We start from the raw sequence: 142,265 nt of genomic DNA, 5'->3' as shown, positions 1-142,265 counted from the left end.
GGTCATTCTCAACTCTATTGCAAGTCTGAGGCCATTGTAGCTACATGAGACCTTGTCTTAAACCAGCAAACAAAGTTGGACCGAGAGAGGAAGGAATCATCTGGGCTTACATTTTGAGGGGCGACAGTCTCCCTTTGTAGGTCAGCATGGCCCCTTGCAGCTGAGATGGGCAGAGCATGATGCAGCCAGTGGTGTTGGGCCCGTGGTCAGGAAGCAGAGGGCAGAGGCAGCTGGGGTTAGTATATAGCCCCCAAGACAGGGGACCACTCTTTGGGAACCACTTCTTCCAGTGAGACCTCGCCTTCTAGAGGTTCTACAACCTGCCAACTGAGGACCGTGTGCTCAAACTCAGGAGGCTCTGGGGGTTATTCCACATCCAAACCTAATAGCCCCAGCTTCTGTGTTTGGTCTGTCTCCCAGCCTCCTGTACCATTTGAGTTTTTCAACCACCAAGAGCTCCCAGATAAACAATGCTTAGACCTAAATTTCAACTTCAGATAGCAAAAATTCTGGGTAGGAAAAAGTCCCATACATTGCTGAGTATTTAATATTTCCCTCTAATATTAAATCCAGAAGTTCTAGATTTATTTTATGTCTACAAATGTTTTCGCTGCATGCATATCTGTGCACCTCATATATGCCTGGTGCTGGCTGAGGCCAGAAGACAGCATTAAACTCCCCAGAGCTGGAGTTCCATGAGGTGGCGAGGCACCATGGAAGTGCCGGGAGTCAGACCCAGGCCCTCTGCAAGAACAGCAAGTGATATCACACACTGAGCGGTCTCCCCACTTTCTAAATTTGGTGGTTCTGACTTCAGGTCTCCAGCTTTTACTGCCTGGCCTCTGCGACCCCAACTTCAGCTCCTGTTACTATCCTCCCCAGATCCCCTGCTCTGGTCCCATCAGAGTGCTGGCTAGCTTCCCGCACATGGTGTTTACATCCTTCCTGTCTGGGAAGCCCTGGTTTTGCTCCTCTCCGGTTATTCAACATTACAATATTGTCCCTTGAAGACAAATTGAAGTTCCAGGCCTGTTCCAGGAACAGTTCTCTTCTTTGACCCCTGCACACTGTCTGCCCCCACACTCTGCTGGCAACATGCCTTTGACCTCTGACTCCTGCACACTCTCTGACCCCACACTCTGAGCCTTGACCCCTGTACACTCTCTGCCCCCACATTCTGACCTCTGACCCCCTACACACTCTCTGCCCCCACACTCTGCTGGCAACATGCCTTTGACCTCTGACCCCTGCACACTCTCTGACCCCACACTCTGAGCCTTGACCCCTGTACACTCTCTGCCCCCACATTCTGACCTCTGACCCCCTACACACTCTCTGCCCCCACACTCTGTTGGCAACATGCTTTGACCTCTGACCCCTGCATACTCTCTGCCCCCACATTCTGAGCCTTGACCCCTGCACACTCAGCCCCAACACTCTGACCCCTGACCCCTGCACACTCTCTGCCCCCACACTCGCTGGCAACACTCACTTAACCTCTAGCACTTTGTGTTTTGAAAAATAATTCAAACATTTTTATATCCAAATTTATTTTAAACTATTTTATGCATATGGGTATTTTTGCTTGCATATATATATATACCACTTGTGTGCCTGGTACCCCCAAGGCCAGCAGAGGACATCAGGTATCAGATCCCCTGGAACTGGAATTACAGCTGCTTGTGAGCCACAGTGTGGGTGCTGGGATTGAACCTTGGTCTTATGGAAGAGCGTCCAGTGTACTTAGCTACTGACTGACCTTTCAATCCCAAACCTGTCATTTTGAAGTGCAGTGCTGTCATTTTTCTACAGGGCTCCTCCAGCTGGCTTATAACCATGAACTCATACTCACTGCCTTTGTACATGGGAGGCAGCTCGTAAGAGGCCCTTCATGCCAGGGTGGTACCTTAGCTCACTTGTCTTCCCAAAGGTGATTCATTCAGATAGCTAACCATGGCTGAGGAGATGATTCCCCCTTGAGAGCACTCAGTTCCTCTGGACACTTCCATCCCCAGAACCCATGCCAGGAGGTTCATGGTGGAACTCCAGACCTAGCATATCCAACACTTTCTTCTGGCCCCACACATGCCCAAACACACAGAGAGACAAACATACATACATAAAAATCAGACACAAAATAACTATTTGACAATGAAAAATAAAACAGCTAATTAACTGAGCTCAAGTTACTATGCCAATGTCTGCGTATTTCTAGAAGCAGAATGGTCCTGGGTCCTCGCACTGTCAGCTTTCGTGTCTGGTGTGCAGTCTCTGCTCCCTAGGTGTCGGGTCTTCACCTGCTAGAGGGGAAGAATAACTTGCTTGGGCCTGTTTTATAAGGACACCCATCCCATTCCGGGAGACCATGTTCAACTTCATTCAATCCAATTAAGTTCTAAAGATCTCGCTTCCTAATTCCACCATGGGTGGAGGGATTTCAACACATAGATCAGAGAGAGGGGAGGGTAGACACAGCTCTTCAGTCCGTGACAGTAAAGTTTCCTAACGTTCATGACTCTGTGGGTTGGGTGGATGGTTCTGGCCTGGACTGGTTTGGTTGGGTAGGACCAGATATTGTAGGAGGGCTTCATTCACATCTGGGGTCTCACAGAACTGGAGCCTCTTGTTCTCAAGGAGGCTGGCTTGTCCCCACAATGGCAGAAGGGTTCCCAGCAGAAGTTCTGCCTCTGTCACATTTGTTACCTTTCCTTGAACTCGTAACAATCCTCCTGCATCAGCCTCCCAAGAGCTGAGGTTACAGATGTGAGCCACCACCCTGCTGATGTGCCTGCTGAGACTTGTTTAATCTAAACTGTGGAAGCTCTTCTTAAAAAATTATTTTAGATTATTTTATGGCTGTTTCGCCTGATGTATGTGTTTGTACCAGGAGTGCCTGGTGCCTGGTGAAGTTACAAGAAGGGCGGTTGGATCCTTGGAACTGAAGTTCCGGATGTTTGTGAGCAACCTCGTGGGTGCTGGAAACTCTTAACCATGGAGCTGCCTCTCCAGCTTTCAGACATTTTTTTAAAGCCACGCCTTCTTTACTGACAACCTGCTTCAGCCTTTACAGCCTTTATCTCATCCTTAAAATGCTAGGGAGCTGGAGATTAAGAGTGAAATCAACATGAGGAGAGTGCTGGGGGTGGTGGGAGCATCCGAGCCCTCAGAACTTCTGAAAACGGATTCCTAATCAGCTCCAGGAGAAATAGATTAGAACAAGAGACTCTTAAGAGCTAGAGTTGAGCCATACACTCTCTTAACTCCTGAGAATGTCAAGAATTTACCAAGATTATATAAAGGTGGATTCCTGTGGGCAAGAGAGGGAGAGCTAGGGAGAGGAAGCTGAGACAAATCTTATGGATAACACAGAAGCACAGGCAAGGTCAGCTTCCTAATGAGTGGAGCTCAGTGTAAAATTGAATCCCAAGATAAAGATGATTAGAAATTTCAAGATGGTAACTGCAAAGCACAGAGATCAGTGCAACACACACACACACACACACACTCTAACATACACATACACACTCACACACTCATATACACACTCACACACATACACACACATACTCACATTCTCTCACACACATACACACATACACACACATACTCATACTCACATACACATTCACACACACACACTCCTCTCTCCTCTCTCTCTCACAAACTCTCTCTCTCTCTCTCTCTCACACACACACACATACAAACACACACACACTCTCTCTCTCACAAACTCTCTCTCTCTCTTTCTCTCACACACACACTTGCACACTCTCACACACTCCCACACACACAACAACTTCTGACTGAGGCAGTACCTGCCTGTCCAAGATTGAATGGTCTTCCAGAGGAGAATGCCTCTCTGTCCACCAGCTTGCACTGAACTTATTCAGTGTTTAGTGAACACCTCCCCTGAGCAGGCACAGTGGATGGAGAGAGCTAGTATGTTCCTGGGTTCCTGAGTTCATCCAGACCTGCAGTAAGATCTACTCATGTCTCAGGCAGGCCCCAGACCCAGGCAGGAAGAGAGACCATAGCTGTAGCTGAGGTAGATTTTCAGTTCTTTAGTATGGTTCAACTTCAGTCCCAGTTCCAGGTTCCCAGTGTTCTTTGTAGTATTCTGCTTGGACCAAACCTCAACCTAGCATAACTCAGTATCCATTTTTCAAGACAAGACATTTCGCCTCCTGCCACCAGACCCAGACACCACCAACCTGAGTTCCAATGCTTGCTGCTGAAACCTCCAAATGCTGTTAGCTGTTTGACCACCCTGAGGTGGGTTTGGGTGATCCTAATGGTGGCCTTCTTACATTGGCTTCCCTAGGTGGTCTTTGCGTTCATCTCTCCTGTAACAAGTCCTAACCTTCCTTGCTTTTATGTCCTGCCACTTGCTCATTCCTTGACTCTGTGACGATGCATGGATTTGGATTCCCAGCTAATTGACCCTCAGCAAGGATTAAAGATGCGGCTGCTAAGGTTTTGAGAGCCTTCATGTTTGTCAGAATGACGTGAATCTAGCCTCTTTCCTACTGGGAACAAAAGTCTTTGGCCTCCTGCCAAGATCTTAAGGGACAGTTTGTGAAAGAATGGTCATGGGACTAAACATGAAGAGAAAGTAGACATTTGAAAGCACCATCTGCTTTGCTGGTGGCTCCAACCCCAGGGCCATTTTGAATGTTCCCTTCTACCTGGGTGCTGGGGACCCTGCTTGGCAAACAGCCTTCATAACCAAAGACCTCCAGGCAGATTGATGCTTCAGAATGCTGACAGTAAAGTGGCAGATGACCAAGGAGAGTCCTTAATGTATCTTTCTCCTCTCCTAAACCAGCATTTTAGAATTCCTGAAGCCTTAATGGGGAGGAGTTGGAGGGTAGGATGGGAAGTGAGGAGGTTGGGGGAGTAGGTGTTAGCGTGTGGTTCTGCGATGTCATGTTGAAAGACCCAGAGTAGATGTTTCCTCGTAGGGCGACCAAGTCACAGTGGGTAGAACCACTGGCCTCTTGAGGAGTGTCCCTGTGTCTTAGTTTCTTTTCCTGTTGCTATGAGAAGGTAGCCTGGAGAAGCCACTAAAAGGAGGATGGTGTATCCTAGCTCACCGTTCAGGCAGGCTGCACATCAGGGACAGCAAAGCAGCAGGAGCATGAAAGGGCCACTCACAGCTCAGTCACAGTCAGGAACTTAGGGATGAGCCACTGTGCTCAGCTGGCTTTCTCCATTTTATACATCCCAGCATCCTCTGCCCAGCATAGTCCTCCCACATCAATAACCTAAAGATAATCCTCCACAGGCAGGGCTGGAGGTCCATCATCTCTCTGGTGATTCTCTCAAGCTATTAACATGGTCACACACCCAATAGCAAAGAGTCAGCCCAGAGGGTTCATTCCCCTTAGGACCTGAGAGGACCTCAGTGTATAAGCATGGGGTTGCCTCTGAACACATGCAAGGGGAAAATGGAACCTGGCACGTGGGGAGGCCAAGCAGAAGAATGGACAATGAGGACAGAAGCCAGGGCACAATGCCAGGACCTTTGCATCCACAGACCATTATGTCCCTGTATCTCAAAAGTGTACCAGGTTCATCGTATAAAGATCAGGCCTCTGAGAGGGTACAAATGGAGTAAGTCTTTAGGTTTTTGTTTTTATTTTTCTTTAAGAAATTTGAATGCAATTAATATTGATATCTTAATTTTTGATGTCAGTAACTAATTAATGACAAATTAATTAGCTAATGGGAGGAGGGAGGCAGCTTAACTGACTTCAGCAAAAATTTTAAACCCTAGAAAATATATGCCTTTTAATCTTGTGAGACAGAAGTTTCATGGGCAACTTGAGTCCAAAGTAGTAGGCATTTGGAAAGGCAGAACGTGAGTCTGACCTTTCAGGGTGTTAAGTTCTAACTACAGAGCATTTACTGGGTGCCAGGCACTATGCAAAGGTCAGAGAACAATATGAGCACTTCAGGTCAAAGGCGGTTAGACAGCAGACATTAGAGAAAGATCAGGGCCCCCTCCAGCAAATGGTGATCACTCCGTATCTCTGTGCAGGGCAGCAAATGGGTGATATGAGAGCAAGTGAGGACTTAGTAAAGTCTAAATATGCGGCACTGAAGATAGAGTCTATACTGAAGATACAGAGTCCACATTGAAGAAGGAACAGTGTCTGCACTGGAGAAGAAACAGTGTCTGCACTGAAGAGGAAACAGTGTCTGCACTGGAGATACAGCACCTGCAGTGAAGATACAGTGTCTGCACTGAAGATACAGTGTCTGCACTGAAGATACAGTGTCTGCACTGAAGAGGAAACAGTGTCTGCACTGAAGAGGAAACAGTGTCTGCACTGAAGAGGAAACAGTGTCTGCACTGGAGAAGAAACAGTGTCTGCACTGAAGAGGAAACAGTGTCTGCACTGAAGAGGAAACAGTGTCTGCACTGGAGATACAGCACCTGCAGTGAAGATACAGTGTCTGCACTGAAGATACAGTGTCTGCACTGGAGAAGAAACAGTGTCTGCACTGAAGATACAGAGTCCACATTGAAGAAGGAACAGTGTCTGCACTGGAGAAGAAACAGTGTCTGCACTGAAGAAGAAACAGTGTCTGCACTGGAGATACAGAGTCCACATTGAAGAAGAAACAGTGTCTGCACTGAAGAAGAAACAGTGTCTGCACTGGAGATACAGCACCTGCAGTGAAGATACAGTGTCTGCACTGAAGATACAGTGTCTGCACTGGAGAAGAAACAGTGTCTGCACTGAAGATACAGAGTCCACATTGAAGAAGGAACAGTGTCTGCACTGGAGAAGAAACAGTGTCTGCACTGAAGAGGAAACAGTGTCTGCACTGGAGATACAGTGTCTGCACTGGAGAAGCAACAGTGTCTGCACTGGAGAAGAAACAGTGTCTGCACTGAAGATACAGAGTCCACATTGAAGAAGGAACAGTGTCTGCACTGGAGAAGAAACAGTGTCTGCACTGAAGAGGAAACAGTGTCTGCACTGGAGATACAGCACCTGCAGTGAAGATACAGTGTCTGCACTGGAGATACAGTGTCTGCACTGGAGAAGCAACAGTGTCTGCACTGGAGAAGAAACAGTGTCTGCACTGAAGAGGAAACAGTGTCTGCACTGGAGATACAGCACCTGCAGTGAAGATACAGTGTCTGCACTGAAGATACAGTGTCTGCACTGGAGAAGAAACAGTGTCTGCACTGGAGATACAGAGTCCACATTGAAGAAGGAACAGTGTCTGCACTGGAGAAGAAACAGTGTCTGCACTGAAGAGGAAACAGTGTCTGCACTGGAGATACAGCACCTGCAGTGAAGATACAGTGTCTGCACTGAAGATACAGTGTCTGCACTGGAGAAGCAACAGTGTCTGCACTGGAGAAGAAACAGTGTCTGCACTGAAGAAGAAACAGTGTCTGCACTGAAGATACAGAGTCCACATTGAAGAAGGAACAGTGTCTGCACTGGAGATACAGCACCTGCAGTGAAGATACAGTGTCTGCACTGGAGAAGAAACAGTGTCTGCACTGGAGAAGAAACAGTGTCTGCACTGGAGATACAGCACCTGCAGTGAAGATACAGTGTCTGCACTGGAGATACAGCACCTGCATATATCCCTGTTTTCGCCATCTAACCCAAGCAGCTTAATGAAGTGAAGGTTCACCCCACTTACTATTCGAGGGTAAGGGCCACACTGGAGGTCTGGAGGGGAAGTCTCCACAGCAGGACCTTTCTTTTCAGGCCAGGACCCCAGCTTGTAGAACGTGCCTCCCATACTCAGGGTGGGTCTTCCTTCCTCAGTTAAACATCTCTGAAAGTGAAAAACACCCTCAGACACACCCAGAGGTGTGCTCCCATGGCGGTTCTAAATCCAGCCAAGTTGACAATGAAGGTTAGCAACCAGAGTCCTACATTGAAGGAACAGCTACCAAAGGCCAAGGACGGATGCTTTAGGGATCAAATGGGAGAGAGTTCAGGGAAGTCTGGTGACAATACGTGCGGCAGCAGATAAGTCCGAGCCAAGCAGGAAGGACAGAGATTAGCTGCATGCACCCTGTGGGTCATATTCAGTGTGCATCATCCTGTAGGCTGAGACGTAGGCAGAAGTAGTATAAGCAAGAAAGGAGTGGAAGATACTTCCAGAGAGACTGGTCATGGGGAGGAGGGAGTCTCTCTGCTCAGAGAAGACAGAGGAAGGGAGACCAGAGAGGAGGTGGTGGGTTAGTCAGGAGAACAAGGGTTGGGGGGGGTAGCAGGTTGGTTGGGGAAAGATGATGGGTTAGTTAAGAAAGGATGGTGGGCTAATTGGGGAGAAGGGGCAGAGACTTTTAAAAAAGGACATGTTAGCAGCAGCTCATGTCAAAGCTGTGTAGTGACAAGCAAGATTGAAGGTGGGAGTATCATTTGGGGCCATGGGGACTTTTATAAAAACTGTCCCTTGAGGCTATTTATTTTAGCAAACACTTTCCCATTACTCCCTCTGGCCCCAAGAAGCACTTTCTATTTTAGGACTGATAAAATGGCTGACATTTCCTGAGACTGAAATTGCCTTTTGTCTCTGTAAGGATGGAGTCTATATAGTAGGAGTCATGGTTGACTTTTATCTGGTTTTGAGGCAGGGTCTATTCACGTAGCCCCTAGATGGCCTCCCAATCCTCCTGCCTCTGTCTCCCTAGTACTGAGATCACAAACATCTAGCACCACAAACAGCCACACTTCTCTTCTGAGACCCATGTCCACAGGATTCTCTGTGAGCTGTAGCAACGGGGGGAGGTCTGTAATTGTAGCAATCCAGTGAGTTTTCTGGAAATTCTTGAAATCTGGTGGCATGAGCAGTTGCTCAAAGGAGCAAGAATCCAGTTCTGCATGAGGAAATGTTCAACCTGCTGCACAAGTGCCCAGGAATGCCAGATCAGCCCACTTCCCAAAGGGTTTGTGAGAGAACACTGTCCTCACAGGAGAAGCTGGTCTGTGAGGAGAAGGCCACCGAGGGGTGACTTCTGCTCTAATGCCCAGTCCCTGGGGGACTCACTGGGAGTTTTAACGTCTTTTTGACTCTTACACAATCTCTCCAGTTCTTACATAGTACAGCACAGCTTGACCCTGGTGATTACAGGGTGAACCTTCCAGCCAGCAGGGGCTTGAGCTCGGCCCTGTGCATGGGCTGGTTCATCAAGAGGCCAGCTAAGGTCTTGGTCTTGTATGAAAAGGCCAACTGGCTAGGCACACCCTGCCGTCTGCTCTCTCTGCTCAGGTAGTAAAGGGAACCAGGAGAGATGGTGTGATCAGCTCATCACAGCCCACTTTCTTAAACTGCACTGTGTCTCCAGAACAGTGAGGAGGTATTGATCAAGCAACTTGGGAATGAGGCAGTGTAGGAAGGCAGGGAACACTGACAAGTAGGAAAGGAAAGAGGGGTAAGGAGTGAAGATGTTTGAAACCCACTGTGTGTGTGCATGGAAATGTCACAGTACAACCATCAGTATGGGGCATATGAAACACATGCAAATAAGACGCTGAAAGGTGAGGGATGGCTCAATGTTTAAGAGCACTGGATGCTCTTGCAGAGGGCCTGGGTTTGGTTCCCAGCAGCCACATGGTAGTTCACAGCTATCGGTAACTCCATTTCCAGGGGATCCAGTGTCTGGCCTCTGCAGGTACCAGGCACACATGTGATACATACAACATATATGCAGACAAAGAGTCATACATACAAGATAAAATAAAAATAAATGAACGTTTTAAAAAATAACACACACACAACACACACACATGCACACATGCATGCACACACACACACACACACACACACACACACACACACACACGCACATGCACACATGCATGCCAGTATTAAGGAGGCAGAGGCAGGATGATTTCTGTGAGTTTAACCCTCTTAAACATAGTAGACTCCAGGTCAGCCAAGGACAAAGAGTGAGACCCTATCTTCCAAAGACAAAACCAACGAAGAAAAGAAAACTGTGGGGACATGGGAAGGGAAAGGATTCCCTCATCCAGAATCTCGTTGAATCCTTACCAACCAAGAATCCAGAATTTCCACACAAGTATCAAAATTTTCTGTGAAGGTCCCAACTTAGAGACAGACAATGTCCTTCCATATATGGGTAGTTTTCGTGGCAATAACAATGAAGACCCTGGTAAGGCCTCATTGCTTTTCCGGATGTGTTCTAGAAACAGATTAATGACCTCTCTTACAGTGGAGATAGCCTCCTTCCTGTGACCCCTATCTTATCCACTGAAATCCTGCCTGGTGCCCTCAGGATCCACCCTGTGGCCTCATCTAGGTTCCTTAGCAACCCTTTGGAAGGAACAGCTTTGAACATGACCTAGAACAGAATTCCCAGCTACAGTGAAGACTGTGGAGAGTGGGTCTCTCAGAGCTGTCAGGCACACCCTCGCCCCCTCGAATGTCTGTGCTCACACAACTCTAAACAAACACGCAGCTCTGCTTCACGCAGGCCCATCGAGATTCTTTTCTGCACTGAACTGAGGATTCCGTTTTACCTGAGACAAAGAGAACCACTCGGGCCATTGGTGGTGACAATGTGGAGCTGTCTTTCTCTGCCTGCTGCCTCTGGTGGGAGCAAACACCTTGAGGCCTGTGTCCTGTGGGACAGCCCTGGCAGACACAGCCTTCCTGCTAACAACAGAAAAGCCTGTCTGTCTGCTGCTGGCTCAGAACTCTCTGCCGCACAGCTTCATTTTCCTCTGAGCAGCTGTCGGGCCGCAGGGAAAAGCCTATTCCTTCCCTCCTTACGTGCTCTTCCCACATTCTTGCCTTCACTCACCCACGGCCTTCCCCCCCTGGCAGCCACCAGGGCTCTCTTCTCCCTGCCTCAGCAGAAAGGCTTTGTGGTGGTTGTTTATGTTCACAGGTGGACAGATTGCCTTTCACTGCAATGGACTCTGTCACAAGGATTTAACTGGACATTAACTTTCAAGGTTTACTGAGCAACTATAAACAGAGGATAGCAGTCAAGAACAGGTGACACAGAGGCAGATCAAAGCCTCACTCCCAGAGTGTGACATGGGATAAACTTCTTCACCTTACCAGGCTTCAGTTTCTGTTCCGTAAAGGAAAGCCCCTGTGTGTGTGTGTGTGTGTGTGTGTGTGTGTGTGTGTGTGTGTGTCTGTGTCATCTGTCTGTGTGTTGGTGTGTGTATATGTCTGTGTGTGTGTGTGTTGGTGTGTGTCTGTGTGTCTAGGTGTCTGTGTGTCTATGTGTGTGTGTCTGTGTTTCTGCGTGTCTGTGTATGTATGTGTCTGTGTGTGTCTATATGTGTGTGTCTGCTTGTGTGTGTGTCTGTGTGTGTGTCTGTGTGTGTGTGTCTGTGTGTGTGTATGTGTCTGTGTGTGTCTATATGTGTGTGTCTGTCTATGTGTGTGTGTCTGTGTATGTACGTGTCTGTGTGTGTGTGTATCTGTGTATGTATGTGTCTGTGTGTGTGTGTGTCTGTGCGTGTGTCTGTGTATGTGTGTGTGGGAGTCTGTGTGTGTTGCCATGGCGACTGTGGAAGACAATGCATATTCTCATTCAGCATCACCTATGACAAGTATCTGCAAATCCTTTATCTGCCGATCAACATGTATGTAAAAGGCCTTGTTCATTAGAGGCCTTTGTATGCCGGTTGCAAGTACAGAGAAAGGTTTGTTTGGTTTTGTCAAGTTTTTCATTTTTGTTGTTTTGTCTGTTGGGGAATAGAGTCTTGCTACATAACCCAGGCTGTCCTGTTCTCCAACCTCCCAAGTTCTGGGATTGCAGATTTGAGGTATCGTGCCAGGACATTTTCTCATTATGAAAACTTTGAGATGTGCAGTCGAAAGAACTGTGTGAATGACAGTCTTACACGTTGCTTGGAGGTCTGATGGCTTACATTTTATCATATATAAGTATCTTTCCGAACTGTTTCAATGTAAGAGGTAGAGACCAATTAAAACACATGACTACACATCTCTTGAAAAAGAAGACGTTCTCCTACCTATTTCCTTTATTTTGCTTTAGAAAAACTGACAATAGCTACCTAAGCTCACCTGTTCTCAGGCCATGTGTAACATGTTCCTGTAACATTCAGCAATGTCTTCTGAAAGATCTTTTTGTTTTCCAAACAAGAGTCAGTCAAAACCAGACATGGTATCTGAAATATGGTCACTTGGAAACTGAAACAGAAGGATCTCAAGGTTGAAGCCAGCCTCAGCTACCAAGAGCTAACCTTGGCTACCAAGTGAGCGAAGGCTGGTGTCAGTTAACAGCCAGAGGCTGTCTCACACGCACAAAAATTCCAGTCAACTCCCTAACCCTGATTTAGTCAGGATATTATTTCTCCTCTGTTATTATAGGGCATAGCCGTAAGGATGCTTCGAGGCCCACGTGATTACTGATTTAGCTATACGAGCTCCTGGCTGCAGACGCCTCCACCAAGGCCATGCTCTTAGAGCAGGCCCTGAGACACAGGTGCACAGCTGGGCTATGGGACTTGCTGGTTATTGATTAGCCTTACTACCCAGTACTTGACGTCATCTAGCTTTTGTTGTTGTTGTTGTTGTTGTTTTGTGTTCCCTGTTCTTGAACCTAATATGAAGGTGATCAATAAAAGAGTATAGAAGGGGGGGCAGCTATGGCAGCACACACTTGTAATCTCAGGAGCTGGGAGCTACAGACAGGATGATCAAAGTTCAAGGTTATCCTCTGCTATACAGAAAGGTTGACTTTAGCCTGGGTCACATAAGACCCTATGATGTTTATAAAAAGATACAAAGAGGATATGTCCCGGGTTTTGGCACCAATGTTGTGTTTATAAAAAGATAAGGAGAGAGGGATATGTTCTGTGGAGGTCTGAGGAAAGGGGGTGCCTCAGTGGGGCCATGCTGAGGCATCCCTTCCCCCTGAGGGACCAGCCACCCTGCATAGTATAGACTAGAATAGGATAGAATAGAGTTTATTCAGGGCATGGGGAGGGGAGTTAAGAGAGTAGTAGGACAGAGAGAGAGAAATAGAGAAATGGAAGAGGAGAGGAAGAGAGGAGGAGAGGAGAGGCTGGCATGAGCATGTGGAGAGAAGGGGGAGGGGAATGGGGAGAGAAGGAACAAAGGGGCAAGGCAGAGTAAGAGCAAGAGAGTGAGGAGAGGACAAGCAGCCCCCTTTATAGTGTCAGACATACCTGGCTGTTGCCAGGTAACTGTGGGGGTAGAGCTTAGACAGAATGCTAACAACCAGTGCGTATGGATAGATAGATAGATAGATAGATAGATAGATAGATAGATAGATAGATAGATAGATAGAGAGATAGAGAGATAGAGAGATAGAGAGATAGAGAGATAGAGAGATAGAGAGATAGTGAGATAGATATAGATATTAATTTAAACATGGATGGAAAAGGATGGCAGACAGGGAGAAGCCTGACTTCAGGGAGGAGACCCCTCCTTCGATCTGAGGAGGGTGGTTTCACCGAAAGACACTGTATTAGTCACCTTTCCCCTTGCTGTGACCAAACACTGACAAAAATGGTTTCAGGAGAGAAGTGTTGGTTTTGGTTCATGCCTTGAACCCGCAGTCCACCACAGTGAGGAAGGCAGTCGCAATCAGGAGACGGATGGGTGTTTATTTACTCCAGCAGCCAGCATTCCCCACCTCAGGTAAGCTAATCTAGAATCCTCCGCACAGGCGTGCCCAGAGGACTTGGCTCGAAGGTGATTCTGGTGGTTTAAATAAGATATGTTACCCCCACCTGCCCCCCACACTCCCTCACACACACCATAGGCTCTACTCTTTGAATACTTGGTCCCTAGTTGGTAGACCTGTTTGAGAGGTTTAGGAAGTATGGTCTCACTGGGAAGAAGTAGGGTGAACTTTGTAGTTTAAAACCTCACCTATGTGCACTCTGCTGTCTGATTCCTGTTTTTGATGTAAGCTCTCTGCTCCAGATGCCCTGGCTTCCCACCATGATGGACTCTTGCCCTCTGGAACCGAAAGCCAAAATCAACTCCCCCTTGCATAAGTTGCCTTTGGTCATGAGGTTTCATCACAGCAACAGCAGAAGTAACGGAGATTGCTGGGAATGGTGACACACAGCTTTAATCCCAGCGCACCAAAGGCAGAGGCAGGCAGATGTCTGTGAGTCTGACACTGTGCTGTACATAGTAGATTTCCGGGCAGCCAGGGCTACACAGAAAAACTCTATCTAAAAAAAAAAAAAAAAAAAAAAAAAAAAAAAAAAAGAAAAGGAAGTGACTCTGGTCTTGTCAAGCTGACAGTTAACATAAACCCCAGATGCCGTCTTCCTTCCTGGGCTCCCCTAGACATCTCAGAGACAAGACGGACATCTGGCATTATCTAAATAGGAGCCTGCCCTGGATTGTCTTTTCCTCCAGTCACCCTAACAGTTGACTCCCACGTGATTCTACACACAGAGTGAGATTTCTGAGCTCAAAATGAATCAAGGGGAGTTGGCGTGCTGCTGAGAGGGTGGGCCGTCCAAAATGGGTGCGCTCCACGGAGGGGAGCAGACTCTCAGCTGCAGGTCTCAGCCTTGGTCTCTGCCCTCCAGACACAACCAATATTGGTCCAAATTTCAGGTCTGGGTCAAATGGCGAGCCGAACATTTTGAGAAGCTAACTGAATGTTGTGTACACAACTGTTATCTCAGCACTGTAAGCTGATGCAGGAGGATCATGGGTTTGAAGTCAGTCTGGATTAAAAAAAAAAAAGAAAAAGAAAAAGAAAAAAGAAACAGAAAAAGAAAAGGAAAAAAGAAAAAAAGAAAGAAAACTTTTCTCAAAAGAAAAAAAGTTGAAGCACTAAGCCCTGGGTTTTCTACACAGAAGCCTGCCTGATTCTCATTCCTGATTGACCTCAGCACCCTGTCTCCCTGTCACCTCTCCTTGCCCAGCTGTTGGCTTCCAGTCAAAACACACACAACCATTTAATTATTAAACTGGGCAAACCATTGCTAGGGCGTTTCACTATGGAGTTTTTATGCATGTGCACACCACAGATAATTGCTTGGCCTTCTGACTTTCTTGTTCTTCTCTGTATTTTTCTGGGCCCTGTCCCTCTCCCTTTGTGGAGATGACCATAAGTGATCTCATCAGGGAATTGATTGCTAAGGACTTTTTGGTTCTCTTCTTTGAAGGTGTGTGTGGGGAAATGTTTGGCTGCAGTGGACAGCTTATGTTCACAAGTAAGTGAGTGACCTTGGCCATGGAATGGATCTGTGACCAGGAAAAGGACCAGGGTTTGTATTTGGTGATGGTTTTACACCTTGCTGTCAGCAGAGACATTTACAAGCTTGCTGACAGCCCAGGGCTCCAAGAACCATCATGGTGATGTGGCACAAGTAAATGCATCCTATTTTTATTTTAATACTAGGGAGGAGAAGCTGAAAGATCAAACACAGAGGAGAATGGATTTGAGAGACACTATTCAGAGTCACTGTGTGTGTGTGTGTGTGTGTGTGTGTGTGTGTGTGTGTGTGTGTGTGGTTGTTTTCTTCTTTTGTTATGTAGTTCAGACTTGCTTTGAACTCCTATTCTTTCTGCCTCAGACTCTTGGGTACTGGGATTATAGACATGTGCCATCATGCTTGGACTTTTCCTTGCTGTAGCTGGCTTTTTTCCCCTTCCTTTCTTCCTTCCTGTTTTAATGTGTTTATTATTTCTTAGAGTGCTAAGGATAAAGAAACTAATAACACATATCTTCAGCCCTCTTGGAACTCAGGAAATCTAGAAATAAGGAAGAGAGAGAGACAGAGACAGAGACAGAGAGACAGAGACAGAGAGAGACAGAGAGAGAGACAGACAGAGAGAGACAGAGACAGAGACAGAGAGAGACAGAGAGACAGAGAGACAGAGACAGAGACAGATAGAACATTGGTACACTCAGGGTTTCCTGATCTTGTTTGGAAGGGACATGGGAAGCCTCCTGAAAGAGATAATTGGGTGACTGACTGGAAGCAAAGCTGGGCCCAAGGCCTCTCCTCTCAACAGACCAAGACATTCAATGTCATTTAAGAGCAGCAGACAAAGGGGATGAGGTGGAGGGCTTTATGGTTGTAAGCCTTCCATAGATGGAAGATGTATTAGTCAGGGTTCTCTAGAGTAACAGAACTTATAGAATGGACACACACACACACACACACACACACACACACACACAGAGAAATTATTAGAATTACTTATAGGCTGTGGCCCAGCTAGTTCACCAATGACAGTCTATGAATGGAAGGTCTAAGAGTCCAGTAGTTTTCAGTCCACAGGGCTGGATGTCTCGCTGGTCTTTGGTATACACCTGAATCCTGAACAAGCGGTTAATGCCAGTGAAGGAACTGATTTGCTATTTGACTTTTACTTACTTCCAGATGTAGTCGAGTTGACAAACCAGGCAACCATCACCGAACACAACAGATTTTGATGTCACTGGGAATAGTCAAGACCACAGAGGCAGGGCAGGAATAATAGTAATTCCCATTAGTAGGAATCTGAAATATCTGTTTCTTTTCCCATCATGCTTTGAATATTTAGTCCCCACCTGGCAGTTCTTGGGGGACTTCCTGGAAGAAGCTGTCACCCGGGAAAGGGTCTTTGGAAATTTCAGCTTGGTCCCTGGCCCTGTCTTGTTCTTCCTGGCCCACTGCAACGCGGGGAGCTTGAACCACACACTCCCACGGTCACAGACAGAGCTGCACATCTTGTCCATCCCTGCCATGGAGGACAGAAGCCTCTGAGACCATAGTCACATGACTAACACAGATGCACCATTCCATTCTGGGAAAGTACAGGTGACTCACTCCTCAAAGTCTGGGCTTGCTTCAAGGCGCAGGTTGAAACAGCAAGGTTGACAGGAGAAACAAGAGCTGAAATAAGAGGCTGGGGCTGGGGCTCAGAGGCCACGTGCTTGTGTATCCTGCAGGAAGCTCCCAGTTCCATCCCCACCACTGCACAAATGAGGTGTGGGAGCATATGCCTGTAATCCTAGCCATTAGGAGATGGAGGTGCAGGCATCACAGTGCAAGCATCAAACGCCAGTAATTCCAGCATTCTGGAAGCAGAAGCAGGCTTCTAAGAGTTCAAAGTCAACTGGATCTACAAAGCACGCTTCAGGTCATCCAGAATTACACAGAATAAGTTCAAGGTCACTTGTGGCTATATAACAAACCCAAGGCCAGCCTGGGGTACATGAGACCACATCTCAAAAGATGGTGTAGAAAAGTGGAAGTGAAGGCTGATCACCTTTGGAGAATATGCTTGGTTGGTCAGCTTCACTGGACTGAGGGATGCCTAGGAAATTGGTAAGGGTGTGTCTGTGAGATGATTTCTGGAAAAGACTGGCATGTTTGTCAGAGAACTGGGTGTGAATAATTCATTTGAACATAAGTAGAACTATCCAACAGGCTAGAGCCAGGTGGAGTACTAAAGCACAAGACAGGGAAAGCATTCACACGCATACACATACACACACACCCACCTTATGCAGATGTGTTCTTGCTGCTGCCATCTGTAGATACACCACAGATTCCTCAACCCAAGTAATAGCAGTGTATGTATGCTCAGAGTTGAAGAATCACGTCATAAGAAATAGGCAGTGGGTAACTCTCAAGGTTCAAATGAAGATCAGTGCTTGCTAGGGTGGGGTAATGAGGGCCAGAGAGTAGAGGAAGACTCCTGGCTTCCTAAAATTCAAGGCCTACCTTTCGCTGTAAGTTCTATCAGGAGTTCAGGGCCCTCAGGGATTTCCTTGGGCTAGTGGTTAGGCAAGAGACCCAGGAGTTTCTATGCCCAGTCTTGAATCACTGCATTCTGTGATTCTTCAAGGATAAGACTTCCATTTGTTCTGAGACAGGGTCTCACTACATAGCTCTGGCTGGCTTGGAACTCACTCTGAATGGGTGGCTGTCTTCTAATTCATAGAGATCCCCCTGCTTGTGCATCTGGAGTGCTGAGATTAAAGACATGTACCAACATGCCCGGCTAAGAAGAGAGCCTTCAATCTCAAGGAGGTAAGAGGAAGTTGTGCTGGCTAGTTTTGTGTCTACTTGGTGAAAACTAGTCATCCGAATGGAGAGAGCCTCAGTTGAGAAAAATGCCTCCATAAGATCCAACTATGGGGCATTTTCTTAAGTAAAGATTGTCCATTGTGGGCGGCACCATCCCTAGGCTGTGGTCCTGGGCTCTATAAGAAAGCAGGCTGAACAAGCCATAGAGAGCAAGTCAGTAATCAGCATCTCTCCATGGCCTCTGTTTCAACGCCTGCCCTCAGGTTCCTGCCTTGTTTGAGTTCCTGCCCTGACTTCCTGAGGATTGATCTCAGGTCCTTGTGTTTCCACAGCAAATGCTCTACTGGTCGAACTATCTCTCCAGCCACCATTCTATAGATAAGAAAACCAAGTTTGGAAATGTCATGAGTAGCAAAGCCCTTAAAAGCATGTTTAAAGTGTGTCATTCCAACTCTGGAGCCCTTGAATGAAAATGAAACTGCTTCTCCTGACTGAGAATTCTTTTTTTTTTTTTTTTTTTTTTTTTTTTTTTTTTTTTTTTTTGTCACAGGGCAACTTTATTGAGTGATAACATGGTCACACCCAGTAAACGTGTTCCCTCTCATTCACGCACGCACACTCGCACACACTCACACACACACACCCAGCCCTTGCCACAGTCCAGTTCTCAGCCACAGGGGTGGGGAGCCTCCTCGACTCCTAGGATCCAGAAGCAACAGGTGCCGGAGGAAGGCACAGAGGGAGGACAGGCTCAGGAGTGGTGGTAGGAAGTGGGGGTGCAGAGAGCAGGGGGTGGCCAGGGTTGGGAACACTCACCACACAGCTGCACGAAGAGTGAGATTCCCCAGCCCTGGTGGCCTCAGCTTGGCTGCACCCCGTCCAAGGAGCCTTCCAAGTGTGGCAAAACATTCAGGGTTTGGGAGGGGCAGAGTCCTACTCCGTTTAAGTCCTCTCTGCAGGCTGGGGACTGGAGAGCAAGGCGGGACAGGGAGGATGTAGGCTGCTTCAGCTCTGGGGCTCCTCTGGAGCCTCGCCACCCTCTTCCCCAGCATTATCGGCTGTCCACAGCGTCAGGGTGTCTCTCAGCAGCTGCATGATGAGGGTGCTGTCCTTGTAGGAGTCCTCACTGAGGGTGTGCAGATCGGCCATGGCCTCGTCGAAGGTGGTCTTGGCAAGTGAGATGGCCTCCTCGGGGCTGTTGGCTATCTGGTAGTGGAAGACGGAAAAGTTCAGGCCAGGCCCAGGCGTATGGGGTTGGTGGGCGGCATCTCCTTCTTGCTGATGTCCATGGCCTCCTGGTAGGCTGACCGGGCAGAATCGATGATGCGCTTCTTGTCATCACCAGTGGCCACCTCAGCTAGGTAGCGGTAGTAGTCACCCTTCATCTTCAGGTAGAAGACGCGGCTCTCAGCCTCTCCAGCCCCTTTGATGAGGTGGGAGTCCAGCAAGCCTAGCACGGTGTCGCACACACCTCTGAGCTCGGTCTCTACCTTCTCCCGGTACTCTTTCACCTCGGGGCCCTTCCCTTCAGACCCCTCCTCGTTGCTCTTCTGCTCGATGCTGGACAGGACTCTTCAGGCCGCTCTCTGGCCGCCCACCACGTTCTTGTAGGCCACGGAGAGCAGGTTCCGCTCCTCGCAGGAGAGCTCCTCACCCTTTTCCACGGCACTCTTCATGAAAGCTGCCATGTCTTCGTAGCGTTCGGCCTGTTCGGCTAACTTGGCCTTCTGGATCAGACTGGCTCTCTCCATGACTCCGAGGATGGACAGACAGGCGGGCGAACTGGCTGCCTTGAGACCAATGCTGGATTCTGCCCTGACTGAGAATTCTAACTGTGCTACTCTCTGACCTGACCATGGACCCGGCCCATCAGAAATGGTGGCATAGAGGGACCTTAGATACCCATGCACAGTATATATAGCACAATTAAAATGCCTTCATTTGCATAAAATTGCTGTATAGCTGTTCTCTCTGGGCTGGGCATGAGCAGAAGGGATGAGCTCAGGAGACCCTGGTGAGATTGAGCCCATTAGCATCCCTCCTGGAGGGAGAAGGGGAAATAAGGCTCAGTGGACTGAGGGATGTGGAAACCCCTCATCACTATAGCTTGTTAGTCACCATGTATCTGTAAGTAACTCAAATAAACTCAGCAGTTCACCAAATTAGACCTCAAGAGAATCACTTCTTAAGTCTCTTGGTGCCTTTGTGTATCTTATTAGAAATAGTTATACATCTTCCCAGTAAAAGTCAGAGGGCAAATGTGTAATCTAGCATCCTCAAACTATATTAACCAAGAATATAAGATCTGAAGAAAGGAATATGGTTAGGAAATTGACTCTCTGACGTCTATTACTTTGTGTGTCCTAAAATACATATGTTCAGAGAAAGGCATGGTGGTGTCTGCCTGTAATACCAGTATTTGGGAGGTGAGGTCAGGAGTTCAAAGTCTTTCTCAGATGTATAGTAGGGTTAAGACCAGTCTGGGTTCTGTGAGTCCTTTTTCAAACACACACACACACACACACACACACACACACACACACACACACACAGGGGTAGTACTCCAATGATCAGACTGGTACGTGTGTATGGAGGTAGACCAGGGCTTGCTCTGTCGCGCCCCATGGGTGCATGTGAGGACAGTCCCAGGAAGGCATTGCAAAAAGCTAACCACCAATACTCCAATTAGAAAGCCCTCCGGAAGAACTGGGTCTGCTGGCACCTTGTTTTAGCTAGCTTTATATCACCATGTTAAAGCATTCTGGCCAGAAGAAACCTGAAAAGGAAAGGGTTTATTTGGCTCCTATGTCCACATCACAGCCCGTCATTGAGAAGAGTCAGGGCAGGCACTCAAGGCAGCAACCTGGAGGCAGGAACCAAGGTAGCAGTCATGGAAGAATGTTGCTTTCTTATACCACCAAGAACTCTCAGCCCAGGGATGGCAATGCTCACAGCGGGCCTTTCCCCATCAATCATTAATTAAGAAAATGCCCTATAGACAATCCGATGGAGTAATTTTCCAGTTGAGATTCCTCTTCCCAGATGACTCTTAACTAGTTTCAAGTTGACAAAACTAACCAGACTTCCTTTCCAGGCCTATGAGAAAGCAAGTATCTACTGCTCATACCACTGCTCGAGAGCAACACTAGTGTGCCTCAGTTTCCTTGGTATGAGGACCTTCTGCAGAAGGTGGAGTGGCTTCTTACAAAGGGAGGTTCGTCAAACACAAGCAGCACTCTGAAGGCCAGTGCTACCTGTCTGTTGGGTAAGGTGTTGAATCTGAGAACTTTGTTGCCAAGGAGATTCTTATGCATAGATGAGGGCAGGCCTCTGAGTGTGCCTTGGACCAAACCTCAAGGGCAGCCAAAGATGCTGGTTTGGAAGCACGCTTTCAACTGGGAGGGCTCCCCCTGCCTCTCTGCCTCAAGGTAGGCTATGTCTCAAAACCCAGTCTAGTCAAAGAGGGGGCCTACTTAGGAAGAGAAAGGTTAGCCAGAGAAGAAAAAACTGGGAGAAATATATGGTCACTGTGCAATTGGAAAAGTCACTATAAGACCCACGTTTCTTTTGTACAATGAACATACATTTAAAAAATTAACTAGGGGCTGGAGAGATGGCTCAGTAGTTAGGAGCACTGACTGCTCTTCCAGAGGTCCTGATTTCAATTCCCAGCACCCATATGGTGGCTCACAACCATCTGTAAAGGGATCTGATTCCCTCTTCTGATGTTGAAGAGAGCGACGGTGTACTCACATACATAAAATAAATAAATCTTAAAAAAAATTAACTACAAAAACCACAAAAAGTCTAACTATTGAAAGGATTTTTTTTATTTTTTGGTTCTTTTTTTCGGAGCTGGGGACCGAACCCAGGGCCTTGCGCTTCCTAGGTAAGCGCTCTACCACTGAGCTAAATCCCCAGCCCCGAAAGGATGTTTTAATTACCTGCTTTCTCCATTTTTCAGAATCCTTAGTCCAAATTCCTTCTGTTTTGAGACCATTTTGTCAAATGCCCTTCTCAGTGGTGCTGGAGGCTCGACACAGACCCTCCCCATCACAGTCCTTGGTTATTTGAAGTCTACTCTATCAGTACGATTAAAAACAAAAGTTACCACATGTCTATTGTGTGAGGACAATTTGTTGGAGCTGGTTCTCTCCTTCTACCATGTATTTTGATCCCAGAGATTAAACTCAGATTGTCAAACTTGGTGGCAGTTACCTTCACCCACTGAGCCATCTGGTCAACCTTCAGGATTTTGTTTTGTTGTTTTGTTGTTTTGTTGTTGTTTTGCTTTGTGTTTTGGTTTTGTTTGTTTAAAGCCTATCTCTCTAGTCTTACACCAGCCTTATCCAGCTGGGTCTAAAGCAATCCTGCTACAGGGGAACCTGGAGGTGGGAAACAGCTCCCACACTCCCGAATACTCTTACCCTTCTGTTCCCTCCGAAAGAGAGCACTGCAGTAGTGACCCCCTGGATCTGAAGAGTGAGAATCTCCACTAAACTTTTAGCATCACCACCATGCTTGTCAGAATTGTTGTTACAGGTACAGTGACCTGGTTGGGGTTTTATCTTTTCTCCTTGGCTCTATGTAGCTCCCAGTTGAAAATGGCCAAAGCAGGATGTTAGCTACCTCACGTGGTCAACCAAAGGAATCGAGTATCCCATGGTGTGAATGGGGGTCGGTGGGCTGAGTTTTAAATACTTGGAAGTCTGTGTTGGAGGCCAGGCCACCTCCATTGCTGCTTTGTTTCCCTTTAACTCTGCTTCCCTTTTGTGCCTTTGTGTGGCTTTATCAGTGTGTTTCCTCTCTCTGGGGGACTTGACTGTCTAAGTTCTCTCTGAGGGCAAGCTAAGGTACATCCTTTGTTAGAAGCTAACTAGTTTCCTGGTGGCGACGTTTTGTACAGCTGCCCAGAGAGGTCAAGTGGGCACTGCCCACCACTTCCAGGAACCCAGTGACATTCTGTGGGGAGGGACTGAACTCTCACAACAGAAGAACCTGTGTAGTCTGCAGGTTTACAGAGTGAAGGTATCCAGAGGCCTGCTGTGAACTTGACCCTCGTCCCCAGAAGAACTCAGAAGGAAAAAATGCCCTTTGGAGCAAAGGGAGCAACTTCTGGTTCATCCTGACAGCCAGTGTGTTCTCCACGGGGTGTGTGACTCACAAGCCTTGGTCATGATTCTGCCCAGGATTATCAAGTCTTCCGGAATTAGCAACCAGTGCATACACCCACGGAGTAGCTAGACAGTTCCCATTCAGAACGCGCAGCAGGATACATAATCAGAGAGAAGGAAGGCTCAGATTGCTATGGCTGCCCCTGGCTCCCCTGGCTGACCTGCAGAATGAATTCTCTCTGCTTCCTCACAGAGAGTTCTCCTTCTAGAGAGTGGACTCCTTTCTGCTTTGACTGTTAGCACCTGTCCACTCATACAGCCCAGGCCTCCCACATGCCAGGAAAGCGCTCTATCACTGAGCAGCATCCTGGCTAAGGATTAATGAATATCTCCCCTGTGTTTTACACTGTTGGGTCCCGGGGAGGTACCAGTAATCAGGTAGTCTTGTGGAATTCGTCATTCGGTGAGGAACCTTGGGTCAGTGATCTAATCTTTCACAGTGTGATGCCCTGGTCTATGGGATGAGATAATCACACACCCAACTCATTAGGTAATGCACAGGGTACCCATCAGCAGACCTGACACTTAGTGGACGTGTAATTACCGTGTGCTGTTAGGTTCTATTAAGAAATGACTGGTGTGGGTCTGGGATTACCGCTGTCCTGAGGTGCCTGCTGGTGCTGAAGCAGAACCTTCATCCAGGGAACTTTGGGCCTTAGGCACAGCTGCCAGCTGCCGTAGGATGAGTCCCTGCGTTCTCCCATCTCCTTTGCCTAATCTGAAAGAATTAGGAAGAGAAAGGAGGAGAAAGGTCATTCAAAAGTGTGATTGTTTTACAGCCTTCATGTGTTTGCTCTTTCCTGTGGGAGCCCAGACAGGTATGGGTAGAACAAAAGCCTGGGGATGCCAAGCTGTGAGACTTGCTAGACTTGGCCAGTCAAGGAGTTGGTTGCAACCTTTGTGGCCTCCCAGCGAGGCCTGCAGCTTGTCTAGGCCTCAAGTCCCTCCCTAGCCTCCTCCTTGGTGAGGCTTCCCAGTCCCCCTAGGCACTGACCATTTCTGCTTCTCATGAGCAAAGACACCTTACAGCTACCTGTTGGAACCTGCCACCAGCTCCTCATCAGATCCCACCTGCTTCTGTGCTCCCAGGCTTGTGGGGCAGAGTCTGACGCTCCCAGTAAGGTAGACAAGCCACCTTCCAAGGGACAGCGTCTGTACTGCCACCACTGTTGTGTGCTTCCAGGTAAATGCCAAGCTCTTTGTGCCCCAGCTGATCAGTCAGCCCAATTCACAAGGGCAAACCTCCCTTAGGCAAGGAGAAGAGATGATGAACGGTAGAGAGGGGTTACCACTGCTTTCTGTAGCCTTAAAGCAGACAGGGGGCACTGAGCCATCACAAAGGCTCCTTCCAGGTCTGGGATTCTGGGATTTTAGCCATCTTTCATTTTGTTTTTTGTTTGTTTGTTTTTTCACTTTTGCAATACTGGAGGATGTACCTAGGGCATTATGCATTCAAGGTAGAACTTAATCATGAAGTTGGCCCTAAAATTGTTATGTGAGCTGAAAGTAGCTTAAAGCTGGGCTGAAAACCTCAGGGGAAGAGGAGGAGGAGGAGGAAGAGGAGGAGGAAGAGGAGGAGGAAGAGGAGGAGGAAGAGGAGGAGGAGGAGGAAGAAGAGGAGGAGGAAGAGGAGGAGGGAGAAAGAACAAGACAAAAGTGATGTCTGAGGAAGTGAGTGGGAGCTTTAGAAAACCTTTGGAGTTCCCATTTGAGTCTTGTCAGCATCCAGGACCATTTTCCAGCACAGCAAGGCTCTGAGCTTAAGAGTCTAGACTTACCACCACCAGACCTCAGTCAAAGGCCCAGTCTGGCTAATCGCTGAGCCTGAGGTAGCAAAAGGGCAGGTGCTTAGACAGCTGACACCTGGGCCTCCTTCCTTGGTGTCCTGTCACTTCCAGCTGGCTTGATGTCTTTCCCAATGTCTGTGATCATGTCCTGTCCTTTCCTAAGCCCCCTGAGGTTTTATGGTTTACTCTGCTTGTCAGAGTGGGGTGGGGCCATACAGACCTGATGCGTTACCCTCCAGTAGTTAACCATGAGTCCTGAACATGTTTAACCTGCTCCAAAACAAGACCACAGAAAGCTGGTGTGCAGAGTCACCGTGAAAAATGAAACATCTGAGAGACCCTATCTCAGAAAGCACCCCGTGCTCCAAAATTAAAAAAGCAAATAAAGCCAGGTGTAGTGCTTCGTGCCTTTGATCTCCGTGGTTAGGAAGCAGAGCCAGACAGATCTCTATGGGAACAGCTCAGCGTTGTCTCCATAGTGAGTTCTAGGATGACCAGGGCTACATAGAAAGACCCTGTCTCAAAAAACCAAAAAATAAAATAGGAATTAAATAAAATACGTAGAAATGATATGGTACCCATCTCCTGATTAAACTATGCATGCCTGCCTATTAGGAGCTGTGTGGCCTTGAGCAAAACTACTGTGCCTCCGTTTCCTGCACTGTAACGGGCAGAGATGAACGCTGCCTGTTGATTAAATGAGTTAACGCTTGTTAAGATGCTTGTCTGTAGATCACAGGTGGTGTGTGTGAGACCCCAGCTGTTAGACAGTGTGGTTAGACAATGCCCCAGGAGAATGCTAAAGGCAGAAAACCAACCTCAAATCTCTGCCTGTGGCTCCTGGGATTCCAAGCATATGGCCGGTTCCCGGGAGCTTCCTGCTCCGAGCTGTTCTGGCAGACACAACCTCTCTCCACTCAGATGAAGGTGTCTCGGTGTCTGCTGAGCCATCAGGCCTGTGTTTTGTGGCACAGATATTTCAGGAGAGCCAGTGTGTGGGACTTGGGCCGTCCTAGGAGTACCAGCACTATCACTCAGAGTGAGCCTCTGCATTTCACCGGCCCGGCCAATGTCTGAGGCAGTTCTCTGAGTAGCTATCAGGGGATGATGGTCTCCTAACCTGCAGGCAGAGGAAGGAGATAACAAAGCTCCCCGGAGGCTGGCAACTGGTGCTGTGCTCTCCAGGGAGAAGTGATTGGGAAGGCTGCCATGGGGGAGGGGAGCTCAGCTGCTGGCCCAGCTGCTCACTGCACTGGTCCAAACTGGCTGTGCTGGATCTGCAAGGAGAGGTCACTCTCACGAGTCAGCAGAATCAGTCACGGTTGGAGTACTACCCTGTGCCAGGCTCAGAGGGCACAATGGCCTTAAGTCGTCACCCAGACCCTTAAGGAGTCACCAGCATGACAGAGGGATAGTGTGTCCCAGGACAGGTGCCAGTGGCTTGAGAGGTTCTCTCAGTTCAGAGGGGGATTATGGGGGTGACAGTGGGGTATGAGTTGGGAGGTCTGGTAGATTTAGCCTTACCGTTGCTAACCTTCTCTCTCCTATACTCCCAGGGGGTGTCCAGGCCTTTTCTTCCTTATTATCTACAAGGTTCATATTTGAGAAGCACTCGATGAAGTTAGAAAAACAGTCGTTTAATGTTTGAACGTGATTTTTAGTATTCTTTGTTGGCCCACACTCACAGCTATCTCGGGCTACGTGAGTCAGGATTGCACACCGTTGTGTGCACACTACACTCTTCCAAAGGCTCCCCCACTCCATTTATTATTCACTGTCACATTTGGGAGCATCGGTACTCTTGTTTTCAGATGGAGAAGCAGCATCGGAAAGTGACGGGAGCAGGCCACTGGGGACAGGGGAGAAGCCGGGCTCCCTACTTGCCCTTTGCCCCAGAAGGTTACACATTCACCCTCCCAGCTAAACTGCTTAAAGCCAGGAGGGTGGTCCTGGATGCCTCACTGGAAAACATCCCTTCTCTCAGTTTCGGGACACCCTGGGGACTTTCCTGGTGGGGCTTTAATCCATGGGTGTGCCCCTGTGTCTGCTCCTGTCCTAGGCCCGGAAGATGCTAGTGGGCCTCATGCACAGTGCCTGAGGGACACCTGCTCAGCCTGCCCTGCCACACCTAGGACAGGAGTCCTCTTCAGAGGCTCTCAGTGCATTTCCAGATGGCTGGACAAATACCAATTTGTCTAGTTCTGACGGGGATGGTGGGCGGTGTGTGGCAGAGAGGAACCACGTTGTTCCCTGCAACCTGGAAGAACTTGCCCGATGCCTGAATGGTGGACAAGGAGCAGGCCAGGGTTTCCTCCATGCTAGGTCTGAATTAATGCTGGCTGCTCACAAGCCTCGAAAAACATACGTTTGCACAAAATAGATACGTGAGTCTGCAAGTGCTGGAGGGTCAATCTAACCAATCGCCTCTCTAGCTGTAGGAAATCGATTCAATAACTCCAGGTGCTCTAAAATGGATTACTGCCTACGATTGAAGTCAGGGCCGGCGAGACATTCAGTGGGGAGAGGCGTTTGCTGCCAAGTCTGATGACCTGAATTTGAGACCCAGAACCTAGGAGCTGGAAGGACAGAACAGACTCTGTAGTTGTCCCCTGACCACATGTGTGCTGGGCACTGAGACACGCCTCTGTCCAGCACACTCAGAGGCACGTGTATAAGGATTCAAACGTCTCGACCTATTCTCCTTTGCTATAACAGAATCTCACAGCCCCCACAACTTATAAAGAATAGGGATTTACTCAGTTTATGGTACACCCAATAATGTGGTGCCAGCATCTGCTAGGCATTTGGTGAGGGCCTTCCTGATAGGTCGTCCCATGACAAAGGCTGTCTGTCACATGGTGAGACTGAGTTGTCATGCGGTCGGTATTCAAACTCTTCCCCCTCTTAAGAAGCCACTAATTACATCGTGGCCCCCACCTTCATGACTTCATCGAATCCTAACTCTCCAAGGCCCCATCTCCAAATATAATTAACATCAGTTGGGATTATGTTTCCAACACATAAAATTTAGAGGAAACTTTTTTCTTCCCCGAGACAGGGTTTCTCTGTGTAGCTGTCCTGGAACTCACTTTGTAGAGCAGACTGGCCTCCAACTCACAGAGATCTGCCTGTCTCTGCCTCCTGGGCACTGGGGTTAAAGTCATGCACCACCATGGCCAACGAGGAAACATTTTTAAACCATAGCATGTCTACAGAAAAAAATAATATTTATGTTCATTATTAATAGACACTGGTTCTGACAGGAAGAATAAAAGGCTATTTTAGCTATTTTCTGATTTTTTTTCTTTTTTACAGAAAACACATTTTAATGCAATTAACCTGGTAGGCTTTTAAAGATTTATTACTTTAAATTCTGTGTATAAGTGTGTAGAGGTGTGTGGCAGGTCAGGTGAGTGCACGTGCCTGTGGAGGCCAGAGCGGTGAGTCTCCCTGGAGCTGGAGGCACAGCTGGTTGTGAGCGGGTCCCATGTGGATGATGGTGCTTGAACTTAACCAAGAGCAGTACCTCCTGTACCCTGCTATCCCTTGAACATCTAGAGATGTGTTAGGAAGAGGCCTGAAGCCCGAAAAAGAATCACATGATCTAAAATGTTGGAAAACAAAACGCCTTTCTTATTTTCTTTCCCCACTTTGCTGATGTTTTTGGAGGGAAGTAAACACACTGTAGAGCAGTGGTTCTCAACCTTCCTCATGCTGCGACCCTTTCACACAGCGCCTTTTGTTAGGGTGACTGCCAACCATAACATTATCTCATTGCTACTTGGTAACTGTGATTTTGCTACTGTTACGAATTGTAAACATCTGGTATGTAGCATATGTGACCCCTGTGAGAGTAAAAACACACAGCTGAGAACTGCTGCTGTAGTCAAATATTCCTGGTAGCCATTGGTCTATCAGGGAGCTGTAACAGGTGAGAGCCAGAGGCGTTTTAAAAATGGCCGATCCAGGCAGGTGAGGAAACTGGACAGGGACTATAAGGGGCGGGGCCACGAGGGGTGGGGCTGTAAGGGGCGGGGTCAAACGGGTCAGGAGGTCGGTTTCTTGTTTCCAGCCCCCTGCCATTTTGACCTCATGCCAAGCCATTCCATTTGCTTCGCTTGCACTCGGAAAGGATCAGAACCATTCTACACAGAGAGGCCAACTCTAGGGTAGAGCAAGGCAACATTCTGAGGCTCTGCTGAGTGGCAACCATGGGCTGAATAGCTTCTGATCCGACCATGAAAGTAAAAACATGCTGATGATCGATGGGAAGACAATCACTGTCATCACTTCCAGAGTCCTGCTCCCGCAAAGTTCATTCCCCATGAAGGCAGAGTCAGACCTCAGGCTTCTCTCCAGTCCTTCCTCTTCTTCAACTGTTTACATTTGTCTTGGGACCTTTCATCCCTCTTCCCTTTCTGGAGAGCACGGGAGTGAGACTCACCCCGTAAACCTAACCTGAGCTGATGAACTTATATTGTCAATGTTTCTGCAGAATCCTTGGCAATGGCATTCGCTCTCACGTTGGTTAAGACTTTCTGTGACGGCACACACCGTGAAATAGTTGAGACTCCAAATTAAGCAAAGGTTGGAGAAGCCAGAGTCTAGACCCCAAGAACCGTAAGAAGCAGGGAGCAGGGCCTCTGCTGCTGCATTTCCTTGCTTCTCTCTCATGCTTGCTCTTCTTTCTGTTTCACACAGGTGAGATGTCTCCGCTTGTACAGCACCCGCAGGCCGGCATTCTCCGTCTCAGCAGATTGACTCAGGTGATTGTCTCTCGTGGTTGCAAGGGGAAAGAGCTGGTGTGAGTGAGCTGTGACCAGCGCGCTGGCTTATATTTCATCGGTACATGGGAAGATGTAGGTTCTCAAAGGCTTGAGAGGTCAGCTGGACAGGTGGCACGCCACCCTTGTTACTCAGGAGGCTGAGGGAGGATTACAAGTTCAAGTCTGGGCTGCAGAGTGAGTTCTAGTCCAGCCTGGGAAATTTAGGGAAGATCCCGCCTCAAAACAGGCGCACATATATGCACACTCATACACACACACAAAGACACAACACCAGTCGGGCACACCCCTCTTTGTTTTTAAGCAGTATTTTCACATCCAGAGTGAGGGTTGGGGGAACTGCTTGGCTTGGCCCCTAAAGAGTCCCACCTGGGTATTTTAGGATCCAAGTCAAGTTGAAGAAGGCCTCTTCTCTCTTCCCAGCCCTCTCTTCAGAGCTAAACACGGGGAAACCATCCTATAATTTTAACTGTATTTATAAACCCTCCATCCTTTATGTAATGCTTTTTTTCCCTGCTCCACACTTACTCCCAGTGTCACTATTTTCTCAGAGGAAAGAGATGGTAATTATAGGTCAAACACCAGCTCCGGAAGCAGGACAGGCAGCAGAGAGCTGAGTACTCCCTACCCTCTTCCAGGTACACCCTGGACACCCCTGCTTTCTCTACCTCTGTATCCTTGTCTCTGCTGGTTGCATGTTGCCAGTCCGGCCCATGACAAGACAGAAAGGGAACGTGAAGACTAAAGGCAGCGAGTTTCAGACTGATTGCATGGTGCCTGAGCAGGCCTGCCTCTTGGAGACAATTCAAATGGAAAAGAAAAGAAGAAGAAGAGGAAGAAAAAAATAACCACAACATTTCAGGTCATTGGCCTTTTTAAACAGACCGCCGGCAATATTTACTGCTCCTGAAATAGCAGTCACATGGCATAAAATCATGTTGGTAAAGCCTGAAAAACAAAAGAACAATTTACAGGCTGCCGTGCTCACTGAGGGCCCTCTGTGTGCCAGCTCTGCTTTCTGTCCCTCCCTGCCACCTTCTGACCAAACTTCAGGAGATGGGTAAAGGTCAAGGTCAGGCTGCCCCAGAACCCTTCTCACCTTAACTAGGTCGGGAAGGTAACTGACTGATGAGAAACAGGGGCGTGAAGAGATTGTGGGAAATGCCCCTCCCACAGAACGGTGCCCAGGGAGGGAACACTGGCTGTTACAAGGGCACCTGCCAGTGGCATCCTCTTCCTCTCTCCAGCTGGGCCATCTTATCTCCTCTCTCTCCTTTGCCTCTGTGTCTCCACTTATCCTCTCCATCTCCCCCCCCTCCCCCTCTTTCCCCTCTCCACCTCTCTCTCCCTTCTTACAGTCTCCTTCTGGCTACTCTCCTCATCTCTTAGTTCTTCTGGGGCTCTTTCTGGACCTCTATTAATTAGCTGTTTCTTGAGGGTCAATACAGTCACCAAGGGGGGCTTAGTGAAGGAGTATGTCAGTCGGTCTGGGTCAGCGTGTTCTTGCACTGGGACAGACTTTGTTGAGAGCCCATTGGAAGCTCTGAGCTTTTGTTCCTTCCATCTTCCTTCTCAGTTGCCCATCACACAACTAAAAAGCCCAAGTCATTAAAAAATCATCCTATTTGTGAACAGATGCTTCTCAAAGCCCTTCCATATCCACTACTTACCTCATGAACACCTCTGGAATTGTGCAAAGGGGCCGAAGAAGCAGGACAAAGGGGTTCAGTGGTGACATGGCCACACCAGAGGAGGTGACAGACCTAGGAGAGGGTCCCCTGGCGTCTCGACCCCTAGCTTCTCAAACACCAGGCATTTTGCTGACAGACAAGCTCATCACCAGGGGCGTCATGGAGCAGATTTTCCTGGGCGTCTGTTTCCTTCTTCTATATCAACCACCTTAGGGACCTATTTTGTTCTCTTTTTTCACGTGTCAGCATATAAAGCTTGTAGGAAAGAGAGAAGGGTGGGAAGGCAAACACCTGGAATCTTGGCATTTAGGGACCCAGATATAAGTGTGAGGCTAACTTGGTCTACAACCTGGCTGTCGAGTGAGGCCCTGTTTCAAAAGAAATATACACACAAACAAACAGAAAGTTGGAGAAGAAAAACAATATTCCTTCCCACAAAATGGCTGACTGTTGTGACCATAAGGAAAATTATTTTCAGGTCTCTTGTGAATTCTGACTATCTGACTATCTGACTGCTAGTCAACAAAGCCTGAAGCTCAGCCCTGGGCTGGATGGAGTTAGAGATTCTGCCTGTGTTTGTGGGGACACAATCCAGCAGGACTTGTACTGCCAGCAGTCACCTCGGCAGCTCTCAGGTAGAGGGGCCATTCTTACCTGGGGCCTACAGAGAGGTGAAAGGACTGGATGTGATCTACCCAGAGAGCAGCCTCAGTCTGTGATTGACAATGTGGAGAACAACCTCACACTGAGGTCGTCTGCAGCATTGCTGCCCTCTTGGGCGACTTGACCCCTTCCTTGCCCTTTGTGGAGTCCACATATCCCCTACCCCACCCCAAGAAGCTTCTGGGAAAACCTAGCCAAAGAAAGTTTGGTTGTGTGGAATCCGGTCCAACCAAGCCTCCCCTTACAGTAAAGGAATAAGAGATAAGCAATGACGACTAAGTCTGCCATCAGGCAGAAAAATGAAATTAAAGGCTGGTAGCTTGCTAAAGAGCAGGAGGGAGCAAGGAAGAGAGACAGTGTCCCCAGGTTCTGCATAGAATCTGCCCCCAGTGCAGGGAAGGGAGGCCTGCTGGTCTGAAGCACAGACCATGGAGGAATGCTGCTTACTGGCTGGCTTCTCACACTTGCTTCTCTATCTGCAGCCCAGGACCATCTGCCCAGGGGTGGAACCACCCACAGTGGGCCAAGAACCCATCCACACCAATCAGCAGTCAAGAAAACACCTTATAGACATGACCATGGGCCAATTTAAAGCAGTCAATTCCTCACTGAAGTTCCCGGCTTCCAGCTGACTCTGGTTTGTGTCAAGTTGACAAACTACTAAGTGGATTGTGCTCACTGAGGTCTCTGTGAGGCAGAATACAGTCCAGTGCTGATACCCAGGACCCAGTGCTGATGCACAGTACAGAGTCTCAGAGCTGACGACATGGGCTCTGTAGGTCACAAGCATCTTCGATTTCTGAAGGTTATCATGACTGTTTTTTTCTCAGCCCCAATGCTCTCTAACACAGAATAGCCTGACTTCAATAACACCCTCGATACTAAATCCATGAAGATCACAGCCAGGTCCTGTGTTTCCTCACTGTGGAAGAAAGAGTTCACTACAGGGTTCAGCTTCCTCCATCCAGACACCCATCCTCCCTTTCCCCCATTTCCTATACTTGGTTGATTGATTCAGAATAGATCACTTTCTGACTGGGCAGTGCTCCTTTTCCTCTGACAGCCATCATCAGGGACCCATGTAATGTCCCAGCATTCCGAATGTTGAGCTCCACCCTGAGAGGAATCAGAGTAACCATCTCTCCACCGGTCTGCACTTCACAGGGAGTCCGTTTCCAGACATCGACTCTGGGTGTCCCTGGGCACTGGAATAAATAAAAATGTCACTTCCTGGTTCCAGAGTTGGCACTTTACCTGCCCACCTGACTCCTGGTTTTGAGACAGAGATAGCCTGAGGACTAAGGGTTCTCTCTAAATTAACATGTTTCAGTGTCCCCGAGCCACATCTGAAATGTCTGCCTCCTGAGGGAATCTGTGTGTCTCTGTGGTTTCCTGAGGTTTATATAGTCAGATCAGGGGCTGGAGTGTTTGTATGTATGTTTGTGTGTGTTGGCAGCTAAAGTGACAAATGTCTGTTAAAATCAACGTTTATGAAGAAATATCAAAGCAACCAGGAAAACGATAAATAAATACAAGTTTTAAAAAAAAAACCTATCAGCTGGGGGAACATTTCCCATGTGTCCCTCCCCTCCCCATGCCCCACCCCACCCTACACATATGTCTGGAATATTTCATAAGATGACTGCTTTCTAAGCAGTTCCTCACACCAGGACAGCTGAGTGCTTGCTATGTGCAGGCACTGTGCTGTCCTCTGACAGGAGTTCATCTCGCCTAGCCTTGGCCACTCCGTGAGGTGGCATCCCACTTACTGCTTTGACCCCCCCCCCCCCCCCCGCACTGGTGGAGGCAGGCATAGTGTGAGACAGGCACAGTGTGCAGCTTTGAGAGGAGCTCTCGGGTTCTTTCACTCACTCACTCACTCACTGTCTACCTCGGGCCAGGTCATGGAGTTAAAGTATGAAGGAGACACAGGAGACACAGATCTTAAGATTCAAAGTCTTTTGGGGGAAGATAAATATACAAACAAGTAACTGCAAGTCAGACTTACGGGGCAAATTACCAAGAGAACAAAAAGGAGGGATTACCACCACCCAAGGAGACTTGCAGAGGTGACATTTTAAATGTGTCACAAAAGCAAGCGCAAGCAAAGGGAGAAAATATTTGCTAACGTTAAGGTTGGGTGGAGAGGGAGGGAGGAGGGAGGCCCTAAGGCTAAGCAAATAGCAAGTGTGAAAGTTCTGGAACTCTTGGTGCAAGGTATGACTCCAGGCTGGGAGTACGGGAAGGAAAATTCAGACACAAGGGTGCAAAGGGTCAGAAGGCCATCCTGTACAGGCAGAGGGGGTGGAATGTGGGAGGTGTCATGGTGGCAGCTGTCTATAGCCAAGGCTAGCCTCAAATTGGCTGAACTCTGGACCTCCTGCCTTCACCTCCCAATGACCAGGCTGCCTTGGTGTTTTAAAAGAACCAGACAGCAGTCTGTAGGGAGTGCAAGCTTTGGGCAGGCTGGAGCAGCAAAAGTAGCCATGGCCACCTAAGGGACCCATGACCTTGACTGCCCAGGATCATCATCTGAGGGGCCCTAGCCTCAGGCTATTTGGAATTCTTTGATCTAGTTAGTCTAGGATAATATGGTCTAAAAAGCTCTTGACCAAGTGTGGGATCCATCAGTAGTTGAGTGGTTAAGAATACAGGCTTGGGAGGGAGAGATGGCTCAGCTGTTAAGAGCACTGGCAGCTCTTCCAGAGAACGTGAGTTTGGTTTTCATGGCAGCACACAATCGTCTGTAACTCCAGTCTGCAGCCCCTGGGTTTCTGACACCTTGTTCTAGCCTCTGGATCATGTGCAGCACAGACATACAGGAAAAAACACCTATGCACATAAAATAGAACGAAAGGGGGAAAACAGAATCCAGGTTCTTAGGTGTTACTACCAGCAAGCTGGGCTCTGGGTGTCCTAATTCGTATCCTAGTGCCCTCATCTGTAAAAGGCAACCTCATCATTAGCTCTCAATTACATCAGACAAGATACGTAAAGGCTTGAACCCTGTTGCTGGAGAAGCAAGCAGCTCATGGCGGCTCTCCTCTTTGAAACGACTGAGGAGAGAGGTGTTGAAGATCCAAGCTGGGTCAAAGAAAGGCAGGTGGGGGAAGCAAAGAGAGTCCAGATGATAAAGACATACAGTGCATGAAAGGATGGGGCTCAGCGAACATGTTCGGGTGGGAAGAGTTGAAGAGAATTTCCTGACGTCAAGAGGTGGTGAGAAAGCACAAGGCAAGGGTGAGGCAGAGCGTAAGATGGCATCAGTGCAGATGATATAAGATGGGCGGGCAGCTGAGGCCTCCTGGGGACAGCATCACTATGGGGAGGGCGACCTGGGCTGGGGTACTGATGTGCAGCCAGGTACATGTGGTGAAAGTCAAAGCTGCAAGAACGGATAATGTCACTCAAGGAAGGTGTGTGAGCGAGAAGAGACAAGGTCGAGCGTAGAACACAGAAAGTGCTCAAATATGACAGAGGGGAGAAGAAAGAGGAACGTGAGACCAGGAATGAAATAAGGGGCAGAGGGCATAATCCAGCAGGGACGATCGTGAAGAAAACACCAGGAAATCTACCAGAAACAAGTCTGGTACAGGAAAAGGCTTAAGATCATCCAGAAGAATAATAGGGATCTTAAAAGTCAGATCTCTCTGGGTGTTTTGCACACACCTTTCATCCCATTCCAGAGGCAGGAATAAGTGACTCTGGATCTCTGGGAGTTCGAGACTAGCCTGGTCTGCATTGTGATCTCCAGCCCGTGACGACTACATAGAGAGACCCTGTGCACCCCACCCCCATGTGTTCATGTTTGATGATAGTGGTTCTCCAACAGTGAGCCCTGGGCCAGCAGTGGCATCCAGGAACCTCGAAATACACATTCTTGGGATCTACCCTAGACCTAACTCTAGAGGCTGGCTCTGTAGCAATATTATTTATTTATTTATTTATTTATTTATTTATTTATTTATTTTTAATAAATAAATAATTTTTAAATAATTGATTAAATTTTAAATTGTTTTAAACATCTGTGATTCTCGGATTGAACCTGGGGCTCCCTTCAAGCTTGTTAACAAACATTCTTCTACTGATCTGTGTCCTCCATGCCTCCAATCTGTTTTTGTTATTTTGAGACTCGCTGCCGGCTGTCCTGGAACTCAATACATAGGTCAGGGTAGTCTCAGACTTGCTGTGAAACCTCCCTGCTTGTCTCGGAAGTGTTAGGAATATAGGGCAGTAGGCTACCACAACCAGCTTTGAATATGCTTGTCTGTTCTCTTGTTTAATTTTATATATTAGCATTTTGAGTGGTGGCGGGGTGTATACACGGCATGACGTGCATGTACTGATCAGAGGACAACTGTATGGAATCAGTCTTCTCTTTCTACTTTTATACAGGTTCTCTGGGGATTGAACTCAGGTTATCCAGCTTGTGTGGCAAGCAGTTTTACCCACTGAGCCATCTCAGCATAATTTTTAATATTTATTTTTAATGCATACATGTATACCTGAGTATAAGTCTGCATACCACACGCATGCAGAATCCCATGGAAGTCAGAAGAGGGTGTCAGATCCCCTGGAACTGGAGTTATAGATGGTTGTCAGCTGCCATTTGGTAGCTGGTATGTGGAAATTGAATCTAGGTCCTCTGCAAGAGCAGCACGTGCTCTTAACCACTGAGCCACCTCTCTCTACCCACACCCTATCTGTTTTCAGCAGCCCTGCAGTGGTCCTGATATACCACTGTGCAGGCTTGAGATCTGCTGCCCTGTACTATGGAGGACACCAGCTCCTCTTTTCATCTCTTTCCCTAGAACACAGTGTAGCGGGTGATATTCAGCAGGTGTGAGCTGACTTGAGTTACAGAAGGCTTTTCCTGTATGTGCCATACATATTCAGACATGTGACAGGCTTTGTCTGAGAGCTCATGCTTTCACTGAGAAGTAGCAGTTCATACATAGATAGAAGTCAGATCAAATGCAGACACTGCCAAGCAGGGACCTTCTGATAGGTGTCTGTGCACCTGAGTGGCTCAGTCAAGACTCAGGAGACCGCTGTGGGCATGGGAAGGAGGGAGGCAAGGGATATGGCTGGAAGGAGTAGGTGACATGATGCCACAATGGATTAATCAGGCAGTCCAGAAGCTGGGACATTTGGCAATGTGTTCACCCTGGCTTGCTATGCATTGATTTAGCCAGTGGCATGGAAGAAAATGGAGAAACAATCTGTGTTTAAAAGAAGTTAAAGGGGTTGGGGATTTAGCTCAGTGGTAGAGCGCTTGCCTAGGAAGTGCAAGGCCCTGGGTTCAGTCCCCAGCTCCGAAGGAAAAAAAAAAAGAAGTTAAAGATGGCTAGGGTTTAGCTCAATGCTAGAGCACAAGCTTAGCATGGACAGACTATCTGCCTCTGTCTCTCTGTCTCTCTGTCTCTCTCTGTGTATCTGTATGTGTGAGTGTATCTGTCTATGTCTCTTTCTGTATCTCTGTGTGTCTCTGTCTCTCTGTCTCTGTCTCTTTGTCACTCTGTCTCTGTACATCTCTGTCTCTGTGTATCTGTGTATGTTTGTCTCTATGTCTCTGTCTCTCTGTATCTGTGTGTGTGTCTCTCTGTCTCTGTCTCTCTGTGTATGTGTGTGTGTCTGTCTCTATGTCTCTCTCTGTATCTCTGTGTATGTCTCTGTCTCTCTGTCTCTCTGTCTGTCTCTGTACATCTCTGTCTCCCTCTCTCCCTCCCTCCAGGCTCTTTACTGTGTAGCCCTGATTGGCCTGGACCTGCTATAGATCAGCACTCAGGAGGCAGAGGCAGGCAGATCAATATGGGTTCAAGGCCAGCCTTGTTTACATAGCAAGTTCCAGAATCATCCCTAAATGATGCCAGGCCCTACTTTCAGTCTCCAGTACTACAGACAGAGGGTACAGGCCTGTGATCCCAGCTATGTGGGAGCCTGAGGCAGGAGAAGCAAAAATTCAAGAACAGCCTGAAACATAGTGAATTCAAGGTTAGCTTAAGCAATTCAGAAAGGTCCTGGCTCAAAATAAAAACTAGAGTAAAGGAAACAGACAGAAAAAAGGAAGAAGAGGATGAGGGCGAGGGTGAGGTGGGGCAACAAGAAATAAGTATGGTGAAACTTGCTGGCTACTGAAAGCAGCAGATAGTTGGTGATGTAAGGCTAGAAGCTTTCATAACCTAAGGGTTTGGTTCTGCTTGCCTGTGTGTGCCTGTGTGTGGAAGGGCTTAGGAGAGGGTGCTGAGGTGGACAAGAGCCCCTAGGGAAATACTTGCAGAGACCAAACTCTGGTTCCTCCCTCCCTCCCTTCCTCCCTCCCTCCCTCCCCTCTTCCCTTCTTCCCTTCTTTCCTCCCTTCTGAACTATGCCTTCCTTCCCTCCACTCTCTCTCCCTCTCCTCTCCTCCATCCTTCCCCTCCTCTTCCCTCCCTACCCCCTCCTTCATTCCCTCTGTTCCTCCTTTTCTTCCTTCCTCTCTATCCCCTTTGTTAGCATTTCTATAAGCCCAGAAGGCACAGAGTTGAAGCATCTGTCGGGCAGGGGGAGCGGAAAGTGTGCAGCCTTTAGGGAGTGGGTGACATTGCTTGGGGATGTCTGTAGCCGGATGACAGAGGAATGTGGAGACTACAGAATGCCAGGCCAGGACCATGTGTCTTAGGTTGAGATGAGCTTCTGCACATAGGAGAGTGATGTAACCAGGAAGCTCATGTGGTTGTGATGGCCTCAGGTAGGGGCTGTTGTTTCCTCCAGGCTGAGAAGTAACAAGGGCTCAGTTTGCAAAAGACTGAAAGTTGAGGGGCTGCCTCACCTTGGCAGACTCATCCTTTGGTTCTTCTTGAAGCTGGCAGAAAAGGGGCGACAAACTTGAATGCCTGTAAACCTAGCATTTGGGAGGCTGAGGAAGGAGGATCGCTGAGAGTTTGGGTCTAACCTGGGCTTCATAGTGAGACCCAGGTTCAAGCCTGTGCTAAAGATCAAAACCCTCTCTGAGAAAATGAGATGTGTAGAGAGGGATGGACAGACAGAAGATGATGCTGACAGACGGACAGACATGTAGGAGGTGGGAGCATGGCTCCACAGGCCTGCAGTGCTCTGGGCTTCTGAAGTCATGCTTCCCTGTGGCTTTTGCTTCCTGGTGTGCTAAGGGCCATCTGGTGCACCATGGGAGCCAGCCCTGTGTCTGATCCAGCAGTTCAAACCTGGACAGCTAAAGACAAAGGATGAGGAGCCTTGGGCCAGCTCTGTCACCCTCCCAGCCACCTGAGGTACTCTGAATCCCTTCTCAAGATGCCTCCTTGACCACACACCACAGAACTGGGGTAACACTGGTGTTTTTCTCTCATGACTCTAATTATGCGGCTAACAAGCAAGAAAAAAAAAAAAAGTCACATGAAAATTTCAAGACAGATTGCCTGTGGAAGTAACATCAGGTTGTGCAAGAAGACTTTAGGCTGAAAGGTCGTGGTCGATGGTCCAATGGCCTGACCGTCCACAAAACTTATTACTTTGGGGGGTTACAGGTGAGCTAATGACACCCCACCTGCCCCATCCCATAAACATTAAAGGAGAAAGGCAAGGCCTGTGTTCAGTGCATCTCGGCAGGCACCTCTCCACTGTCTCTGATTCATTTCAGAACATGACTGCAAAGAAGTAGAAGGTAGTGTTTTCTCTCTCAACTGCCTTCCTTCCTGTTAAAAACCCTCCCAAACTCCACCCAAACTCCTCTCTTTATCCCGTGCGAGCCCCACCACAAACCCACTTCCTCCGGAGTCCTGGTCTACCCATTAACACTGTTTCTCTCCTGTCCCTTCTGTTCCTTCCCCCACCCACCGCTTCCAGCTCAGGGGTCATGGCCAGGCAGCCAGATGCTGGCCAGGATTCTTACCTCACTCAGCAGCTCTGGACAGAGCTGGCAGACCAGTGCTGGGTCACCTTGGGAGAAGGCAGGAGTGACGAGGGCGGGTGGGCTGAGAGCCCAGCCAGTGCCAGCCTGGTTTTACAGTCACGTCAAATATGGCATATTAGAACCATTGCTAAGCACAGTGAAGAGCTACCCCTGAGGCTGGCTCTCAAGCACAGTACAGAGCCTGTGCTCAGATTTTCTTAGTTAACTACCAGGGAGCACATGAAAGTTGTCACTGTCTCCCTTTAGAGAGGTCAAGCCATCTCCTCAGGATGGGACAGCAGCATAGTGGCAGCTTACAGGATGCAGCCCTCACGCATGTACGCGCCTAACTCAGGTGCCTGGCTCTGACCCTCGTTTCTTTACCTTGACTTGTTCCCACCTGCTGAAGTGGGAAAGACTCTCAAACAAGGAGCATTTAGTGGGGAAGCTGTATGCCAGGAGCCAGGCTGAGTCTGCTCCAGAAGCCTCAGGGACCTATAATTGGTCATCTGCAGGGTAGCCTGCTCTTTTTCAAAGGAGCTGTCGCCAAGTTCCCTGTCTGCCAGGCCTCTGGGCCTGCATCCTAGTTGGTTTAGTGGTAATAGGGCCAAGGTCACAGGCACACTCCTAACTTTAGCAAACACTTCCCAAGCGAAGTCAGTCCACTGGGTGTGTGAGGAAATGATTTAGCTCAACCTTCTAATCTCTCAAATAAATAACCCACCAAATCATATGCTGTGCAGATGGATGGCCGAGAGTTATTGACATATTTAAACTAGTTTCCATTTGCAGTAGGGAAGACCTAGTGTTTTAGTGAATCACAACCCTGGGAAGGCTAAATTCCAAATCTCCCCTCTGTGGGGTTGGGTAGATGTGATGGTGGAGACGGTAGGTGTGAATTACCCCAAAACAAGTCAGGGACACTGAAGGGGGCAACCTCCACCGTGCGCACACATAGCGCTAGGGTGGGCTCAACAGAGAACTCTGGGAGCTTGTAAAACTTCAGCCTCGGCGCAGGAGACAGGGCACAAACTCCTACACACAAAAATAGGCATAGAAACCTGTGCCTGAAACAGCGCCGATGAAGACGAAGGTGCAGAGATGCGGAAAGAGAGGGACCCTGAGCGGTGAAACAAGAAACGCGGTTCTGAAAGAGGGAAAGAAGGAAGCTCAGAGCTGGAGACTTGAGTCTGGGTGAAGACTTTGTGCAGAGCCAGCCTCAGCTTCTATGGCGCCTTTGGATTGCCTGAGGAAGAACCCGAGAAAGGCCTGGAGGAGAGGCCTAGGGGTGAGGCCGGTTGTGTTCCGTGGTCGAAGCTGTTTGAGTGGAGTCATTCTAACCCTCTTCCTCTCGCCTCTTCCTGTTTTATTAATGCATCGACATTCACTGAGCTCCTTCCACAAGAGACTGCTGTGGTAAAGGCACCTGGCGAAGCCTAGCAGGAGGTTGTAGTCTTTTTTTTTTTTTTTTTTTTTCTTTTTCTTTTTTTCTGGAGCTGGGGACCGAACCCAGGGCCTTGCGCTTGCTAGGCAAATGCTCTACCACTGAGCTAAATCCCCAACCCCAGGAGGTTGTAGTCTTACCTGGGCCCAAGCCGGCTAAGGAGCCAGAGAAACCAAGAGTCATGTGACCACGCTGTCCTGTAATAGATTCTGATGGAAATCTCAGCGGTCACAGGAAGTGGCCAAGGTCAAAAGGGTGACAGGGATGGCGGCACCCAAGTTACGAAAAAGCCAATAGAAAATGGAAGGGAGGGGGGAGGACATTGAGAGGGGAGTCTATACAACGGCATTCAGAGGAGGACACGTGGTGGGCTGCCTCTCGCGTAAAGGGTATTGGGCGGTGAACTTGAAGATACTGGTGGGTTCAGATTTGAATTTGAACCCAAAAGTGAGGGCGCAATGGGAGGCCTCTTGGGGATGAACAGGGAGCGGGGAGGTTAGGTATTTTTCTCCAGCAGGGTTTATGTTTTGTTTCTACTTTGGGGGCAGGGTCTCAGTGGCCAAGACTGGCTTGAAACTCTTACCAGTCCTCCTGCCTCAGCCTCTCAAGTGCTAGGAAAACAAGGCCTGGACCAATACGTCTGGCTATGAAGAAAGGTCTTGGTCAGGGAAAGGTCTTGCTCGTTTCTTCAGCAGTTGTTGTAAGCACCGGTGAGCAGAGAGAGCAGCTTTTATAGAGAATGTGACTCTCACACTCGACCTGTATCCTTCTCCCCTCCCACACTGCCCACCCCAACATTTCCCTCTTCCCCTTGAGATGGTCAGTATGCTCTCCAGGAGTGTTGTGAAGGCGGTGCAGTTCCTTCCACTGGGGAGTATCGTGAGCCTGGTGCACTCCATCAAGCTATAACATTCTAGGCTGTCCAAATCCTCATACTCGTATCTGCTGTTCCGAAACTCCACGGAAACATCTGGTACCCAGGACAAGGAGCCAGTGTGTTAATGATCATCTTGCTATTAACCTAGAAGAAGTTGGAGGTAGGCAGGGCGAGTGGCAGGTGACAGATCTGTGGGACCATGAAAGATAGCCTGGTTCCTGGTTGAGCTTGAAACCCTGGAGACCCTGAAGGGAAGGTAGGAGTTTCACCTGATTCCCGAGCACCAGGCCCCTGTCACTAGCCACAGCCCTCCCCTCTTCCCCCCAATAGATTTGTTGCCATCAGTCACATAAGGGCAAACACCCCAAACCCCTCCATATGTAGAGAACATGGCCTGTGGTCACATAGACTCAAGACAACTCTCCATTTTAATGAGGTACCTAAAGGCCTGGAGGGCTTAGTCAATAAGCTTTCCTTCCCAGACACTCCTCCCTGCAAATGATACTTAATCTCAGGCCCACCCTGAGAAGTGGGATATGGTTTTACTCATCTACTTTCCTCCATGACAATAAATGCCTTAAAGCCATGGACTGCCTCTTTTCCTTGGGATTCGCTATGGGGAGCCATAGAGAAGGCCTTTACCTATAGAGCTGCCATCTAATCTCCCATAGAAGGCCTCTCTGTGCTCCCAGTCATGGCCACCACAGAGCCCAAGCTCAAGCCAAACACCAACAAGCCAAGAACTCCCCCTGAGGGACCAGCCGGAGCCCCCCATTTTACCCCTGGACCCAGGCTAGATCCAGTCCTGGGCCCCCACTCTGTTCTCAACTCTTCTGCAGCTCCCAGTTGGGCCTGGGTGTCTGAGAGCCTGAGAACCAGACATCCCTGTCCTCCTTGTAGGCCCCAGGGACCCCAGAGCCAGCTCCAGCTCTCCTGCACCACCTCAGACTGCACTTCCCCTCTCTCTCTCTCTCTCTCTCTCTCTCTCTCTCTCTCTCTCTCTCATACACACACACACACACACACACACACACACACACACACACACACACACCCCAGTGGTGCCCTGCAGCTTCCTTATGGCCCAACATCCAGCCAGCGACAGCAGCATGGGGTAAGCACAGCAGAACCCATAACCTACACAGATCCACTGCAGTAGTTTTGATTTCATAGACATATGCTGATCTGCAGTCTCCCTCCTCAACAGCTATGGATCTCTGCTGTGAAAACGTTAACCTAGTTTGAGCTGTTTGATTTCCCTCTAATATGGTTTAAATGTCCATCTGATTTCTAATGCACAGTAGCTGTTGGGGCACAGAACAGCCTTTAAATAGGTTCAACCCTTTCCAGATAGGAAATGGAACTACGTTCATTAAAAATCAGTGTTGGAGATTACTAACTGTGTGCCTCATTATGTAATCAGATTTTGGCTTAGGGGCGGAGAATAAAGTTAGAAAAAAAAGAGAAAGAGTGTGTCGGAACCTGATTGGATGAGAACACAGACAGTGGCCAAACTATCTGGTCTCTGTCCACGTACGCTGATGTTGGCTGACTCTGGCAGGAAGACATGAACAAATGTTACTCCCCCAGATAGGGCAACAGCAGACCAAAGCATGCTGCCACTCAAGTCTAACTTAGTGAGCCGATAAGTTTAACTGCAGTTGCTTACAGAAGCATGGGGGAGGAGTTTCTTAGAGGAACTTGGACAACTTACAGGCAGCTTCACCATCAAGGAAAAGTTTGTCTTCACCTTAGCCATTGTTAGTCACTTACATGTCCTCAGCGAAGGAAGGGCTCTCATGGGCTGCCTCATGCTCTCCTTCCACTTCCTGTGTCAATGGGTCAGTTCTGTGAGGGTTGCATGCTGGTCATCATAACCACACTGACTTATGGCAGCCATGCTGACACGTGGAGGACAGAGTCCCTAACCACCGGTCTCTGTGATTCCTAAGCCTGTGAGCCTACAGCCTAACTTAACCATGTTAGATACGTCCTACCAGGTCTAGTGACTGATGACCCGTGTCTATCCAAGTGTGACTGCCCTCAGTGTTCCTGCCCAACAGCAGTCTAACTTTAGAAAAGCAGAACTTGGAAGGTGAGAAGTCACCTTAGCATTTTGTACACCAAGCCCAAACTCACACTGCAGACGGTGACAAGAAGTGAATCACATCCCTGAGCTCCCCAGCTCTGGCTCCCTCTCATCTCACTAATTCACCATAAATTTGGAGCCACAAAAGTTCAGAACAAAGCTGAACCCTGTATTGGGCACCAAGCCCGTGAGTCACAGTTGAACAGTGGCTTCTTTCTTTCCACATTAGCGGGGTTTTTCCTCCCCTGTAGCCCAAACAAGAATCAACTTTGTGACAATAATTCATTCAGTGCTGCTTGGAGCAGGCACTGAGTTGGGAGGTGACAAGCTCTGTAGTGTCCCAGGTAGTAAGTAGTGTGTCTTCTGCTGACTGAATGCTGGGGAGAAGAGAGGGCAGCGAGTCCAGAAAGCAGGGGACCTCATTTCATTCACTCACAGAGGTCTGCAAAGGTCTCCCTGTAGAAGAAAGGCCTTCCAAATATTTTAATTGCTTAGGTGTGGGAAAAGACTCCAGAGGCAGGAGGAGGCAAGGGAGCCCTGGGAATGAGCTCTCTGAGAGCCACAGTGACTGGATTGGGACCTGTGTCACTTTCTGAAATTGAGTGTGGCCAAAAATAGTTATAGGGGGCAGTTGGGCAAGGAGGTCCCCCCTGAGCGTGTTGCTGTGCTGAAGGGTGGTCATCCATTTGCTTACTAACCTCTGTCCTTGGTGTCCCTGTCAGCTGCTCTCAGTCCTTCCTGCTTATCTCCAGCTTGTACCTAAAACCTCTCTCCAGTGGCACTTCATGTCCCTTGTAGACTAGGGTCTCCTGGTCAAATTCCTTTTCCCTCTCTCTTTTAGTTTTTCTAAATGTTCCCATCTGCTGTTGGATATATCACTTATCGTTCCCTCATGCCCTATTGGGGAATTTGCAGATTTTAAAACATTAGCCCGAACATAAGCAGGGAGAAAATACACTGGATTCCCTTACCCAACAATACAAGGGAACTAAATGCAAACTATGCATACCAGACAGGAACCTGTCAGGACCACATACTGATCAGTACCGGTGAGGTGGTTTAGTTACAGAGGGTCATCACTCTGCACCAGACAGGAGTCAATCATTCCTAAAACAACTCCTGAGGTAAAGACATCGTTACCCTCAGTTCTAGGTGAGAAAACAAAAAACACACAGAGATGTTAAAAGTAAAACTTTCCCACTGCGTATAAATAAAAAGTGTCATAGATTGGACTCATCTGTCTGGGGGCTATTCTCCCAGGCAAGCTACCAACAGACTCGGGATGCAAGCCACACACAGAACTGAACATGCTCTTGTAGTAAAAAGAGAAGCAGGTGAGAGAAAAATTCATTTTAATAACACATTTGCTCCCTCCGAGCATCTCAAAGATATCGGTTAAACACATATAGTCAGTATACAATTTTTTCAGTTCACTGCGGTTTTTTCATGAGAACTCTTCCAAATTTATGAGTATTTTTAAACCTTCAGCACATTTCCATTCAAATGCTAGATTTGCATCAGAAACACTTGATCTGTATTTATATTTCACATAATTTATGGCTGAAAAAGTATTCTTATACCTGATTCGTTCCAAACATCCCAAAACCTAAAAAAATTTCCAATATCCAGGTTGAGTACCAAAAATAATTTTCTCTGTTAGTATCTACAGCCATATTTTCCAGTCTAGTTGCTTTATTTTAGAACTGACTTTAAACCCCATTGATTTTAAAACTAATTCGTTAACTTTGTGTAAATCCATGTTATTGTTCACTTGTCTGTGAGTTTAGCACACAAAATAGTGGGCGTCTGCACAGCATCTTCTGCCCACAGGTCACCATGTTTGATTTTAATATTTTCCTCCCGCCTGGCCTTTCCTGGTTCCCTCCCTCCTCTGTCCTCCAGGTGGGTGCCCCCTCTTCTTTCCTTCACCCTCTCTATTCCTCACCTCCTTTAAGAGCTCCTCATATTCTCTCACAATCGCCTTTCTAGTTTTACAGCACACACACACACACACACACACACACACGCACACACACACACACACACACACACACACACGCGCACACACACACACACACACACACACACACACACACACACACTGGACATTGGCAGAGAGCACAGATAACTGTCTTCTATTTCTGCGTTCCACAAGGTGATGAGTCATAGGACGAGTACACCTTTAGGATAACTTTAAGAACTATGCCCACGAGCTCACTCAGCAAGCTGAGTGCAAACATCTTTTCAATATGTATCATTTCCATGGAATGAAGAGCCAGGTGTTGGTGGTGCTTGTCCTTAACCTCAGCTCAGCCAGGAGACAAAGGCAGGTGGATTTCTGTGAATTTGAGTCAGCCTGCCATCATAGTGAGACCCAATCTCAACAAAATAAAGAGGAGGAGTAAATCATCAGGCAAAGGATGAGCTTCTTGTTCAGAAGCTGCAACAGTTCAGCCAGGTGAGGTGAGGCAAAGCCAAAGGCAGAAGGAGGAGACCAGCAAGGTTACATAAACTTAGCTTCTTGACAAACTGGAAACAACCCTGTCTCAAAAGGGTCAGGGGCATAGTGAACTTGCTTGTGGTGTGAAAGGTCCTGGCCTGAGCACTGAAGCCAAGTAAGCAAGTGAGGGAGCGAGGGAGCGAGCCAGCCAGCCAGCAAGCAAGCATCACAGGCAACACAGCCCTTGATCTGCTTTTGCCAAGTGCCCTTCACTGTGACAGAAGTTATGCCTGGTCTCTCTGGCAGGGTCCTTCGACAAATGTAACATTTGCAAATGTCTATTCCAATGAATATAATAGTCAGCTACAGAATGACAATACTTAAAAGAAAGTAAGTTTGAAACTCCTGTGGGATGAGCATATCCAAAGTATCAGTTGGTTGTGTTTCTTGCATTACATGACTTCCTCTGTAGCTGAAGAAAGTCCTAAACAGTAGGGTTTGAATCTCTTGGATTTTGATGTTGTCAGGAAGACTTTGTAACAAGACAATTGTTGCTTGATTGAGGAATGACTGACAAAAGCTGTATATATTTTAAGATGCAGACACCTGATAAATGCTGTGACATAGTTACCAAATAAAGCCAGCTGTTTCACAACGACCTCCTCCGTAGGTACCCTTTACTGGGTGGTCTGAATGCTTAAGATCTAATGTATTATACATTATCAGTAATTAATAGATTATTTTATCTTTTTCTGGGCTGGGAACTGAACCCCAGGCAATTCTCTTGCTAACTAAGCATTTCCCCACTGAGGAAACCCCCAGCCTCAGAACCATTATTTTAACAGTGGTTCTCAAGTCTCCACACAATGAATTAGGTCTTACAGATAAAAGGCGGTAGCTTTAGTCAGCAGGTGAGGGTCTCTCCATTTCCTTTACTCCTTGACTCCTTTACTCCTTGGCTGCCCTGCTCTTTATCTGCCCAGCGTTTGTTCTAGTGTTTCTAGATTATCTTACTTAGCATGAGGTCTCCCAAGTTTATCCATGTTGCAGGGAGTGTATTTCCTTCTTTACACAGACAAATCATAGAGATAAAACATATCTTTATATATCTGTGTATCTCCTGTTTTCTTTCTTTCTTTTTTTTTTAAATATTTTATTTATTTATTATATATTATGATTACACTGTTGCTATCTTCAGACACACCAGAAGAGGGCATCAGACTTGTTTCAGATGGTTGTGAGCCACCATGTGGTTGCTGGGATTTGAACTCAGGACCTTGGGAAGAGCAGTCGGTGCTCTTAACCACTGAGCCATCTCTCCAGCCCTCTCCTGTTTTCTTTATCCATTCATCCACCAGGTTGTTTCCGTAATCTGGCCATTGTACCCTATGCTGGAGAGAGCAGAGTTTAAGGATGTCTTCCAGATATTGATTTCATCTCCTTTGGATTGATATCCAGAAGTGGAATTGTTGGACCATATGGTAGTTCTGTTTTCATTTTATTTTTTTTTTCAGGAACTTCCAAACTGTTTCCCCTAAAGGCTGTGCTGAGCTTATACTAACTGTAAAATGTCTCTCAGGTCGTTCCCTTATTTTTTTCCAGCAGAACTTCTAAGATGAAGGTGGTGGTGTTTTTGTCCACCTCTCCATCTAAAAGTGGTTCTCTTTTGGGTGTGGGAATTCAAGTCATCTTATAGGCAGCAGCTAATGTTATGAGCGCAGTCCTGGCTGAGAATTACTTTAAAATATTCATTGAACATGTACTTCTAATTTCAGGCAACTCATAGCAATTCTCATTTAGTTTGGGAAGCTGAGAAATAAATCCAAGAGTGTGTCTTTCTTGCTGTGGCAGTGCAGGTGAAGGCTCTGAGGGTAAAGAAAGCTGATTGGTGAGCGGGACAGCAGGGGGAGGGGCAAGAGACTGCTGACACTCAGTCAGCAGGACTTCCTTATCGCTTGCTCCTCTGGGAGAGCAGACAAGAACAGAATTTCAGGAGTTGCATGGTGTGTAACATCTCTGTTTAATCATGGCTTCCGCTGTGCAGATTTCTCCTGTCAAGTTCTTCATCTGGAGGGGGAGGGGAAGGGAAGGGAAGGGAAGGGAAGGGAAGGGAAGGGAAGGGAAGGGAAGGGAAGGGAAGGGAAGGGAAGGAGAGATGGAAGGAGGGGGTCACCACATAAGATAACTGGCTCACTCCTGTGACAATCTCAGAGGTCTTACTTTCCATTACCATTGCAGTAGCAATTTAAACATCAACATGGAGTTTTGTTTTGCATTGTTTTGTTTTTAGGGCTGTGCCCTCACTTGTGGCACTGTGCCTTGTGGGAAGGACAGCAGACACATTGCAGGACTTCCATGTAGGTTCCAAGGATCAAACACAGACTGTCAGGATTTTTTTAAAAAATAAAGAGCTATATTTTTCTTTATACTCTGGAGCTGGACTTGCAGTTGGTTGTGGCCTGCCCAGCGTGATTGCTGGGAACTGAACTAGGGTCCTTTGGAAGAACAGGAACCACTCTTAACTACTAAGCTATCTCCCTCTGAATGAGATTTGATAGGACAGTTAATCCTCAGCACCTTCTGCATCCATATTGATTTCTACATTAGAAACAGTCCTTCATTTTAAGGATTATAATTTTTCAAGATCACTTTTTGAACTGGAGACATAACTTACTATCTTAGGGTTTTACTGCTGTGAACAGACACCTCAACCAAGGCAACTCTTACAAGGACAACATTTAATTGGGGCTGGCTTACAGGCTAAGAGATTCAGTCCAGTGTCATCAAGGAGGGAACATAGCAGCATCCAGGCAGGCGTGGTACAGGAGGAGCTGAGAGTTCTACATCTTCATCTGCAGGCTGCTTGGAGGATATTGGCTTCCAGGCAGCTAGGATGAGCCCGTACCCACAGTGACACACCTACTCCAACAAGGTCAAACTTAATCCAACAGGGCCACACCTTCTTTTTTATTTTATTTTATTTTATTTTTTTTATTAACTTGAGTATTTCTTATATACATTTCGAGTGTTATTCCCTTTCCCGGTATAACATCCCCCTCCCCCTCCCCTTCCTTATGGGTGTTCCCCTCCCAACCCTCCCCCCATTGCCGCCCTCCCCCCACCAGTCTAGTTCACTGGGGGTTCAGTCTTGGCAGGACCCAGGGCTTCCCCTTCCACTGGTGCTCTTACTAGGATATTCATTGCTACCTATGAGGTCAGAGTCCAGGGTCAGTCCATGTATAGTCTTTAGGTAGTGGCTTAGTCCCTGGAAGCTCTGGTTGCTTGGCATTGTTGTACATATGGGGTCTCGAGCCCCTTCAAGCTCTTCCAGTTCTTTCTCTGATTCCTTCAACGGGGGTCCTATTCTCAGTTCAGTGGTTTGCTGCTGGCATTCGCCTCTGTATTTGCTGTATTCTGGCTGTGTCTCTCAGGAGCGATCTACATCCGGCTCCTGTTGGTCTGCACTTCTTTGCTTCATCCATCTTGTCTAATTGGGTGGCTGTATATGTATGGGCCACATGTGGGGCAGGCTCTGAATGGGTGTTCCTTCAGTGTCTGTTTTAATCTTTGCCTCTCTCTTCCCTGCCAAGGGTATTCTTGTTCCCCTTTTAAAGAAGGAGTGAAGCATTCACATTTTGATCATCCGTCTTGAGTTTCATTTGTTCTAGGCATCTAGGGTAATTCGAGCATTTGGGCTAATAGCCACTTATCAATGAGTGCATACCATGTATGTCTTTCTGTGATTGGGTTAGCTCACTCAGGATGATATTTTCCAGTTCCAACCATTTGCCTACGAATTTCATAAAGTCGTTGTTTTTGATAGCTGAGTAATATTCCATTGTGTAGATGTACCACATTTTCTGTATCCATTCCTCTGTTGAAGGGCATCTGGGTTCTTTTCAGCTTCTGGCTATTATAAATAAGGCTGCGATGAACATAGTGGAGCACGTGTCTCTTTTATATGTTGAGGCATCTTTTGGGTATATGCCCAAGAGAGGTATAGCTGGATCCTCAGGCAGTTCAATGTCCAATTTTCTGAGGATCCTCCAGACTGATTTCCAGAATGGTTGTACCAGTATGCAATCCCACCAACAAAGGAGGAGTGTTCCTCTTTCTCCACATCCTCGCCAGCATCTGTTGTCCCCTGAGTTTTTGATCTTAGCCATTCTCACTGGTGTGAGGTGAAATCTCAGGGTTGTTTTGATTTGCATAGGGCCACACCTTCTAATAGTTCCTGAGCTGAGCAATAACAAACCAACATACTTATTATACCATCCTTAATTTGAAATAGCCAGTTTTATTACCAACTTTGACTTATTAATATATTCCTGTGGGTTGGGGATTTAGCTCAGTGGTAGAGCGCTTACCTAGCAAGCGCAAGGCCCTGGGTTCGGTCCTCCGAAAAAAAGAAAAAAAAAAAAAAAAAAAAAAAAAAAAAGAAGACTGTGGTTGCAAGCTACTCTTGCGTCTCTCTTAGAGACCACAAGAGTTCAGACCAGTCTGTCTTGTTGGAACATTTGTTTCCCAGCCTTGCCAAACCTGGGAAACTGTTAAAATCTGAGCGTCCAGAGGGTTTCTTTGCCCAGTTGCCTGGATTGGACCTTTCAAAGCTTTGTACTCAGCCACGAAGAAGCTCTTTTTCAGCCTCGCCCCACCCCCGCACCCCTTCTCTAGGACCTTCCAAATGCCAGCCTCTAGAACAGGCCAGGCTGGAATGGAGAGCTCCTAAGAGACACTGTCTCTCAGCCTGACTCCCAAACTGTTAAAACAATCGACCCCAAAGGAATAGGAATTCCCTTAGGAATCTCATGCTTGGAAAAGGAGCAGGTAGGTACCAGCCAGAAGGGGAACCTGTGTCCCTGGAAGAGGTTCCACACAGTTCTAACTTGTCAGTCCAGACAACGGTAGGTTAGTGGTGAGCGGGCACACACCTTGACCAGGCTTGCTCTGTTGTGCATATCCTCTGCTCTAAACTTTGGTCTCGCCTTTGGACCCTGAAGATGGGCTTAAGGGGGGGGGGGGGGGGTTGGGAGGTTCCTGGACTTTTTTGTCCCCTTGTCCATGTGGTCACATTGAATAAACCTCCCTTTTCTGCTTCTTGCGATTGAATTTGTCTCTTTTGGTTGGCTTATTGAGACCAGGTGACTGGATCTGACTTGGGTCATACTTAGGCTGTGACACCACTGTGCTTTCTGAATTTGATGCCTTGATCTCGGTGAGACTGTGTGTCTGCCAGAGAGCTGGGAGTGTTGTAGGGACGAATCCTCATTTTCTCACTGTGCTGTGCCGCGTGTTGCCAAGCGAAAACAACTGTTCTGCATTTCCTACCCAGTTTTCTCCTTGTTTCCTGTTGGGCAGGAAGTCCCGCCCTGAAAGCGTCTGGAAGTCTCTGTAGTAGTTACTGTCTGCACAGCTCAGGTGGAGTCAATACAAATATTTTTCCTGGACAGTTCAACCCCAGTCTTCTCTGGTTTTCTCCCCCGCCATCACGGAAAAGCTCTTCCTTCCTCCTCTGTGCTTTTCTTTTCTCCCTAGAAATCTGAAGAACCACACTACCCTTGTCTTCATTTTAGTGACTGGTCTGCCTCTGCTGGTACCTGCCCCCCTGTCACTTTCTCTGGGGTGGGTTTCCTCCAGGGAGGCTCTGGAACTATCTTCCAGGTATCCCAGTCTTTCTCGTGGGGATTCCTCTGCTGGTGTCTGAGGCGGGCAGCCTGTCTTCTGACTGGATCAGATGTAGGCAGCAAGGATTCCTCCCTGTCTAGTTCCCTCTTTGTTAGAGCCCAGATGCCAGCTCAAGCTTTACCCTTTCAAAAACAGGGGACCCGACTCTTTTCTCTCCAAAATCTAAAATTATACACATATATCAGTACATTATTCCTTACACACAAACTATGTAGAAGACAGCAATAATCATCCGGTCAGCATCCAGCTAGAAAACCATGTAAAGTATCACAGCGGGACCTACTTTCCCTTCCTTCTTTCCTCTCCGTTAGGTGGTAACCAGTTTACTGAGTTTGGTGTGCTTTCAACTGTTAATCATTGTGTTAGTGTGGATGTGCTGTAGCACGTGTGTGGAGATCAGAGTACACATCTGTGCGATTGGTTCTCTCCTCCGTCTTTACCTGGGTCCTGGGGATCAAAGTCAAGTCTCCAGGCTGCCCAGCAAGTACCTTTGTCCACTGAACCATCACACTGGATCTGAATCAGTTTCTTCAATTCCCGGGGTAGGAGGGGAAGAACATTGTATTTGTAGTTTAGGGACATAAAATACATATATATTCTATGTATTCATAAGCAATACTTTACACATTTTAGTCCCATTCATTAAGGAATCCAAGGTTATCGTTTTTTTTTTTATTGTTTTTTGTTTGTTTTTTTTTTTTTTTCCAGAGCTGAGGACCGAACCCAGGGCCTTGCGCTTGCTAGGCAAGCGCTCTACCACTGAGCTAAATCCCCAACCCCCAAGGTTATCGTTTTATGAACCCTTGTGCATAGAGAAAAAAAGACAAATTAAGAAGACATTCAGCAGCATTACCAGAGACCGAGTAGCTATCCTGGAGTGTGGCTGCCATGGCGGGAAATGGAGCCAGTTAACTTGTCCATCTTTAGTCATTGCAGGAAAACACCACTGTGGCTGTGACCTGTGGCTGCTGTGCATTTCTGCTCGTTGGTACTGAGGAAGAATCCTGGGGAGAATAAAAGGGCTACCGGGAAGAACAGTGCAACCATTTCTGGGGCAGCCACAGCAGCGTTAGTGAGCCTTCCTTGGAGCCTTCCTCGTGCCCGCCCTGGGTCAAGCGCTGTGCTAAGTGTTTTCTTAGGCACTGTGTTTGTTTCCCAAAGCAACCTAAGTGAGCGTGCTTGCCTCTGCCTTTGAGATGGAGAAACCGGGACTGCACAGACTCTAACCACATCTTCCTCTTGAAGGCCAGGCCCTCTTCCCAAGTCTTAATGAGTACATTCACTTGAAGAATGCAGACATGTTAAACCCAGCATCCACAGTGTCTCTCTGCCTTTGTTCTTCTCACTCTGAATGCTTCCCAGCTAACAGCTGCAAATTAAACCTTGTGTTAGTTTATTTCCTATTGCTGTAAGAGAGCTGGTGACCTAAGGCCACTGGGAAGGAAAGGGTTATTTAGCTTACTCCTGATCACAGTCCAAAACAGGAACACAAGCAGGGCAGGAACCTGGAGGCAGGAGCTGACCCGGAGACCATGGGGATGTTGCTTACTGGCTTGCTCCCCAGGTCTGCTCAGCCTGCTTTATTATATCACCCAGGACCACCAGTCCAGGGATATCACTGCCTACTGTGGTTTGGGCCTTCCCACATCAACCATTAATCAAGAAAATACCCCACAGACCTCTCCATAGGCCTAACTGATGGAGACATTTTCTCAACTCAAGTTCCCCCTTCCCAGATGACCCAGACTTGTATCAAGTTGACAAAAAAAGAAAAAAAAATTAACAACAGAAGCCTCTTAGATCCAGGTCTAATCCAGGACTACCCCGCTCCAAATTCTTCACTAGCTCCTTGGTGTCCAAACAGTTGTGTTAAAAGGCCTCACCCTTGATGTTCCAAGACCGGCTCCCAACCTGGCCTTAAACAACCTGGCTGCCCTCCTCCCAAACCCCTGCTGGCTGTACTGTTTGGTATTCTCTGAGCAGCTGCTCACATGCCCATCTCGGCTGCCAGTGTCTGTTCTTCCTGACGGTCCCCTTCTCCTGCTCAATCATCGACATCCCACAGGTTCCCCGGTTCAGACTGGCCAGGGCTTCCTGTCACTTGTTCCTCGTCCATTAATCAGAATATTGCTCTTTCTCTTCAAGCCCTGACTGAATTTTTGTGTGTCCCCGATCCTCCTGAATTATCCTGTGCTCCAGTGTGCTTGCCTTTCCCAACTCCCAGACAATAAGCTGTTTCCTCCTCCCCTCTGCTCCTCCTGAGGTTCAGAAGGAAACAGGGCTAACTTAGATCCTTGAATTGATGTAGCACATTCCCTCCTCAGAGGATGAACACTCAGACAGTCCATGTTGAAATATGGAGCTCAGGACGGGATAGAATCGCATTCACAGAGGTTATGGCTGTACCTCACTTCCATCCTGCAGCCTCGACCCAGATCAGCTGAGAGAGACAATTACTATAACTCAGTGTGCAGCGTAAGTCAGGGCCCTGGATGGACAAGGGCATAGCTAATAAAGATGCTGGGAAGCTGTTGACATTTCACGTTGGCCTTACCCGAAACTGGGAGGCAGTGCTCGGTGGGCAGCTAAGACTTTATACCTGCTCTACACAGGCATCGTAAAGACTTTGACAACTCTAAGTGGAAGGTGGTTGGATGGGGATGATGGGTGGATGACAGGCAGCGTGCATTGCCAGTGTGCACACACTTGCACATGTGTGGCACATCACAGGCTCTCGGCCCCGTGGACAGTGCATGCTGCCTTATGCTGGCTTTCAGTTCGCTGGCACGGGAAGTATCAGAGGTAGAGGTTGTTCTCACCACACAGTCCTGCTGGCTGCTCAAGCACCAGAGACCCCTGAGGCGCGCGATAGGCCATGCACAATGGTTTCTGTCATGGTTTTTCTTTTCTGAAAGAGTAGAAGCCTGTGTTTGTATAATTTTCTCCTTTGCTCCCGCCTGCTCCAGAGTCTTCTTCGGTCCTCAGATTGATATACATGTCATCACCTCTCTTTAAAAATAAGGATCCAGCTCGCCAGCTCCAGTGACCTTAAAAAACTCTATTAACTCAACCTTGGACTCGTCTTTGCTTCCTGATTCTTCTTTCCTCTGACATCCGTCTTTTCTGCTAAAATAGAAGGGCTCCGCTTCTGCCCTTTCGGTAAAGGGTTCAATTCACTTGATATTACTGTTTTAAACCTTCGCATCATCTGTAATTCTTCTAACTTGATAGTTCCTACCCCTACGGACGGGGTGTGAATACACATGCATGCACACTCTAAACCCATGACCTTATGCATACATGCTGGCCTGGCACTCTACAACCCATCCACATCCTTAGTTCTCCATTATTTGAGCTCTTTCCACACAGCTCCAGCTGACCTTGGACTTCGCTGTTTGTTTGCATTTGTCTATTTTGGAGAGGTGCTATTGACTCCAGACCTTGCATATGTTCAGCAACTGGTCTACCACGATCGTCAATCTCAGCCCTCACATCCCATCTTTAACCAAAACTCTCTAGCATTTCTTTTGTAGCAGCCCCCACCATCTATTCCCAAAGCCACGTTTAGTTTAAACGGCTCATCACTTAGGAATTGGGGAAAGAGTAGAGTTGGGAGATTTATTTATTTTTTCCAAAACACAGTTCATCCGTCTTTTCTACCTTACGGTTATAGCTGCCTTTGGGGAAATAGGAATGATAACATGAAAAGACCCAATGGGTGTACCTGAGCACACTGCTGGGTACAATCAGTCCTGCACCTGGGCACACTGCTGGGCACAGTCAGTCCTGCACCTGGGCGCACTGCTGGGCACAGTCAGTCCTGCACCTGGGCACACTGCTGGGTACAGTCAGTCCTGTACCTGGGCACACTGCTGGGTACAGTCAGTCCTGTACCTGGGCACACTGCTGGGCACACTCACTCCTGCACCTGGGCACAGTGCTGGGCACACTCACTCCTGCACCTGGGCACACTGCTGGTAACAGTCAGTCCTGCACCTGGGCACACTGCTGGGCACAGTCAGTCCTGCACCTGGGCACACTGCTGGGCACACTCACTCCTGCACCTGGGCACACTGCTGGGCACACTCACTCCTGCACCTGGGCACACTGCTGGGCACACTCACTCCTGCACCTGGGCACACTGCTGGGCACACTCACTCCTGCACCTGGGCACACTGCTGGGCACACTCACTCCTGCACCTGGGCACACTGCTGGTAACAGTCAGTCCTGCACCTGGGCACACTGCTGGGCACACTCACTCCTGCACCTGGGCACACTGCTGGTAACAGTCAGTCCTGCACCTGGGCACACTGCTGGGCACAGTCAGTCCTGCACCTGGGCACACTGCTGGGCACAGTCAGTCCTGCACCTGGGCACACTCACTCCTGCACCTGGGCACACTGCTGGGCACAGTCAGTCCTGCACCTGGGCACACTGCTGGGTACAATCAGTCCTGCACCTGGGCACACTGCTGGGCACAGTCAGTCCTGCACCTGGGCACACTGATGGGCACAGTCACTCCTGTACCTGGGCACACTGCTGGGTACAATCAGTCCTGCACCTGGGCACAGTGCTGGGCACAGTCAGTCCTGAACCTGGGCACACTGCTGGGCACAGTCAGTCCTGAACCTGGGCACACTGCTGGGCACACTGCTGGGCACAGTCAGTCCTGCACCTGGGCACACTGCTCTGCACAGTCAGTCCTGCACCTGGGCACACTGCTGGGCACAGTCAGTCCTGCACCTGGGCACACTGCTGGGCACAGCAGTCCTGCACCTGGGCACACTGCTGGGCACAGTCAGTCCTGCACCTGGGCACACTGCTGGGCACAGTCAGTCCTGCACCTGGGCACACTGCTGGGCACAGTCAGTCCTGCACCTGGGCACACTGCTGGGCATAGTCAGTCCAGCCCTTGCTGCATGGTCACTCATCTCCAACCAATTCCTTTGACTTCTACTTCCCCAACCTGCTGTGCCGAAAACACTGCTTCTAATCTGGCATTTTCCATCAAATGTTCTCCAGCTCCTCAGCCCAGATCTCAGGTTGGGCATGAGATCGGCTCTGTCATGTGTTATCCCCTAGTGTCGCCTCAAATCTGCCCACCAAGCAGTTTCCTTGGTGCCATTCCCTACCCAGGACAGTAAGGGGCACTTGAGTGGCACTTACTCTGTGTTCTCTCCCAAGCCTCTGTCTCCAATATAGTTCTCTTTCCTACCTGACTTCACTGTCCAATTTCTTACTGGGGTCTCACAGATTTGGAGTGTCCAGCTATGTTACCACCACATCCCCAACCACATCCACTCACTCCACACACCTGGGGACCGTCCCTTCCTCTCCTATACACATCCAATAAGCCATCGAGTCATTTCCTATACTGTGTGTTTTATGTAATATATATTAAAGTACATATATTCAGATTCAGACACACATGCACACACACACACACACACACACACACACACACACACAATTCTGAGCTCCATCTCCCACCTTGCAAACAGATCCAGGTCCCCACTCTTTTGCTTTGGTCTCCTGGGTACCACTTTGCCCTCTGTTATCAGTTTGTCCTCTACACTGCCTACAGTGTAGTTTTCCTAGAATACAAATCTGGATCACATTTCTTTCCTGCTTTTTCCAAGTCTTACAGTATCTGCCTCCTGACTTGATGGGGTGCAGGGGATCACACAAAGCCTTTGGTAGCTTACCCCATCCTCACACCCCTACTGCCGCCTGCACCGAGTTCAGAACAATGTCCCCTGGGGTCCTGAGGCACCTCCTTTGTGAGGGGTCTCCCCTCCCCGTGCTTAGAACAGTTTCACTCATTTGCTCTGGTTAACCTGTAGCTCCTTGGAGGTCACAGGCTTCCATCTGGAGCCTTCCATGCCCTGCTCACCCAGGAGCTGTGGATGCTCACAACTCCTGTGAGTCTACTACTTTCTCATTAGAACACCACTATTATGAGGTTTGGGCTTTGCTTTTGCCTTTCGTTTCTCACCGCTTGTGATTTTTCCTGGGGATTTGATTTCTATTTAACCCAGTTAGAGAGAGATGGCCATGTAAGATAGAAGAAATGATTTCACAAAAGTCTAGTGTGGTAAACCAGCCAGTTTAATTGGGGTTCGTTCCAGGATCATAAGCACTTGATGGGTGGCTACACCAGAGGTATGGCTTGGCACTCATCAAATAGTGTTCTGAGGGAGACAGTGTCTCTGCTAGATCTAACCTCTTCTAAAATGAATTCTCTGTTAGGGCAGAGACCACAACATTTCCCTGTAAGATGAGCCTACAGGAGGCCTTTAATAAATGTGGTTTGCTCATATAGGTCAGCCATCCTGGATCCAGGGAGTTTTGAGAGATGGTCTTCAGGGCTAGAACATAGTGAACAGTTTCTAGCTAAGTCTGACCTGTTGGTTTATGCAACCCTACTTAGTTTCCACAGCCGGGCTTTAATTGATGTGAATTTTCACATCTGTTGATGAATTTTATACTTCAAACAACCAATAGGGCAAGGCATGTTGTGTGAGACTAAAGGACACTTTTGAATGAATGAAAACACTGTACACCATTATCTCAGTTTCCATCTAAGCTACACACACACACACACACACACACACACACACACACACACACAGATGCATACTCACACTCACACACAGAAACACACACACTCACACACACACTCACACACACACAGAGACACATACACACACAGACACACACACACTCTCACACACATACACACACAGAAACACATACACTCACACACACACTCACACACACACTCACACACACAGAGAGATACATACATACACACACACAGAGTCACATACACACACACAGATACATACACACAGATTCTCACACACATACACACACACTCACACACACACTCACACACATACACTCACACACACACAGAAACACATACACACAGAGACACATACTCACTCACACACACACACTCAAACACACACACAGACACATACATACAAACACACACACATATACACTCACACACACAGACACATACATACACACACTCACACTCACACACACAGAAACACATACACTCACACACACTCACACACAGAGAGATACATACATACACACACACAGAGTCACATACACACACAGAGATACACACAGATTCTCACACACATACACACACACTCACACACAGAGTCACATACACACACACAGAGATACATACACACAGATTCTCACACACACACACTCACACACAAACACATACACACACAGAAACACATACACACACAGAGAGACACATACTCACACTCACACACACACACTCAAACACACACACAGACACATACATACAAACACACACACATACACACTCACACACACAGACACATACACACACACACACACACACACACACACACACACACACAGAGGCTGGATTCTAAGCAAGAACAAGGGACTACGATAGCAAACAACCGGTTCACCCTCGTCATCTTTTGCCAAAACTTGTGTTCAGTTTGAATAGACTCTTCGGTTTCAACACTGAATTCAGTGTTGAAAAGAGAACACAGTTTTAGAAGAGGCAGACAGATAACCTCAGGATACTATTCTTTAAAAAAAAAAAAATCCTGAAGCAGGTAAGGCACGCCTGCGATCCTTAGAACTTAGGACACAGTGTGCCAGGGAGTAAGTTCCAGAAGAGCCTAGGCTCTGCAGTCCCAAAAGAATGTTCCTGCACGTGACTGAACTCACCGAGGGAGGCAGAGGAGGGCCAGAGGTGAGAGACCTTAAAGAAAGCTCCATTTTCTTCTCTCCTCCTATGACTCTTCACACAGGGACCTGGTGCACAGGAGACATGAGACATATAATGGAGATTACATTCATACATACCTACAGTCTCCTAGTGACTCCTCCCTCCTTCCATCCCCCTCCCTCTTCCCCCCCTCTTCCCCCTCCTTCCTTCCCTCCCTCCTTCCCTTCCTTTCAATAGGATATGCTGAGTAGCCCAGACTGGCCTCAAATATTCAACCTTCCTGCTGCAGCCTCCTAAATGGTAGGATTTTATGAACACACGGCACCTCACCTGGATTCATACATTTTGTTGTCGGTGGTAAGGGTTTGTTTGCCTTTTGTTGTTTTTGAGATAGGTTCTCCCTGAATGGCTATCCTGGAACTCACTATGTAGATCAGGCTGTCCTGGAACTCAAAGAGATCCACCTGCTTCTGATTCACACAGTTCGGAAAGATTGATAAGTTCTTGTTATGGGAGTCAAAGGAGAGGTTCTGGAAATGCCCGAGTGTTTCCAACTCAACGATTCCTGAAAGCCCTCACCTACGATTCTTCTTTCTTCCAACTGTACACAACAGCACACTGAAAATCAGTCAGCTTCTTGGCTTTTCACACTGATTTCTTCCCCCTTCAAGTCTGAGCCCAAGCAGCGAGCCAGGGAATGATTGCTGACATTCAGCGGCTGAGTATTTTAGAACAGCGACAGCCTCAAAGCTACCAGATGCTTCTTCCAGGTACAGGAAGAAAGGCCACGCACAGACTTATGTAAGAGCTGCAGATTAGCACCAAGCAGACATGCAGGCTCCTACAACCCTGCTTTCCATAATACTCCCTGAGGACAGGCACGTGTCAAAGCCCCTTCTTCCTCCAGGTCCAGTGCTAATACAAGATGCAGCCTACAGTATTTTCCTGTGGCTTTGGAGTTTTCATATCTGGTTGTATGCTGTGTAATTTGTGAAAATCTTTATAGTGATGAAGAAATGTCAGGAAGCTAATTTCTGAAACAGCAAGTTTTTCTTCTTTGATTGTTGCCTGCAGAGTTTGTTTTCTTCCAGCCTCATTTATTTCAAACATGGTTTCTGTTAAGTTTTCTCTGTCTCTTTCTTCCCAAACCAAATAAGGTATTTCCCCACAATACCATAAAGAGCATCTGTGGTAAGTTTTTGCTCATTTCCTTTGTTGCTGTGACTTTGGTAGTTTTTTTTTTAATGTACTTTTTCCTTCTGTTTTCTTTTGTTGAGGCATGTTCTCCTGTTACCAGGCTGGCCTCAAACTTGCTACATATTTGAAGCCTAGCTTTGGACTCCTGATCCTTCTACTTCCCAAGTGCTGAGCCTGTAGTATGTCTGAGCCAGCAAGACAGTGTGTGTGTGTGTGTGTGTATGTGTATGTATGTGTGTGTGTGTGTGTGTGTGTGTGTGTGTGTGTGTGTGTATAAGTTTGTCCCTCTCCCTGAGATGATCCTAAGGTTCATACTTTGTCTCCTCATCCCCAGGGACTAGCATATTGCTCATTATAAAAACATTGAGAGAAAGAATACCTGTAGGACATTATTATTGAACATGGTGAGTTTGTCAAGCTCAGGCCTTTTAGTTGCACACTGCAAAGACAATGGTACAGGACATGAACTTTACAATTCTGTCTGATTCCTCCTCTGCACAGGTCAAAGATGGGGTAGGGCAGGTGCTAGCAGACATAATTTTAGCCCGTGCTGATGGAGCACAAGGCTTCCTCGCTATGAAGAGGAGTCCAGTAATCGCCAGGAAGTGTAACACTACAGGATCTCCAGGCACATTTATATCTCTGCTCCTGTTCAATCCCCTGAACTTCTTGCCCTGAATAGATCTCCAATCTAACCATTCCGATCGACACTGGCCTTGGGGAAAGTCCTGGTTGACCAATACAACAGACCACGACAAACTGAGTTGAAATGATGAGCTTAAAGAAAAGTTTACCATTAAAAAGACAGAAATGGAACCAACTGAAAACTGACTTCCTTCCGCCTTGCCCTGCTACCAACTCTCTCTGAAGTCACAGGAATTCTAGTCATCTCAATACACACTCACATAAACCACATGGAATTTAGTCCTTGAACACTTATAAAATGGTTGGGCACTTGTCTTTAATCTGACACTTGGGGGAACAGAGGAAGGAGGATCACAAGTTTAGAGCCAGTGTAGGTAATTTGGGATGCCTCAAAAAACCAAACAACTGTGGAGTTTGGTTTAGGAAAATCAAATCAACTTATTAGTCAAAAGATCTTTCAGACAGCAATGAAAATCTTTGGTAAGGCAGTTTTGTTTTGTTGGAGACCGGGCCACACTGTAGTCCTGGATGGCCTGGAGCACACTCTGCAGAGCAGACTGGCCTGAAGCTTTCAGCATTCGACCTGCCTTTGCCTCCCAGGTGCTGGGTTTCCAGGTGTTTGCTACCATATCCAGCTGTAGATGGTTCATAGCAACCACATTTCTGTCTAGGATCCAGCTCCATTATTCAAGAGAAGAGGGTGGAAAAGGGATCTTCGACAAACACCTGTGCATGAAAGTGCTGTCTGTAAAAGGTTCATTTCTTCAAGTGGTGCCCTTCCAGGGTCACATGTCAACCCTTCCTAGAAGGCTGTGCAGCCTTTTCTTCCTCCCAGTGTGCATGCAAATGTGGGAAACAGGACTAACAAAGTGGGTGATAGAGCAGGAGCATGCCACCGGTGTGATGTAAAGTTGGGTCAGTTCTGATAGGGTTCCTGAGCTCCAGGGGTGTTCCCACATCCACTCACAGAAAGGCAACAATAACTGGACTTAGTGAGTTAGAAACAAATTATCAACCTGGGTTTTTTGATTTGTTTATTTTGAGACAATGTTACATTGTTTTATCCTTTTCCTCTCAAACAGTAACTTGAACTAGGAAGCATCCTCTTTTTTTTTTTTTTTCCTTTCAGGTCTTTGGCTTACCTTTTCTTTAAATCTTCAAAAACTTCTTCCCCAGGTGACCATTTCAGACAATACCCAAACACTGTGCGCCTCTCTCTTTCCCCCTCTCCCTTTCTCCCTTCCCTCCCTCCCTCTCATATCCATTGTCTTTATTAGAAATACCATTTCCTTGCCTTGTAGACATTTACTCTCACTTGTGGGGGTGCTGCACATTGAACCCAGGGCCTTGTGTATGCTAACAAGTGCTCTACCTCTGGGCTAAAAGTCCAAACCTGCATACTTTAGGTGACTAGAGAAGTGTGACTTCTGACTTCTCTGACAACAATAGAGAGCTTATTAAAAACAGGCATCCAACTGTTTCTCCATATTTTCTGATATTCTACATCAGGTCCAGGAGTCTGCATTTCAAATAATAGCCTCAGTTCTTTTTGAAATAAGGAATTTTGTAACTACACTTTCAGAAGCTATTGAGAGCTGAAAATTGTATTGTTCAATAGTGCCTATCTATTTCAGTAGATGCTAAGAGCAGTTAAGTAACCCAGTTCCTGCTTTCTTGGTGCTTCTGAATCTTCAGAGGAGAAGGAGCACACTGCCATCTGGGGTGGCAGGTCCTGAGGATATGAATAATATATACAATCGGAACACTAAGGGAGACATCCACTCAGGGCAGATTATTGTGCATAGCTTCACAGAGGATAGGTGTCTAGCTGGGCTTGGAAGGTTCAACAAACGGGGATGAGGTGGATCATTTCAAGATGTTGGAACAACTCTAAGTATCAAGAAAGCATGATGACTTTGTGGGATAGTGTGCCTGAACTGGAAGAAGGGGGAGAAAGAAGAGGAGGAGAAGGAAAAGGAGGAGGAAGAGTAGGAGGTAGAGGATTAGAAGAAAAAGAGGATGAGGAAGAGCATATACACATGCCTGGCAAGTCAGGAGTCAGACTGAACTTGAACTCTATTCTGCAGGGACATAAGACAAAGAACTACATGTAACTAAGAAAAGCTGAGAACTGGAGAAGAGCACACTCATTGGTTATCGAATCCCAAATGGTCACCCCTGACACATACATGTACAAGTAACATTATAGGGATTGAGCAGGTCTTATTTATATACCTAGGAATATACCTATCTCTATATATACATACATAAACAACTAAAGAAAAAGAGACTATGAATTTGAGAGATGCAAGAATGGTGGTTTGGAGGGAAGGGGGAATGATCTAATTATATTATAATCTGGAAATATATGTAAAACTGGCCCTTTGAAAGGCCAGCTGGCAGTGATCTTCAAACCCCTGAATTATGATGGGTGGTTCATTTGCAAATTGTTAAAAGAAAAAAAAAGCTTTGAACATTGTGAGGTAGTCTGGATTGGATAAGAAAGGTCTTGAAGTTGCTGATGCAGTCTGACTGAGCCTCTTTGATGGAAAGAATGTATATAACTTTTTGTTTTTTATATTTAATTTTATATTAGAAATTTCATACAAGTATTTCTTGTACATCAAACATATTCCCCTTCCATTAATCCCTTTAATTCCCTTAGACAATTTCATGTCTACTTTCATTCTGCAAATTCTTGATTTAACATACCTATGTAAAATCTAGGAACCGCAAACAAGAGGAAACAAGATGTTTTTATGTTTTTGAGACTGGCTTAATCAGCCTAATATGATTATCTCCGGTTGGGCCTCTTTTCTTACAAATGATATAATTTTGCTCTTTATGGTGGGAAAATTCTGTATACACATCATATTTCCTTTTGCATTCCTCTGTTGTACACCTAGGTTGGCTATATAATTTAGCTAAGGGAATGTTTCGAGTGTGGGTCTAGAACTCTACTTTTGCATACTTCTCGATCCTCCTCGAACATCAGGCCAGTCTACTTCACCTCAGTTTTTATGTCAAAAGGAAAAGGTGTAAGACTTGCAGGAGAGACTGCAGAGACTATTGGAGAGGGGAGATCACTTACTGTTGAAGCTCATACGGATGCCCAAAGCTAACATGAGCAGTCCTTGGCTTTAAATATAAAACTTAGACGGAATCTCCTAGGAAGAGATCCCAAAACCCCAAATCAGCTAATCTGAACTTGGCTACAGATGACTGAAGGCTAAACTTGGGCTAAGTTCGAGACGGGAAACTTCTTTTCAGAGGGAGTAGACTTGCAGAGTTCTCTGAAGTGGTAGAAACGAGCTTGCCCAAACCCCACGCGAGATCAGCGCTCAGTGAACCGCGGCGCCGAGACCTTGGGAGCTACAAATGGATTCCCCAACCACCAATTACGCGGTTTAGGACCAGAGAGAACGAAGGCCCGCCCAGGAGCCTAGCACCGCGCTCCGATTGGACAAGCTCATTCCTCTCCCCGGGCTCTTTGGCCTGTCAATCACTCCGCTCTGACACGACCTCGGCCCCGCCCCCGCTCCACTGACGCAATGCCTGGCGTTCTTGGGCGCCCCGGCCCTCGCTTTAGGTCCTCATTGGTCCCCAGGACGCAGAGAGAAGGGGGGGACACTCTTCTGCTTTTTGAGCTGACTGTGTAGTTTCCCTCTCACTCGCTGTCTGGAGGACAATTAGAGTTGAAGCGTAGCGCCAGAGTACACGGAAGCCGACCGCGGCGCCGCGTTTCCCCTTTCTCCCTCCTGAGAGCTCTCCTTTACAGTTGTGACGCACAAGGCACCCCGCTCACTGACTTCACTTGCGATTGGTTGTGGCCCGCGTCTGTCACATAGCCCCCTCCCTCCTTCCCACCCAGCTATGGACTCTTGATAGACATCCGGGAGGCCACGCCCCCTCCCCGTCTGCCGCTTAGCTCTGCGATTGGTCGAGGGAACTGGCATGCTTTCCCGCCCCGGCCCCCTCCGGAGACTCGGGAGGCTAGTGGGACCCCGCGGAAGTTGTCAGTCAAACTCCTCCCTCCACCCCCCGCGAGGACCTCCCCCGGGCCGCGGGAGCGCGCACGCACGCGCACGGAGTCCCCCCTCGCCCGTACCAGCCACCCTCTCAAGTTGTAGCAGTTGCTACCCCGGGCGTGCTCCGTGGGCGGCCGGTGGGCGCGGGAGGCTGAGCGAGGGCGACTCTCCAAAGATCGGGGCGCGGGTGGCCGCCCCGGGCGATGAGGGGCCAGCGCTGACAGGAGAACGAGAGCTCGGCGGCAGCTCGCGCGGACCCGCGATGGAAGCGCCCCGGGAGGAGGCTCCCGGCCGGGCGGACGGCGCGGGCAGCAGCCGCTGAGGATCTGCCCGGGCTCGGCGCGCCAAGGGGCCGCGAGGCGCGCCCGGCGTCCGCACCCGCGCGCTCTCCCCAGCCGTCCAAACTTCGGGCTCGCCTCCGCCCGCCCTCGGCGCCGGGCGTCAGCAACTTGTGCGGCCCGCGCGCCCCCGCCCTCCCCTCCGCCAGCCCCGGGAGGTGGCCTCGCGGCGCGGGGATGCGGCTGTGAGGCGCTGTCGGGTGAGGAGCAGCTTGCGGAGCGCGAGGGCGGCGCGGCCGGGGCCCGGGACGCAGGGGCGCAGGCTCGCCGTGCCCGTCCCCGTGCCCCGCCGATTTCCCGGGCCAGTCGCCTCGGCAGGCGCCGAGCGCCCGGGTCGCCGAGATGTCGTCGCCGTCGCCGCCCGCACCAGTTGCCTGCGCCGCCATCTCGGCCTCGGAGAAAGTGGACGGCTTCACCCGGAAATCGGTGCGCAAGGCGCAGAGGCAGAAGCGCTCTCAGGGCTCGTCGCAGTTCCGCAGCCAGGGCAGCCAGGCGGAGCTGCACCCCCTGCCCCAGCTCAAAGGTAACCCCAGCTGCCCCTGCTCCGCGCTCCCGGAGCAAGCCCCACTCCCCTTCCCACCTGCGCGCTTGCCCCACCTGCCCTGCCTTGGCGACTCCAGGGTCGCCAGGTACCTGCGTTCCCTTTCGTCGTCCAGTCCCCCTACTCCCTACTCCGCTGAGCCTCGGCTCTGGTTTTCTCCACGCTTAGCTAGTTCATCACTTTCTCTACTTGTCCCTCAGTCGCCACATCCAGGGTCCGAACAAACTGCTGCCGAGTTAGCTGGCCTGTAGGTTTAGCTATACAGAACTAGCTTGAAACCGGGACCAAGTGACACCTTACAGTCTCGTTAGACGTAAATGTTATTTCATAGAAGACCTCGATTGTCTTTGGAGAGGTTATGAAGGAATCGTGTTTCTTTGTAGTGCAACGGGAACTTGGTTCGCACGGCTGTGCTTCCAAGGACTTTTGTAAGGTTTTGTAAGTAAATTCAAATTGGTATCCGTGCCTAATGCCTCGCAGGAATGCTTGGCACCCCTTTTGGCTTACTTACTTTTCCCACCACGTTTGGGGACTTTTCACGAGTTGTTTACTGGTTCTGGCTTATTCTTTGAGAATTACTATCTTTTGATTTACTAATTTCACATCCTTGCCTTTTATGAGCTAGATGTCATTAGTGGAAACGATAATCACGTTCCTAGATATTTAAGAAATTCTTGTAACCTGATAGAAACCTAGAGAATGATTTACAAGGCCAAGAAATTAAAGACTCATGCCAAAATAGATAAATGATCAGCAGATTTTTCAATTCGTTTGACAAAGATCCAGCATCCCTTTCAAGGCCAATCTGGTTGTGATTTGTCTTTGAGTCTATGAATCCTCACTTAGTTTGGCAAGGAGTGTAAAGAAAACCCTAGATCAAATCAACAGTTGACCAGCAAGAGCTTGGAACCCCATTTAGACTCTACATCTGCCTCTAGGGGTGCTTCTGAATCAAGGACGTACCACAGGGTAGACTCACACGGACTTTGGAAAATAGTTTATGTTTGGTGTGTGCTGTCTCGTTTGTTGATTGATTGCCCTTTAACATGCCAGAATTGTTCAAACTGATACAGCACAGTCAGTGGAGTGCAGCCAGAGCCGAAAAGTAACCCTGTCCTACCTATTAGGATAGTGAATTGCTATTCAGAGGTTTAAGCTTTTATACTTAAATTAAAAAGTTATTTTATTCTTTGATTGGTTTTAATTAGTTTATCGTGTTAATTTTAGTTCAAAAGTCTCGATACTAGCATTTTTTCATATGTATTTAATTTGCTAACGTGGTTTTCTTCTTAGTGTTGTACTTCTTAGTTCCTCTGATCTAATAATTGAATTTTGAACATCTGGTTAGTCTCAAGAGATGCCTCTGTGATAGATTTTGCCTTTAAGACTGGCAAATTCACAGATCAGTAATCAGATTCAAAGTTACATGATATTTGATTGAAGATGTAGCAGGTATGGCCAATGTTTTCAGGTATAGAATTTGGTCGGTAGTTAAAAAAAAAAAAAAATTGAAACCCTAGGTTAATTTCAGGCATTTGCATGTATAGTGTTCCTCATAAGGTACTATTCATGATAAGCTGGTGCAGATTCAATTGAGGAAGTACAACGTTTTACTTGAAAATAAAACCCTCAGTAGGAAAAACAGCTTTAAATTCAGTTGTCAAAAGGCTTGAAAAGTGTTTTGGGTTTTTTGTTTGGTTGTTTGGTTGGTTTGGTTTGGTTTTTGTTGTTTTTTTTTTTTTTTTTTTTAATTTAGTTGTTTTACTTGGTACTTTGGCAGTGCCCTTGATACCACCGTGTGGTGAGCTTTTTCTGTCAGTAGTATTTTCCCCCATTTGTGGGCTTAACAAAAACAACAGCAGAAAACCCTTTCGTATGAGAGAGAATTTCTCTTACTGCTCTGAAATACAATCTTACGGTGGAGTGATTCAGATATCTGTGGGCATCCAAGATCTTTCACGTATTTTATATCAGCCAACCTGCTTGCTTTATACTTTGTCCACATGGATCTAAACTGGAAGGGTGCCAAGTCGTTTTCTTAAAAGCAGACAGTGAGTAAGGATTAACAAAACAATCCAACCTTTTCAGTTTATTTTCGCAGAATCCTGTAGGTGAGTGGGTTGCTTGATTTAAAAATAAATAGTAATTCCTCCGAGGGCCAGAAAATGAAACCAGGTTCAGTATGTGGGAATCACTGTTTCTGATCTGAAACTTACGTTCATGTAGGTTTTTCTGCCTAACACTTATATGGTAATGAACAATTAGGGGACTTGTTTAAAAAAGGTAGCCTTTCAGTGTGTTTAGCCTAATTTGGCTTAATTTCTGAAAGGATTGGCTTGGTAAAATAGCTGGTCCTTTCCGTGTACGTACAGCTTAGTATTTCAAATAATTATCTTTGAGAACAAAACAAGAGCACATGAACCAGTATTGTCCATGACAACTGGAACAGCCTAAAACTGTATCATTGACACTTGTTATGTGCCTTTTAACCTACTATGGTAATGCTATTAGGCTGCTATCTGACAGTCTGGGGCTCAGTGTATTTTCACAAATATCTTTTTTTGAGGTTTAAATGGGTTAGTTTCGGACCTGTGGTTATCTGGATGGTGCTTTGTCCGACTTTGGGACTCTGGTCAAATGCCAGTAGTTTTGCTGTAAACTCATTTTACATAAACTTGAAGTGGTATGGTTGAGAAAGTCTGGCCAGGAGAGGTAGTCAGGGTGGAAAGTTTTTTTATCTTCCTGGGTTATTTTCCTTATCTCCCTGGATTGGAGGGATTAAATGAAATAATTTAAGTGCCTGTAATAAAGCTAGCCTCCATTCTCTTGTGTTTGAAATACAGATTAAAATATTTTTAAATGTAGAATTATTAATAGTACTTAAATAAAAGCTTTTCCGGAACATTACTTTTAATTATGCGTATGAGGTGCATGGGTACTGTTGTCTGTAGAGCTCAGGGGTGGTGGATGCCCTGGAGCAGGATGCCCGGGAGCTGGATGCCCTGGAGCAGGCTGATCTTACAGATGGTTGTGAACAGCTCTAACTTAGGTGCTGGGAATCGAACTGCAGTCCTCTGGGAGTAGTACATACTTCTAACCTTCTAACCATCTATCCAGCCTGTAGTAATAATTTCTTACCAAAAAAAGGAAGTTTGTCATTATGGCTATACAGACACATTTCTCTTAATAAACAGCAAAGAACAGAAACTGATTTTGAGATCGAACTCTTCTTAAGGCAGAGTGGCTGGAAAGGTGGCTCACTGGTTAAGAGCACTGGCTCTTCTTCCAGAGGACCTAGGTTCTGATCACAACCTCTCTAACAACAGTTCCAGAGGATCCAAAGCCCTCCTCTGATCTGTGAGGACACCAGGCACACAAGTGGTTCACAGACGAACACCCATATACAAATAAATAAGCAAACAAACGACGAACAAATTTTTAAAAAGATGAAGTAAAAAACTTGGAAAATCATCCAGTTTCATTGTTGATCTCTGAAGACTGAGACCGGAACATTAATGCTGACTGAAGAAGTAGCTTGAAGTAGCCTTCTTAGAATTAGGGGGAAATGTATGCTCTTGTTTTGTTGAGGTATGTGGTCTTCTGAGTGAATTGTGACAGAATTTTTTTTTTAAGTTGTTTTGATTTGGGGAGGGGCACTCCTCCCCTTCTCCCCCCCCATTTAATGTTTAAGGTTCATGGATATTCACACAATACTTTGTAAATAGGGAAAATATAAAAGTTGAAACTCATCTGAGTAAGTTAAGAGAAATGCTTCAATGGGTTATAACATTTTAGTTATTTTGGGATTGTTTTCCGACTTGTCATATCCCATCTACAAGATATAATTAATTTTTTTTTACTATTTAAGAGTATACTTAGAAAAATTGCTAAATATTGTGTCTAGTACTTGTCTTCACATGAAGAAATCTTTTCTCCTTTAACGCTAACATCTTCAGAATATCTGTTTACGATCATATCCCCCTTATTTTTTCATCATCTTTCTTAAATTAATTTTGGACTATTTTTGGAAGCATCTAAACAAGTAAAGTGATAATCTAGGAAAACCTATCTAGCAAATTGGTGAGACCATTGGAGTAGAGTACTGGCCTGTAAATAGCAGATTTGAATTGTCTCCCTGCTTCAGTGATGACTCACAGTCGCTCCGGGCTAGCTGTTTAACCTCTATGAACTTTCGGTTTTTTCACCTGTCGGAATAATGTTCTCCTTGATAAAGGCACTGTGATGATTGCATTTAAGTTATTATTGCCCCTTTGAGTTTTAGAGTCAAAGGTTTAGCTACAAAATAATACATTTGGGGAATAATAGGTTTTTCTGCTTTGTTTTGTTTTTCAATTTGACTTTTAACATTGTAGCATATAGTGTAGAATCAATGTGTTGAGGACTCTGTGCTACATAGTATCGTCCTCCTTAGGCACTTGGAAAGCTTAAAAAAAAAAAACAGCTACACCTGGTCCACATTCCTCAGAGGCTGCTAATTGGTCTAAGGTGGAATCTAGGCAGGTTTATTTTTTAGAACGTCCACGGTGATCCTCAGGTGCAGTTAGGAGTGAGGGTCAAGCATCACTAATATAGTGTTAGGCATCTGCTGGATTAATTCATTAGCTGAAGCTTTGTCTTTCTCCGAGTCTCATGGTTCCTTATTCTCAGCCCATTAAACTTTCCTGCCCTCACTTAACCCTCTGGTATTTACAATTCACTCTCTTAACTCTGCTGCCCTCTATGGCTGGCTAATCGGTGCTGTTCTGTGTTTTCACAGGATGAGATGGTTCTGTTGTTTTCTATCTAAATGAAATCCCAGCTGTTGTCATTCAGTGCCAGATGATCGGGTTTTTGCTTGTTTGTTTTTGTTTTGTTGTTTTGAGCTGAGATTGAGTAGGCCACATTTCGGAACATGAGTTTGGTGTAGCTTTTAATATCATTTTTCGGGGTCACTGGTAATGATGCCAGTCACTTTGGAGTATCAAACTGTTGTCGCCTACCTGATGTCTTCTATTTGTTGAAGATCTTAGCCTAATATTTCTATGGTATAATAAGCAAAATGTAATAGTGACTGGCCCACACCCTTTCTTCTGCTACTAGAGTCAAGTATGAAACCATCCTGGTTTACATAGCAAATTCCACGCCAACCAAGGCTGCATAGTGGACCTATCTTTAAAAGACAAAGCAAGCAAAAGACTAGTGGGAAAGTGAATTGTTGAATTTAACTGTTTTGGGTCATGTCTTATATTTATTTTTTTAGCAAGTGTTTTATTCCAGAGAGTTTTTCATGTTGACGTTCAACTTAATCTTGACCATGTCTTTTTGTGAAAGGTAGCAGCGAGCCTCCAGAGCTGCTTTTAGTCCATAGTCCTAGTTTGTCTTTGGGCTTTCTGCTATCCACTCTGGATAGTATAACATTTGTTGATGTGCTGTGGGGTGAATGTTTAGTTGATGTGTAGTAGTTTGCTCTCCAGAATAAGATGGTAAATTTTATTTTGCAAAAGTAGATGTCATTTTTTTCATACCAAGTAATAAAATTCCCCTTGGTTGTCTTTTAGTCACCTACCTTCCTGCATTGATAGTGTTTTTTTCCAGACTTTTCAATATTGACTATGAGATCCATTCTTTTTTGTTTGCTTTGTGTTTTAACATATTTATGCCTAAAACAGTCAAGCTAAGTAAATGAATTCTGATTTCTTAGTACTTTGATCACAGTAAAGAGTAGGTAAGGCTCTGGCTTGGTCTAAAGTATGTGAGCTGCTGAAGTGAGCACAGGAAATGCCGGCTTAAAGCAAAGATACACCTGCCCCTGCATCTGACACAGTGTCACCCAACACTGATTGTTCTAGGAAAGCAGTCATGTACAGTTGTGTGGAAAAGTAACACAGGATTAACTCAGATATGGGCTTTTGTATTTAAAATTGGATAAACTGAAATAGTTTGTATTTGTAATTTACATTTTTTCTCTTTATTTTTTTGTGGTAAGATCCCACTGTGTATTCTGGACTGACCTTAGACTCACTATGTATAGTCCAGACTGACCTTGAACTCATGATTCTCTTTCCTCCCAAGGGATGGCATTACAGGCCTGCATGGTCTTACCCTGCTAGTTTATCTCTAAATTTGAGGCACAGTCTTAATTTATGAGGTGTCCTTTAAGAAAATAAAAAAAAACCAGACTTAAAATCTATAATTACTTTTAGAGCATTATTGCATGACAAAAAAAAAAAAAAAAAAGAAAGAAAGAAAAAGAAAAAAACCTAATTGCCAGAAGTTTGACATGACAGGCTGGGTTTGTGTAAAATAGACTCTACTTGTCTGAGCAGATAATTGAATAATAAGCAGTTTCAAGACTTTTATGTTTATCTTTTTTTTTTTAACTTTTTGCTGAAGGGATGTTTCTATGAGCTTTTTGGGTGAGTAATGAAAAAATTTTAAATCTTATTTTGATTCACACTTCTGTAAAGAACCTAGGTTTTATTTGGTCATCCCTGTCATTTGTAGTTTGCTGACTATGGTAGGTTTACATGATCTAAGAGAACCTGTTTCTAGCTTGGACACTGAGTGCAAGGGAGCCCTTGGTATCACACTTCACCTGGAATAGCTAAGCTAACTCACCTCGTCAGTTGAGCTCTCTCGGTACTGAACAGGAGGCCTCCGAAGTCATTCTCTTGAGCCTCCTTTGGGAATTGATTTCACTCCTATTCTAAATAAATAGCACTCTAGCCATTTCATCAGAGAGTCTCTGAAGAGAGAGGGGAGGTGGCTGCGTTTTGTGATGTCAGGAAATATGAGAGAGACACAGCCTAATTTTGTTGTAGAAGAAGAGGAAAAGGAAAACTTCCTGAGGAAAAACATCAGTTGAGACCTAAAAGCTAGAAGAGGCTAGTTAGGCAAAGATAGATGGGGTCAAAGACCTATCCCTGACAGTACGTTCAGGCCCACAGCTGAGCACAGCATATCTAAAGATTGCCAGCTTTGTGTGGTTAGAGAAGATGCTGGAGCACCAGTGAAGACCTTGGTTTTGCTTGATGTCCTATGTTAAAGAAAGAGTCAACAGGCATCATACTGCCTTTATACCTGACCATTGTGAGGAATGCAGGACATCTTCCTAAGTGAAGATGGAGTTATATCTCAGGCAGAGGACTTGGTGAAAGGAAGTCAAGAATGATACTGCTTTTCCTTGAGCAACGAGGTATATGGTAACAGTTTGTCAGTAGGAACCCAGGGTAGCCTCAGATGCAACAATCTTGCCTTACTTAGCCATCTGAGTGATTACAGGTGTGTACCACCTCACCCAGCAGAAAAAGCTTATTGAGAGACAAATCAAATTTGGGGGAAAATAACATTTCTGTGGTGGTGCCTGCGTGCGTCTGCCCACCCATCCTTCCTTCCTTCCTTCTGAGATAGGATCATACTGTAGTGCAGGCTGGCCTTAAACTCATGATGATCTGCTTCAGCGTTGCGAGTGCTGAAATTACAGGTATGAGCCACCATGCTAGGCTTTTAAAAGTAATCATTCTTTTGTGGGATAAGTTGAAGTACCTGTGGGAAACTGAAGTGAGGCTGACTGTTAGGACTTTAATTTGGGCCTAGAGCCGAGTACATGTGCCTGTGGTAGTAATTTGGGAGTTTTCAGCTTGTCCGTGGCATTCGTAGCAGTGGAAGTTGAAGCAGCGGCTCAGTAGAAATCTGTAGAGCGAGAAGAGGCCAGAGATTACCAACATCTAGAGACAAGAGAGACAGTGTGCATGGGCCCAAGGCGTCAAGGTAACAAGTCTTAATAGCTGGGTAGGTAGAGCGAAGCAGCCTGTGGTTTTGGCAGTCTTCCTGCCAGCATCCTTGGTTTTTAGGGGTATTTCAGAGGCTTGATAGACTTGAAGCAAGATACCTGTAGGTTAAAGGTTGCATGGAAATGGTGGAAATACAGCCAGTAAGTAAAGATAACTTTTAGAGATAGTTGGGGGGGGGATGTATTTGCACATGTGTGTATTTGTGTGTGTGTGTGTGTGTGTGTGTGTGTGTGTGTGTGTGTGTGTATGTATGGGCTTAGAGACATGGTTCAGTGGTTAAGATTATTGACCACTCTTGCAGAGGACCTGGGGTTCATATCCCAGCACTCACCCAGCAGCTAACAACAGTTCTTAACTCTAGTTCCAGAGGATCTGTCACACTCTTCTTAGCTTTCATAGGCACCAAGCATACATGTGGTGTACAGACATACATGCAGGTAAAACATCCATACATGTAGAAGAAAAAACTTAAGATATATATTGTGCTACAAAGAGTAGAATGGATTGTGACAGAACAGGGCATTAAACAAAGGGAAGGGCCAGCGTGTGTGTGTGTGTGTGTGTGTGTGTGTGTGTGTGTGTGTGTGTGGGGGAGAGAGAGAGAGAAAGAGAGAGAGAGAGAGAGAGAGAGAGAGAGAGAGAGAGTATGTGAGTCATGCTAGCTCCATCCAGAATGTCAGCTGCAGAAATGGGAGGAGGTTTGTCTGAAGTACCTATAGATAGGACGTGTTAATTGTTTGCAGTGGGCAGAGGTAGAAAGTGGAGGACATGTCATTTAAAGGTGTGTTTATCTGGACACTGGGTGCACAGCCCTGCTGAGGAGGATGCTGGTAAAGGAACCAAGAAGGGAGGGGGGGATCCCATTTTATTTTGTAAGCATTACATTTGAGATCCTTTTGAAAATACAGTTCTAAATATAAAAAAGACCTTTGGATCTTCCTTTGTTACACAGATTTCTCTGTGTGTGTGCACACTTGCGAGTGTGTTTGAAGGTCAGAGGACAAGCTGGATGGTTTGGTTCTCTCTACCATATACGTTCTCAGGATGGAATGCAGGTCATCAGATGTAGAGAGCCATCTCACCAGCATATATGTTTATGTATGTGCATGTGTATGGAACGGTGTCCTCTGAGCATTTCTGTGACTAGCAAGCATAATTGCATTTGTTCTTTTACCCTCGGTAGCTAAGACTCTGAGATTTGTTGGTGAAGGACTTGTCACAGTTGGATTTGCCAGCCACTATGGGTAGTGTCCTTGGTTTGTTTGTAGCCGGAGATGATGTGCTGGGAGAAGTACGTGAGTGAGTGAGTTGTCCGTCTGTGCCTTTACACAAAATGCCTTGGAATCTGACACCTGCATTTAGAGCCTGCAGGGTGCTTATCGAGTGAAATAATGAAGCAAAGGCTATTACTAAGTCCATTTAAAGAAAAACATTTTATAGCTGTGAAGAGACACGATGAACAAGGCAGTTCACAGAAGGACGAGTTTATCGGGAATTTACAGTTTCAGAGAATTAAAAGTTCATAACTGTAATGTCCGTGAGCATGGCAGCAGACAGGCTGGAGCAGGAGCTTAGAATTTGCCTCTTATATGTAAACAGGAGACAGACAGACAGACAGACAGACAGACAGACAGACAGACAGACAGAGGGGAGAGAGAACTATCTGGGAATAGCATGGGCTTTTGAAACTCAAAGGCCAAGAAACTCCAGTGACATAGTCCTTCAACAAGGCCATACCTCCATCCTTCTCAGATGGTTCCACCAGCTAGGGACCAGTAACCAGCACAGGAACTGCGCATATAGACCAACATTCTTACCGTTTCGTAGATAAAGAAACCAAGCCCTAGGCCAGGTTGTATTCTTCGCCGCTCACTTACAGTTCGATCTTCCCGGTTGGTTGCTGATTCCTTCTCTGTCGTGCTAAACTGAAGATGCACGCTCACTGCCTTAAAGTCAAACTGAGCACCTTCCTTGAGAGATTTCTGAGAAAGCTGCTGGCTTCTTAGCCGCAGGAGAAGGGGCCGTGGGTGAACGTGCACCACTGTTTCACTGCCTTTAAACGACCTAGCGTTTGCCTTGAATAGTAGAGATCATTTGCTCCATGATTGATAACAAGATGACTGCTAATGGTGCAGCACCCCGGCGACGCAGATCGGAGTCACCAGTCGCTCAGTCACTGCTGGTGGTAGCTTGAACGTGTCATCCCAGATGGTCAAGAACGGAGGCTTTACCCGTCTTTGAGATGCTGTGTAGGATATAAGAACTTTCTCACACTTTGGCAACGTTAGCCCAGCACTGTCTTTCCCACTGGTCCCCCGCTCTCTGAAAGCAGGAAATGAAGTGGTCCGAGATAACAGACTTGTGTGTGAACTTAATTAGGAAAATTCGCCAAACATCACTGATTTTAGTCTCCTCAGGTTTCTAGAGGAGATGAACCTGGACAATCGTGCAGCATCTCTTTAAGGAGTATTCCAGATACATTTGTTCCTGTAGAGAGCCTTAACCTGAATGTAAGGACGACTGGAGGAGCAGATGTGACAACGACATGCTCCTTTGTTAGTCTGACGTCCTGTCTCCTTCCTGGGGAAGTCTGGTCATCCAGAAGGAGAGGGGAAAACATCTGAGCTTTCCTTAGCCGCTCCAGCTCTGGGGCAGCCAGACATGGAGTTGGTGCTTGGTGTAGCTGAGAGCTGGTGTTTCTGTGATCACCTGGATAGCCCTGCACACACTTGGAAGCTTGTTTTTAGTTCTAGAGCAGTGACGACTATTTTAGGATGTAATACTCGGTGTGAGTCATAAATGAGCCTCCCTTTCATTGTTTTCTGAAATAAGCCCGTTGAAAGAGTACACAGTGAGAAAGATCATTCTTAACTACCTCGTTTCTTCATGTGGCTGTTTTTGTTTTGTGTTTGGTGACTCCCCTTTCAGAGCAGGCCTCGTGCTTTGCTGTCAGTGAGACCAGTGTAAGGGAAGGCTAGCCTGGTCACCTCATGCTTTTTTTTTTTTTTTTTTTTTTTTCCCCCCCGGAGCTGGGGACTGAACCCAGGGCCTTGAGTTTGCTAGGCAAGCACTGTACCACTGAGCTAAATCCCCAACCCTCACCTCATGCTTATATAATACTATAAACCACATGACCTTTCTGAAAGGAAAACAACGCTTTTTAGATGATTCTGAATAAATTACTTATTCCTAGAAATAGTGAGTTGGGTCCTTTGAAACCTTTCAGGTAAATTGCACATGCTAGGGTTGTGGAGATGGTTCAGCAGGCAAGTGACTGATGCCAGGCCCAGTGACCTGTGTCTGTAGCTGTCCTCCGATTCCCACTCCCACCCTGTGCCCCGAGAGCACACACTCAGTCTAACATAAGTAGATGCTAATAAGTAGATAAATAATCTCACATACCAAAAGGAAGCTTTCTTTTTAGAAGTCGTTATTTACTTATCCATATGTGCATCTCTATGCATGTGTGTGCCCTCACACAGGCATGCCTTGGCACGCGTGTGGAGGTCAAAGGGCAGCTTGTGAGAGTTGGCCCTTCGGCATCTAAGGATTCAATGCAGGTTGTCAGGCGGGCAGCAAGTGTCTTTACTTGCTGACCTATCTCTTCTGGCTCAGAGCGTGCTTGTTTGTTTGTTTGTAGTGTTGAAGATTGGATGAGAAGCAGAAACTACTGTGGGTAGCGTTTCTAAGAGCCTTGTTTTAAGAGTTTATACATAGATTTATTAGAAAATCTAGTAGTCCATCATTGCCCCAGGAAATATCCTCACAGAGCCAGCCTGTGGTGGCGAAGGAACTGGAGCGGGTGTAGTTGTGGTCCTTCCATACCTGTTGAAGAAGGCAATGTTCTCCGTAAGAGAGCGGCAGGTGTTTCTTTAGGGTTGTGTGGGCATTAACACAAGATAGTTTCCTCCCAGCATCACAGTGAGAGCCATAGTTTCCTCAGCCTTCTACTTCATGTGTAAAGATCTGCTTAACATTTCTGGTTCCTTAAAAGTCTCAATTCAAATGAGATTAAGGAGATGACCCAAGTTTTCCATGTGTCTCCCAGTGACAGTTTTCAGCAGCAGTTTATTCATTTCCACGGCCAGGACTCTGTATAACATAACTAACTCATCCTTGTTCCCTGTTCTCACTGCTCGATTGGAAGTGAGGTCATCTGTGATTAGCTTCTCCTCCTCTCCTCCTTTCTCTGCCTCTCCCCTCCTCTCTTCCCTTTCTTGACTAGGTTATGCAGCCCAGGGTAGCCTGGAGCTCTCAGTTCTCCTGCCTAAGCCGTCAAAATACTGAGATTATAGGCACCTTCTAGCTAATAGTTAATATTTTGGAAGAAGAACTAACCTGTGTCCTTTAATTTTTCTAAATAGTAGTTATGGATACAGTTATATTTGAATGGTAATTAAAGCTGCTGTTAAGTTTAGGCAGTACTGCAGTGGTTTCCCTTAATAGTCCTTTATATATTAAGATATCAGACTGATAGTGTGCTGTTGACATTTCCTCGGGTGTGCTGTCTATACTTTCTTGGTTTTCAGTTGTAACGAAATCACAGACTCTTAACTCAGTCATAGTAATAGTGCTGAGTCATTTGTTAATAGATAAATAATCCCATTGCTTCCTTACTAAAGCCTGATCCTTAGTTTTAGATAAAAACTAGTTTAGGCTCTCAGTTATAACGTTCTCCGATATTGCCTAAAAGCTGCATGTCCTATATCTTGTGTCAGTCTCTTAAATTAGAATTCTGGACCACGTCCTCTGCATGCCTCCGAATGGTAGTTGGGTTGCTATGATACTGTGCTCATTCTGTTATTTGTAGCATGAATCTTATATGAGATGTTACTTTAGAATTCAAATAAATGAGCAGCAGTAACTGGGGATTATAAAATCATCTTATTGCAAATTATGCCTGCCCCTTTAAATATTTGTTACTAGGCACAGCACTAGCAAATGAGAGAGTTGAAAAACTTGATTGTGCTTGGGTTTTCACACTGGCTTTGGTGAAGGTGGTGAAGAAGAGGACAGCTTTAAGATGGGCTGTTCACACATCAGTGTTCCCTCTCCATCTGGCCGCAGCCATCATGAGAGACAAGACGTGTGCACACAAACACATCCAGGAGCCGTGGAAGAGGTAGCACTTTCTTCTCTGCCCACTGCTGGCCAGACCAGCGGCTCTGTGCTGCACAGGGCTTCCCATCCCACCCAGCCCGATAAAGCTCACAGACGGGTACAAGGCCAAGCAAGCTTATGTCATGTACAGGGTTTGCACAGTTCCTAAGGGTGTAACTTAGGCAGATCTGTCCAGGGTAACAAGCCAGCTTGTCTGAAGTCTTCAGTCTGTTGCCAAGGAGAGAGCTGGATGCCACTATGGGGCTTGGAGAGGCCTGAATTCTTTTTTTTTTTTTTTAAGACCTAATTTATTCTATATATGAGTATACTGTTGCTATCTTCAGACACACCAGAAGAGGGCATCAGATATCACTATGAATGGTTGTGAGCCACCATGTGGTCGCTGGGAATTGAACTCAGGACCTCAGGAAGAGCAGTCAGTGCTCTTAACCACTAAGCCATCTCTCCAGCGAAGTCCTGAATCCTTACTGGGCTGGTGAAAAGTCCACACACAAATCCTTTGAGGTTGTCCTCATTGTCCTCATTGATCTGTTCCACAAACCTATCAGGAGAAATCCTGACACCCAGTGGATCAGCAGACTAGTCCGGAAGCACAGGGGGATGGGTGGGCTGGTATCTGTAGGATGCAATTGCTGTGGCCTTGGAAAGGGCCACAAGTCCTACCACACCTTTGGTGGCTCTGGCCATGCAGCCTGGAGAAGGTGCAGTACTGTCCAGCTCTAGCACGGTGTTATTACTGGTGACAGGCGCACTGCCTGTGAGAGTCCATGCAACAAGCAGTTTACAACGGGGAACAACAGTCATCTTCGCCGTCATATTATACAGTAGGGCCAAATCGCACCACTCCAGCATTTTATTTTATTGTATTTGGCTTTGGTTTTATGAGCCAGGGTCTTACTATTTGCTCTGGTTGTTCTGGAACTCACTCTGTAGACCAGGCTGGCCTTGGACTCTGAGATCCACCTGCTGCCTCCCGAGTACTGGGACTAAAGGCGTGCACCACACCCGTCTTCGCTGTAGCAATTTCTAACAGTTTGACAAACTGTTCTACAAACCAGTCCTATGTAGCCATGTTCGTTTTTATCATATCTTTAATTTCTTTGTTGATTTGGAGTTCTCATGAGTCCTTACAAAATTTTACTGAATATAATTTAGTATTATAAACTATAAATGCTTTATAAAGATAAAAGAAGGGGATCTAAGCATGTGTTCTATATGTGTTGTGATGGGGTGAAATTTATGACTTCATCAAGGACAGTGGTCTTTAAACTGTTACTGTCTCTTAGTAATGTCAGGCATTTGATAGGAAAGTATTTGGACTGGACTACATTTAATTTTATTTTTTATTTTAATTTTTTATTTTATTTTTCTTGGATATTCTATGTATTTACATTTCAAATGTTATCCCCTTTCCCGCTGTTCTCTACCCCTCCCCCTATTTCTATGAGGATGGTCCCACTCCCACCCCAACTCCCCTACATTGGGGGGGAGACAAGCCCTCACAGGACCAAGGGCTTTTATGTGTACTCATTGGTCGGTGGTTCAGTCCCTGGGAGCTCTGGTGGGGTCTGGTTGTGGACTACATTTTAAAAACAGCCTTATTATGAAAACAATACAGGGCTGAAGCTCAGTTGGTAGGAGTGCTTTCCTCATATGTGCGACCTAGGTTCACATAACCAGGGCGGCATAGAACAGATTGCTGCTGGTGCAGTGTGCTTGAAATCTCAGTACCTAAAGGTTAAAGGTAGGAAGGTCAGGAGTTCAAGGTCTTCCTTGCCAACACAAGATATTTGAGGCCAGCTTGGGATACACGATTCTCACATCATATAACCTGCCCATTTCCACAGTTGAGCAGGCTTTAATACATGCAAAGATGTGTGCCACCATCAGTCACAGAGGTGTGCCACCATCAGTCACAGAGGTGTGCCAACATCAGCCACAGAGGTCACAGGTGTGTGCCACCATCAGTCACAGAGGTGTGCCATCATCAGTCATAGAAGTGTGCCACCATCAGTCAGCTTATTTTCATTATTTTCATCACCTGGGCTTTTATCTGAGAATGTCTTCATTTTTAAAATAGCTTTGTTGGGTATAGGAGTTTTGGTCCAGTGTTTTGAGACTTTGAATGTGATTCTATACTCTGGCCTCTGTTTTCTTGGTTGAGAATTCAGCCATTAATCTTAGCTCCTGTAAATAATTGTTGTTTTTTTGTTTTGTTTTGTTTTGTTTTAACATTAATTTTATGAACGTGAGTACACTGTTGCTCTCCTCAGACACACCAGAAGAGGGCATCAGATCCCATTACAGATGGTTTATGAACCTCCATGTGGTGCTGAGAATTGAACTCTGGAAGAGCAGTCAGTGCTCTTAATCACTGAACCATCTCTCCAGCCAAAAGTAATTGTTTTTATCTTGGGCTTTTCAAGATTTTGTCCTTGTCTCACTCTAAGAACTTTGACTGCACCGAGTCTGTAGTTTATGGGTCTCCTGGATTTTATCGTTCCTTTGGGTTTTTCTGTTTACATTTGTTTGCTGCATGTATGTACGGGCAGTGTGTGGGTGTTTGCTGCATGTATGTACGGGCAGTATGTGGTGTTACCACAGAGTAACTTCAGAAGCTCGCTTGTTCTCTGCACTATGTGGATTCTAGCTTGACAACAAGCACGTTACTGGGTGAGCCATCTTGCTGGCCTGAAATGATCTCAGATTTTTTTCTGCTCTTTTTATCTCTCCTTCTGGACTTCCATTATGAATATTTTAGTATAATGATAGTATTCTATAGAGCACTGTTCATTTTCTTCCATTTTTATAAATTAGATTCATTTGTTTTATTTTATATGTGAATGTTTTTTCTGTATCTTACATGCTGCACCCTGTGTGTTTGGAGCCAGTGGAGGTTAAAAGCCCGTTGGATTCCCTGAAACTGGAGTAATCCATGTGGTTACTGGACTTGAACACAAATTTTTCATTTTGTTAGACTACTCAAATCTATGATCTCCATTGGTTCTCTTTATTGGTATTTTTCTTTATCTCCATTTAACGTGACATTGTCATGACACTTTTTTTTTTTTAAGATTTATCTATTTATTATATATAAGTACTGTAGCTGTCTTCAGACACACCAGAGGAGGACATCAGATCCCATTACAGATGGTTGTGAGCCACCATGTGGTTGCTGGGAATTGAACTCAGGACCTCTGGAAGAGCAGTCAGTGCTCTTAACCACTGAGCTATCTCTCCAGCCCAACACTTTTCTTTAATCATGGTTCCCTTAGAATAATGGCTGCTTGGAAATCATATTCTGTTAGACCTAGTGTGAACTCTCATGAGCAATGAAGTTATGCTGTGCCCTCTTCTCCCCTTCTTGTTAATCTGTGGGCTGTACTTGTCCAGACAGAGGGGTAGGGATGGAAGTAGGAAGGATGTGGACATGACTTTCATACCAAAAGGCTCCTCCAAGCTGTTCCCTTTTACAGTTCTCTTCTGACAATAAGTCAGCCTATGGCGTCCTTGGTGAATCTGGAAATCTCCATCCTTCCCTTCCTTCATAGCCCCTGCTATTTCTGAGAGCACTTGTGAATAGAGTAGAACTAAAGGTTTCTTTGGGAAAGAAGAACTAGCTTTTATGTTCAGGTAATAGTAGCCTAAGGTCTTTTCAGCTTGCATACAATGCTAGGGGTAGGGTGATTGGGGCCACATACTTAGTGGTGCTGCCCCAAAGCACAGTCTCTGTGGTAGAGTGGAGTAGGAAGGGAACCCTCACCTCTCTGCTCCAGCAGGATAGAAGTTCCAGTGTCTATTGGTGCCCGAGGAAGGCTGTCAGGAAGATTGAAGAGGGAGCCTCTGGTTCTTGGAATAGAATCCCTGCCTAGTTGGACAAAGGGAAAAGCAGCTGTCTTTGTTTAGGTTCCGCTTACTGAATTTCCATAAATTATTTGTGGCATGGGGCTCAAACCCAAAGCCTTGTTCATACTAGGTGAGTGTTTTTCCACTGGGCTATTGGTGCCCCAAGTTTTCACAGATATTCTTAGATAGGTGTTCCTCACTGACTGTTTGCCCTGGGGTCTGTTCATAGAGTCTTCAACTGATGCTATATTGTTTATTTTAAAACTTACTTTATTTTATTTATTTAGAAAAGGGGTCTTTCTTTGTAGCCCTGCCTATTGTGGATCTGTATGTAGACTATATGTAGACCTGGTTAGCCTTGAACTTTTGGTAATCTTCCTGCTCTGCCTCTCAAATGCTGGAGCACAGGCAGGTACCACCATACTTGGCTACACAGTTATTTTTAAACTGAACTTTTGGGAAGCAGATAGATCTCAGGAATTCTTACCTCGTCTTCTTGGAAGCTAGTCTTTGACTTGACTACAGTTTTAACTTGTTTTATAGTAATAACTAGTACATTTTATTTAGGGTATCATAGTTTCCAGGTACAAAGTTACACACTTATATTTGAAGTCTTAGAGGATATGGAAAAATTCCTTGAAGTAACTAGCTTTCTAAAACCAACATAAGAAACAAAAATTTCAGTTGGTGTGTGTCTATATGATTGAGTCTAAATTAAGAAAACATTACTAGAAAATAAAATTGCAGAGCAATGTCTCTTATGAACATAAACTGAAAAATCTTTAGTAAAATATTGGCAGATTAGAATTCTAAAATATATGGGTAGAAATAATGTATACTGACCGTGTAAGATTCATGTCAGGGATATAAGCCTATCTTTGTTTTGTTTTTTGACTAGCAATCATTTCTTGACCTTTTGCCCAAGTTCTAATGAAAGCATGACTAATTTTGGTTCTTGACAAAGATATAAAGAATAGGGATTAGGGGCTGGGGATTTAGCTCAGTGGTAGAGCGCTTACCTAGGAAGTGCAAGGCCCTGGGTTCGGTCCCCAGCTCCGAAAAAAAGAACCAAAAAAAAAAAAAAAAAAAAAGAATAGGGATTGAAGAAAAGACTGCCTTCTTAGCAACAGAGCCAGAAAAACTGGATTCCACATATAGAAGAATGGGACCTGATCCATGTCCACCACCCTGCACTGTGGTCAGCTTGGGATGCATCAGAGGCCTTCAGGTAGTAGGACTGGACCTTCCTTACACTGCTGGAAGTAAGCGCTCAGACAGATCATAGGCCAGGGCATGTCGGAAGGATCCCAACAGCCCAGGAAATAATCCTGAGAATTGGCATAACTGGAATTACACAAAAGTAAGCGTCTCTACAGTAAAGGAAACAATCGCAGAGACAGCTTACTGAATGGGGAGAAATAAATCTTGACCATCTACTCATCAGACCGGAGATTTGTCCAAATGTGTAAAGAGAGCAGCAAATATTAAACATACAGAAATCATACAATTAATAAGTGGACGAGTGGCCAAGTAGATAGTTCTCAGTAGAAGAAATAAAATGGCCAATAGTACTTTAAAAGTGTTCGATATCCTTAGCCAGTAGGAAAAAGCAAGTTAAAACTGTTTTGAGAGCCCATCTCACCCCTGCCAGGTTGGCTGTTAAGAAAGCATATGGCAGCAAATGCTAGCAAGGCTTTGGGAAAGGGGTCCTTATTCACTGCTGGAGGGAAATGTGCAGCCACTATGGAAACCAGTGTGGAAGTTTCTCAAATAAATAAAAATAGAACTACCTATAACCCAGCTAATCCACTCTTGGTCTGTACCCAAAAGACTCTTAACTCAGAGATGACTTACACACCTGTGTTTATTGCTGCTACACTGTTCACAATAACCAAAAAATGAAACCAGCCTAGATGTCTATCAAACAAAGAACACAGTGCATGTATACAGTGGAATTTTATTCACCTTGCGTTAGGGTTCTCTAAAGGAACAGAACTGATAGAATGAATCTGTATTAAAAGGGAATTTATCAGAGTGGCTTACAGGCTGTGGTTCAGCTAGTCCAACAATGGTTGTTTCTTGAAGGAAAGGCCAAGAATTTGGTAGTTGTATCCACAAGGCTGACTTTTAGTTAGTGTTGGAGTCCTGAAGAAGTAAGTTGTTTTGTTTGTTTGTATGTATGTATGTATGTATGTGTGTGTGTATGTATGAGTGTGTATGTATATATGTATGTATGAATGAATGTATGTATGTGTGTTTGTATATATCTATGTATGAATGTATGTATGTATGTGTATATGTATGAGTGTGTATGTATGTATGAATGTATGTATGTGTGTATGTATGAATGTATGTATGTGTGTATGTATATATGTATGTATATATGTGTGTATGTATATACGTATGTATGTGTGTATGTGTGTGTGTATGTATGTGTGTATGAATGTATGTATGTATGTGTGTATGTATATATGTATGTGTGTATGTATATATGTTTGTATGTCTGTATGTGTATATGTGTGTATGGATATATGTATGTATGTGTGTATGTGTGTATGTGTGTATGTATGTATGTATGTATGTATGTGTGTAATGCCTCAGCAACAGGATAGGTGAACTTGACAACTAGAGTGAGGGCAAGCAGACAAAAAGCAAAAACTTCCTTCCATGTACTTGGTGGTGGTATACAACCAGAGGCTGTGGCCTAGATTTGGGTTACCTGCGATGAACCAGTCAAGAAAAGTCCCTCATAGGAGTGTCTAGTCACTTGGGATTTAATTGATTCGATTAATATTGACAATCAAGATTAGCCACATATAGCTATAAAGAGAAAGTGAAGCTGTGACACGTACAAGAGAAAGACAGACAGACTGACTGAAATCATTAAGAGAAGTGTCAAGTGCCAAAAGTCAACAAGCACCTGCTTTACTCTTATGCAGAGCCCAGATTTAGGGGCTGGGGGAAGAGAAAAGGTCATGAAACTAGGAGAGATCATGAAAGGGGAGAGAAATCTTAGAGGTGCGGTAAAATGAGGGTGATTGGATACATGACAGATACACGTGACATGAAAGTAGCGGAGGACACTGCCTGGGCTGTTCCTGGTTTCTTATTTGTCTAGAGCAGCGGCTCCCAGCTCTCCGCCTTCCTCATGTACCTTTGATACAGTCCTCATGTTGTGCTGACTCCCAACCATCAGATTATTTTTGTTGCTACTTCATAACTGTGATTTTGCTGTTTTCCTGTGGTCTTAGATGGAAGGACCATTTGACCCTGAAGAGGTTGAGACACACAAGTTGAGAGCCATTGTTATAGCCACTGTTATAAAGGAGCGTCGGAAGCCATCGATGGCTTCATTCCCTTTGCATTCCAGGTGGCTTAACCTCAGCTTCATTACCAATTCACTTTATCGACGTTGGTCTGCCTAAAATGGATCTTTTAGTCTTTTTATTTGAAGAGAACTAGTATTTTTATTCGGGGGCAGGCACTTCTCTTCTGTTCCCCGGCTCCTGATATTGTAGCATTTTACATATTGTAGAATGGTATGTCTTTTGTTAGGGTTTTACTGCTGTGAACAGACACCATGACCAAGGCAGCTCTTATAAGGACAGCATTTAATTGGGGCTGGCTTACAGGTTCAGAGGTTCAGTCCATCATCATCAAGGAGGGAGCATGGCAGCATCCAGGCAGGCGTGGTGCAGGAGGAGCTGAGAGTTCTACATCTTCATCTGAAGGCAAGCAGGAGTAGACTGGCTTCCAGGCAGGTAGGGTGAGGGTCTTAAAGCCTATGCCCACAGTGACACAGCTACTCTAACAGGGCCACACCTCCTAATTGTGCCCCTCCTTGGGCTGAGTATATACAAACAGTCACATGGCATCTTTCAATCTTTTAAACTACAGACTAGCATGAAGCATGCCTTGCTTTACAACTGAGGACCCAAAACACAGTGCGGTGGAATAATACGGTCATGTGGTATCTACAGTCACGTGGTATCTGCTGTGTTTGCCTCACTCTAGTCGTGTCCATCAGAATGGTTACCAGTGTCCAGTTGGTTTCAATCCACACTTTGAAAAACAGTGTCTTCCAGCAGTGCTTTTAGACTGTGAGCCAGGTCCATCTCAAGTTGGGGGGCTGGGGCAGAGTGGGGGCGGTGTGACCCAGAAGAGTTTAGGAAACACCTAACAGGGATTTGGGAGAGTGTTTGAAGGTGTGTAATGGATCTCCAGAGAGGAAACTCCTCATTCCTCCAGAACTGTCTTGGTCTTGCCTGCTTGTCAGGGACTTTTATTTTTAACAGTGGTGAAGTCTTTAGCGAAATACAATTTCAATCATAATAAGATGGGAAAGTTACATGCATTTTAAAAACCCATATTCCAGCCAAGTTTAAATTAATTATGTATTTTGCAAAGGCACAGCACATGTGTTTCTTTTATAGCTCGCTCCTTGATTGTGCAGTTTCTCCTGTACTGTTCCTAATGGTTAGTAATGGTTCCCAGGGGAGTCCTTTAGAGTAACCTTAGCTCTGAGGATGTCACACGGTTTGGTGTTACAGGTCATATAATATTCTTCCCCAGCCAACATAAAAACACTGAGGCATTGAAAATTGTTGACTGTGCTGTACACATAATAGTTCTGAGTCGCTCTTACTTGGAGGAGATCAAAGTCTACTGCAGGCTTTTGTAGGATTGGCTGTGTGGTATCAGTTAGACCCACCTTCTGAAGTTTCCATTATCCACCAAAGTGCCAACAACCAGCCGGGAACCAAGGGTTCATCTCAGGGGCTTGTGGGAAACATTGTATTTTCCCAGAACACTGCCTGAAATAGATAAATGGCATTATAATAGGTAAATAGAGGCTAGCCTTTAAGTCTTAGGAATCCTCCTACCTCTGCCTCCAGGGATTAAAAGAATGAGCCACTACTAGCTAAGGCATTGAGTGAGAGACATGGCCTTACAGACAGGAAGAAAACTGCTGTCCCGTGTGTCGGTGGGAGCGAGGGAAGAGAGAGCAGGACTTGCCAGTGGATGGTGATCACGTGGTGATCACATGTGCAAGTGGGTAAAGCCTAAATTCGTTCATTTCAGCATCAGGGAAGAAAATGCTCAAAAATATCTTAAGATGCTGTTAGAACTGAGTCAGCTTCTAAAGACGGCACCTATTATCCCCAAATCATCATTATAATGGGATCTAATTACAGTAAAGATGCAGTACAAGGGCTGGCTCGGCTCAGAGGTAGAGGACCAGTTTCACATGTGTGAATCCTGTGTTCAGGCCCCAGTGACACACACAGAAGACTACGATGGATGCAGACGTGCTGTCTATTTGAGTAAAGATAAAGCTATATTTGAAGGATACAGGTATTTTTTTTTAAATAAATGAGTAACTGCAAGAACTATGAGGATTTTCTCTACCAGTTAACAAAGGGTTCTTAGTAAGACAGTCACCATCATCTTTGTAACTTTGTAACACATATGCATTCCGAAAAGCTTAGCATTGTTAGAGTTTATAAAAAGCAAAGATGTTTTATCTCCTAGATTTTTTAAACTAATGAACTTGGTACCAGTGTTAGGGAATGGCATTTATTAATTGAAGTTAAATATTTAACAGAAAACTCCAAAGGATTTTAGAAAAAGTCGTTCAGATGTGACTGCCTTAGCAGAGGTGAGCAGACTCCACTACTGAACACCACTGGTGTTTGGGGCCAAGCAAGGGGAGTCAGCCTGACTGCTGGCTGTGTGTGTCAGGGCTGTCTCGTTCTCTCCACAGTGTATGAAGTCTCATTCCAGAGCTCAGGCAACTCTTATCCGCAGATTTAATGATCCTTTAAGAAACGTTTAGATATGTCCACTTCAGAGTAGCTCCAGAAAAGGTGATTAAATTAAAAACAAAAAACTTGACAGTAATAAGACTGCTGGGGCTGGGTGGGCGTGGTGACGGGTCTCATAATTCCTGCACTAGAGAGGCAGAGGCTACAAAGTAACATTTGTTACCCCTGCTCCTACCCCAGCCCCCAAAGAAAAAAGTCCACTAAAGAGTGGAACAATGGGAGGGAAAAAAAAAAAAAAAAAAAGACTGCTATGCGGGGCTCGAGACCCCATATGTACAACAATGCCAAGCAACCAGAGCTTCCAGGGACTAAGCCACTACCTAAAGACTATACATGGACTGACCCTGGACTCTGACCTCATAGGTAGCATTGAATATCCTAGTAAGAGCACCAGTGGAAGGGGAAGCCCTGGGTCCTGCTAAGACTGAACCCCCAGTGAACTAGACTGAGGGCGGCAATGGGGGGAGGGTTGGGAGGGGAACACCCATAAGGAAGGGGAGGGGGGAGGGGGATGTTTGCCCGGAAACCAAAGAATTATTATTAAGTATTAAATAAATTAAAAAAAAAAAAAAGAATGCTATGCGCTGACACTCAGCTTCACATCAGAGACCCAGGCTGGCCCCGGTTCAGAGCAGGAGACGATTATCTGTGGTTGTAGAGCTGTCTTAGAAGCTCAGTGGCTCGGCCTCAGATGTCTGTTACAGCACATTCGAATTTATTTTGTAATTTTTATCATTCCCTCCAGAAGTCATGTGAATTATGCTGGTCTTTATAACATCTACACTTTGCTATAATAAAGAAAGGGGGAACTGGGGAGATGGTTCAAGATGGGCCATGAAGTTGTGAGAACCTGAGTTGAATTTCCAGTACTCACACAGAAGCCTACAGTCCCAACGCTGAGGAGATGCAGAGACAGGAGGTCCCTGGAGCTTGCTGGCCATACAGCTGGACAGCTTGGCAAATCTAGGCTCGCTCACATATGCACGTCCACACCCACTCATGGGAACACAAAATCCACTACATACATCCTCACACACATGCAGACACATCCATACATGGGGACATATAAACCCCCCCCCTACATGTACATGCACACACATGTACAGACACCTACTTGCAGATGCCTGTGGTGAGATTTTAATCTCTTTGCAGATCCTTTTTGTATCGTTATATAAAATAAGAGCTGGTTTTCGATGGGGAAGTGATTTTACATCTATGAGCCTAAGTATCAGGTTTTACCTCTCTGATCTTAGAAATGTAACCTCAGTCGTTCAGGAGACTTAGATGAGTGAGCTACTAGAAGGTCCCTATGGATAGATTTGAAAGCCCAGAGTTTAAATGTAATTTTTTTATGCTAAGAACAAAACGCTATAATACATCTGTTAGGATCAGCATAAACCTTGCTTTTGTAACAAGCAGAAGGCAAATATTCATTGAGTGTCTTTTATGTGTCAGGCTCTATGCGGGGCATTCTAGGGAAGAGGGACACAGTAAGCATGACGTAATACTCGGTTCCTGCTTTGAGAGACCTCTCATAGATTAGGAGTATTAGAAATACAGGATATAGGGGTTGGGGATTTAGCTCAGTGGTAGAGCGCTTGCCTAGCAAGCACAAGGCCCTGGGTTCAGTCCCCAGCTCTGAAAAAAAGAAAAGAAAAAAAAAATACAGGATATAATTACCATATGATACAAGAAACACTGTATCAGACATACACACCGAAAATACCTTAGGGTAAAGGTGGATTAACCAGCCAGTATAGTTTCATCTATTAGGAAAACTCCTGATTAAGGACTTAGGCCAAAATGGAACCAGTGAGTAGAGTCGCCAAGATCTGTGGGGACGTGGGCATTCTGGGCTTAGGAACAGCCTGTGCTCTCAGGAGCCCCAAGGGTTCTGGTTTCCAGGATGGAGAGGCTTGGTAGTGTCGAAAGGTGACTTAGCACTGGCAGCTGTACTTGGATACAATGCAGGGCTTCGTTTTCTAAAATATGGAGGGTCTTACTGGGTATTGATTCTTTTAGGAAAGTCAGCTTTTTAAGTAGCTTACATAATAAACCAAAAATGAATAATTAGTTATGAATGATTAGCCTGTTGTGACTCAATGTAGTTAAGGGACGGTGAGCATCTAAAATAATTGGGGTGATCACAAGAAAGGTATGTTAGACTCGGTAATACTCGGTGATTGGTTGTAGACAGCTAGACTAGGCCAGTGTAAATCCCTGTGTGAAAGGACACATGGGTTTACCACTCAATCCCTTACAGTACTGTACGCATGCAAATAGCGTCTACAAAATTATATTTAAAAAAAACCCAAAGTGACATTCAAGTTGGTTTATTCAGTGTCTCTCTTTCTGTTTATAGATGCTACATCAAATGAACAGCAAGAGCTTTTCTGCCAGAAGCTACAACAGTGCTGTGTACTGTTTGATTTCATGGACTCTGTTTCAGACTTGAAGAGCAAAGAAATTAAAAGAGCAACGCTCAATGAGCTGGTTGAGTATGTTTCGACTAACCGTGGTGTAATTGTTGAATCAGCGTATTCTGATATTGTAAAAATGGTAAGCCTCTAGATCTCTATTCCTCAGATTAATGTAAGCTCAAAGATCTGAGGTGTGTACAGTGACTGACATGCCCAAAAGAACATTCGTAGGAACATCCCCTGGGGCCAGGCATGGGGGTACACACCTTTAATGCCAGCACCTCAGAGACAGGTAGGCGATCTCTGAATTGTAGGCCAGCCTGGCCTGTGAAGTGAATTCTACATCAGTCAGGGTGACATCATGAGATTCTGTCTCAAAAAAGTCCATTTGAAAGATTATCTATTTCACTGACGTGGCCGTTGATTATAGGAGTTTGGGAAATTGGTAGGTATTGTAGCTCTGGATACCTTTTTGGATACTGTAGACCTTAAACTTAGAGCAGGATGTAGGCTCAAGCATACTGTTCTTGTATAGGACAGCTGGAATTCAGTTCCCAACTGGCAGCTCTCTGCCTGTTCATAGCTCAGCTCCAGGAGGAAACCTGAGGCACCTACACTGAGGTGCACATATCTACACACAGGCACATACATGTAACTAAGACTAAATCTTAAAAATAACCAACCATATAAATTCAAGTTCATACAGGTCATAATGTGTGAGTGAGTGGTGTAGGCAGTGCTTAAGGAGTTAAGCTAGTTCCGGCTTCAAAGAAATCCTATTAGGACATCATGTTTGTAGACTATTGTGGTAAAAATATAAAAATAAAATGGTATTGGTGTCTTTTACCCCGCTAGGTCCACACCGCGGTGCCCCAAGATATCTGCTAGATATCTTGGCGGAAACACATCCCAGCAGCACACTTTCCTACACTCAAACCCTCACATAAAAGAACACACAACACAATAATCTTAGATCCAATTGGTAAGATATAATTGCCCACTTAAACATACAAAGCCCGGTACTATCCATCCCTTAGGAACATTGATAACAACCTGTAAATACACAGAGCAGACTCTTAACATCACCTGCCATGGCTTCTCCCCCTCTCCTCTCTCATGCCTCTTCCTTTCTGTCCTAGTCTCCTCCTCCTCTTTCAAACTGCTCTCCTGCCCATCCTTCCTTCTCCTCCAATGACAGGCCTCCTTCTATCCTGTACCTGCCCCTCACCTGTTTTTCAAATTCAATGGGGAGGTTCTGGTGAAGTCACCTGAGTCCCTGAGTACAACTAGGCAGCTGTCTTTGGGGCAGTGTAATTAGCATCAAAATACAGATAACTTCTGGGCAAACCACAACAGACTATAACATTTTAATTATAATTCAACCTATAAGGAGGTAAATAGTACTTCTTATCACACCTTGTTAATGTAGAAGCCAGAATCTAAGCAATTTTGAGCACTGAAAAACTCTGGAAAATTCTACTCGTGCCTTGATAAAGTCCAAATAGGTTAACTAAAAACTGACTATAACTACCTTTCCAGTGTGTGTATGGCTTTCTTTTCATCCTGCTTGAAGACCTGTCAAAGGAACTTAGGAATTTTTGTTGCATTTCTAGATCAGAAATTAATGCCCTAGTAGGCTTGTTGTTATCTATTTGTTTTAGCTTTAGAGAGAACACTAACCAAAACAAAATTAGCTTTGTAAACTCACACAGATAGTAAAAGAGAATGTAAATATTAAATACTGGTGAACTTCCTATTTTTTATTTTATTAAAATTTCAAGATTAAGGTTATTGCCTTCTGTTAACTGACTTCCAGTGGTTTCAGTTGAGGAATTTTGATGGAAGATACTCTATTTTAACTAAAAATATTCAGACATTTGATTCAGATTATTCTTTAATTCTCTATATGTTATTCTGTGATTTAATCTCTGTACTCAAAAGATGCGTTTTCCCTTGTTTTTGTTTAATTTCTAGGTAAGAGTTGGGCCATCTGATCAACAGGTTATTTTACTGGTGGCTACAAGGCTATCTTTCCATTTTACTAGTGACAATTAGGAGACTTCCTCTATTCTTTGTGAAGCTGGCGCCCATTACATGGGTACTGGTTTTACCTTTAAACTTGGTTTTGAGAACTGGGCATGGTGGCACGTGCCGTTAGTCCTAGCACTCAGGAGTCAGAAGCAGATGAATCTCTTGCGTTTGAGGCCAGCCTGGTCTACAGAGCTAGTTCTAGGACAGCAAGGGCTACATAGAGAAACCTTGTCTCAAAAAAAAAAAAAAAAAAGAAAAATGTTTTGAGTTGTAATCGATGAAGTTCTAGATAATTGCCTCTTTGGGGCTATGGCAGTGTTGCTGACAGGCATTTACCTGTTCTGATGCAGCTTTACAAGAAGAGTTGGAAACTTGTACATCGCTTGTATTACCTTCCTGCCCTAGGTAGTTTACTTCAAATAGTCATCCCCCCACTATAGTCATCCCTTCACCATAGTCATCCCCTTACTAGCTCCCCCTTAAATGTTTACTAAGCCATCTGTTCATCTTTCTTAAAGGAAATAGGCCGAGTGTAGTGGCACACACCTTTAATCTCAGCACCGTGGAGACAGAGGCAGGCAGATCTTTGTGAGTTTGAGAGTAATCTGATCTATATAGTAATTTCCAAAAAGCACAAAAGAATTGTGGGCTGGGGCCATAGTGTAGCTTTTGGTGGGGAGGAAAAGGTGTGCATGGTTTGCTGGGTCACGGACTCTAGAGTGGGTCTCAGGGCCCTTCTTTGTTTTGGGGTTTTTTAAAGTCTCAGACCTGACAGTACTAAAATGGAGGTGGTTTTGTGACTTTGATAATTGGGAGGGCATTTTTGTTACAGCTGTAGACCAAAGCTAGGCTCGAATATGGGAGGAGCTGTAGAATGGCCAAATTAGAGACAGATAAAGTTGGTGGCTTTGCCTCTTGCCCATGGTTCCCTCTCTTCTCTTCCTGATTCTGTTTTATTTTGAACAAGTTTTGGAAAGAGCAGCTGGGGATGGAAGCGTTTGGAGGTAATCTGTGATCAATTGGAGGTGATCTGTGGTCCTCAGCTGCTTGGGGTCTAAGGAAGTTAGTTACTCCAAGAGAAACATGTGCCCTCTGTGTCCTGAAGGGACTTATAGGGCTGAACTAAATGTAGGGCTTTACCCGTCTTTTCTGTAATAAGATGGTGTTAGAATGCTTTGTATTTCACTGTTAGATTAACTTACACACAGAGAACATGAGTCCAAACTTAATTTCTTTTCAGATCAGTGCTAACATCTTCCGGACACTTCCTCCAAGTGATAACCCAGACTTTGACCCGGAAGAGGATGAGCCCACACTTGAGGCCTCTTGGCCTCACATACAGGTAATCACTTAGTCTGTGTTAACAATGATGACACGTCAATACTCTGTTGATCCTGAGTTTGAAGCTGCATGTGTGGTCACCTACCTGTAACCCTTGTCCATGGGAGGCTGAGGCAAGAACATCATGAGTTCAAGACCAGTTTCAGTTGCATAGTAAGAACCTGTCCTCCCCAAAATATAAACACGAGCCACTGAGGTGTGGCCGTGGGTAAGGGTACTATGTGCTGCCAAGACTGATGACAGACTTCAGTCCCAGACCCATGTGGTGGAGTGAGAAAACTGATCGTAAGTGGTCATGTGGCCTCCAGATGCAAGGTGTGACACATGCACGCCCTCCCCATTCAAAAACACATAAAATAAATGTTAATTTTTTTAAAAGAAAAATCAAAATAATATATTTATTTTGAATACATTTTCTTAACCTTATTTCGTTTTCTAAAAGTAATGTTTTGCTGTTTTGAGACAGTCTCTCTATGTAGCCCTGGCTGGAGTGGAACTTACTCTGTAGACCAGGCTGGCCTTGAACTCACAGGAATCCACCTTCCTCTGCCTCCTGAGCACTGGGAGGCTTGCACCACCACAGCTGGCTTAAAACTTGGTTTTTCTTTTGAAATTAGGTTGTCTGATATGAGTAAAGCCATTCTAACTTTGGCTGCTGTTTACCTGACTTATATTCTCCATTCTTTTACTTTTAATGTCTGTTTCTTTGAATCTAAAGTGTGTCTCTTACAAATATTAGTTAGTTAGAGGTGCTAGATTGTTGTTGTGTTTGAGATATGTTCTATTACGTAGCCCTGGCTGATCTCGGGCTTGCTATGTTGACTAGGGTGGTCTTGAACTCAGAGACCTACCTCTTTCATGCCTCCTAAGTGCTAGGATTAAAGGTATGCACCACTATGCCAGGCCCTTGAATTATTTTTTAATAGAGTTAAGTCCAAGTTCATCTGAAGTTTTCTGCTCTAGCCGGTATAAAATTAGGAGTACTATATTTAATAACGGGAGGGTTTTAAAAGCATGAAATTCTCATCCGCCAATGTTACTCTCTTTTTTTATTATGTGTAGCTGGATGGTCTTTGGAAAAGACTTTTAGTTTTTGAAAGTTTAAAAGCAGAGACAGATTTTCTATCAGGATATTTTTATATACTCACAGAAATTAACATAAACTCAGCCAAGTAAACAATGTGTTTCCATTTTTCACTCGTATAATTTGAGGCTCCGTTTAAATTCCCCGAGAGAAAATAGTTCTTAACATTTTAGGAGATGGTAATTGCCATCAAGATACGATCTCTAGGGCTGGTGGGATGGCCCAGTAGATGAAGACACACGCCGTCAAGCCTAGTGACCTGTGCTCGGGCCTATAACCCTTGTGGTGAAGAAAGCCAACTGCACAGGCTGTCCTCTGACGGAGCACTCCACCTGTGCCCTCTGCCTCTCTCCACCTCATGGGATCTCACTCAAACAAAACCAGATTGCACAGGCACACAAGCAATTTGCTTTCATCTGTGGTCTGTGTATGTCTAAAATTTTAAGCTCTTGAGTTACCAAAATTTGGAATAGCATTTAAATTTGGCAATGAAATGCTTTGGGGCAGTCTGAAACTCCTTAGGTTTCCAGTATGGTGATGTCATGTACTTAGGCAGGTGTTGTGATGGGATATACAGCTGCTCTCAGTGAGATCATAGGAAGTTACCGTGCTAGGAAAAGGTGCACAATGGAAGGTTCTTTTTTTTTTTTTTAAAGATTTATTTATTTATTATATATAAGCACACTGTAGCTGTCTTCAGACACACCAGAAGAGGGCATCAAATCCCGTTACAGATGGTTGTGAGCCACCATGTGGTTGCTGGGATTTGAACTCAAGACCTGTGGAAGAGCAGTCAGTGCTCCAAACTGCTGAGCCATCTCTCCAGCCCTCGATGGAAGGTTCTTGTGCCTCTGTACACCTTAGAGATCCATGTATGGCACTTTAGTTGTAAGCGCTACTAATGATCTCCACTGCTCTCTGGGTGTGGCAGGGGAGGCTTGCAGTGTTGCACAGGCTGTTTATGAGTTCTTGGGTTCAGGTGATATTGTCTCAGCTTCTCAGTAGCTGGGGATACAAGTGTTTGCTACCCTGTCCAGCATATGTTTTGCTGTATTTTGAGATTGTATTTTAATTATAGCATTTCGTCCTTCTAAACTCTCCCATATGCTACCCTTCCCCAATTCTTCAAATTGATGTTTTTCATCATTGTTATTAAGTACGTGTGTTACTTGTATGCATGTTTTCAGGGCTGACGGTTGAGCGCTGTATAATTGGTGTGCTTGACCCAGGGGAGGACCATGTCTCCCCTGCCCAGCTTCGCTCAGTTGCCTGTAGTTCTGTGTAGTGTTGAGGCCTCACAGGCTTTTCTGTCCAGTTTGGCATGTTTGTGTCAAAGTTTTGTTCAGTGGATGAAAGACCAGAGAGAAGGTCCAGGCTGAACATATTTAAACAGCTCAGTATTTTGCAGAATCTCTGTCTTGCTCTCTCAGATGTTTAGAGAAGGATTCACAGAGAATTGGACTTCTGTTGCTGCTCCCTGTGCCCAGGCAATGTTCTAAACATGTAGTGTAAACATGTTCTAAACATGTAGTGTAAACTATGTGGTATAATATGTTCTTCTTCATGGATTCTTTCATGGAACAAATCGTTTAGAATCCCTTCATATCACTTTCCTATTAAGAGACTTTGGAAAGCACGTGGCCACCCTACTCCTTGGAAAGGGCCTTTTATATACCTAGACCCACTGCAATTGCCTCTCAGTCTTTTCTTCTCTGGTCAAGATGTTTCCAGTTTCGTTAGCTCATATGGGTCTTATTTTGAGATTCTTTGGTGTTTGTACTGTTTTCTGGTGGCCATGTATCTTTTTAGTGATGAAGAACAGAACTTTTTAATTTTATTGTTTCACCTTAGGAAGGGCATTTTCAAACATGAGTACCATAATGAGGTTGGGTTGTAGTGTACTTGGTAGGGTGTGTGCCCCAGATCAATTGGTATAGTGATGGATCCCCAGCATCAGGAGGTGGGGCAGAGCCATCCCAAGTTCACACTCATTACCAGTTATATTTTAATTCTGTGTCCAAGGCCAGCTTGGGCTACATGAGACATTGTCTCAAAAGACTGAGTAGTACGGCTTCTGTGTATCTCGTCTTTAGGGTGTGGGGTGTGCTCTAGTGTATACAGATGGCAGGCGGCTAGCCTTGTAACAAACGTGTCAAGTCTGCTAGTGCATTAGTGCTGAAGCTGTTGTTGACGTGTGTCCCAAGATTCTTAAAAGCAAATTATAAGTCTTCATGTGGACATAGAGAAACCTCAGTAGCTGCTGAGAAACAGTCGTGTCAACTGTGATGTCATATGGCTAGTAAACATTCAGGCCTCCATTGTGTGCTTCCGACACCAGAGGGAGGAAGGACCCCTAAGACACCCCCTCAGGCCCTAATGACTGTGTGTTTTATGGTGTACACCCAGAAATGAACACTAGTCAGATGTGATAAGTTCAGGAGACACACTGTAGGGTGAGCGAGTAGAGTGGCTCCGAGAACAAGCTTTGCTCCTCTAAGATGGTCTTACTGGGACGAAGACTGTCTGTTCTGTAGGCCCGTGGTTTCGTCCACCTGTGTACAGTGTGCACGCAGCATGCATTAAACCGATAACCTTGCCTTCCCTCAGTGCGCCAAGTCAGCTCCTGACAGCAGGTATTTGCATCTAGATTAGTCATTTCATGTGCTTGCTGTCGGGGAAGTTATGCAGATGGAAAATTATTTTAAAAATTAGGCATCTGGAGAGATGGCTCAGTTGATACTGGCGGTTCTGTTAACAGAGGACCCGGGTGTGAGTCCCAACAACCAGCATCACAGCTCCAGTTCCAGGGAGATGTGACGTCCTCTTCTGGCCTACTTAGGTATTACATGTACGTGGTGCACAGACAGACATGGGGCAAAATAATACAATTTAAAAAATAAGCCATGTACAGTTTATGAACGGCACAGTGTCCAACCACACATTGGTTTAGGAATCCGGGGCTTGGGCTTGGTGTCATAGAAGTCCCCCAAGGGATATGCTAGTTCTCTGAAAAGTTACTTGTTGTGCTTTCATTCCAGGCCTATGCTGCGACATAGTTGTGCCCCACAGCACAATTATTTTTTATTATACTCTTAATGCACAATTAACATTAAAAATTAGGTATCTTGGGCTGGAGAGATGGCTCAGCAGTTGAGAGCACTGGCTATTCTTCCAGAGGTCCTGAGTTCAATTCCCAGCAACTACATGGTGACTCACAACAATCTGTAATGGGATCTGATGCCCTCTTCTCATGTGTCTGAAAACAGCGACGGTGGACTCAGAGACATTAAATAAAAATTAGGCATCTCTCAATCAAATAAACTTTGTTCCCTGTGCCCAGATGGGTAAGGTGCCCTGGCTGGCCTGGAACTCACTATGTAGACCAGGCTTTCACCTCACAGAGATCCACCTGCCTTTGCCTCCAGAGTGCTGGGATTACAAGTGGGTCACCCCACCTGCTTAGCTTTTTTTTTTTTTTATTTTTAAGATGCATTATTTTGTATGTGTGTACATGCATGCATGCTTACATGTGTGTTGTACACGAGTGCAGGTGCCCACAAAGGCCAGAGAAGGGCATCACATTCCCTGGAACTGGTATTAACCAGCCTTACAAGCTGCCTACTGTGGGTGTTGAGAACTGAGCTTTGGCACTCCTAACTGCTGAGCCATCAGAGCTGCCCACACATCCGGAGCCTGTCCAGCTTTTCACAGGTGCTAAGGATCTGAATTCCAGCCCTCACACGTGTGAAGTAAGAGGTTTACCCATGGAGCCATCTGCCCGGACCCCAGATGTTTAAGTGACCTTGTACTGGGACCTAATTCTCTTGTATTCTTAGGGTTCTTAATTGATATGTTTGCTTATAAATTAAGTTGTATCTTGAGGCCAGTTTCTTACCTTTCATAGCTATTAGGTTACTTACTGTTTTTTTTTTTTTTTCCTTCAAGACAATGTTTCTGTGTAGTACTACCCTGGCTGTGCTGGAAATCACTCTGCAGACCAGGCTGGCCTTGAACTCATGGAGTTCTGTATTCTGAGTGCTGGTATTAAAGATGTGCACCACTACTGCCTGACTCTGGCCGTGCTTGCTCCTGGATTACTTTAGTTCTGACTTGCAGTGATAAGGGCACTGTGCTGTCATCCAAGCTGCATGGGGCTTCTTGGTACAAGACTCACCCTCGTGTCTGGTTTATTTGCTCTGGTGTACAGTTCCTTCCTCAGGCCTGTGCTTCTACAGTTTAGTTTGTTACTCTCCAACTGTGTGTGTGTGTGTGTGTACGTGTACACACATGTGGAGGTCAGACAGACAAGCCATGGAAGTCTTTTGTTTTTTTTTTAACCTTCCACCACATTGGGTCCTGGGAATTAGCAGCAAACCCTGTTACCTTCTTGAACCATCTTGCTAGACCCCCTACCCTAGTTTAATAGGAAGGCTTGGTTTTTCAAGCTGGTATGGCCACACTGCCCACCCTCATTCTGAGCCTGTGCTTAAGGGACTCTAGGGGATAGGGGGACATAAACCTTGGGCACTCGTAAGTTAGCATCATCCACTGAGTGATGCAGAACCACAGCTCTCCCGGACTGCAGCTCAGGACGCCTTGCTGTGAACACTGTGACCAAGAACCGTCTAGGAGGAGAGGGCAGCCCGTCATGGAACGACTTACTAGAGACAGGGAACTGACACGGAGCCATAGAGAAACACTGCTTACTGGCTTGCTCAGTTTACTTTCTTACAAGCCTCAGATCCACCTGCCCAGGGATGGCACTGCACAGATCAGTCATTAATCAAGAACGTGCCCCACAGGCAACTGATGGACATTCTTATCAGTTGACTTCCTCTTCCCAGATAATATATTGTGTCAATTTGATAAAAAGCCAATCAGGAGAAAAGCCAAGCTATAAAGATAAAGGTTATTTAAAACACTGTTTTTAGGGGTTGGGGATTTAGCTCAGTGGTAGAGCGCTTGCCTAGGAAGCACAAGGCCCTGGGTTCAGTCCCCAGCTCCGGGGGAAAAAAAAAAAAAACAAAAAAAAACCCCACTGTTTTTAGAGATAGTTACCCACTCAGGCTGGTAAGAACGGTGTTTTGACAGGAACTGTAACTCAGAATATTATCGACATCATTTTGCTTTTACTTACCTTCTCACACAGCTGGTGTATGAATTCTTCTTGAGATTCTTGGAGAGTCCTGATTTCCAGCCCAGCATTGCAAAGCGATACATTGACCAGAAGTTTGTACAACAGGTAAGGGACTCTTAGATCTCAAATGTTTGTATCTTAGCACTTGCTTATTAACAGTTGTTGTTGAGGTAATCGTTTAATCATCATGACTGAGCTACGGATGCCTTTCTGCACACCAGCATCTGAACTCCAGTTGCTTGTCTCCCCGACCCCACCGCACCCCACCCCAGGCCCCACTCTGACCAGTTCCTTAAGCCACAGGTAAAATAAAATGGGACCATTAGAGCACACGGAATGAATGCCTTCTTGGTTTTTAGAAACTGGTATTACCACTATTTCTTGACACGAACATGCAATTAATTTCTAGGAATGTATCCGTTGGTTTTTACTGTCAAGATCGTTTTAGACTGAACAGCCTCTTCAGGCATTTGAAGTTGTCTTGTCAGTTGAACCATTCTTTATCTATTTTCTTTTAAAGCCATTATCACGGTGCAAACCTTGTTAGGAATTTGATGCTGAGAGCACAATTTGCCTCCATTATGAGGACTTTTCAGACCACTGTTGGGTGTCCTGCATGATAAAGATTCCACATGTGGGCGCTGGAGAGGTGGCTCAGCGGTTAAGAGCACTGACTGATCTTCTAGAAGTCCTGCGTTCAATTCCCAACAACCACGTTGTGGCTGTAATGGGATCTGATCTTCTGGTGTTTCTGAAGAGACTACTCACATACATAAAATAAACAAATCTTTAAAAAAAAAGATTCCACATATTTTTGAACTGTTCCTGGCTCATACATGGTAAATAACATCACCTGCCTATCTCTTCAAGAGCCCTTCAGAAACTACGTAAGATTAGCTGTTCACTAACAGTAGAACATACACATCAACCAGGAGTAAAGTCAGTCCAATCAAAGCAGGGTCTTTGGGGTTACTGCAGAGAACCACACTTACTTTCTTGTATGGTTCGCCTGTGGAGTGTACTCGGGTTCTTGTGAGGCCACACGCATTAACTATCTCCGATGGCAGCAGGTTGACCTTGAAGCAGATGCTGCAGTAACCTAGGTGCTTAGACTGCTGGGCTTTTCTGAGGAGAGCCAGGAGAAACCTAATAGAGCAGGACCGTCTCCTACCTTCTACCTCAAACTCCTGAAGTGTCTGGAAAGCCAATGCAGTTAACTATCTGATTCCGACAGTTCCGTGTACTGCCCACAGCTGCATCCCTGAGGTACTAGGGGGTGCTTCTGCCTTACAAGAATTCTCAGCTTTTGAAAGTTAAAACTCAGAAGAGTAGGAGAGATTTTGTTGAAAGAGCTGGGTTTGGGGGTAGGGCATACTACATAACTTAAATTTATGTTTAAATAAGATAATTTCCCAAGATTGTTTTTTGTGACACAGACCTGTCGTTTGGATACTTCATAAATGTTATGCTTCTTGTAAAGAGAGTGCCCACATCCAGTGCCACACAGCTTGTAAATGACACAGTCTGGATTTCAACTAGAGCAGTGTCACCCTTCCTAATGCTGCAGCCCTTTAATATAGTTCCTTGTGTAGTGGTGACCTCAGCCATAAAATTATTTTATTGTACTTCATATGTGTAATTTTGCTACTGTTATGAATCGTAATCTTATATGCAACCCCAAAGGAGTCATGACCCACAGCTTGAGAACACCGAACTAGACCCTCTTACCTTGATTGAATTGTTCTTAAAAATAGTTTGAGGGCAACAGAGCCAGAAAAGAGAAAACAGGTTTCCTGCTACAAATATAGGTTTATTTAATTATAATATTTCAAAACATGTCTAGATTTGAAACTCGGCTAACAACTGCTGCTGAGCTTAATGCCCCCATAGAGGTAAATCTACTTTGAACAAAGTCATCTCTCAAGTAAACCAACATCAGAAATATGAGTTTAAGGCTAAAATGAGAAGGCTAGCCATGTCTGATTATAATAATTTGGACCAGTGCTTTGTAGGTATTTTGGGTGGGGCCTCATGCAGTACCTTAACCTAGCTAAAAATGAGTGCAAACCATAAGGAAGTTGCTTGTTTAGGGCACATGAACGTGATGTATCAGTGCCTCTGGACGTCTGCGTTGGTTTGAAATCTGCACAGAAGGACAGAGGGAAGAAAGAGCTTCGCCTTCCCTGGGCATCTCTGTTTAGAACAGGAGAACCCTGCAGCTCTGTGTATCTGGAGATGGGCTTCTTGTTCAAGGCAGTCTCACCACGGAACTTTGGATCAGCCTGGCCTCAGACACTAGCACTCTGGGAGGCAGAGGCTGGAAGACTGCAAATTCAAGGCCAGCGTGGGCTAATGAGTCTCTGTCTCAAAAACAGATAAATAAAAATAAGTTTTATCAAAAAAGTTAAGTATGATAACACCAAAAATTATGCTAGGAAAAAATTTTAAAGTCACCGGGGTGAGGTTAAAAAATTGTATTTTTAGAACGTGTTTATATTCTTTAAAACAATACAAAGAATGTATAAAAAAGAATTTAGTGAAAATATTTATACCTTTCTTAGTTTCATTTACTTAGCAAAGATAAAATCTAGTAAGGCAGACTATTTAGGGAAAATGTTACAGACTTCATAGGTAATCTTACAGTCAAAATTAGAAAAAAGAACGGTTTTAGCTCGATTATTTTTTTAAAGTAATCTGTCAGATCTTTCTTAAAGCTCCTGGAGCTTTTCGACAGTGAAGACCCACGAGAGCGTGACTTCCTGAAGACCGTCCTGCACCGGATTTACGGGAAGTTCCTGGGAATGAGGGCGTTCATCAGAAAGCAAACCAACAACATCTTCCTCAGGTAGGCCCGTCCTTGAGAGCATAGCATTCCCCCCTCGTGCTGTCTCCTGAGCCACGCTCCTGGAGGTGAATCTTCCTATCTGAAGCCCAGCCCCGCTGATGGCACCTCGGTCATCCTGCCCATCACATGGTGGCAGCCTAACAATGTAGAAGCTGTCCCCTTTACCAGGCAGCAGTGGTAGTGAGGACAGTGTTGGATGGATGCTGTGTTTTGAGTTGAAAGAATAATTTGCTCAAACTTTCTCTGAATTTTTTTTTTTTAAACAATCACAGTTTAAGCCAATACCTGCAGAGAAGAGCTTTCTTTTGCTGATAAAACTAAGATCCACATGGGAATGTGGTTTAAGTACTGGTGAGGCCTGCGTTTCACATCAGAGTCCACATTACCATCTGTGTTTCAGGTTCCTTTCCCTGGTGTCAGTTACTGAAGATGTGACCTTAGGCTCGCATGGGAGATTCGGGGCTGCCTCCCCGAGTCTCGTGTCAGTGTCCCATCTCCTCAGCTCTGCAGCCCTGGGTCACGCCCACCTCATGCTGTCATTGGCTTTAGAGGCAGTTGTGACAGTAGAAAACTAGATAGCCTACGCCATTTGCAGTCTAAACTCTCTGAACAGGTGAAAACGTAGACCCCTTGTCCTGGGATGTTTATGTGAGTAGTGGCCTCCTACTTTGAGACAGTTGCTCCAGGCCATCCGTCTTTCTTGTATGTTAAGTGTATAGAATGATCCGGATGGAACGATATTGCTGTTTTCATGTGGCAAACTTGAGCAGAGTCTGTGTGACTCGGGGAAACAGGTCTTGTGTTGCTACTGCTCCCAGTCAGGGCTGGGGCGTAGCTCACCCGGTGCAATGATAGCACACACCTGTCGGGCCAGCAGGATCAGACGGGCGGTGGGGATTGGCTACAGTCTCAAGACAAGACCAAAAGTCTGGTGTGAACCAGAGCCTTGGGGCCAAGCAGCCAGTGCTGCGCTTAATGCTGCCTTGGCTGACTTTCTTCACCTTCTTGCCTGTTCTCTGGTGTTTACAACATTTTAATATATTACGTCTATCTTTATTTCAAATTCAGGTTTATCTATGAAACGGAGCATTTCAATGGAGTGGCTGAGCTCCTTGAAATACTGGGAAGGTAGGTTGGAGTGGGGTGGGGTCAGGGGTGGGTTTTTTTTAAAGAATTAAGTTACCGAAAGAATGTTTTATGTACTAAACAGCTGGAGTTGAAATGAGTTCCTATTTCAGAGTTTTGAGCACAATGCTGGAGGCCCTGGGTTTAATCGCTAACAAACAGAAGACAACTTCAGGCTTCAGGGCTCTGGCATATATATAAAATAGTGTTGTGCGTAAGGCCTTGGGTCTACACAGCCTTCCCAGCTGGGAAGAGATGAATTCATTCCATCAGACGTTCACTAAGAATTCTTTCCCAAATGCTGACAGACCATTCCAACTCTAACTGTTCCTTTCGAAGAGTCTTTGGTTTTATATACACATTTCCTTTCTGTTCACTGCATACCAGAAATGATAGAATTATCTTAATTCCAGATTATTCAGAAATGTAGGGGAAACTCCCCAGTTATCATCACTGAGCATGCTGGAAATTCTAGTAGCGTTGGGACAGTCAAGTCGCTCCTGTTGCTTTAAGGGAGGAAGTTAAAGGCAGCTGTGCAGAACTAAAGTGGCAGCCTGTAGATGTCAGATTGCAGGCTGCCCTGGAGGGACAGACTGCTGCAGTCTGGAGTGGCTGCAGATAGTGTAGCCTGGGGAAACAAAGTGACTACTTAACCCTTCCCTGCCTTTTCTTCCCTCCAGTATCATCAATGGCTTTGCGTTGCCACTGAAAGCAGAACATAAGCAGTTTCTAATGAAGGTTCTTATTCCTATGCATACTGCAAAAGGACTGGCTCTGTTTCATGCTCAGGTAAATTTCAGAAAATTTACACATGGACATTTTCAAAAACAAGCATAAAGGCAAAATATTTGAGAGGTATCGAGGGGCTGGTCTCGTGGACAATTAAGGAATGTGCTTTGACAGATTTTTATTCTGAGTTGTTCACTACTGCTGCAGCTTTAGGTCAGATACAGAAAAGATTATCAGGCTTCCTGGTTCAGGTCTTGGTCACTGTTAACATTATAGGATGTACCCTGGAAGACTAAATCAAGTCTAGAGCCAACAACCTGTTGAACTTTAATAAGAATGTATTCATCTCCTACTGCAACTTAAGACTGAAGTGACACTTTGTGTCAGTGTGAAACTACCCCGTTATCCCTAAACGTTACTTCACTAACATCTCTTAATCTTGGCTCTGCCCTTTAGCTGGCCTACTGTGTTGTGCAGTTCCTGGAGAAAGACACGACACTGACAGAGCCGGTGAGTGTTGGGTTCCTGCCCATGCGCTTGTCTAATCACCTGTAGCGGTGTTTCACTGCAGCCTGGGTAGTCAGCTGTCCCACAGTAGGAGCAGCACGCATGCTCAGGAGGCAGTAGGCATAAACTGAGGGGTAATAGTTATGGCGTAGTAGGACCCACTGTTCACCCTCCTGTCACCTCTTACAGCGAGGACACACCGGGTCCCAGAAGCCTTTCCTTGAACTTTGTTCAGAAATAACACACAAAAGACTTGAAGGTGTCTCCTCACCTTCAGCAGTTTGGATTCCAATCTCAGAACAGTGAGGAGAGTCTTAGTTATTGAGAAAAGGGATTGAGATGAGCCAGCGTGAGAGCAGGAGCTCAGGAGCACAGTCCTAATGAACTCGGAGCCTTTAGCCATGGCTGATCTAGATCTAGAGCTGTGTTTAGCCTACACTGGCCTCAACCTTGTTGTGATCCTCCTGCCTCAGCCTCCTAAATGCTGGGATTTTGAGCTCACCGAACTTACTATACAAACCACTGTAACCCTAAGTAAAGTGAGTGTTTTGAGGTAGAATGCTTTCTAAGCACTTTAAGTATAAATACTGAAACTGAAGGGTTAAAGGTCATGTATCTTAGGCTAACCCTAGGGGTGCTTGAAATGTTTTATGTATGTATATGGCATAATTGTTGAAATAGACAGCCTCCTTTTAAAGTCTTATTTTGGCAGCTGTGAAACAGGTTTGGGCCCAGCTCTTACAATGTGTACTGCATAAGTTTCGATAATAAGAATTATCTCTTAGGGTTGCCCCAGTGAGCTGAGGCTTGACCTCAGATGGTGAGTGCCGGCCGGCCGGCATGCACTGGGCCCCGGGTTCAATCCCCAGCTACAGTATATGGTCTTTGAAAATCAGAAATGTTCTCCTAACTTCCTTCACACCATACATCATTTTCTTGTGCTGTAAGTGTCCACTCATGTTGGTCCTGTTACATGGAAACCACAGACTTTGCTCAGCTGGGTGTAGCGGTGTCTGGTCCATCCCAGGCCCAAGTCCTAATAAAGCTAAGTAGGGATTTTCATGTCCTGAGTGATAACAGTCTGGCCTGAATCCCAGGCTGGTCTAGAACTTGGAGGTGTGAGGCAAGAGAATTCCAAGTACTAGGATTGTAGATGGTGCACCGCACGCCCAATTGTTGAATTCTTTCTAAACTCTTCTGGTGTTTTTTAGGTGATCAGAGGACTCCTGAAATTTTGGCCAAAAACATGCAGTCAGAAAGAGGTGGGTTTTAATAATAATAAATGCATTTACACCAAGACTTTGTAATCTTGGCCTGCTCTCTGAACTGTGCCCACTCCCTGACATACACCTCTGCCTTCTCTACATTAGCACCATTTGTAAAAGAAAAATTTTTTTAAAACCTAGGTGATGTTTTTAGGAGAAATTGAAGAGATCTTAGACGTCATTGAGCCAACACAATTCAAAAAGATTGAAGAGCCGCTTTTTAAACAGATATCCAAGTGTGTCTCCAGTTCTCACTTCCAGGTACCAACTGCCTGTCTGTGACAATCTGACTTTGTGCCATCCTTTTCCCTGCGGATTCTGAGGTTTCTCGTGTCTTTTTAGGTTGCAGAGAGAGCACTGTACTTCTGGAATAACGAATACATTCTCAGTTTGATTGAGGAGAACATCGATAAGATCCTGCCCATCATGTTTGCCAGTTTGTATAAAATTTCCAAAGAACACTGGAATCAGTAAGTGGTTGTTGTTGGTTTCAGTTTTAACACAGTTTAAATAGCACAGGCTGGCCTGGAGCTCAGGGTCCTGCTCAGCCTCAGCACTGAGATTACAGGCATGTGCTTTACCTGTCGCTCTTTCCTGTACTCATCGGAGCCTGTGCAGACTTGTAACCTATCCTGACGGCTAACATCACAGTTCTAGATACTACTTATCTTTGCAAAGCTCTTTGTGGATGTTCCTCAGCAAACAGTCTTACCAGCCAGTGCTCCGGTGCCACTGTGGAAACGGATGTGGCTGAGCTGGCTGCACCTGGCCTCCCCACACTAGACGCTGAGGGCCATAGGGAGATGTGGCATTCGGACATTCTAACTTCTGTGACATTTTTATCCTGCTACCCCAGGGTCTAAGGTGAGATGACGAGAACCCGAATGTTATACCGGGTCCATCATCAATGGCATGTGTGGCCAGAGTTTTTGCACTTTAGTTACAGTGTCTGACATTAATTACGCGTTCAGTGTTGCTGGCCTCTAACCCAGAACTGGCTTCTCTTCCAGGACTATTGTAGCTCTGGTATACAACGTGCTGAAAACCCTAATGGAGATGAACGGGAAGCTTTTTGATGACCTTACTAGTTCCTACAAGGCTGAAAGACAGAGGTACTTGATGAGCTTTGAAAATTCTATGATACTCAGTTTGGAGAGGTCTGTCTCTTAGCTGTTGGGTGAATAGATCAGGCATTATAATTTGAAAGCCACTGTCCAGCAAAGTAATCCTGTTACTTTTATAAATCTGTTAAGGTCATTACATGACTTTCCTCCTCTAACGGACTGTGGTTTAAATGTGGATCGTGCTTTTCCAGAGCTGAAAGAGTCCAGTAGTTTAGGAGCATGTACACAAACCCTTCGTCTACACTGGGTTCCCTGAGGGCTTCGGATCATCAGAAAGTGGTTTCTGAAGTCAACATACCATCCCAGCTCTGGCTTAGGATGCCAGTCAGGTCTTTCTCTGTGACTTTAAGGCCAGGAAGACACAGTTGAGACCCTCTGTCAGACAAACAAAAACATCACAAGGTTCAGGGAGAAATTAGAACCACGACCTGAGTCCATAAAGCAACAGGCAGGAGAGGTGTGTAGGAACCTGTAGACCGGTGAAAGCCCATGTTTACAGCCTGTACTGATGGGTGGGCAGATTGCCTCTCTGCACATGTGGGAAGGGTGGGGCTTCCACCTGTCCCTACAAGGCCCTCAGTGTCACTGTAGCTGGCCTGGAGCTCTCCTGTATCGACTGTGGTGAGTTAGTGCTGTGTAACACCACATGTGTCACAGAAGCCACAGGCAATGAAATGCTCATTCCCACAAGGGACTTCGCTGAGCTTCCCACTAAAACTGCCGATTTCTCTACAGAGAGAAGAAGAAAGAACTGGAACGCGAAGAATTATGGAAAAAGTTAGAAGAGTTGAAGCTGAAGAAGGCTCTAGAGAAACAGAACAATGCTTACAACATGCACAGTATTCTCAGCAATACCAGTGCCCAGTAAAAGGTCAGCTCCCCCTGCTGGGCGGCAGTGTTGTACACTCTTGGAATATATAAAAACTTCAAAGCCAAACCTCATCAGTATAATGTAATTAGGAGGCCAGTTTTTCCTGGCAAGCGTAAGCGAAAGAGATAAGGACTAAACATAGCCCTGTGCTGTGTCACGGCCACAGTATATTGTAAACTTTGTCTAATCATGGAGTGTCACTGTCATCTGTTGAGTGAGGTGACTGTGGGAGTGGCGTGAGTCACACGACTTAGCCCAGGTGTGCTGCACACACAGATCAAGCCGGCCTCTGCACACTTCCTTTATCATGTGCTTTCACAGTGCTGCACACCTTGGGTACTTCTGAGGAAAGAACCTTCCTTCATGAGATAAGCTGAGGTGTTGCCCTTCCCTTCCCCTCTCCTAGAGAGGCGGGTGGGGAGATAAAGGCCCAGCCTCATTAAAGATACTGCCATACTCTGGGTTTTGCAACATCTTGCGTTTCCAGGCTTCCGAAGCACAAAGTATTAAAAGCTGGGGGGAAGTAAACCAAATGTTGACTGTTCCCAAATCCCCTGCAGCAGCAGCACCCAGAGCGTGCGCAGAGCAGCACCGGCGGGTGGACCCTAGCTCACCTCCTTCATTCCTCCAAGGCTGGAGGCAGGGCCTTCCCAGTCCTCAACCTGCCCGTCCCAGGCCTGCCTGCAGGGTGAAGGAGGCCCTGGGTCCCACAGTGTGATGCGGACTGCTAGCTATCACTGCCTGGCTTTGTGTAAGGGAAATGCAGTGGGCAAACTCTGAATTGACTGCGTAGAAGCCTTGTATGTTTTTACCTGGTCGGGTATTTTTCACACCTGTTGTTATCAGTACCATTCCAACCTCTTGCCTTGCAGTTGTATGGAAAACCGTTTTATAATGAAAGATCTTCACTGGGGATTGAGCAGCATTTAATAAAGTCTATGTTTGTATTTTGCCTTATGTCATTTGCTCTTTGGTCTCTGGAAGATAATTTATATATTAGAAAATTTCAACTCATGGAGGTATTCTAATTAGAATTAGGGTGCTTTGTGGTCCATGGATTAGGAGTCTAGCCATTTAAACAATCTTTTAATAAAATCTCAAGCTTCTTGTCCCTCTGTGTTCTAGGACAGGTGGTTTAACATTAAAGCTAGTTTTAATTAAAATGGGGGCAATCTTGTATCGATGACAGCAGCAGTTCTGGGAAAAGCTGGAAGACTAACATCGTCTCAGCTAAACACCATTTAAAAGGAGCACAGGGTGACAGCAGCCTCCATGGCCCCTGAGAAAACTCCCTTCAGTACAGTGGCCTGTATTTTTACTATATTCTTAATCAGGGGCATTCTACGGCCATTGAGCAGTTCAGTGACACTGCTCCCCCCAGGCCACTGCTTTTTCATACTTGGGGCAACCCCACACAGAACACAGGGCTGCCTTTCCAGAGTGGAAGTCGGGTGTTTGATTCTAAGAATAGATAGATAAGAACACCTCCCAGTTATCTAGAGCAGGTTAATAGCAGCTCAACGCTTCACAATACAGGAAGTAAAGCGTTAGTGTTCACCGAGGCAGATGGTGACTGCTGAAGTGATACACAACTGTGGCTTTTGTAACCAGGGACTACATGCTCAGCACACATCCTGTGGCTGGGCTGCACACCCTTGCGCCATGGCTTTCTGTCCTCCATGTTCTTACTGCCATTGATGCTTTGTGCTTGGTATTTGTGCTAAAATGGTGTTTTATAATAAAAGATCTAGGCTAAAATCTAAATTCTTGTATATCTGAGACAGAGGTAGCAGGAATATTTTCACTATCCAAGTTTATCTCTAGGGATTTGGGCAAAACAGAGCTTCTTGCTGCTAATTTAGAGATAAAAAACGTCTTCCTTACACCTGTGAGTAGTTCCCTTCAGAGTCTCTAAGGCCTAATTACGAATTCTTCGGTGTTACTGTGTTCCCTCTGGCCACATGTTTCATGCAGGTACTGTTTGTCAAAGCCCCAAAGGCCACCCTTTCAGGTGTGTGTTTCTGTAGGTCACGGTGACGAGCTTGTGTGGTGTGTCCCTCCTGGCCACCTGTCATTCCCAGCTTACCTCCCTGGGAGCAGCGACTTATGCTGGGTCGGAGCCATTGTGCTGCGGTCCAGACTCACACTACCCTCGGGGTCTGCTGGTCACAGCATCCACGTCCGGTGTTGCTGCCTGCCGGTTTACTGGGTGGCCACACTCATCCCTTTTGTGCTAGCCCAACTTTATTTACCTGTTAATGAAATCAAGATACGCTAAGTAGGCGCCTACTGTGTACGTCTGTGCTAGCACTTCTAGTGCATCAGAAATGGTCACGGGTTTCTAGTAGCCTTTAAGGTCTCATGTAAAGCCGGGTGGGGTGGGGGTGGGGGTGGGGGGTGATGTAGGCTCTTATTCCCAGCAATGGGAAGGCAGAGGCAAGCCTGGTCTACAGTGATTCCGCTAGGGCTACATTTTATTAAAAAACAAAAATTCTGATCTAGTTCTTGTTAAGTAACAGTAGATGGTATAAAAGGAGTTTTGTATACAGAGCACATCAGTCCACTTAAAAGGAAAAAAATATCCTAAGGTAAAGAAGAAACCTTAACTTGGAGCTTAACTATTTAATGACCAAATAGGAGGAAGCCGCCTTCCGCAAACCTCTCCAAGGCACTAGGCAGCTCTGCAAATGTCCGTTAATAATTTAAGTACTTAAATAAGTTTCGGGTTATCCACTGGGTGTTTCCCTTTGGGCCCAGGACAGTGTCCTCCTGGGCCAGGGTTGAGCATCCAATGCGACAGGCCGTCCTTCCCTGCGAGGTCCCTTCAAGTGAGTACAGGAGTGCTGGTGGCTCGGTTTGTCGGAGTGCTGGGGCACAGGCACTTCAGCTTATGTGGTTTGTCGCCTGGCCTCTCCGTTTAAGGTATCGTTTCCTGATTTTGATCATCCATTTCACACTTAGTTTGGCAAACTCTGCTGCTTTAAATAATGCCAGGAACGCCCCGCAGAGTAGGGCGATGGTGTTCCAAGGATTGGCCGTGATTATCTGGAACAAACAAAACCGGGGTGGTTGGTTGGCATCAACCTGACTCTCTGTCAGCATTTGGGAGCCAGCAGAGACACACATGCATCTGCTCACTCAGACAATGTCCAAGCTGCTCAGAAGGGGACTGTGAGTCCCTCCACATAAGGGGGAACTCATTGTGTAAGTCAGGCATTCATACTGAGCTTTCATTTTGTGGCTTAATCTAACAAGTGACTCAAATAAATTTCCCTAAAAGTATAGCCCAGCCACAAGACTGGTCCCTCTGCCTTCTCAGTTACCTCAGCCTTCGCTGTCTCCCTCACACTCATCCTGAGGACGCTGCTGCAGGCTGATGCTCCTTCCTTCCCCTCGCTGGGATGTTCTCCTATCCAGACTTAATCCCTCCAACTCAGCCAAAACCCTTCTTTTCCCTTCACCAAAGTCGTCTATCCCACAGAGCTCTGTGACAGCTGTCACTGTCAGGTAGGTATGATTTAAAGGAACGGCTCGGCCCCCATTAAATACTCTCATCTCTATGCAGTGCTAATAGATGGACTCCAGGCCTTGTGCATGCTAGACAAGCACTCTTCCTCGGAGTCTACTCACTCTCCAAACTCAGGTGGAGTTCTTACATTTGCAGATTCCCCTGTGCAGTTTAAAGAAGGGAAACCCACTTGTAAGCCTGGGTCAGCGGGATCTGAGACGGAAGAGCCTGTGCTGTTTACATACAGTGGCCACGCCTCGGCCTGCATGATTTAAGGGCTCTACTTGGCCCAGAAGCCTCTCATTGCAGGTACATCAGGTTCAAACTGGTTCCTTTCACCCTTCTCATCTTAGTAAGCCTCAAGCCTTTATCCCTCACACAAAGCCTGGTCAAACTTCAGGGTCATGGGTGACAGCAAAATATGTCTGTCTCAGACTCGGTCCTGGGACCTGAGCTTTGGAATCTCTTGCCGGTTGCCATGCTCATCCTGGGACATCTTGTGGTAATGGAGGAAGACCCTTCTAGCAGTACTTACATCCTGGACTTTCTGGATGAAGGGATCCTTCCATTCAAAGACCACAAAGAACAACTGAGTACTCTTCTCGGCTGCCGGCCTCTGGTCAATATAATTGACCACGCTGGTCTAGGTGCAGAACAGACAGAATTATTAATTCTTTACCACTTCTGGGCCCTCCCTTGCCTGGACCAGAAGAGAAAGAGTAGGTAGGACTCATGGCCCTTGGCTCTCCTAACAGCATCTTTTGGGGAGGGAAAGTCAAGCCTCATATATAAGACCTTTAAAATGGTACAAGAGCCAGGACTTTACTGTGGCTGCCCGAGTTCTTTGGGAGAGAAAAGATCATAACACCTGACAGTGTTTTGAACTGTCACCAAAATCTGCCACCGGGTGTCTAGACCCAAGCCATTTTCAATCTACTTCAGAGGACAAATTCAGAATGTTTAAGAGCTAAGTAGCCTAACCCTTCATTCGAGTCTACGGGGACAAAGTGGCCCCCACTCCATACTAGGGCTCTGTAAGCATCTAGTACGCATCCATGATAAGATCAGCCAGTCAACTATAAAAGAAGTGGCGCTGCACAGTGGAGGGAGGCACAGGCCCGTCTGTGACCTTATGTGTGACCCTGACCACAGGAAGATGATGCTAAGATGTGTTGCAGGGCTGTCAGTCATCAGCATCTTACAATAGCATCTTGTGGTCTTGTTTCCAGGGGTTGTCACCCCCTAAGGCAAGAAAAACCCTCTCTCTTGACTAGACCTAAGTGCCAGGGCTCATGTGCACAGGGAGAACGTAGCGGCTTCAGTGGAGCCTCCAGAGGGCTGCTTGTGATAAGACAGCACTCCCAAGGAAGCAAGCCAGATAGACCCCTTTGCATCCCCACAGTGGGCCTTTTTGGTCTTTCACGGTTAAAAATCCCCAGCCATCCTCTTGACTTAACACCCATTATTTCCTTGCTCCTGGCCAAGGACCAAAAGCTTTCTGATCAGCTCCTCTTCTCAGCATCCTAGCAGGTCCTCCCCCCGTCACTGTGCCTGGTCCCCCTCATCTGCATCAGTTCTTGGCAGCAGTGGGAATGTTCCCCACTTCTACAGCACAGAGATGGTGCTGTGGGCAAGAGTCGAGCTGCTCTAGACCGCCTCCAGCGTGTGATACCTTCACGTGGGCTACTAAAGTTCTCTCTCATCCCAGGCCCCACTCAAAAGCCCCTTCCTCTCAGAAGTCTCCCTCCATCCCAGATTTAATTGTGGAAATCATCACATGTGCTGAGGAAACAAAACGCAGTTGCTACCTCTTGCCGGAACTCAACGGCTTCTCGCCCATCCTCTTCTTTGGTCTTCACCAGTGACATCTTGACCCAGGTGCGGAAGCCTCCGGAGAACTTCCAGCTGGAGTAGGCACTCTCACAGGCCTGCATGAAGCCCGCCTTGTCCGGGCTTGGCGGAGAGAGAGAAGGAAGGTCCAGGTTAATCCGGGCCCCTCCAACAGCTGGAGTCCAATATGGCCAGAGCAAACTCTAGTCCGGTCTCAAGCTGATTTTGTTCCTCGTACAAAAGTCCGAGTACCCCTCAAATCTGGCTGCCTTACCCAGTTTGTTAGTTGGCATCAAAAGCAGTGCCTGGACCACCTATACCTCCATTTAGTTTCCAAACAGTTCTACCGGTAGGAGGGTGGCATGATTCCTGCCCCCAACCCCACCTCCACTATGGCATACACTCCCCTTTCCACAGCATCCCTCCCAACAGCTCAGTCACCCACCCTTAGGTTTTCCAAAGCTCCCTGAAGTACGGCTTGCTGCACTCCTCAGTGAGCTCTGCCTCCCTCTGAAAGCCAAGCAGTGGGAAGAGCATCCCATGGGCACTGTGCGCATAACAGAAGCAAAGCCCGGTGAGCAAGCACAGACGCAGTGCAGAGCCTGGCAGAGTGGTGCGTGCCCGTCAGCTCAGCCACCAGCCACCGGGAGGCTGAGGCAGAAGGATTCTGAGTTTTGGGACAGCTTGGGCTACAGAGTACTACTGGGCCTCAGAAACAGTGCTTGCCCCTAAAAGGGACAGCTATAACATGCCCCACCTGAAGGATCAGGGAACTCAGAACACTGCAGAAGAGAGGACAGGAGGAATGTAGAACCAGAAGATGCAACAAGGCATCTCGGGACGTGGCAGCCATCGACCTCACTGCACAAGGCTGGACCTGCCAACACTCCATCCTGAGGGATCATTAGCAGCTAGTTATTGGTTGCTGGGAGAGAAGCTATCATTTCTTTCGGCAGTGTAGCCACTGTAGTACCACCCACACTCATGTAGGCAACTCTAAACAGTAGTGCACACTGGGAAGAATGGGTTTCCGTGGGGTCCAGTGGGGACGAGGGGAGGCTGGGAGAGAAAATGACTGAATTGCACTATATACACACGTGGAACTGTCAAAGAACAAGGACAAAAGCAACAGTGCCCGGCTGAGGACCCTTACTAAGGCAGCTCAGGGCGACAGACAGGGGTCTGACGGCGTCCGGGAGGGAGACAAGACAGGTGGGCCACAAGCAAGGAAGGTGCTGGCTAGGAGGTCTGGGGTGGGAAGGACTGCAGAGGCAGTTGGAACTCGCTGTTCAGGGGACTGTCACCTCACTGCCACCGTGATGTATCTTCCTACATCATAAAAGTGGAGCCTGAAGCTCAGCAGGACCAGGCAGGAACAGACAGAAATATTCCTAACCCCGGAGATGGCACTGCAATGTTCCCCAGTGTTTGAAACCAACAGGGACGGTCGCAGGTGGGGCCCTGCAGGCAAGAGAGCTCACGGATCCTACGGAAGGCAGTTCCCTCTGCTCCTCAGAAGCCCAGGCCAACCAAGAACCCGCTCTAGGACAGCATGCATGCGGACAGCAAGCAACTCTATCCACATCTGCTGAACTGCAGGCAGTGTAATGGGCTACCAGGTTCTTAGGGTGGCCCCTGTTCTGGACCAGCTCTGCTGCCCCTCTTCCTCCCTTCACCCCCACATTTCCAGCATGGCAGGAGACATTGAGAACCCATGAACTCTCCACAGCCACCTTTGCATGAACTCCCGGAAAGAGGAGAAGAGGAGATAGTCAATGGCACTGAAGTCCTCGTCGCTCTGGTTCAGGCGGAACTGGAGGAACACCAGCTCCCGCTTCTTCACTTCCTGGGGCCCCTGGACAATCAGGGCTGACTGCTGCAGGGAGACAAAAGCCAGAGCCTTAATGCTCGGAACTGCCCCCAGCCCTCGCACAGAGGCCCACAGAGACTTCAGCCACAAGCACTGCCGGGCAAACACACAGCAGCCTCCAGGGACACAAGCTGGCCAGGGACGCAAGGACGTCCCAGCATAGCACCTGGAGCCCAGCTGAGTGCACACAGGCTGTGCACACACAGAATGTCTGAGTAAGGGTGTCTGCTTCTGTCTGCTATGTGTTGGTGTCTGGCCTCAGTGTCCCAGTTAACCTTGTCTTAATGCCTATCACATGGGAGTTTCCAAGTCAGAACAGAGAATGACGCTTGTCTATCTCGTATGCCTTCTAGGTTGGCTTGCTAAGATATGCCAACACTCCAGCATTCCCCAGTATGTCCCTGTCATGATTCTAACGTTTTGTGGGTTTTTTTTTTTTTTTAAGATCTATTTTAAGTATATAAGTACACTGTTGCTGTCTTCAGACACACCAGAAGAGGGCATCGGATCCCATGACAGATGGTTGTGAGCCACATGTCGTTGCTGGGAATTGAACTCAGGACCTCTAGAAAGGCAGTCAGTGTTAACCTCTTAACTGCTGAGCCATCTCTCCATCACCCCCTGTTATGAATTTAAATCTTACATGTACATACTGCATAGGCCCAGCTTTAGTTTTGAATGTGGCACCCTAGCCAACCAGCTCCCAGCCCTGCTCCTGGCCTGAATGCAGCCCATGAAGCAGTGCACTGCTCTGCCCCTTAGCCAGGACTGCAGCCCACAGGTGGCAGTACCTGCTCTGGAAGGGGACTCCAGCCTGGGCCAGTCCCTCCCACGTTATTCTTCCAATGTCCTAACTGTTTCGGTAAGTGCTCTTTGCTCTTCTAAATGTGCTTTAAAACTAGCTTGTAATTGCTCAACTGAATGCACTATGATGTCTCACTGAGACCGAACTGACCGGATGGAGTAACACAAGGAACAACACTGCTGGGCAGTCCCATGATGCAGCGGTGCCCATGTGAGCCTGCCTGCCTACCAGTCAGTCAGGCTGCTCTCAGACGCTGCCTAGGCCTCCAGGCGGCTGCCTCAGGAAGGGTGCTGGCACACAGGAGCTAAGCCTGACCCGATAAGCACACTTTGTCAGGTGAGTGTGTCAGGAGCTAGAGAAGCCCCAGAGACAGCGTGAGCTTCACCCGTGGGTGGTGGAAGAACCAGGCAGTGAGGAAACAGACTGGAAAGATGGTGGCCCTGGCTGTACAAAAGGAAATCATTGGCTGCAGGCAGGCCACACGAAATCCAGAGCACAAGGAACCGGGAAAGCAACATAAGCCTGCAGTCTTAGGCAATGTGACCCAACAAGACCCTCAATGGGGGTCGCTGTCACAGGACTCAGCCAGCCAGAGCCTGCACATTAACAGCTCACAGCAAAGGGTTGTGGGAAGGGCAGGGTGAGAACAGGCCACCTCAGCCCCAGTCCCCAGATGACTCAAGCTAGAAGCGCACTGCAAAAAATGCTGGTGCAGATCCCAGGGAGGGCGGCTTCCTAAATCTGTAGGATGTGGCTGTCAAGGCTTGCGGGAGTGCAGATTAGCCGGTGGTGAGGCCCAGGCAATCAGCGCTTCTCAGAGAGCCGCAGGGAGGACTGCCTGCATGCTATAGCAGATGGACGCGCAGGCCCTGTGTGGACATCACCAGGGATTGTAAGCAGCTGTGAACACTCCAGCTATCCCTGCCCCACAGACATCCAGTGCCTGAACCTTACTCTTGTTTCTTTCTCTGTGGTGCCCAGGTTGAACTCCTGGGCTCCAGCAAGGTCCTCGTGCCTCAGCCTCCCAAGTGCCCAGGGTGCTTGGGTGCACACTCCCACGCCGGTCTGGTTACATCTTTACATGCCGGTTTTTGCTCAGAGAGCAGTTGAAAGGGGAGGAGAGGACTTACTTGAGGGTCACAGCTTGTGGATAGAACGAGTTGATGAGGAAGACTATCCACCCCCAGAACTGGGGTAGTGAACATGTCTAACTTCCTTCCTGTGAGCACAGGTTACTTCTGTGCCCCTTGCCTCTCTTAAACTTACATCAAAGTTACAAAGTATACAGCAGTAAAAGTTGCGGGTGTGGGCAGCTGGCTCCTAGGAAGCATGCCAGTCCACAGGGCAAGAGGAAGAAGTTCCCAGACCGGGCACGGTTGCACCCTAATGCCACTGTGCTTCTCAGGGGGAATGAGGAGAGCCGGGAGCCTCTTCCTGCCTGGATACTGTTGTTTCAAGTCCTTTTACTTCAACTTGGCTTCGTGAAAACGTCCAGTGGCCACCAACCACCCACTCTCAGTTAGGGATAAAGGGGGCGTCTCCCCAGTGCTTGCCTAATGCTCTCCCGTCACACGCTGGCAGACCAGGTTTTCCCAAGGAGATTCCTGCAGCTGTGATGATCCAACCCCAGGCCTGTCTCCATACTGGCACAGAGGGCCTTCCCTCAGCCTGTGCAGCGGCTGCTCTGGGGCCTGGTACCTTACCAGGCAGCTCTGCAACCAGGAAGGACCAAGTCCTTGAGTCACATCAGTCAGCCCTCACTCAGTCACACTCAACTGGGGGCTAGAAGCTGGCACCGCCCAACAGTCCTGCCCTGGGTTATGAGCCTTCCTTCTCTGACTAGCGTCTCTGGCCTTCTGGTCTACCTGTGCCGGCTCAGTGCACCGGGCTGTCCTCATGCTGTCCTTGGCTCCTGTCCCTAGCCACAGCTCACATTCCCCTCCACGTCCTTCTAAGCCACTGCCACCATCACTTTGCCCAGAGGCACGGGGGCACAGTGTTGGCCCTCTCTACCGCAGTCAGTCACATCAGTGCCCCTGTTCTGTGGCTATGAAGGGACATCACAATCGAGACAATAAAAGAGAGCATTTCGTTGGGTCTGGCTTACAGGTTTAGAGGGTTAGTCCATTATCACCGTGGCAGGGAGCATGGCAGCACACAGGCAGGAGGACATGGTGCTGGAGAAATAGCTGAGAGCTTACATCCTTATCTATAGGCAGTGGGGGTGGAGGATGGAGAGAGAGAGAGAGAGAGAGAGAGAGAGAGAGAGAGAGAGAGAGAGCGCGCACACAAGTAAGCCTGTTGTGCTGGCTGGTTTTGTGTGTCAACTTGACACAAGCTGGAGTTATCACAGAAGTAGTAGCCTCCCTTGAGGAAATGCCTTCATGAGACCCAGCTATAAGGCATTTTCTCAATTAGTGATGGGTGCCATCCCTGGACTGGTGGTCTTGGGTTCTATAAGAGAGCAAGCTGAGCAAGCCAGGGGAAGCAAGCCAGTAAGTGACATCCCTCCATGGCCTCTGCATTAGCTCCTGCCTCCTGACCCGCTTGAGTTCCAGTCCTGACTTCCTTTGGTGTTGAACAGCAATGTGGAAATGTAAACTGACTTTCCTTCCCGAGTTGCTTCTTGGTCATGTTTTGTTCAGGAATAGAGATCCTAAGACACCTGGCAAGGGATTTTGAAACCTCAAAGACTACCCCCCAATGACACAAATCCTCCAACAAGGGCACACCTCCTAATTCTTCCCAACTGGTTCCTCTAACTGGGCACCAAGCATTGGGGGTGGGGGTGGGGGTGTTCTCACTCAAGCCACCATAATCTGCAATGCCCTGGGCACAGCAAGTGTCTGTGTTGATGGGGAGCTCGCATATGACCCCTTCAGTCCCTCTTAAAGGAGGGAAAAAGCCAAGGCACAACAACGCAAAGCCATCTCCATGCCCAAGGACCCTCAGAGGTGCATTGTGCATGGTTTGTGCTGTGTGGTGCGGCTGTCAACAATCTTTACCATCCGACCAATTGGTGCACCATCTTCATGATGGCAAATTTCTCAAAGAATGGATTCCTAGGCAGTTCCTGGAAAGTGACATATTCAGTGACAGACAAGCAGCAGGCGGACTACCTTCAGCCCCGCTACCCTCCCATCTCAGGGCAAGAAGCCCCAGTAACACACACCACCCCTCTCATCTGCGAGGGAGCCCATGCCAACAGGCTACAGGGGAAAAGGCTGGAACCTTAGGGCGTGTGGCGAACAGAATCCAGGGAGGCAGGCATTACCATGGTGTGATTGGAGAAGGGGTGGGTGTAATTGATCCTCTGAGTGGTGCAGTTCCTGTCTCCGGGCTGGCCAGGGCTGGCAAGAGGTGGGATGACCTCATAGTGGTGCTTACAGCTGAGCAGCTGAGCCTGACCGGGGTATAAGGCAATCCCTGGAACAAACAGAAATTGGCAAGCGTCAACAGTGACAGTACTGAGCCCCCAACAGAACTGTACCCCTACCTCCTTGGGAAAGTACTAAGGTGGCAGCAGAAACGGGGGTGGGGCAAGGCAGAGCCCTACCCCAGTGGAGGGCACTCACCACCTCAGTCATTCCGCACCCTGCCCAGGGAATGTGGCTTCCAGGGCTCATAATACTCCCAACCAGAGCACCTCCCTCACAGAACTCTGCTGCCTCCCAGGCCCTGTCTGCTTGGTACTGCAAATGCCCAGGGCTGTGATTTCCCAGGGCTCATTAGTTATCCTCTGCTGGGAGATCTAGAATCACACGGCCCATAGAGCGTCATTCTGTGTGCCCTTGGCTCAGGCTCCCGGGAGACACTGATGACAGCACAGGCATCGAGGAGGAGCTCAGGGATGAGAGCAAACACTGCACTAAGAGCCCATGAAGAGGCAGAAGCAGACACAGCAAAGCCACAGAGGAAGAAAGAAAGAGAATCAGGCCTGGCTGTAGGGCAACTGTCTGGGGGCTCCTGGCAGGGAAACTCCCAACTCCCGCTCCAGCCTGTGTGCGGATGCCCTGTGTGTCAGGGTCAGAGTGGGTGGCACGCTCATCGTGGGCAAGCCTGAGCCACATTCCTCCCATGCCAGCTAGATCACCCACTCTGGTAGACAACAAGGATCAGTCACTCCCAACATGCAGAGAAAGGTACAGGGGCAGCCTGGAGTCCCTCTGGGCTAGGTCCCGCCTGGATGGCTGCTCACCTGCCTCTACACCCCATGGCCTTCCTGTGCCGTGCGCGCTCCGGCCCTGCCTCCCACGCCTGTGGTACTTTGAACTACAACAGCCCCACAAGGCTCTGTGTCCTACACTTGGTCCCCAGGTGCTGGAGCGGTCTGGGAAGGACTAAGAAGTGTGGCCTTGTTGGAGAAAGTGTGCCACCCGAGGGGCAGGCCTGAGGTTTCAGGAGGCTGATGTCCTTCTCAGTGTGCTTTCTGCTTCTTGTCCTCCACCCCTGTCCTTCCTGCCAGCCTGCCTTCGTGCTCCACCACCACGGACTCTACCCCTCGGAAACTACAAACCGACTAAAACCTTTCTTTTATAAGTCACCTTGCTCACAGTGCCTTGTCACAGCAACAGAAAGAAACGAACACACTACCCTTCATCCCTGGCCTCCAGCTCTAGCCAGAGCTCTCTCCTCTCTCCAAAGAGGACACCGCCTCCTCACACACACCCTGGTCCCTGCTGCTCCTCCCAGAAACACTTGCTGCCCACCTCAGGCCTAAGAAAGCCTGTCTCCAATGCCCACCCAGGGCTCCTGGACCCCAGGGCCTGGCGCTGGCTCTCAGATGCCTGCCTACAGCTAAACCGCCCTGCTCCAGTCCTGCCTGTGCTGACAGTGTTGGCTCGGGGAGGCAAGGCAGCGCCTGCTGACAGAAACCCCCACGCTGGGGCACCGACGCCTGGCCCAGCAGGCCCTACCTGGAGCATCGTAGCGATCCACCTCCTTGTAAGACACAGACATGACAGGGTGCTTGAGCTTTTCTCGGAAGTCCGTGATGGTCTGGTAGACCAGGAAGACGGCCACTGCCATGAGCAGCAGGTAGATGAGAATGAGGAGGACCGAGAAGACATTCTTCAGGCAGGCCTTGCTGAAGCGGATGCTGCTGGATGCAGACTCATTGTCCACACCTGCCAACAGGACACCAGGGTCACCAGAACAGCTCTAGGCCCTCACCTACCTTATGGAGGGCACCTAGAAACATCAACTCCATCTCTCCCAGCCAAGGCTGCCAACATTACCAAGTTTACTGTCTGCTGGGACAGGATGCCTCAAGCCATTGGGTCGGCACGCTCCACCTCCCCCACTCAACAACGTTCTTTCAATCCTGGAACTGCTTGAGTCTGCTACCCTAGGCCTGTCCTGAAGAACTGCTCATTGCCAACTCTGCCCCGTTTTCACTCAACCCTTTTCCCAAGGAGACCTTCCCTGACAGCTAAGATGACTGGGGGTCTCCTTGCCGAGCGCACTTGGCACCCTGTGCACCCAATACAGATGTCATATGAGCAGCGGTGGCCTGCCCCTGATGCTGCACCTTGTATGACTGTGTTCCATCAGACCGTGAGCCACGGTAAGCCCCTCCTTACGTGGGTGGCTTCCTGCTGGGTATTTTGTCACAGGAAGGAGAGTCTGGCACGGGCTGAGGAGGGGGTGTTGGAAATGAGGTCCTTAGGATGGGGGTTAGCGGAAGTGGCACCGGAACATGTGCGCAGAGCCCAGGCCATAAGGGCAGTGGGAAGGCGGCTTCCTCTAGGCTTAAGAGAGCTTTCACTAGAGACCTTTCTGCAACAACTTGACTACAAACAGACTTGTGGTGCCAAGTGTGGGAGGTGTTAAGGCAATCCAACATGGTGGTGCCTCCAGCAAGCTAGGCTCACCTTCCCAAGGTGCTCCTGCCCCAGCTCTAACCACAGGGACATGAGGGAAAGCCCAGATGTGGCTGTGGCTGTGGCTGTGGCTTCTAGGAGAGACCACGCAGTGTGGTCATACCACGTGCCTCGATGACAGCCATAAGACCTGAACAGTGTACCTGAAATGAACAAAGGCCTCAAAGAACAGGCAAACACAGGCAGACAGTGCAGGCAATCTACCTTTGGAGAGAACGTCCCAGGGGACGCACGGATGTCTAACTTTTTGCCTGAGGGTTTATACCAACCCCCTAAATGATGTGGTTCAGAGTGAGAGAGTTCGGGGCTGAAAGTGAAGGGGGAAATCCTAAAAGCTGGCAAACCACAGAGAGGTGAGGTCAGCAATTCTGCAAATAATTGATGTGCCAGAATCACTGGCTGGAGTATGAAGGGAAACGGGTAACTCTAGCTGCCATTGTGAAAGGCAGGCAGGACCTCAGAGCTTCAGCCTGGCCACGTTGCCTGCCTGCTGAGACAAAACGTACTTCAGAAGACCTCAGCGGGGTCCAGAGCCCACATCATGCCAACTGCCGATCGGTGTTGGCTGTGACGTTGGTCTCCTCCCATCTGACGAGGGGACACAAACCTACTGTCAAAGTGAGCAGCATCTGCCAGTGGGCGGCCCAAATACAAGTGTCCTGAGAAAAGTCAGTACAGCCTGCACGGCTGCTTCCCCAGTGGGTACTGCCAACCTCTGCTAACATCTAACTCCAGCTTCCCAGGCACAACACCAGCCGCTGTCCAGGAAGCATCCAGGCTGCCACTGGGGGAGGGGAAATGGGGAGATACCAAGCTTCTACCAGGTTCTCTGCCCCTCCCACATGCAGACAGCCACTGCTGGACTTCATCATGTAAGCCGGTCTAACAAATGCAGTCTACTGGTTTTGCTCACTTAGAAGAACATGCCAAATACACCAGTGTTCAATCAAAAATTACTAGTCGCTCTTTCTCTTTCTGGCATTGCAGGGGCCTAGAGTTACCGTGCAGTCATGGCCAAGTCCAAGAACCGCACCACACACAACCAGTCCCGTAAATGGCATAGAAATGGCATCAAGAAACCCCAGTCACAAAGATACGAATCTCTTAAGGGGGTCGACCCCAAGTTCCTGAGGAACATGAGCTTTACCAAGCACAGAAGCACAAGAAGAAAGGCCTGAAGGAGACACAAGCCAACAATCCAAAGGCAGTGAGTGCACACACAGAGGCCATCAAGGCCTTTGTGAAGCCTCAGGCCATCAAGCCCAAGATGCCAAAGAGCCCCAGCCGCAAGCTCAGCTGTCTGGCTTTTATCCCTCACCCAGGCTTGGGAAGAAGATTAGAAGCTACACGGACAAGGATCAGAGGCTCTGCGAACCAAAGCCCAAGGTTCAAACCAAGGCAGAGGCCAAAGCTCCAGCTAAGGTTCAGACTCCAGTTCCAGCCCAGGTGCCCAGGCCCCTGTGACAGCCCCATAGAAAAGGCTCCCGCCAGTGTGAAGACAGACGGACTGCTGTGACACACCTACACACCTACCTACACACTATTTGTAGATGACCAGTGTCTATGCTGTTTTTACAAATAAACTTGAGACAAGAAAAAAATAAATTACTAGTCACAGGCGCTGGAGAGATGGCTCAGCAGTTAAGAGCACTGGCTGCTCTTCCAGAGGTCCTGAGTTCAAATCCCAGCACCCACATGGTGACTCACAACCATCTGTAATGGGATCTGAAGCCCTCTTGTGGCATGCAGGTATACGTGCAAATAGAGCCGTCAGATAGATAGATAGATAGATAGATAGATAGATAGATAGATAGATAGATAGATAGATAGATAGATAGATAGATAGATAAAATTTACTTGATGTGAGGGGCTGGAGAGAGGGCTCAGCCGACAAGAGCACTGACTGCTCTTCCAGAGGACCAGGTTCAATTCCCAATACCCACAGTGTGGTTCACAATCCTCTGTAACTCTAGTTCCAGCGAATTTAACACCCTCTTCTGACCTCCATAGGCACTAGGCACACAAGTAGTTCTCAGACATATACACAGGCAAAACTCATACATACAGAATAATAAAAGATCTTTTAACTACTACTAGACATGGAAAGATTTTTTTTAAAAATGTAACTTCGGGCTGGCAAGATGGCTCAGCTTAGCAGGTAAATCCCACCAAGCCTGAGAGCCTAATCCATCCCCAGAACCCATGATGGATGGCAGGAACAACTTTGCAAAGTTTGCACGCGTGTGCACGCACACGCACGCGCACGCACGCGCACACACACACACACACACACACACACACACACAATAAACCTTTAAAGAGAAGAGGAGAAGAGAATACAACATATTCACGGAACACCAAGCACCCAGATAATAATAATCAGATAAGCTGCATCGCTGGGCTACCGACCACTGGGCAGGCGTGGAGAGGGTGTGAGCCTGCTCCAAGCCACTGTTCCTCCCCCTCTCCATATCGTCCCCACATATTTAATCTCTTCTAGTTAGAGCTGTGGCTCTATAGCCTCCATTTCTGCCAATCTCGCTGTCAGACAGGGTTGAAAAGAGGTGCCCTCTGCTCCCCCAGCAGTAATGGCTCCCACTGAGTGCTTGCTTGCTACCATACTCTGATGATCCTGGTCCACCAAAATCATCATTTCTTTCTACGTGAGACTTTGGGAGCTGTAAGCATCGGGGGTTCTCAAGTAATAAGAAGCCCCAAACTCTGTATCAGCTCATACTCCCAACCTCTACGTTATACACCTACTCTCACAGTCCAAAAACAAATGAATAGAGTACTTTCAAAATCCCCTGGAGCCATAGGCTCAGACCGGCCAGACCTTCTCTGCTGCCCTCCTCTCTGTGCCTTAAACTTGTCAGAACAAGTGAAGGAAGCTATGGATGGGTACTGCGCTGCCCAGCTGAAACCAGGGCAGCACACAACAAACCCACTAACCGAGACGGACTTTCAAGAGAAGGCCAATTACTATGGAGGCTAACAGGTAAATGGTAGAAACATCTGGTCCACTGCGCACAAATCCTGACACCGGAACAAAAACAGATGAGAACTCGAGGTTACATGATCCTTCCAAAAGGATGTGCTTATTAGCGGGAGGTCCCAAAGAAACTCGCATAGATAAACGCCTGGTAAAGGATTTTAAATGTGATTAAATAGTTCAGTGAAATAGAAAGATAGGCAGAATGTGAACAAGAAACAGGGGGGCTGCGAGAGGACTAGCAGGAAAGGCGCAGGGAGTGCTCATCCTAACGTTTTCAGAATACTTTGCCGGCTAGGTGAAAAGATTCAGGGAGAGAAACAGGAAAGAAAACTTTCCTAATCTTGGGGAAAATGGACATACTGTGTATGGACGCTTTACGAGCCCAAACAGACATGACCAGGAGAGATCTACAGCACAGCATGTGACAGTGCAGACATGACCAGGAGAGAGCTACAGCACAGCATGTGACAGTGCACACATGACCAGGAGAGATCTACAGCACAGCATGTGACAGTGCACACATGACCAGGAGAGATCTACAGCACAGCATGTGACAGTGCAGACATGACCAGGAGAGAGCTACCACACAGCATGTGACAGTGCACACATGACCAGGAGAGATCTACACCACAGCATGTGACAGTGCAGACATGACCAGGAGAGAGCTACCACACAGCATGTGACAGTGCAGACATGACCAGGAGAGAGCTACAGCACAGCATGTGACAGTGCAGACATGACCAGGAGAGAGCTACAGCACAGCATGTGACAGTGCAGACATGACCAGGAGAGAGCTACAGCACAGCATGTGACAGTGCATACATAACCAGGAGGGAGCTACACCACAGCATGTGACAGTGCACACATGACCAGGAGAGAGCTACCACACAGCATGTGACAGTGCACACATGACCAGGAGAGAGCTACAGCACAGCATGTGACAGTGCATACATGACCAGGAGAGAGCTACCACACAGCATGTGACAGTGCACACATGACCAGGAGAGATCTACAGCACAGCATGTGACAGTGCACACATGACCAGGAGAGAGCTACAGCACAGCATGTGACAGTGCACACATGACCAGGAGAGAGCTACAGCACAGCATGTGACAGTGCATACATGACCAGGAGAGAGCTACCACACAGCATGTGACAGTGCACACATGACCAGGAGAGATCTACAGCACAGCATGTGACAGTGCACACATGACCAGGAGAGATCTACAGCACAGCATGTGACAGTGCAGACATGACCAGGAGAGAGCTACAGCACAGCATGTGACAGTGCACGCATGACCAGGAGAGATCTACAGCACAGTATGTGACAGTGCAGACATGACCAGGAGAGAGCTACAGCACAGCATGTGACAGTGACGCTGCTGAAAGCACGAAGTTGTAAAATCTGCACACAGATGTGGAAAGTGACATTAAGGGCACCCCGATAGGCCAGCGGCAGACCCGTCAGTGGAACCCCTACAACCAAGAATATTACACACAGCAATGCGGTCTATCTTTGGAGAAGGTAGGAGGAACAAGGGCCTTCTAAGATAACAAACTGAAGGCATCCGTGTCCACAGACTGGCTTTACAGAAGTTGTTCAAGGCCACGCTGTTAGCCACTTGGTGCAACAGGGACAGCATCATCTAGGCAAATCACATGCGGGAGGATTCTTTGTCTCACGCATCTCAGAGGTTGCAGTCTCCTGTGGTAGGGAGAATGTGACAGAGTGGAGCAGCTCACCTCACAGTATCGGGAAGCGAGGTGACACTGTGTCCTCCTTTCCTCTCTGCTCCATCTGGGCTACTGACAGCTGCATCCAGGGTTGTCCTTCCTCTCTCACTCCTCTTCAGAGAATCATGCCGCGACACCCGAAAGGAGTACGCTACACTGGTGTTGGCACTTCTCAGAGCCAACCAACAGTCAAGATTTACCAACATAAAGCCATACAGTTACAAGAAAGGTAAGTCCTGCTGGGAGAGCAGAAACTCCAGAAGAGACAACTTTACCTCCACAGTGAGAAGCCACTGAACCACAGCAGCCAACAAGGGACAGAGCAAAGGATGCTGGGAACAGCAGGAAGAACCCCACAGGATACTGGGAAGGAGTCACTGGCCTGTATGGGGACCTAAATGGACAGAACCAGAGGTACAGGCGGATCCAATGAGAGAGGGGACGCAGGAGCGCATGGCTGGGGCTGGAGAGAGGGATCAGCCGTTAAGAGCTCTTGTGGCTCTGGCTGAGGGCCTGGTTTGATTCCCAAGCACCCACATGGTGACTCCCAATCATCTGACTCTCAGGCACTCCTATGGTATACATTCACCCACATAAATAAATAAACCTTAAAACCTTTTAAATATATGCATCATCACCTAGAAGAAACTGACTTCACATGCAAAGACAGACAAGCTTAAAAGCAAAAGAATGGAAAAGGATGTACTAAGCAAACGGAAACCTGAATCACGGAAACCATAAAGAGTAACCATATTTGCACTGGACAACAGAGACGTCAAGACAAGAACTAAGAGAAGGTTGCCACACAGTGACCCAGAGATCAATTCACCCAGAAGATACACAACTCTAAGTTTACTGTACCAAGTATCAATTCCACAAAACAAACCCCACTTCCCCAGACGGGGAAGAGGACCCAGAATGATCATAGTCTCAACACACGCCTTCATCATGGACAGAGCAGCCAGACCAAAGGTCAGCAGAGGTCAAACACACCATAGATAGCCCTTGACGTCGCAGACATCCCTTCCGACAGCTGAAGAATATTCTCAGTCTGCAGGCTCCTCAGTCACTGAACCGGCCTCTCCCCAGCTCAGGATGAGCATCTGCACTGCACTCTGACTGCTTTTGGAATCACCTAAGAAACAAACTTCTAGACACTGAGGTCATTTCCAGAGCGGTCTAATTGAGGAGAAAGGATCCAGATTACATGTGGATGGCGCCATTCATAGGCTGGGTTAGTTCACCCCGGTTCCATATGCACACACGTGTGCACACATATTATACATAGGAGGACATATACACATATCACTACATACACACACACACACAAAGACACACACACACACTCACAGAGAGAAAAATGAAATTGACCTCTTTGCAGAAACTAGAACTAGATAACTTTAAAATTTTTTTTTAATTTTTTTTTTTCTTTTTCTTTTTTCTTTTTTTCGGAGCCAGGGACCGAACCCAGGGCCTTGCGCTCGCTAGGCAAGCGCTCTTCCGCTGAGCTAAATCCCCAACCCCTTTAATTTTTTTTTTAATTTTTTTAAATTTTTTTATTTAAAGATTTATTCATTTTATTATATATAAGTACACTGTAGCTGTCTTCAGATACACCAGAAGAGGGCATTGGATCTCTTTACAGATGGTTGTGAGCCACCATGTGGTTGCTGGGAATTGAACTCAGGACCTCTGGAAGAGCAGTCGGGTGCTCTTAACCGCTGAGCCATCTCTCCAGCCCCAGATAACTTTATGTTAAAAGAAGATGCCCACAAACAAGTCCCTCAGGATCTCGCTCAGATGTGGCGTTAAAGAGTCAGCCTGAGAGTACACCAGTGGCCACTGACAGGCTGGGAAGGGCAGTGGGTGAGCAGAGGAATGTTTTTATTGGCATTATTACATGCATGTGTGGAACTACACAGAATACCACATGAGGCACAAGAAGCAAGGAAATGACTCCACAAAGGACACAGTAACTCTCCAGGAACTTAGCGGAAATGCAGGAGAAGGAATTCAAGTAGTGATCAAGGAAACGAACGAAGTGAGAGGAAGCCGGCAGTTCCTCAATGAAACCAGAGAAGCAATGTGTTCTAAAAGGATAGACTCGGTTATTGAAACATGAAAGATGAAGACGTGGGGCACACCTTTAGTTCCAGCACTCGGAAGGCAGAGGCAGGGGGATCTCTTTTGAATTTGAGACCAGCCTGTTTTACAGAGTGCATTCTAGGTCAGCTAGAACTGTATAATATAGGCCAGGACAGCCAGGACTACTCACAGAACAGTCTCAGGGGCAGAAGGAAAGGTGTGAGAGACGCCAATGAATCAAAAACTGGAATAAATGCAGCAGCAGGGGCAGCTGGGGCAGCAGCAGCAGGAGCAGCAGGGGCAGCAGGGGCAGCAGGGGCAGCAAGGGACCAAAACAAGCAGAATGAGTTTTAAGACCTGAAGTCAGGTTTATGGAAATAAGGCAGGTGTGGATGAAGAGAAGAGAAACCTGAGGAAAACCGCCAAGGACAGATCTACACGGTGGGAATTACGGAGGAGGAGGGGATGGAGGAAGGCACAGAGGACAGGATTTAGTAAACCACAGCTAAAAACCACTGAGTAAGGTCTGAACAGGGACTCAAGTTCTATTTACTTCAAAGAACTTCCTCTCTCAAGAAAATGTAGGCAAGCTGTCGAGACAGAGACAGAGAGACCTGGAGCCGGGAGTGGAAGGTCTAACCTGCCATCCCAGCACTGGAGAGAGGTTGAGGTAAGGAGTTACAAGTTCAAGGCCAACCTGGTTGCAGGGAGATCATATCTCAGGAAAAAAAAAGGGATGGATAGATGGATAGAAGGATGGATGGATGGATGGACAGACAAAAAGAAGAGAGAAGAGAAAGGGGAGAAGAGAGAGGGAGGAAGAGACAGACAGACGGACAGGCAGATACCTGGAAGGCCAGAAAGGGACAGAATAGGATGGTGAACTCAGAATGCTGGGAGGAAGTGCCACAGCCGAGAACATCACCCTCAGTGACATGGCTTCTCAGAAATGAAGAAAATTTAAAAATCCTTCCATGTCAAAGAAAGCTGGAGGATTCTTCATCATTGGCCTGGCCTAATAAGAAACAGAAATGGAATTGTTTTAGCCAGAAACACAAGGGTAATGCACACAGGGTAACCCTCTGGGAGGGTGTACTGGCTGGTTCTGTGTGTCAATTTGACACAAGCTGGAGTTGTCACAGACAGCAGAGCCTCAGTTGAGGAAATGCCTCCATGAGACCCAGCTGTAAGGCATTTTCTCAACTAGTGATCAAGGAGGGAGGACCCAGCCCATTGTGGGTGGTGCCGTCCCTGGGCTGGTGGTCTTGGGTTCTATAAGAGAGCAAGCTGAGCAAGCCAGGGGAAGCAAGCCAGTGAGTAACATCCCTCCATGGCCTCTGCATCAGCTCCTGCTTCCTGACCTTCAAGTTCCAGTCCTAACTTCTTTGGTGATGAACAGCAATGTGAAAGTGTAAGCTGAATAAACCCTTTCCTCCCCGACTTGCTTCTTGGTCATGATGTTTGTGCGGGAATAGGAACCCAGACTAAGATAGAGGGGTAAGCTCACAATTAAATTCAGAATACTCCATTATTGTGTCACAAAATGTCAACTTCCAAAACTTAAGACTTATTTTTGTGGATGTGTGCCACACTTGGTGGGGAAGATACCTGCGGGGGCCAGAGGGGGGTGCTGGGCCCCCCAGAGTTAGAGTTAGACTGTCAGCTGACCGACCCGAGTGCTTACAAACAAGCTTGGCTCCTCTGCAGATCTGAAATGGGAGAATAAAAGTCGGCCACAGTCAAGTGTGGTGGCCCAGTTCTGCAACTCAAGCAACCAGAATGCCAACAGTCACGAGACCTCAAGGCCAGCCTAGACGGCAGAGCGTGACCCGGCTTCAAAAAGGGAGTTCCTAACAGCAAATATCTACATGAAGCAGGGGCTGGAGACATGCTGGCACTTGTTCCAATCATGAGGGCCATCTTCCCCTTCATAACAAGGCCAGCCTGAGATACAGGAGAGCCTGCCTCAGGGAGGGAGGGAGGGAGGGAAGAAGCAAGGAAGGAAAGAGAGAACTATTATGTGATCCAGCCACACGCCAGTGTACCCAGAGAAGACGAAATCAACTCATCCGACAGTCAGCACCCCATATTTACTGCAGCCATACTCACAGAAGCCAGGAACGTGAACCAACATAAAGGTTCAGGAGGGGTTGGGGATCAGAGCTCAATTCCTAGGACTGTAATGTTAAAAAAAGCCACGTCTGGTGGGTCATGTTTGTAATCCTGGAGCTGGGACAGGAGCTGGGACAGCCGAGACGGCATCTCTCTGGGGGACTCGCTGGCCGAGTCTTGCCTACTCGGTGAGAGACAGGCCAGTGAGAGAAAGGTAGAGACAGGGGTGCCAGGGATCCACAGTGGCCCCGCAGACCCAATTATGCAAACCAAGTCTAGAAGCTCACAAGTTTAAAAATGACCTCGCCAGGCAAGGCACCTCCTGGTGCTGAATCTAAATGGTTGGGAAGAGTCGTCAAAGAGTAAGGGGAAACTGGGCCGCTCTCATCTTGCAAACCGGGGTTTAGAGTAGATCAATTACAAGATGACAATCTAGAAGTCCACTGGCAGTCTGTCGGCTGCCCCTGTCCTGGAGTAAACACCAACTTGGAAGAAAACAACAGGGGGAGGCAGTCCGTATTTATGCAGACTCCCTCCAACAGAATCTTAGTGAGGGTAGGGTTACAAGTTCCAGATCACCCTCAGTGAGTTCAAGACCAGCCTGGGCTACATAAGCCCTTCTGCAAAAGAAGCTTGAGTCTTCTTATCTGAGATGTGACTGGACCTAAGAACTGAGGCTGGCCCAGAGAGACATCACATGAGCTCACTCACTCACACGACTCTAGAACAGCTGACCTCCTCGACACAGGAGAGCAGTGGGTGCCAGAAACAGGGAGGGGAGCGTGAGAGAGAAGTCAAGGGCATTGACAGTAGACAGGAGCAGTGTGTCCCGAGGCCCTGCTGCAGTTAGCAGTTATGTGTCACATATTTCAAAACAACTTCAAGAGACTTTTTTTTACCACAAAGTGATAAGTGAATGAGATTATACACCAGTTTCCAAGATGGGATCCTCACAGAATGTACATATGTACGGAAATATCACAGTGAACCCCACAAATACGACAGTTATGTGTCGACTTAAAAGTAAGCCAGACCAGCAAGATGGCTTCATGGGCCGAGGCACTTGCAAACCCCATGGCCTGAGTTCAATTCCCGGAGCCCACACAGTAGAAGGAGATCGGAGTCCCACAGGTTGTCCCCCTGACCTCCATTTCATACAAAATAAAGATTTTTAAAAAGCCACCAGTCAGTAGGTGGAGTGGGGGTCAGAGTGCCTAAGTCTGTCTCCATGCTTCACCAAGCCTGAGTCTTCAGTTCGCATCTAGAGAGACACCACCTTGCAAAGTTCTTTTGAGAATTAGATGCGGCAGTTGGGAGAGCCCTGGGAGAGCAGACCTGCTGCTTCCGAGGTCTCCTCTAGGTAGTGGGCAGTGGGCAGTGGGCAGAATCACAGGACTTCCTGTCCCCCCAAGACAGAGGAACTAAAAGATCAGAACACACCTCCCCAGCTTCCCCAAAGAGCTGGAACCCGGCTGAGACTCTGTCCATTTACTAAAGCACTCACTCAGCCACCCGCCCACCCCAGCTCCCCCAAAGAGCTGGAACCAGTAAAATGGCCTGGTGGGCAAAGACATTTACAAAGCCCTGTAGTCCGAGTTCAATTCCAAGAACCCACACAGGGGAAGGAGATCTGATCCCCACAAGTTGTCCCCTGACCTCCACAATGCCCATCCCTCAACTCTTTAACACAAAATAAACGTGGATCCAAGTTCCGGTTCCCAGCATCCATGCATGTCAGGTGCTCACAGCCCCCTCAAGTCCAGCTCCAGGGAGTCCAATGCCACCTTCCAGCTTCCGTGAGCATCCTCATGTACGGGACATGCACCCACACAGACACACATACGGAAATTTAAAAAAAAAAAGTCTTTTTAAAAACGGGGTTGAGGATTCCAAAAACAGGAATAGAACAGCAAAAGCGGTACCGGCTGGGCAGATGGACATGTAGGACACATACGCCCAGCTCAAGGAAGCCCGCTGAAGCGTGAGCCTGAGTAGAGCATGAAGCAGGGAACCAGCCTCGGTAAGCCCACCCACCAGGCAGCAGTGCTGGAGAGGCCTGCTGACAAGAGCTTTTCTCCCACAGGGCTCCGAGACAAGATCAGCACATTAGAGACAGGCTGGCCAGCACCTCCTCAGGGAAAAAGAATGGCCTGGCTTCAGGAACTGGTTACAAACTATCAAGAATGCAGACCTTGAAAAGGCACATCTTCCAGCTGGAGGCTGATTAAATATGGAGAGCTTTACTAGTGGGGCAGACCTTGAGACCCAATGCCAGGGTACAAGCGTGAAGGAGAGATGTCCCTCCCTCGGTTGGCAAGGTGCCTGGACTGGGCCTCCAGCCGTAGCAAGCAGCACACAGCCAGTCTCCAGTACCCCAAACCCACTCACCTGGCACAACACCTGGACCTTGAACTTGGACCAGCTCCTTGTCCCGTTCATCTGCCTGCTCCGAGTTCTCAACCACCTGCTCCAACTCTTCACTGAGCTGAAGGGGAGAAAGCGTGAACAGTGTAGCTGGACCGGCCTTGCTTTTTCTCTAGGCTAAAAAAGCAGAAGCTGCCATCCACATAATTGTCACACATGCACAAAGGTCACATGATACAGGATGTGTGAGACCAATTCCACAGACTTCTCTCACAGCCGGATGCTGGGAAACTACAGTAAAGGACTTAGCTAGTCTGGCTTGCTGAGTTGTGAGGGAGACTCGTATTCCCAGCCTGTCTCCTAGCTTCTGGTGACCACCCTGGCATTCTCAGGGCTACCTCTAGCTGTGTCTGATGTCTAATCCCTTCCTACATTTTCAACAAAGCCCCCTGCAGTGTGCACCTCCTTGGTGGTGTACCTTTAAGGACACCAATGCTCAGTTCAGGGCCCAGCACAACCTTGTCATTGTGCAATACACTCGAAGTGACTCTGTTTCCAGTTGCACACAGGACAAGCACTGGAGTTACCCTTCAACATCTCCCAGGAGAGAGTCAGTTAATGAAATAGGAGTCACGCCACCTTGGTCTCATTCCAAAGCCCATGGTCCTAGCCACTTCCCAGAGGAAGAGGAAATGTGGCTTAGAGAAAAACCCAGAACAGCAAAACTGGTGTCAGAGCTCCATGGGGACTAAAGAGCCCACAGATGTGGGTGCAAATGGCACAGCAGAAGGTGACAGATGGCCAGGTACCAGGCAAGTGCAACCTCAGCTCACGGCGTTCTTGCATGACCTGTCAGATGGGGGAAATTTTGCCGCTGAGAAAGCAAAGATCAGGATAAGTGTCCCGTCCTTTTAGGAGGAAGGCAGGTGAAGTCAGTTTGGAGGGGGCTCTTGGGGAGATCACATCAAGTTAAAAGGTACTTTTCCCCCCACTCTGAGACAGGGTCTCATGTAATCCAGGCTAATTTCAAACTCACTATAGTGGAGAATGACCTCGAATTCCTGACCCTTCTGCCTCTACCTCCTAGTAAACCTAGCACAAGTACTGAACTATCTCAGCTACAAACACCCAGCCCTCAGAGATCTTTCACAATTACTCTAGATGATTTGTTAAAAACAAACAAACAAACAAAACTCTAGAGAGACAGTGGTCCCAGGAAGACTGGAGATTCTCAGAAGCCAAGCCTGGCCAAGTCACCCCGTCCCAGGTACAGTGGCAATCCCCGTCCCTCCAATCCTCTTCCAGATACTCAGCAGCCATCACAGGCCTTTGCCTATCCCAGGATAAACTTCTCAGAATGCTCCTTTCTGGGGCAGAACCTCAGCAAACACCTAACTCAGTCAGGTCCGCTCTCAAAACAACCCAGGCAAGAAAGGGAGTCTTCTTGGGACTTCAAAACAGACCTGAAAGCGAAGGGAGGCGGGGCCTCTCTAGAGCCTTCTACCATTAAGCACGACTCCAGTGAGCACCTGAATCCACTTGTGGCCTTGCTCTACGAACAGGACAGCAGCCTGCATTTCAATACATTATCTTATAAGCTCTGCTAAGTTGCGGTCCTCTGAAACTAGTACCCCAAAACTCCGCAGAAGCAAGAGCTGTCCGCATCCTGGTGACCCCAGGGCGCTGAGTTCAGAACGCTGCTAACTCGTTTGGAAGGAGTGAGTTTCCAGTGTGGCCAGGGCCTCCGTGGGTGGAGACGGCCATCGAGACGAGCTGTTGGTTTTGGGCTGCTCCGGTTAGACAAGGTCTAACGGTATGGGACGGCTGCACGGCCTCAAGCAAACCTGGACAGTAGTGGCTGACGGCTAAGGATGCAGTGCCGCGGGAAGACACCCAGGCAGGGCAGGGCCAGGGCAGCCCCAAGCGAGAGGAGCAGAAGGGGCCCGGAGCCAGCGCGGCTCTGCGAGGGGAAGCCGGAGGCTCCGGCGACAGACAAAGGGCTGCGGGGGTCGTGGGGCCGTGGGGGCGGCGAGGAGCCGCTGAGAAGCGGCTGGCTACGCGCTTTCCCCACACCCAGACGCCAGGATCCCTTATCATCCCCGCTGGCCCGCATCACGCAGCGATTCCACCTGCTGCAGAGCCCGCACGCCACGGAGTGCCAATCATCCACCTGCGCAGGGGTCGTGGCGCCCTACCCGCCCTCCGCGTCCGCCCTGTCCGCACCTCCTGGTAGGATGTGGAGAGGTCTTGTCGGATCATGGCACTGGCCGGCTGCGGCTCACTAGGGACCGCGACGCTGCGGGAGGTAGGAGCTCCGAGGTCTACCCGCTCTACTAAGTGAGACCCGCTCTAGTCTACCGCCTAAGACCAGGCGTGGCGGCGCTCAACGCATGCGTAGATTCTGCTGCCGCCGCGGGCGACGCTGGGAGTTGTAGTTCTGGGCGCCGGGAGAGGTGGAGAGAAGAACCAGCTTGGCTCAACCTCCTACTGGAGAGGCAAGCAGTAAGTAGTCTCGCACTTCCTCTCTTTGTTGCAGGCAGAAAAATGGAGTGCATGAGGGCAGCATGGTACAGGGGCCAGTCGGAGCACCCAGTAAGGGGAGAGGAAACTAGCCTTGCGATTTATAATGGCAATACATGTCCAAAGAGCCCTTTGTGTTACCAAGCTCTCCGTGCACTTACGACTTGATCCTTCAAGAAATCCTTCAACAGAAACATTTTTTTTCTCTCTATTTTACAGATTAGTAAACTGAGGTAATGAGGATGACTTCTGTCAGTAAAGATAGGGAGAGAGTGGTGATCGAGAAGTTATTTCATCCAGGAAAAGAATAACAAAATTCTGAGGTGGTGGGGGGAGGGTGAGACAGTCTGACTTTGTAGCTCAAGCTGGCCCTGAATTCATAGGCAGTTACTGTGTCTCAGCTTCCCAAGTAAAACATTACATCTTGCTTCAATTCATATAATTTACAATATTCCTTTTTTTAAATTTATTTTTATTCTCTCTCTCTCTCTCTCTCTCTCTCTCTCTGTGTGTGTGTGTGTGTGTGTGTGTGTGTGTGTGTGTGTGTGTGTGTGTATTGTCTGTGAGCAGGTGACCATGGAGGCCAGAGAGGACATCAGACACACTCAGCCTCCTATGTAGTGCTGGGAACCAAACCAAGGTTGTCCTGTAAGAGTAACAAGTACTCTGAACTACTGAGTCGTCTCTCCAGCAGGTTCCTTCATTCTCCAGTTGAATACTTGCAAGTCTGGCTCTGCCCTTCAGCCCTGATCGTTCCAGGTTCCTCCTTTTGTCTAACACTGCAGCAACTGCCAACACTTGCCTGGTTTCGAGGTACCTTGTCCAAGGCAAAAGGGATCACTCAGCAAACACCTAAAGACCTGTTCAACCATAAAAGAAGCCTTGAGCTACAAACCCTAAATGTGGGGAGAATGGAGTGTCTTCCTTGTGACTGAGTGGGCTCAAGGACCCCATCTCACTGCCTAGCGCCACTCAGCTGTGAAGCAGATAGAGGCTGCGTATTAAATGTCAGTGAGGGGGTGGACAGATGGCTCAGTGGTTAAGAGCACTGACTGCTCTTCCAGAGGTCCTGAGTTCAAATCCCAGCAACCACATGGTGGCTCACAACCATCTGTAATGGGATCTGGTGCCCTCTTCTGGTGTGTCTGAAGACAGCAACAGTGTACTTACATACATGGAATAAATAAAATAAATCTTTAAAAAAAAAATGTCAGTGAGCTCTGCTCTGTGCTGCTGCACTTGCAGCTTGGCAGCCCTGCCCCCAACCTACTCATGCAACTCAGCCCCTTCCCCCTCTCAGCGGCAAGTAGAATGTCACCAAGCACCTCTAAACACCCTGGACCTCTGGGAGCGTTCCCTCTGTTAAAGTGCTCCTCTTTGGGAGGTCTGGTATCTCTAGGTGTTTAACAGCGACAGCTAGTACTGCCCCAGACAGGTGAGAGCAGCGGCAAGTGGCCCCTCTAGTGGTCCAGCTCCCACTCAGGCCTCAGGTGGCCGGACCTTAGCTACACATATAGATAGATAGCCCTTACATAGCCTGGGTAACAGTGTTACAGCTCTTATTGGGCACAGGAGGTCAGCACTCCTCACTCAGCCTTGATGGCAGCCAGGACTCCAGCTCCTGCACCTGGGGTGTTTGAGACCCTTGGCCCTAAAGGCCTGACAGCTCTCTGGAAGTCTTCCATAGCCAGGGCTGGAGGTTTCTCTTTTCTGATATCTATTGTCTCTTCTCCAGCCTTGCTCCCCACTCTGCTTTTGTCATCCCTGTTCCTGTGCCAGCCATCTTTCCAACTGTCGAGTGGCTCCTCCGTCATCTGCCCAGCAGCTAGCTGGCCGTCCTGCTGCTTTTGCAGCTCAACGCTGACCGTTGTCAACTTTGCCTGTTGTTGGTACTCTCTTGTCTCACTGTTGCTCTCTTCCTGTTCCCAGCTCAGCCTGAACCACTAAGAGTAAACAATTCAAAACCACTAAGGACAGCCTTTCACTGGACCTAATGCTGGGACACCAAGAGAGGCAGGGGTGGGAAAGGGGTCCTTTCACTCAGTGAGCCAAATAGTCGGTTTAAATAGAGAAGGTTGTCTGTACCAATCCCAGAAAACTTCACATGCAAATGAAGGTTTGTGTTCTCACCAATCACAGCATCCCTTTAGCATCGCTCACACAATCCCCCTGCTGGGTCACCAGGTGGGACTGTTCTTCATCTGGCCCAAGGAGAAATGCTTGCAGGGTTACCTAGAGTTTGGCAAGGCTTGTGACAGCCAGCAGTCCCATTTAGACTACGTGGAAACAACCCTGGCTGAGGGTGCACCTTCAAGGGCCAAACTATGGGTTGCCACAGTTGTATAGTTTACTGAGGTTCCTGTAGAGACTGCATAGGTACCTGTGGCTGGTACTGCCGGAAGGTAGTCAGCTGGCCATTTGAGTCTATTTAAGACAGCCAGGGCAGAAGGAGGAGCCCAACAGGGCTGGTCTTGGTTGATAGACATTTTCTCTCCCTCAGTGACACAGATATAGGCCAGATTAGACCAGATTAAAAGTAGATAAAGACGGGTTTATTAGGAGGCAGCTCTCGGGTGGGTTCATTGGTCTCACAGGTGAAGTTCAGTGAAGTCCCACAGCCAGGCTAAAGCAAGGGGGTTTTGTAGAGCTGAGGTGAGGAGTGATGACCTGCCAGCTAGGAGCTGGGCTCTTGTCCATACATGGTCAAAACCTGAGCCCCTGGGCAGGCACTCTTGGTGGGATGCTGGAAACAGGGAGACAAGGAGCAATGACATGTTAGCAGACAGAGGTGGGTGTGGGGGAAGAAGGGCAGATGAGGGTCTCCCCCCTTGTGCTGGGGAGGGTTTCCAACCTATCATTGGTCATGGCATCCAAATGCCCCATATGGTAACTGCCATTGCTTTTTTATTAGAAACGAGCGTCAGAAGGAAGACTTAAGAACTTAGCAGATCTCTTGTAAAAGGTCAAACACTTTTATCAAATCTCCCAGGGGAAAGTGGCTTCCTCTTTTTTTTTTTTTTTTTTTTTTTTTGTCTTACCATCACCCGTCCCTGCCCTAGGTCCTCTGCTATTCCATTTGTTAAATGGGCCAGAATATAGACAATACACACTCGATGATAGCCGAAAACTTGAGAAGCAGCGATAGCCAGTACGCCGTGTAAGCGCTTAGCACAGTGTAGGTACCTAACAGATTCTAGGTAAGGTCATCAATGGGATACCAGCTTAGCTGTCTCACTTAATGAATGCTTGCTGTGTCAGCTGGTTTTGTGTCCACTCGACACAAGCTAGAATCACTTTGGAGGAGTGAAACTCAATTAAAAAACCGACTCCCCCTTATTGGCCTGTGTGCACGCCTGTGGTGTGTTTTCTTGATTGGCGACAGATGTGGGAGGGGCAGGCTCACTGGGGCAGTGCCATCCTGCCTGAACTGGTGGTCCCGGTGCAAAAAGAAAGCAGGTTGATCAAGCCATGAGGAGCAAGCCAGCAAGCAGCACTCCTCCATGGCCTCTGCATCAGCTCCTACCCTGACTTCCCTGGGTGGTGAAATTTTAAGCTGTAAGGTGAAATAAACCCTTTCTTTCCCGCGTTACCTTTGGTCATGGCATTTTACCGAAGTAATAGACACTTACCAAGCAAAATTACAAGCAGCTAATTAAAGTTCTTACTGTATTGTTAAAAGGGCAGCTGATGGAGTGTGTCACACAGAGGACTTTATAGCCGAGAGGAACCAGATAAATCTGTGCAGCCATACTCACTCCTGGCTAACACAGGAGTCAGCTCAGTTTAACAAACACTCTGTGTGTGCCATGCCCACACTGAATCCAGAAATGAGCAAGACGGCCAACTCTCATTCCTGTGGCTCTGTCGGGCAAGGGTGGAGAGAACAAAAATTAGGGTTTTCAGCCCTTGAGGTCCCCAAGGACTCTTCTCCCAGGGCCACGCTTCGAAAGACACTTCAAAAGAGTGTGACTTCTGTTTTTCAGGCCAGGTGGCTGTTTCCTTCTGTCTCTTCCTGTTATTTCATGTATTATTAGCATGCGTGTGTGAGATGGTGGGTGGTGTGTACGTGGAGGTCAGAGGACAGCTTTTTAAATTAAGTTTATTTATTCACTTTATAAACCAGTATCAGCCCTTCCTCTCCTCCAGTACCCCCTCACATAAGTCCTCCCCTCATTTAGCTTAGAAAGGGAAGTCCCCTTTGGGTGTCAACCCCACACACTGATACCCCCATGCCCAGACACCCCACCCCACACATGAGGATGTTCAGGACTAACTAGGCACATCCTCTCCCACTGAGGCCAGACAAGGCTGTCCATTTAGGGGAGCAGGACCCATAGGCAGGCAGGCAGGCAGGCAACAGGCTCGGGGCAGCCCCTGCTCCTGTTGTTAGGGAACCCCCATGGAGACCAAGCTGCTCATCTGCTACATGTGCAGGGGGTCCAGCCTGTGCTTGCTCTTTGATCGGTGATTCAGACTCT

The 142,265-nt window shown here is 47.1% G+C and overlaps 2 protein-coding genes, 5 long non-coding RNA genes and 1 pseudogene across 18 annotated transcripts in view; 3 read left to right on the top strand and 5 right to left on the bottom strand.

Moving 5' to 3' along the window:
- LOC148001885 (uncharacterized) overlaps window positions 1-7,928 on the bottom strand; it is a 17,061-nt gene extending 9,133 nt beyond the window's left edge. Inside the window, exon 1 of one of the 3 annotated variants that reach the window (XR_015636278.1) lies at window positions 7,672-7,928. This is a non-coding gene — a long non-coding RNA (uncharacterized LOC148001885). Of the gene's footprint in view, window positions 1-4,211; window positions 4,449-7,671 lie in introns of those variants that run through there. The other 2 variants (XR_015636280.1, XR_015636279.1) reach the window with 2 other exon arrangements.
- A 9,835-nt stretch (window positions 7,929-17,763) lies between these two features.
- LOC148001884 (uncharacterized) lies at window positions 17,764-33,657 on the top strand. 6 transcript variants are annotated; one of them, XR_015636276.1, is made up of 6 exons: window positions 17,764-18,011; window positions 21,103-21,273; window positions 29,671-29,735; window positions 30,392-30,615; window positions 31,923-32,079; window positions 32,590-33,657. It is a non-coding gene; the product is annotated as an uncharacterized LOC148001884 (long non-coding RNA). The 6 variants fall into 6 exon arrangements; XR_015636274.1 differs by lacking the exon at window positions 30,392-30,615; XR_015636273.1 differs by lacking the exon at window positions 21,103-21,273 and having other exon boundaries at window positions 17,789-18,011.
- Sfn-ps1 (stratifin, pseudogene 1) lies at window positions 18,514-19,790 on the bottom strand (annotated as a pseudogene). Its single transcript, XR_015636271.1, has one exon. The product of XR_015636271.1 is annotated as a stratifin, pseudogene 1 (transcript).
- On the bottom strand, window positions 32,943-40,422 carry LOC120096352 (uncharacterized). The gene is made up of 3 exons (XR_015636281.1): window positions 40,380-40,422; window positions 39,996-40,100; window positions 32,943-33,312 (listed from the first exon to the last, which is right to left on the bottom strand). It is a non-coding gene; the product is annotated as an uncharacterized LOC120096352 (long non-coding RNA).
- A 12,812-nt stretch (window positions 40,423-53,234) lies between these two features.
- LOC148001883 (uncharacterized) lies at window positions 53,235-61,043 on the bottom strand. Of its 2 annotated transcripts, XR_015636269.1 has the most exons (4): window positions 60,600-61,043; window positions 60,269-60,355; window positions 55,350-55,438; window positions 53,235-53,899 (listed from the first exon to the last, which is right to left on the bottom strand). It is a non-coding gene; the product is annotated as an uncharacterized LOC148001883 (long non-coding RNA). The 2 variants fall into 2 exon arrangements; XR_015636270.1 differs by lacking the exon at window positions 55,350-55,438.
- A 5,599-nt stretch (window positions 61,044-66,642) lies between these two features.
- Window positions 66,643-111,037, top strand: Ppp2r5a (protein phosphatase 2, regulatory subunit B', alpha). Its single transcript, NM_001107891.1, has 13 exons — window positions 66,643-67,000; window positions 91,966-92,162; window positions 95,295-95,396; window positions 101,629-101,721; window positions 104,331-104,461; window positions 105,530-105,589; window positions 106,267-106,375; window positions 106,772-106,825; window positions 108,034-108,084; window positions 108,229-108,348; window positions 108,430-108,557; window positions 109,098-109,199; window positions 109,947-111,037. Exons 1-13 carry the CDS (start codon window positions 66,820-66,822, stop codon window positions 110,077-110,079), a joined length of 1,461 nt encoding a protein of 486 aa, NP_001101361.1. The 5' UTR covers window positions 66,643-66,819; the 3' UTR covers window positions 110,080-111,037.
- Window positions 111,038-112,530: 1,493 nt separating this feature from the next.
- On the bottom strand, window positions 112,531-137,602 carry Pacc1 (proton activated chloride channel 1). Of its 3 annotated transcripts, NM_001007679.1 has the most exons (8): window positions 137,491-137,593; window positions 135,292-135,388; window positions 123,012-123,221; window positions 121,370-121,521; window positions 117,154-117,296; window positions 115,399-115,543; window positions 114,126-114,233; window positions 112,690-113,127 (listed from the first exon to the last, which is right to left on the bottom strand). In NM_001007679.1, exons 1-8 carry the CDS (start codon window positions 137,524-137,526, stop codon window positions 112,966-112,968), a joined length of 1,053 nt encoding a protein of 350 aa, NP_001007680.1. In that variant the 5' UTR covers window positions 137,527-137,593; the 3' UTR covers window positions 112,690-112,965. The 3 variants fall into 3 exon arrangements, with proteins under 3 accessions (XP_087437189.1, NP_001007680.1, XP_087437190.1); XM_087581063.1 differs by lacking the exon at window positions 123,012-123,221 and having other exon boundaries at window positions 112,531-113,127; window positions 137,491-137,602; XM_087581064.1 differs by lacking the exons at window positions 112,690-113,127; window positions 115,399-115,543 and having other exon boundaries at window positions 114,122-114,233; window positions 137,491-137,602.
- A 98-nt stretch (window positions 137,603-137,700) lies between these two features.
- LOC134481545 (uncharacterized) lies at window positions 137,701-138,995 on the top strand. The gene is made up of 2 exons (XR_015636268.1): window positions 137,701-137,769; window positions 138,358-138,995. It is a non-coding gene; the product is annotated as an uncharacterized LOC134481545 (long non-coding RNA).
- The last annotated feature ends 3,270 nt before the right edge of the window (window positions 138,996-142,265 follow it).

This window comes from Rattus norvegicus, chromosome 13 (genome assembly GCF_021556685.1).
Source record: "Rattus norvegicus strain SHRSP/BbbUtx chromosome 13, alternate assembly SHRSP_T2T, whole genome shotgun sequence".
Taxonomy (NCBI): domain Eukaryota; kingdom Metazoa; phylum Chordata; class Mammalia; order Rodentia; family Muridae; genus Rattus; species Rattus norvegicus.
The sequence above is the reverse complement of the archived record's forward strand: the minus strand, read 5'-3'. Positions and strand labels throughout refer to the sequence as shown.

Excerpts from the sequence above, each read along its gene's own strand:
- Ppp2r5a (NM_001107891.1), top strand. The coding sequence starts at position 66,820 with ATGTCGTCGCCGTCGCCGCCCGCACCAGTTGCCTGCGCCGCCATCTCG. Across the intron at positions 67,001-91,965 it reads CCCCCTGCCCCAGCTCAAAG|ATGCTACATCAAATGAACAG; the intron begins GTAACCCCAGCT and ends TTCTGTTTATAG. Across the intron at positions 108,558-109,097 it reads TCCAAAGAACACTGGAATCA|GACTATTGTAGCTCTGGTAT; the intron begins GTAAGTGGTTGT and ends CTTCTCTTCCAG.
- Pacc1 (NM_001007679.1), bottom strand. The coding sequence starts at position 137,526 with ATGATCCGACAAGACCTCTCCACATCCTACCAGGAG. Across the intron at positions 123,222-135,291 it reads AGGTCCAGGTGTTGTGCCAG|GTGTGGACAATGAGTCTGCA; the intron begins GTGAGTGGGTTT and ends TCCTGTTGGCAG. Across the intron at positions 117,297-121,369 it reads CCTTCTCCAATCACACCATG|CAGTCAGCCCTGATTGTCCA; the intron begins GTAATGCCTGCC and ends GTCTCCCTGCAG.